This window comes from Myotis yumanensis, unplaced genomic scaffold, assembly GCF_028538775.1.
Source record: "Myotis yumanensis isolate MYYU_CA2020_CCGP unplaced genomic scaffold, mMyoYum1.0.hap1 SCAF_5, whole genome shotgun sequence".
NCBI classification, from domain to species: Eukaryota; Metazoa; Chordata; class Mammalia; order Chiroptera; family Vespertilionidae; genus Myotis; species Myotis yumanensis.
In genome coordinates, this window is record NW_027223756.1 from 68,850,105 (window position 1) to 68,994,283 (window position 144,179).

Sequence of the window (144,179 nt, forward strand, 5' to 3'; positions counted from 1 at the left end):
TAATTCCTTTAACTTCTTTGATCTAACTTTGATACTAATTTCTTAAGTGCAATGCTCAATTAGTGTCATTAGATTCACATATCTATAATAACATGCAAGATTATTTTAAACTAATGATTTTATAAAGTCAACAAAAATGATTCATGGAAAATTACACTAATTACAATGAGAATTATATATAGTTAACTTAATTAAATTAAGTTTCAGGAAGTTATACATTTACTATATTCCCTCACTAAGGGTCACTAGAGGTTGCTAAGAATGATATTTCTATACTGTCCTGCTCCTTTATATATTAAAATGATGCTAGAAGTATAGGCCAAATAAAGCGAAATTTCAGAGAATAATGTAGCTAATTAAATCACTAAGGCAACATGAAAAGTTTAATCTGCATTTCCTGAAGGATACACAGGGAATGGAGCATCATTTTGAAGTAATTAAAAATAAAAGAATGATTTTCAATTTCAGCTCAATGTTTATAAGCTACCTTTTGGAAGAGAGAAAGCAAGCCAGCCACAATATAACAAGACAACCCAAATATAACTGCTAACACAGGACCTCATAAAAACTGATCAAATGACCTTCTTTCCTCCTAACTCCTTCCCATGAACCAAGCACTACTTTTATTTCAAAAAATGTGTCACTAAAATTAAGAAATAAATTTGTTCTTTTTTTTTTTTTTTTTTTTACAGAATTTTTATGGAATACAAAGCATGTGAAAAAGTTTATAGAGAAAACTAAGGCAAATACAAGAAGAAAATGTTTTTTAAAAGCAGAGAAAAATACCTTATTGAATGCACATAATTTAAAAATACCCAGATAAAACACAGCTATTACCATGCTTTTAGCTAATTTAAAATTTCACTTGGGTATGGTATAGCTTTTGAAATCCATAGGAATTTCATATGTAGAAAGAGATGAAATTAATTGAGACACCCAGGACAATATTAAGCAAATAGCCTACCAGTGCTTCCTGTGGAATAGTGAAGAAGGAGGTCATTTCTGTACTCCAGAACTTCTGGAGGTTTCTCAATGTGTTTACACGATTTCCTTTTTTTTTTTTTTTTTTTTTGGTGGTGGTTTTCATTAATTCTATCAGTCTTTAATATTTATTTATTACCTATTTATTATTATTGAATTTATTGGGGTGACATTGGGTAATAAAATTATATAGGTTTCAGATGTGTAATTCTATAATATATCCTCTACATATTGTACTGTGTGTTCAGCATTCAAAGTCTCCTTTCAGCACCATTTATCCCTATTTACCCACTTCTACCTGCTGCCAGCCCTCTTTCCCTCTGGTAATCACTATCCTATTGTCTGTGTCTATGAGCTTTCTCTTCTTTCTTTCTTTTTCTTTTTTTTTTTTTTTTGCTTAATCCCTTCACCTTTTACACCCAGCTCCCCAAACCTCTCCCCTCTGACATCTGTAAGTCTGTTCTCTACCAGTCTGTTTCTATTTTGTTTGTTAGTTTATTTTGTTGATTAGATTCCACATATGAGTAAAACCATGGTACTTGTGTTTTAAAAAGTTGCTGCATTTCCCCCAGTATATCATTGTTTTACTGTCCTTGCCTTGTAGTACTGAAATTTAGTTGGAAGAATAAAACATTTATTTCTCAACTGTTTTGATGAGTAGTATCTGAATAAAGCTAGTGCTTGAAATAAAAATAAAATAATTTAGATAATACATGGATCAAAATAATACCTGATATTATTTGACACTCTAATGGCTTTCAACTAAAATAAATGTGATGTCCCAGAAAATAAGAACATGTATGCTAGCAGCAACACTGATGGACAGATGGTTACAAGAAGTTGGTTAAATATATGTTAAAAATAAATTGATCAAAAATTAAGATAAATCAAGAAAAAGATTCTCTGATGTAACACTAATTTATCTGATATGGAAACCCTGGCCACTTTCTTGAAATCTCTGCCTACCTTGTCACAAAACTATGGTCAATAATCCTTTAAAAAATAAATGAAAGAAAAACCAAAATCAAAACAAACTTTGAAGTTGACCCTCCACGGTTCAGGTACTGCATTTGTCAGGCTCAGATCACCATCCATCCTCTCTATTCATCTTCCCCAGGTACTGGAAACTACAACTCAAAGAAGGAAGATGTCAGAAAGTTCTTGCCTATGTTATTCCACTGCATCAGAGTTGATACATTTCACACACCACAATTGTGGGGTGAGTGTGGAGATGGGAATGCTACTAAGGTGCTATAAAATCTCTCCTTTTATGTAAAAGAGGAGAATGATAGATACTATTAATTTTTGTCTTTGATTCCCAAGAAAGTGGGAGTTTGAGAAAGTGTGTAAGATTTCCAATTCTTGCAGTTATGCAGAACACATGCACTAAGCAGTGATGGCGAACCTATGACACGCTTTTCAGAGGTGACACGCGAACTCATTTTTTTGGTTGAATTTTCTTTGTTAAATGGCATTTAAATATATAAAATGAATATCAAAAATATAAGTCTTTGTTTTACTATGGTTGCAAATATAAAAAAATTTCTATATGTGACACGGCACCAGAGTTAAGTTAGGGTTTTTCATAATGCTGACACGCTGAGCTCAAAAGGTTCGTCAACACTGCATTAAGGGGTCATTACCTAAATCCTAGGGAAAAATACTTTGCAATGCATTATGGATCTTACACTCCATCACTACCAATAATATACCTGAAACACAAACTTTGAATGCAAATGCACAAATTCTCACAAAGATCTCGAGATTAATTCATGTACTCATGGCACTTTGGGGAGCTTAACTTTTTACATCCTATTTGAAGCATGAACCTTGACAAAATCAAACATGGTCCCATAGATCTCTAGTAGCACCAAGTTTATTATAACACCCATAACTCCAAATAAAATTTAACTCTGAAATGAGAATCATCAATTCTGCTCCTCAGAATTTCCATAGATGAAGCTCAAAGAAATATCTTCTCATGACCAATTTATTAACACACAGGTAACAAGATATTATAAAAGTAAGTATGAACAGCTAACATTATATTTCAACCACAGAGGATTTCATAAATTGGAGTTATATGATACATAATATAGAGTAACAAGTCTGAACTATGAAAAAATGATTGCTATCACAAAAATGAGCAAGTATCATGAAAATGAGCAAATTTCATGAAATTAATTTTCAAAAGGACAACAAAAAATTTTAATGAAAAATATTTATTCTTGACACTGTTATGAGTTTTTCCCAACAACAAATTAGGGAATCATGAGCATATTGGTAGACTAGAAATTATGTCTGAAGACAATAATCAGCATGAAAAGAGATGCATTAGAATGAACAAAATAAACTGATGAACAAAATAGATCCAGAGACATAGAAGCATGGAACAGACTGTCAAATTTCAGAGGAAGGTAGGGGAGCGTGGGTGGGAGGGAAGAAATCAACCAAAGAACTTGTATGCATGTATGCATAATCCATGGGTGCCAGGGTCCAGCCCCAGTGGTCCAGGGGTTCCCAAAGTTGTGGACGGAGTCGGCGAAGAATGTTTTACACAGAGACAGCATTCAGAACTCTCTAGGTCTCTTTAGTCTCCGTGGATCTTCCTGTGCCTGGCTGAGGCCACAGAGAAAGATCCCGAGGCAAACTGAGCCTTTATTTTTATAGTCAGAGCTAAACAAGGTAGTGGTTACCAAAGTTACACTGTTCTTGTGAGTTTCACTTGTTTACACTGTTCTTGTGAGTTTCACTTGTTTTTGTTCTTGTTGCACTTCCCTCAGCCCATTAGCTTCCCAGGTAAGATCTAGGGAGCATCATAAGATCAAGCCTAATTATGCTTAAGAGGACTGTGCCCTCTAAGCTGGGACTTGTTTGTGACTGCCAACAGGTCAGTCCGAGGCTTAATCCTACATTGGCTCCCCACACATGGACACAGACAGTAGGGTGGGGAAGGTATGAGGTGGGGGCGGGCCAAAGAAGTCAATGGGGGAAAGGGAGGGACATATGTCATATTTTCAATAATAAAGATTTTAAAAAAGAAAAGAGAGATAACCAAAAAGTTAGACATTTGAAAGAAAGATAAAACATATGATAGCTAAAATAGAAAAGTTCTTACATTCCTCTAATCTAAGTTCAGGAATATAATATATGTCAATTATAAATAAAAATTAAATATATTTTTAAAAAGAATAAGAATTAAAATAATAGAACAGTTCCAACTCATTTTTATAAGTGTTAATATAACCCTGACACCAAAACTCTGCTGAGGAACATAGGTGTGAAAATGCCCTCCTAAATTCTGCAATATGTACCAAAAAAGATACATGATATAAAAATCTGGAAAATGTTTTGAGCTCTTTGATGATAGTTTCCATGTTATAATCATACTAGAGTCCTGGTGCACAAAAATTTGTGCACTGGCGGGGGGGTGGGGGTGTCCCTCAGCCTCACTTGTGCCGTCTCACAGTCTGGGACCCCTCGGGAGATAACGACGTGCTGGCTTAGGCCCGCTCCCGGGTGGCAGAGGGCAGGCCCAATCCCTAGGTGCAGCTCCTGGTCGGGTTCAGAGCAGGGCCGATTGGGGGGTGGAGCGCCGCCCCCTGTCACACTCAAGGCAGGGTCGATGGGGAGGTTGCCACACCACCTCCTGTCACGCACAGAGCAAGGCCGATCAGAGGGTTGGGGTGCTGCCCCCTGTCACGCACAGAGAAGGGCCCATCAGGGGGGTTGGGGCTCCATACCCTGTCACACACAGAGCAGGGCCGATCAGGGGGTTGGGGAGCTCCCCCCTGTCATGCATAGAGTAGGGCCGATAGGGGAGTTGGGGCACCGCTCCCTGTCAGACACAGAGCAGGGCCGATGGGGTGGTTGCGGCTCCACCCCATCACACACAGAGTAGGGCCCATGGGGGGGTTGGGGTGCTGCACCCTGTCACACACAGAGCAGGGCTGATCAGAAGGTTGGGGAGCTCCCCCCTATCAGGCACAGAGCAGGGCTGATCAGGGGACTGGGGCGCCTTCCCCTATAACGAACAGAGCAGGGCGGATAGGGAGGTTGTGGCCCCGCCCCCTGTCACACACAGAGCCACAGGGTGATCAGGGGGGTTTGGGCTCTACCCCCTGTCACGCTGCTCTAGGGACCAGGAGGCCTCGCTGCTCCACTGATCCCGGTGCTGGGAGGCCTCGCGGCTCCACTTGACACAGGGGCAGTGAGGCCTCACTGCTCTGCTGATCCCGGGGTGTGAGGCCTCGTGGCTCCGCTGATCCTGGGTTCGGGAGGACTCGCGGCTCCGCTGATTCCGCTGCTGGGAGGCATATTACCCTTTTACTCTTATAGGATAGAGGCCTGGTGCACGGGTGGGGGCCGGATGGTTTGCCCTGAAGGGTGTCCTGGATCAGGGTGGGGGTCCCCACTGGGGTGCCTGGCCAGCCTGGGTGAGGGGATGATGGCTGTTTGCAGCTGGTCACACCCCCTTCAGAGTGGGCGTCCTTTTTTTTTAAATTCTGGGCCAGCTTTAGCTCTGAGGCTCGGCTCCAGCTATGAGACCTCCGCTGCTGAAAGCAGGTTTTTGGCCTTTGTTTACCTTCTGTATTCGAAACAATGTTGTGATCCTGCTGGCTGAAGCCTGGCTGACTAAAGCAGGTTTCTGGGGTTTGGTTTAGCTTCTATATTTGTTACAATGTTGCTTAGAGTGTAGCTGAGAGGCCGGCAAGGCAGGCGGGGAAGCTTGGCTTCCTCCGTCACTGAAGCAAGCAAGCCTCCCTGTTCCCGTCAGCTGCCGGGCTGCCGGCCGCCATCTTGGTTGGCAGTTAATTTGCATATCTCCCTGATTAGCCAATGGGAAGGGTAGCAGCCGTACGGCTAATCACCATGTTTCTCTTTTATTAGGTAGGATAAGGGTGAGAGAGAATCATTGATCAGCTGCCTCCTACATGCCCTCTAGTTGGGATCAAGCCCGCAACTTGTGCCCTTGACCAGAATCAAACATGGGACCCCTCAGTCCGCAGGCTGACGCTCTATCCAAACCTGTTAGGGCACATTGGTTAATCTTGACAACAATTCTATCAGGTAAGTAATATCATACCCATTTAAGGTGAGGAGATTGAGGCTGAGAAAGGTTACATAGCTCACACCAGGTACCACAATCTGTAAGTGGCAGAGTGCTTTCCAAACACCAAGCCCTAAACAATATGACAATGTTTATTTAATCAAGAAAACCTAGACACCAAAAAACAGATCAATAAATACACCTCCAAAGACACGGAGAGCAAAACTATTCAACAAATGAAATGAATCATAAACTAGAAATACCAGTAAGCAAAAATTTACAACTTTAACTTAAAAAACATAATAATAGTATAAACAACTGATCCTGGGTTGTGGCTTAAAAGCAAGTTATTATACAAGAGAACAGCTGGGCCCCTGATAGGAAAAGGCATGTCAAATCCTTTTGGGGAAAGACTTTGATAGAAAGTGATTTAAGAAATTGAGAGAATAGCCAAAACCGGTTTGGCTCAGTGGATAGAGCGTCGGCCTGCGGACTGAGGGGTCCCGGGTTCGATTCCGGTCAAGGGCATGTACCTGGGTTGCGGGCACATCCCCAGTGGGAGATGTGCAGGAGGCAGCTGATCGATGTTTCTCTCTCATCGATGTTTCTAACTTTCTATCTTTCTCCCTTCCTCTCTGTAAAAAATCAATAAAATATATTTAAAAAAAAAAAAAAAAAAGAAATTGAGAGAATAAAATTAATTTCCCTCTGACCCAACTTTACCACCTCTGACTATAGAAATGATTTTTAATAATTTTAAATCCCCTTAAGCTGAGAGAAATTATTAATTAATTGATTATACCAAACCTATTCTATAAGTTTTCATTTATCTTCTTGAGATATAAAATGTGTTTTTAAAATAAATTTTCTACAACATTTATCTGCTCCTAAATTCATTTCTTTACATGCAAGTATTTCAGGCTAGCTTCAGTTAATGGCCTATTAGCAGGAAATTTCACTTCTTGTACTTAATTTAAAAGATATCCTATCTATTTTGTTCAAATCTTTGTGAGGACTGGGTAAAATAATTAGTTTTCTGTTCAAAAATGATTTTGTAATATTCTATCAGGTCTTATCTGTTATATTGCTTTTAGTGCTTACCTCTAATACCTGATAGCTTGTTGTAAAATCATTTACTTGCTCCCCATTTTTAAAGAAGAATGAGGAATTCAAATTCTAATTATAACATTACAAATAGAAGCTTGATATGGAGATAAACGAACTATCTCAAAGACTGAAACCATTTCTTGGCAATCACAAAAGTGAATTATTTGACCTACAAATGTCTTTTCTTTTCAATTTTTAAACTAGCTTATTTGAATCTCTTGAAGGAGTCTATTCTATTTTCTCTTATGCTTTCTGTAACCTTTAAGTATAAGCTGACATTTACTTTACTTTTACTTCTAAAAGTTTACTTGACAGTAGGTTATTTTGAATTCAACATGTTTTCTACAAGAGCAATGCCATAAATGGGAGTGGAGTCCATGCAGGTCTCTCAACACCTGCTTGGCCTATGGGAATGGAACGGGCAAAGAGAAATCATTTATTAAGAGCACGATATGGCCCTAGCCGGTTTTGCTCAGTGGCTAGAGCGTAAGCTTATAGACTGAAAGGTCCGGGGTTGGATTCTGGTCAAGGACACATGCCTGGGTTGCAGGCTCGATCCCCAGTAGGCGGCATGCAGGAGGCAGTCGATCAATGATTCTCTCTCATTATTGGTCATTCTATCTCTCTCTCCCTCTCCCTTCCTCTCTGAAATCAATATATATATATATATATATATATATATATATATATATATATATATATAAATTTATTTTATTTATTTTTTTTACCAAAAGCACAATATAGCCCTGGCCAGTTTTGCTCAGTAGTTAGAGAGTTAGTTTGTGAACTAAAGGGTCACAGGCCCATCCCTGGCCTTGGTCAGGGAAACATGCCTGAAACAACCAATCAATGTGTCTCTCTCACATCCATGTTTCTCTCTCTCTGTCTGTCTCTTCCCTTCCCTTCTATTCTCTCTAAAAGTCAATGTAAAAATATCCTTGAGTGAGGCTTAACAAAACAATAACAACAAACAAACAAAAAACCCCCAAACAATGTGTGCATGGCATTGTGCTTGGTGTTCAAAGAATCTCATTAGCCCTCAGAAAGGCCCTGTAAATAACACTAATTATTTTCTATTAATATTACTCTCAATGTAATGGATAAGTTGTCACACTTTATATAAGATGCAGAGTCTCCTTACAAGTCTTTCTGACTCAAAATCTGTGGTTTTGACTTTATCAATCCTTTATGGTGTTATTTCTCTGGGAATTTTCTTTGAACGGACAACTTAGAAGATAAGAAGTTCATCATTTCTGCATGTCTCCATGTGGCTGTTTCTCTGAGACAGAGTTGCAAATGGATGTACCTCAGAGAGAAGCAGCAGGAGGACTTCTCATGGTCTTTGTAGATGTATCTGCTATGACAAAATGGTTCTCACCGGTGTGGTAGTGCTGGCAGAGGGAGAAAGACACATAGCTGTTTCTGGTAGTGAGTGGAGCTACCATACTTTTCAATTTACATATTTTCCAACTCACCTTAACTCAGGAAAATATTTCCTCACTTCAGAACACATAAATAGAGGCTTAGGTATTATAATGCTGTAGTGGTTTTGCACTGTTTGAACTTGGCTAAGCTGGAACTACTGTTCCCAGCATGCCCTTCCCTAGGTGGTTCTCGGTTAGGTTTGGCTACCGAAGAAATGAGTGAGAGATATGGAAAGCGATATGAAGCAACAGCTGCTACCCTGTGGAACCAGTGGAGACTGTCAGGTGCTGTGCAGCTCACACATGTTTTTGCTGTTCTGCTGGCTCACTTTGTAGCTATGGGTTCGAGCCCATAACAACTCTAGCTTCTGGAGCCGTGGGTCTTCCTTCAGCTTTGCCAAGTCCTTATCTGCTCCCATAATTGTGAAAGGTCTAATCTCACTAATAAACTTATTATTTACTGTCACTCAGAGTGCTTTTACTTCCTGATTGAATGCTAAATAATGTACTTGTTAGATTCCATATAGCTGACACATGGCTAAAATTCACACTTCAGTCTAGCTGTATAATACATGCTCTCTTCCATCACCAGAGTGAGTATTTACTGTTGGAGAGCAAAGAAAGTGACTTTCCCTGCCCGTTAATAATAGCACGACCATAGCTCCTTTCCCAGGCTGAGTCCCTCCTTATACTCTTTTATATACAGACTAGGGGCCTGATGCATAAAAATTCATGCAAGAGTAGGCCTTCCTTCCCCTGGTTTCTGGTACCAGCTTTCCTCTGGCCAGCTGCAGGCACCTGGGACCTGGGCTGGCAACCCCCAGGCCACCTGCAGGCACCCAGGACCCCAGCTGGCTTCCCCGGAGCTGCCTGCAGGTGCTCGGGACCCAGGCTGTGCTGGAGTCCAACCCCAGCGGGTCCAGGGGTCCCCAAAGGTGTGGACGGAGTCGGCAAAGAATGAATGACATGGAGGCTACATCAGTTGATCATCATAGTCGGGTTCTCTTGTCAGGGTCTCCCGCCAGGTTCTGTAGCCAGGTTCTGTGTAGGTTCTTTAGCCAAGTTCTGTAGTCAGGTTCTGGTTTTCCAGCCAGGTTCGGTTGCCAGGTTCTTTTGCCATGTTCTGTCTAGGTTCTCCAGTGAAGTTCTGTCGCCAGGTTCTGTCCAGGATCTTTTGCCATGTTCTCTGGCTAGGTTCTGGTTAGGATCTGATGAGGAGCTGATGAGGAGCTGATGAGGTTCTGATGTGGATCTGATGTGGATCTGATGTGGATCTGATGTGGATCTGATGTGGATCTGATGATTATTGTCTTGTTACATGCGTATTTATACCAGCCGATTTTAATCCTGTCAATTTCTGTTACAAAGGTTAGGGCGTTTCTTATCTCCATTCCAGGGAGTAAAGATTATGTAGCTTAACTACCCGCCTGGCACTTAATTAAGGGGTTGTATCCCCTCCCTAACCTCAGGGAAAAATCCCCACCTGGGGAAACAACCCTTCTCTGCGAGGTGACCTTGGTTAAAAAACATAGCACCAAGAAGGTGAGCAAACATATTAAAAACAGTATGCCATATATGCCAGATCCCTTGAAACAGCAAGGATGGACCGGCTCCCGGCAAGGCTGGAGGCTGGCTTCCCTTTGGCCCCGGCTTCATCAGGAAGGATGTCTGGAAGACGTCTGGTCTAATTAGCATATTACCCTTTTATTATTATGATTAAAAGGGAGTGTATTATTACTGCTAAAGTCTGTGTTGTACCTACATTCCAAGTACCTCTCTATTAGATATTACTCATTAAATAAGTTAAAAAAAATGTCCTGGGCCTGAGAACTCTTTATTATTTTCCACACATCATTCTAAAGCTTTTTCATATAAAATTATATACTCAGCACAATGTTCATCTTTCCTAGATGCACGTTTTGCAGCTATAATTTCTCTGCATCTAGGTGATTTTGGTCTCTCAAATGGTTAAGAAACTTCTTTACTGGGCAGTTAATTTCATTTATGTTCTGAGTGACCAATTTGTGTGTTATTACCTGCCATAATACCCTCATTGTACATAATGTATATTTGACTTAACAGCTATAATCTCAGCAAAATGCTGTTTCTCAGTCAATTGTTTTTATAGTCTCAGATTTCCAGAGGGAATCTTCCTGGAACTTTGAAGCAAATAATTATCTAATAGTATTATGCCTGCTATAAAATTTCTCAGCTTTTATTGATAGCATTTTCATATTTCTAGATCTCTATATTTTACCTAAAATCCTTGGTTTATCCAGATGAAATGCTAACAAGTGAATCTGCCAGTCCCCAAACCCCAATATCAAGCAACGAATATTAATTCTTTGGTGATAGAATAATTTATAATTTCTCTTTGAAATTGTTTCATAAGCATTATCATCTGTAGAGATCCAAGATTATTTTGCCACAGGCAAAAAAATAATTTCCTTTCAGTTTTTAAAGGCAATTAAGTTCAAGTGTACATTGCCTGCCATAGTTAACAAAGTGGTTTGATTCAGATTCTACACATGAACTACGAATCATTTCTTACATTATAAAGATCTCCAGCCCTAGCTGGTTTGGCTCAGTGGATAGAGTGTCAGCCTGCGGACTGAAGGGTCCAGGTTAGATTCTGGCCAAGGGCACATGCCTGGGTTATGGGCTCGATTCCCAGTAGGGGGCATGCATGAGGCAGCCAACCAATGATTCTCTCTCATCATTGATGTTTCTACCTCTCTCTACCTTTCCCTTCCTCTCTGAAAGCAATAAAAAATATAAATAAATACATAAATCTCCAGTTCATCATTTTGCTAAGATCATTGACTAATTCCCATGTGTTAAACTTATTAGCAATCTTATTTACTTTATTTCATACGTTTATACGAATCAGATCAGGCCTATAAATTTTTCTCTTAGTTGACCGAACTAATATATAAGGGTTGATGTTTCTAGTTAATATATAAAATTACTCCTATGATCCCCAATTTATACTGTATTCACCCATTATAACTGCTAAATAATAAAGATCACCTGGCCTGGCCGGTGTGTCTCAGTGGATGAGCATCGACCCATGAACCAAGAGGTCACTGTTCAATTCTGGTCAGGGCACATGCCTGAGTTGCAGGCTCAATCCCCGGTAGGGGGCATGTAGTAGGCAGCCAATCATTGTTTCTCTCTCCTCCATGTTTCTATCTCTCTATCCTCTCCCTTCCTCTCTAAAATCAATAAAAACATTTAAAATTATGAAAAAATAAGAAAAGACAAGTAGCACTGAATTTTTAAGGCTAGATACTTATAAATGAATTAGTTTATAAGTATTAGTTGGGAGAAAAGAGCAGGAAAATGGATAGCAAATGATCAAAAGAGAATGGAAGGTATTATGCACCTATTCTAAGACAAAAACTCTGAAAAATGATAGGTGTGAATTGCTATACAAGGATTTCAGGCCATAACAATAAATAATTTATGTCTGAACTTTTGAAACCTGAGGAGGGTAATCAATAAAAAAGAATTCCTTAAGGTCTGAGTACAGAAAATAAAGTTTTTATTCTATTTGGAATGACTGCACTCTTACTCATAACCTAATGCATTTATCTTTGTCTTATGCATATATGTATTGTATTCATCAAGTGCAGATATAAATGTGAAACACAACAGCCATAAAGATGCTATGTAGTGATTGAATTTAATTTCACATCCCACACAGCACTTCACTGACAATTTTTTAAGTCTTTGAGTGTTATGTCCCTGCCTCTTTTAAAATAATTGTTCATAGGCAGTTCACTGTCGTATTTAGTAATCTAGAATGTGACAAATATTCTGGGGTAACAGCTACAAGACAAGTAAAAACTATAAACAAATAAAAACATTCTTCAGTAGCCTACTGAAGAATAAAAGTTAAAGCTTTTATTTTGATGTGTTTTATCTACACACTAGTAATACAAACATAAAGTATACAAAGTTACTTACGGTAATATAATATGGGACATGACAATTACACAAATGGTACCTCTCAGCCTATTTTAAAATAAGCCTAAAGTAGAACTCAATAGAGAACCACAAAATAAGCCCATGCACATATGTTCAATTAATTTATAACAAAGAAGCCAAGAATACACAATGGGGAAAGGACAATCTCTTCAATAAATGGGGTTGAAAAAAATGGGATACCCACATGCCAGAGAATGAAACTGGACCTCTATCTTACCCCAGATACAGAGATCAACTCAAAATGGATTAAAGACTTGAACATAAGACCTGAAACCATGAATCCTCTACAAGAAAACATATTGGTAAGCTCCTTGAAATCAGTTTTGACAATTTTTTTTTATTTGACACCAAAAGAAAGGCAACAAAAACAAAAATAAATAAGAATAGATCAAACTAAAAAGCTTTTTGCACAGAAAATGAAACCATCAACAAAATGAAAAGACAACTTATGGAATAGAAGAAAAGTTTATCATATATCTGATAAGGGTTTAACATTTAAAATATATAAATAGCATGGCTAGTGTGGCTCAGTGATGAAACTTGGACCCATGAACCAGGAGGTCACAGTTGGATTCCAGGTCTGACACATGCCCAGGTATCAGACTTGATCCACAGTAGGGGGCACACAGGAGGCAGCTGATCAATGATTCTCATCATTGATGTTTCTATCTCTCTCTCCCTCTATTTTCCTCTCTTTGAAATCAATAAAATATATACACCAACGAACTTATATGCATATATGCATAATCCATGGACACAAACAATAGGGTAGTGAAGGCTTGGGGTGGGGGTGGGGGTGGGCTAGAAGGGTTCAATGGTGGGACAAAGGGGACACATGTAATACTTTCAACAATAAAGATTTAATTAAAAATAAAATATATAAATAAGTAATACAACTCAATAGAAATAAACCAAGCAATATGATTGAAAAAGAAGCAGAGGATCTAAATAGATTTTTTCCTTCAAAGAAGACATAAGAATAGAAACATGTACATGAAAAGGTACTCAGTATCACTAATAATCAAGGAAATGCAAATCCAAACCACAATGAGATATCACCTCACATTATTCTAAAAAAAAAACACAAGAAATAAGTGTTGGTGAAGATGTGAAGCAAAGAGAACCCTTGTGCACAGTTGGTAGGAATATAAGTCGGTGTAGACACTCTGGAGAAGAGTATAGAGACTCCTCAAAAAGTGAAAAGATATAACTGACATATGACCCAGCAATTCCACTTCTGGGTATTTATCCTGAGGAAACAAAAATCACCATTTCATAAAGATAAATACACTGACATATTCACTGTAGCATTATTTATAAGTTATGGAAACAACCTGAGTGTCCATGGACAGATGAATGGATAAAGACAATGTGTGTGTATATATAAACATAAAATCAGATATTATTAAGCCCTAACAAAAAAGAAATAGATAGATAGATAAATGAAAGCAGATGTTCATACAAAGAATTTAACATAGCCGAACCGGTTTGGCTCAGTGGATAGAGCGTCGGCCTGCGGACTCAAGGGTCCCAGGTTCGATTCCGGTCAAGGGCATGTACCTTGGTTGCAGGCACATCCCCAGTAGGGGGCGTGCAGGAGGCAGCTGATCAATGTTTCTCTCTCATCGATGTTTCTAACTCTCTGTCCTTCTTCCTTCTTCTCTGTAAAAAATCAATAAAATATATTTTTTAAAAAATCTAAAAAAAAAAAGAATTTAACATAAATGTTTGTAAAAGCTTTATTTGTAACAGTCAAAATCTGGTAACTGCCCAAATGACAGTATGTTTAAGTAAACTATGATGTACTCAGGCAATGTAATACTATGCAGCAATAAAAAGTGATGAGCTACTAATATATTTAACAATATCGATGAAACTCAAAATGATTGTGCTAACATTAACTGGAATAAAAAACATGCATGACTCAGTTTTTATAAAACGTTAGGAACTTCCAAGTAATGTACAGTAATTATGAAGCATACTAATGGTTGTTGGGGTCTGGGGAGTAGAGAATAGAAGAGTTGGATGACAAAAGGGCATGAGCAAACTTTTGGGGAATTGATGTGTTCATTATCTTGAATTTGGTGATCATTTCACATTTGTATGTCTGTGCTAAAACATCAAATTGTATATATTACATATATATTGTATACATTATATATGTGCATTGTGTATAAATTACCTTTAAAACTTACGGAAGTGAAAAAAACTCTATATCACTTATACCAATAATGTGGAAGAATTTCAGGTATGGCACATCTTCTCTAATACTTGATATTGCCAGACTTTTACATTTTAGGTATTCTCATTCTAGTTTTATTTTAACATTCTGCAAAATAATGATATTAAGTATGTTTGAGTATTTTTGCTTGCATCAATAAAGAAGACCACATACTATGAAAAACCATGAGGCTTCTAAGTACAAGAGTGTTAGCATTGCCCTGGCTGGTGTGGCTCAGTTGGTTGGTATCATCCTGTGCACTAAAAGGTCGCAGATTGGATTGCAGGTTGAGGCACATGCCTGGTTGCAGGCTCAATCCCCAGTATAGGGCATGAAGGAGGCAACCAGATGGTTCTCTCTCACATCCATGTTACTCTCTCTGCCACTCCCTTCCTCTCTCTCTCAAATCAATAAAAACACATTTTTTTTTTTTTAAAAAGCGTTGGTTCATTATATGATTCAGAGTGGAGTTTGTTTTATGTTCAAGAAAATAGAGTTTGCATTGGCTTAGGTGTTATAAAGCAGGGACAATTTAGTGATTTGGTCTCCTGGACCAAGTCCAGAAGGCGGGAAGGATGAAAGGCACACTGTTCTCCACAGTGGCTGTACCAGTCTGCAGTCCCACCAGCAGTGCACAAGTGTTCCTAGTATGGAGTTTCCTCAAAAAACTAAAAATTGAACTCCCATTTGACCCAGTGATCCCACTTCTAGGAATATATCCCAAGAAACCAGAAACACCGATCATAAAGGATATATGCACCCCTATGTTCATAGCAGCACAATTCACCATAGCTAAGATTTGGAAACAGCCTAAGTGCCCATCAGCCGATGAATGGATTAAAAAACTTTGGTACATCTACACAATGGAATACCACACTGCAGTAAAAAAGGAATTCTTGCCATTTGCAACAGCATGGGTGGAACTGGAGAGCATTATGCTAAGTGAAATAAGCCAGTCAGAGAAAGATAAATATCACATGATCTCACTCATTTATGGAATATAATGAACAACATAAACTGATGAACAAAAACAGATCTAGAGACAGAGAAGCGTCGATCAGACCGTCAAACCTCAGAGGGAGGTAAGGGAGGGTAGGGGTAAGGGGGAGAGATCAACCAAAGGACTTGTATGTATGCATATAAGCCTAACCAATGGACACAGACAACAGGGGGATGAGGGCATGAGTGTGTGTGTGTGTGTGTGTGGGGGGGGTAATGAGGGGATAAGGACACATATGTAAAACCTTAATCAATAAAGAAATGTTAAAAAAAAAGAATGAAAGGCAGCTAAGCCTCTAATTGGTAAATTATCAGTGGGCACTCATGGTAGCATGGAGAGGACAGGCCTTGTTCACTTTCGTGGTTTGCACTGCTTTATTGTTTCTATCTGTGGTTGGGCGGGATTATGAAGGAACTTGTTTTTCTCTCTCACACCAGGGCTGTCACAGAGTGGCACTGTCTGCTATCAGTGGTTACATGAAATTGCTAATGTTCAGCAGGAGAACTCCGAGCCTAACTAATAGTGCTGAGACACCCAACAACTGACAGCTGTCTGTCATGGCTGACTTTTTTCTGATTTTGTATTCTGTCCTTTTTAAGTTGGACTGTTTGCCGATCACACACAGTCTTCAGATATTCTGCACAGGAGATGTGAGTCCTTGTTTCTTCTATCTCTCTAAACTCCATCTCTATCTTTATCTCTAGCTCTAATCTCTATCTAGAGTAACTTCTTTTTCTTAGCATGTTTTACCTATTTACTACATGTATACTTTAAAAAATATATTTATTTTTGAAAGTATTAGTGATGTCCCTTTTTTTGGGGGGGATGGGTTTGGGGTGGAGGGTGTCAATGGAGAATAAAAGAGGACATCTGTACTTCATGTATCTTTTGATGAACCAAAACTCTTAATTCTTTTTAAATATATTTTTATTGATTTCAGAGAGAAAGGGAGAGGGAGAGATAGAAACATTAATGATGAAAGAAAATAATTGATCAGCTGCCTCCTACATGCCCCCCACTGGGCATTGAGCCCCCCGCAACCCCAGAATGTGCCCTGACCTGAATCAAACTATGACCTCCCAGTTCATAGGTCGACACAACTACTGAGCCATACTGGTCAGGCAGAAACTCTTAGTTTTAATGAAACCCAATGAACAATTATTTTTCTTTTACTTCTAATGGTTTGGGTGTCTTTTTAGAAGTTTTTCCTACTCCTAGTTCATTAAGATAATATTCTATATTTTATTCCATAAATGTTTTATTTTCTCATTTAGAGCTATAATTTATATGCTATGAATTTGAGCTATTTTTGAGATAGCAGTTAAAGTCTTTTTTTCATGTATTAAAACCTTTAATGGGTATCAACCTCATTCAATGGCAATGACATGGGTGATGATGATCAAGATATCATTTATACTCAAGTTAGATATAATATAATTGTTGTAAAGTGCACATAAGTGAAATATTGGTACATTTCAATGAGACCTCTTTGGGTGAAAAGTCACAAAACACTGCATTTACCAAAACCAAATTTTAATGGGCTTAAACAAAAATGAACTAGGTTTACATGAGTAACTGCCATTTTTTGTTCTTGGTATTTTTAGAAATAAGTTTTAATATCATCTTATAAGAAAACTTGGAAAGTACACTTGGAAAGCAACTCTTAGAAAATGATCTATCTTTTTTCCTGGCAATATATATGCAAGATGTCTTTTTATTTTATTTTTATGTATTTAAATATATATTTTTTTATTTCAGAGAGAGGAAGGGAGAGGGAGAGAAAGATAGAAACACCAATGATGAGAGAGAATCATGGATTGGCTGCCTCCTGCATGCCCCCCACTGGGGGGTTGAGCCCACAACCCAGATATGTGCCCTGACCAGGAATTGAACCTTGACCTCCTGGTTCATAGGTCGATGCTCAACCACTGAGCTACGCCGGCCGGGCTGCAAGATGTATTTTTAATAATGCGAGAGATAATACAAATGATGAAAACTCAGTTCTTAGAAAAGCATATTTCTGAGAAAATTACCACAATCATCAAATAATAAATCAATTATGTAAACTTTAGTCATGCACTAGATGATTTTCAGAGCCACTTGTCTATGGAATGAGTATAACTGGCTATTATCATTTCAAAATGTTCTTTTATACACATTAAAGCTGAATTAATTATTGCTACATTGGAATTACTTTCAATAATTTATATCACTCCATACCAGCAAAAAAAATCCTTTCTGCTATCATTTTCAAGCACATTTTTTAATAAGGATAAAGTTTGAGACAGTACATTTGTATTGCAAAAGTTTTACTTGCTAATTAAAACTTTAATGTTACATTTTATATAAAGCTCTGATATTACCTTAATAACATGAAACATTCTGTTTACTGGAAGCAAAATAAAAAAAGAGGGAGGGGGTGCAAAAAACAGCTGCAATTGGAATGCCTCAAAATAAAACAGCAAGCCCTGACTTAAACCCTGTGATTTTCCTATATAGCATAAGGATTTGTATTTTATTATTTGGCTTTACATTAGACAGAGATGTTTAAATAACCTATGGCTTTCATTGCAAAGCAAATTCCCCCTGTCTGGAAACAAAGAACTTAGAAAGAATTTATTATGAGTAAGTGGAGCAATATTCCTTGTAGTTCATTCTACTTGTTATTACACTTTCTTTAAAAATGCCAAAGAAGCGATTTAAATTTATTATTGCTCATTAAACCTGTAAAAGCTCCTGTTAATTGGATGTCAACCTTTTTTATTCAGTTACACGTCGACTGACATTAAGGGCCATATGATTTAAAGGCAACCTAAAGAATATGAAGAATACTTGCTGTATTTACTAGGTTATAGAGAAATAAAATATGGGTCTTTCTCCTGTAAAACCACAGACATTCAGCATGTAATAAAAGAAGCAATCACTTTTTAAAAGATAGCATAAAGACATATTTCTTTATTTAATTGAAAGTTAGGAGTTTAAAACATGGAGATATGCAAAAGGAGCAATGGGCAGTCCTTTGGTATGTATTAGTAAAGAACATAACATAAAATCATACGTCAGCACTCGAGTTTTGTCAATGTTGGGTTAAAATAACAGCAATCACAAATCCTAACACACACATCCAATATCTAAGCATGATTAAGGAAAAAAAATGGGTTGCTTTCAATGTGTCAAAAAGTCTATTGTCCTCCATAACAACACATTAATACTATGCTTTGTATTTTGACAGAGTTTTACAAATGCAATTGTTTGAGGGGAACAGGTGCCATATAATTATATTGACAATCACGGGGAAAGTAGAACAGAAAACTACTCCATCCTGTCAGCTCTTACTCTGGAAACATGAAGAATTTAATTCCTTGGAAATTATTTTGAGTGATCTAAGCAGTTCATATACATTCTTAGATTCACTACAGGCTAAAAATTCAATGACATCTGGCTAATGCTATAAAGTTGTGAAGCAGTCAGATATGACACATTAAAGAGAAAAAAAAAAAGGTTGCCCTTAACTGGAAAGTGATTTTCTCCTAAAAGACATTTAAATTTACATTTCTCTTCTTTAAAATCTTTATTAATATATAAATGAAGAAAATAAAACAAATCATAAGTGTTTAGCTTGATAAGTTTTTATAAATTGAACAACCTTTTTGTAACCACCTTGTGATTAAAAAACAATATTTAGCAAAACTCCAGGGTCCTTCAGGCATGTCCTTCCAACACTAGCCCTTCACGCTCAAACGTAATCCCTTGCCTGACTTCCAACACCACATTTCACTTTGAGTGTTCATGAAATTTATAAAAACAAAATACTACCAGATAATAGCATAAGTACTGAATCACTTAGTTATTATCTGTTCATTATCATTTTTATATATTATCCCAATATGTGAATATACAATAACTTATTTTTATGTATCTATTTTGTAATTGACGGGCATTTTGTTAATTTTAAGTTCAGAGCTATTGAAAATAATACCCCTAGAATAGTCTTGCCCATGTCTTTTTGTGAAGCTGTGGATACATTTGTTTTGAAAATATGGATTGAAAAAGGATTCTTAGGTCATCACGTGGGTATATGTTCAGTATGAGTATATCCATCAAATGGCTTTCCCCAGTGGCTATATCTAATTATAGCATATGTCAAATTAGAAAATGTAACCCAAAATGCTTTGCAGAATTTCATTTCATCTGAAACATGAATTATTTTTACCTCCATTAATAATAAACTTAATTTTATAATAATATATTTAAAAAAAACACCAGAAAATGCAGTTCAGATACAGTGAAGTAACAGGTTAAAACTATCATCATTTGCTTAGAAACTTGAAAAGCCATGTTAGTCCTATTTAGCTGTACTATAAAATATATGCATAATAGTCAACATTTCTCACACTTAATATATTATGTATATGTCATATTTACAATAGTGAATTAGATGTAGTCAATTCTTTCTCTGTCAAATGGTCAACAAAAAAGTAAATGCCTCAAACTAATTATGAAACAACATAAAATTAAAGAACATAATTCAACTTGAGTAATGAATAAAGCATGCATAATATTTTTAAATTTCCTTCATTTTTGTTTTTTGGTTTGCTTATTAATTCTCATCAATTTGGAATTTATACTTTTGAATCCCAGAGAGTTACCATCCAAAATTCTCACTTCCCCAATTCAGATAACTTGAATTAATAAATAATTTTATTTTTAATTTTGTATGATCCTATAAGTATTATCTTGTTTGAACAGTTTAAGATATTCCTGTCCACTTATTGGAAGACATAAAGATTTGATGTTAGATAACAAACTGAGATTTCTCACATTCATCATAAAACATTGTTCTCATAAAGGCATTATTAAAAAAACAAATGCAAATTATCCAAACATATTGAATTAAATTCATAAAGGTATCAGTTAAGTGAAAAGACATTTGTAGAAAAATATTCTATGTTTATTGATACGTTCATTAATACTTTACATCAATTTTCAACCTCTTTTATTGGGAAACTCAAAATTATATATTATAGATTCCCCCTTATAGCTAGGGTTCTAGAATGCATGTTAGGCCCAATAGATGAATGCTTAGGAGTTTTGAACCTGCTATTTTCTGCTGCACTTTTGGCTATCAAGTAATATTATGAGACTAGAGGCCCAGTGCACAAAATTCATGCTCTCGGGGGGGTCCCTCGGCCCAGCCTGCGCCCTCTCACAGACCAGGAGCCCTCAGGGCCTGTTGGACATCCTTAGCGCTGCTGCGGAGGCAGGAGAGGCTCCTGCCACCACCGCTGTGCTTGCCAGCCATGAGCCTGCTTCTGGCTGAGCGGCGCTCCCCCTGTGGTCAGTGTGTGTCCTAGCGACCAGCCTTTCAGCTGTTCGGTCGATTTCCATATTAGCCTTTTATTATATGGGATTGTTTAGAAGCAGTTGCAGCTGCTAGAATCAGTACCATGGTGCCTTTCACTCACAGGAACTATGTCTACTGATACAGTGGCAGCGGCAGTAGAGGCGACTCCCTATCTCTGCAGAACAACGTTTTTGTGTGTCCTCTTAATCAGCCATACTGGCAACCTTTACTTGGCTTTCACTCCCAGAATTTCTAACTATTTTCTAAGTACTTATTCTCCTGCATTAATTACCTTGGTATTTAACATGCCTAGAATGTTTCCTATTTCTTGTCCTAAAACCTTGTTGATTGGTCTATATGAAATCATAAAAATATTTTAAAATTGCACAGCCCCAGAAAGTTCAAAATGAGAGTAGAGTTGAATGAGTTTTGAATCCACAAAAGAACACACCATTTGCATTTCTCAGTACTTTTCTGAAAGAAATCACGAACAAGAATTTATTTATAAGACACATAATATATGCTGACAGCGACAAAGCTGGAAAAAAAACTGACATCTTAAAAGGATAAACATTTTTGTGGAAGGATTTAAACCTGTATTTTCTTATGTGAAGTTTGCCAAGGTCTTCTAGGTAGAAATAAGAAGAATTACACTTAATTTACTTTGTGTTCTGTTATCTTTCCATAGTAATTTTACAAAATTTATTTGAATAATCCCTAAAAGAAATGAGAGGCAAAGTGCTTTTTCAATTATTTATAGTATTTATAGGCACCAGTTTCATAAGATACCTATGCCACTAATTTTAAAAATATAAGCCCTACTTTTATTTTAGGGTAGACTAGATTATTCTAGACATTATATTTTTGATGCACCTGTAATTTTTTTGTTGATAATATGTCCTAAAAAATATAATGGAAAGGAAGCATATTTTTAAAAAGTGATTTAGGGTTAGTAAAAAATATTTTCTAAGAGCACATTTTATTATTTAATTATAATATAATATTATCTATCTAGTATTAGAGATCTAATATGTTGCCTTTATATTCTGTATAAATAGTAACAGGCAATGGTTTGATAGAAATAACTGACCAAAATCTGACAGGAGTGCATAAATTACTGTCGGCTATTAAATTGTATGCATTAATCCTTCAAAAAATTAAAAACAGGTAATTGGTTCTGTTACATCTGAAATCATATCAAATAGTAATGTCAGTATTGTTCAACTTTCTTTTTCTCTTCAAAAATTGGAAATATATTTGAAACATTCTCTTTCTTTACATACATAAATAATATGTTATTACATACAGAATTGTTAATGCTTGCGATTTTAAGAAATATCTTTATTTTTAAATATTTCATTTATTTAAGATTAAGGCATAAGCCATATTCAATAATGCAGCATGTGAGACATAGCAGAATTTCATTTGTACCTTTAAAAAGGTGTGTGTGTGTGTGTGTATTTTTAATTTATGAAAATTCAGAACACACTTAAAAATTAAAACCTACTTCATTTAACACCACTATGGTCATGAAGCAAGATTTGTGACAAGTCATTGCCAAAATATTATGCTTTTATTACTGTCTGACAAACCATGTTCTGAGCATATTCATTTTTAATGGCTATATATCTAAATCTTATAATAAGAAGAAATAGTTCATTTAGGAAAACAATTATTCCAGCTCTGAGTAAGATTTAATAGACATATTCCACTGTGTCTGTCCTACTGAAGTCATTGTGAAATTTGTACAGAATGCACGGAGCAGCTGTTGGAGGACTAAAAGTCAACATGTAGTAGCAGGTGAACTGGAGAAGCAGACTACAATGTGAAGCACCAACAAACTGGCAGCGAAGTTACCCTTTATATCCTTTCCTGTATTCTTAGCCTGAGGCGGCACACCCTGGGACCTGGGCATGCGCTCTGAGCACACAGAAGGAGCTCCAAGAGCAGCCTTCTAGTTCCAGTGTGAGGATCGGAATGAGGACTTCTAATGCTCATAAAGTGGCAAAACCCACCAGTCTGTGTGTGTGTGTGTGTGTGTGTGTGTGTTTAATTGCATCTTAGTCCCTAAGCAATCTGATGGCAGGAGCCACAGAAGACAAACTCTGAGGGTAAGGACTCTTTCTCTCTGAATCATAAAATGCCATTGCTTTCCCCTGTCTTTCTTATTTCTGTTTGTTCCAGAAAAGAACATAGTCACAGAAATTATTAACAAAGTGAGGTAACTACTAGTAAACACTGGCTTTCTGACTAAAGACAGATAATAAGTTCCTAAGTAACAACAGAATGTACAAGGGAGAGGGGAGAACTCAGGAAAACAACCTTAAAATAACCTATAGAAATCTGGGGCTCGCCTCCAAGTGTGTATCTAATCCTGATTAGTATATCAAATACGTGGAGAGTTAATCTAACAGGTAGACCATTGCCCAGGCCCCATACTGGCCACTGGCTGGTAGACATATTGAACAGATCCAAATAGCAATGCAAAGTCTTTGATGCTCAATGCACATTAGGACCATAGTCCACAGAAAGTAAGGTAGGTAAGCTCTTGTGGCCTGAACCAATGGTCTGCCAAGACAAATATATCAATGTTCTCCATAAGATTTAAATATCAAGATATAATATTCAAAATGTCCAGGATACACTCCTAAATCATTTGGCATAATAAAATTGAGGAAAATCTCATCTCATGTAGAAATGACAATCAACAAAGGTTAACCCCAAGATAACACAGATAATGGAATTATCTGAAAAAAAAAAAGATTTTAAAACAGCTGTCGTACAAAAGAAATCATTAAAACTTTGAAACAGATAGAATGATAGAAGGGTTATGCAAAACAATAGAGGATATAAAGAAGAACCAATGGAAATTTTAGAAATGAAAAAGACAATAACAAAAATATAATCCTCACTTGATAGTTTAATAGTAGGTAACAGAGGAAAGAGTCAGTAAATTTGAAGATAACAAGAGAAAATACCCAGTCTTAACAAAAAACAAAAATGTAAATAAAAAATAAAACTTTTAAGGGCATGTGAAACAATAACAAAGGTCTAACAGTTGTGTAATCAAAGCCCTAGGAGAGAAGATAGGGTGTGGAAAATATTTGAAGAAATAATAGCTGAAACTTCCCAACACCTAGACATATCAAAATCAAATAGTTGGAACGCAATCAAACCATTGAAAAACAAAGACAAAAATCCCAGCCCTATATGTTTAGCTGGAGAAATAATATTTATGTACACACACACACACACACACACACACACACACACACAGAGTAGCTTTATTTGTCATCATCAGGAATTGGAAACAACTCAAATGCACTTTGACTACTTAGTAAAGATACAACTATGCCTCACCATGAAGTATTACTCTGCATTACAAAAGAATAAGCTTGTGATGAATGCAACATTTGAAGTGCAATTCAAAGGCATTATGCTGAATAAAATAAGCCAGTCAAATGGTGAGAGCATGGGATCCCATTTGTATGATCGTCTAAAAAATAAATCTATAGCGATGGAATGTTTACCAGGTTTAGTATTTGGGTAAGATATGACTATAAAAAAGTAGCCTGTAGAAGCTAGTGAAATTATCATAAGTGTGGGATGGTTACATACATCTATTCAAATAAGTTTATCCCACCAAAAAAAGTCAATTTTACTGTATAGTAATTTTTTAAATAATAAAACAAAAACCTTAAGAACCACAAACCGATTAAAAATTTCATGAAAGTTAATGGAATATTAAGTAGATTTTATAATAGACGTGACTTTTAAATGTTTTACTTTATTTTTTTTAATATATTTTATTGATTCTTTACAGAGAAGAAGGGAGAGGGACAGAGAGTTAGAAACATCAATGAGAGAGAAACATCGATCAGCTGCCTCCTGCGCATGCCCCACTGGGTATGTGCCCGCAACGAAGGTACATGCCCTTAACCGGAATTGAACCTGGGACCCTTGAGTCTGCAGGCCGACGCTCTATCCACTGAGCCAAACCGGTTCGGCTAAATGTTTTACTTTAAAATTATTCTATAACATAGTTCAAAGGCATTCAAGACTGTATTTAACTAGCTAAGTATGTTCTAGAATTCAGAAAATTTTAGAAAAGCCACAAAGTCGAAATATGTGGAGAGTATTTTTTCTTTCAAAATCAGGGAGTAAGCACTACATTATTTAATTAATAATATTTCTAATGACCATGTGATGTTGGATTTTTTGTATGGAAAGTTAGGTACTCTGATTACAAAAGACTAGTTAATTACCAAACCTATAATAAAATGGCTATAACATTATAGCACTAGTTATGAACTAAGTCCCTATGTCTTAATCCAGGACTGCATTATTGCATTGAGCAGGCAAAAGTGTTTCCTTGATTCATGTATAGATGCAAACAAAAGTGACATTCTGGAAGATCAGTGCTTGGTCTTCTGGCATATTAATATATTAATTCTATTGTGCTCCCTTTCTCATGCACACATACACATACACAGTACCCATATGCATACTCAAATATTTTCAAGTGAAGCAACACAAGAAAAAATGGGTATACTTCTCTATACCGAATTAATTGTAAAAGATCCTCTTTGTCCTTAATTTGAAATGCTTACATGGAAACAAACTATATCAAAACTCAAGGAGTATAACTTTTTAGCAAAGTCTTAGAGTTATTCATTTTATCAATTGCAATATGCAAAGGTAAGCAACTTAAGACATGTAGGAATACATTATTTGTGCTAGCAAATAATACACATAAATCTAAATATTTTAAAATATCACTAGTTTTCAGTCATCAAAATTATACTCTTGTTGGATTTTCAAAAACGTTGTAAAGGAATGCAATAATTAGTTATCTGTTTGGAAAAGTCTATAGTTCCCCTTTAATAACATGACCACAAAGTGTATATAGCCAAGCAAATATAAATGAGTGACTACTAAGCCAAACAAACCTCAATTTATATTTTACTTACCTGGAATCAGTTATGTATGAACTACTGTTTAATATAACTCTAATTCCTGTCCTGAAAGTCACTAACAGACAACTTCTACATTAAGCATTCTTTGTGATAAGCACGTAAATGTTAACTAGTATTTGCATAAGGTAATTTGCTTCTTAACGTTAATCTCTAATAGAACCATTTCCTTTTCTCCAGGTTAAGCTTCTACAGCTTTTATTTAATTTTCTTGCTTTGGGTTAAGTTTTAATAACAGGACAATGATAGGTGTGCCCTGGAGGCAAATGTATTATATTCTATTTTTGTGGAAAGTCATAAAGAAGAAGAGATGATAATGGGACCAAAAGATAGCATAAAGAAAAGTGACAAAATCCAATTCTTTAAATGAGTCTAGTACAGAAACCAACCAGACTTGATAAAATAGGAAAAAATTCACAAACAATCAAACCAACAATATCTGCCTTTGCTATGGAAGGGGGGGGGGTGGAGAGAGAGAGAGAGAGAGAGAGAGAGAGAGAGAGAGAGAGAGAGAGAAATGAATACATAATGTACTATGTGCTCCAGAGTCTGGACAAGTGGAAATAGAAGGAAGCTGCCACTCAGCCAGGAGAGGTAGCATTTACTCACAGAGAGTGCATTGAAGTTCCAGGGTAGAAAACTGGGTGCTCAGCCTGGAAGAAGAGAAGATGAAGCAAGGATTCTAAATTAGAGAGATCTGTGTTTTCTCCAACTTGGTCTGTGACATGTATTTATGTATTAGGATACTCTGCATATATGTACTTGTTTATTGATAACTTATTACATTGGAAAAAGACATATGGCTGCTTTTCTCCAAATTTTAGGAAGTTCTTGGCACAACTTTATCATCTTTAGAATAAACTGATTCAATTTAAATATTCCAAGCTGCAGAAACCTCAACTAGGCGCATTATTTAAATGCATGTGTACATTAGATATTGGAGATAATACAAAGGAATGAGAGTCTCTGTTTTCAAAAAGGTATATACATCACACATTGTATTATTTTTGTGTTTCATACTAATCCATTCAGGAGTGTGCAGTGCAATTTTCCAGAAACTACATGAAATGCAGAAGCAGGTGTGAGAATATTGTGGGCTGCTGTTATTCCAGACATTAAAGAGATTTGTAAAGTTTCATAAAATATACATAACTAATGCTAATATAAAATAGGCTTAATTATTCTTATTTTAAATAAACTATTAAATGAATAATTAGCAAATTTCTTAGTTTTAATATGGCAAATATAATTAGGTAGAAGCTACATTAAATTATCTTTGGGTTCTTCAATGATTTTTAAGATTATAAAACATTTCTTAAAAGTTTGAAAACCACTGGTCTAGGGCAGTTACAAACATTCTAGAGATTAGTATAATTTCTGAAAATAAAGGTTCAACTTGTATTTAAAAAAAAACATCAGAACTTTCCTTAAAAAAATGTGCTTACAAGCTGGTATTTTAATTTTTTTAATTAAATAGATTAAATTATGCCTATTATTTCATTTAGAAAGGAAATGTATTTGTATTTTCAGGCAAAAATAAAAATGACCATCCTGTAATCATGAATATAGTCTGGCAACCACATTCTCTTAGCACTTAAAGTTTATCAATCAATCTTTTGTCCTCTAACAAAAATCATGAATCCACTACTTTTCCAAACAAGTGATAAAGTGTATCTGTGTTTTTCCCTATTAGTATCTCTCTCATAGTCAAAGCCTAAGAAAAATGTGAAGTTTAAATAATAAAGTTTAGCCCTACCTGGTTTGCTCAGTGGATAGAGCATGGGCCTGCAGACTAGAGGGTCCTGGGTTCAATTCCAGTCAGGGGCACATACCTAGGTTGCAGCTCCTCCCCAGCCTGGGCCCTGGTTGGAGCTCCTGCAGGAGGCAACCAATCAATGTGTTTCTCTCACATTGATACTTCTCTTTCTTTCCCTATCTCTTCTACTCTCCCTAAAAATCAATGGAAAAATAGCTTTGGGTGAGGATTAACTAACTAACCAAATAAATAAGTTTAATCAACAAACATTTGTTAAAATGCTTCTATGACGCAAATGATCTTGTAATTTCTTTTTTTTTTTTTTTTTTTTTTTTTTTTTGATCTTGTAATTTCTCTGTAGGTTTAAATCAGCTGTTTATGTTTGTATGTTAATGGTCAGTTAAAACTAAAACCATTGAGAAATTCTGAGGTTTTATATTATTGTTTTCTGTTGTTGCTGTTACTTTAAATGAAGGTCTTAAATGTTTCAGGTGTCACTGAAGATAAATTGGAGATGTTGTGATCAAAGCATTTTAAATCTTCTCAGTAGAAACATATTATATAAGACAGAGGCAGAAATATTAATTGATAAATAATTCTGCTTTCCTGGCAAGTTTGAGGAACCACTGAGTATGAAAGCAGACTCCTTCACCTTATAAAGATTATTTCCTTTCCTATTTTTACTACACACTCAACCTTTAGCTTGCTTTAAAAATGTGAAAGCTAACTCTTGCTAGAATTACCTCCTGCCCTCCTAGCTATAATTTAATCATGTTAAATATTTATAGTTTTGAAGTTCAGGATTGGAAGGAGAAGGGATGCTGTGTACTAGCATATGCAATCTAACTGCCCAATGAAAGCTGCAGTGTGTGGTTGAAGCAAGTTTATTTTTCACAGCTGGAGACAGAATAGTAGTACATAGCATGTTATATTTTTCAGAATTCTTCCAAATAGCTATCTATAAAAGTTTGTTTGAAATAACTACCCAGAAAGGAGAAGTCCACATACTTAAGTGGTTTAAGAGAATTTTCTTTGGGGAAATAAAAATCAATAACTTTTGTTTTATTAGGGGACAATTCCTTTAAAAATGTGTCTTGCAAATTTATTGGCAAAATTTGAAATAGCAATTGTTAGTGAATTTTAATCATAAACAAATGTATAATATTTTAATATTTAGGTACAGTAAGGTGTATGCTTGTGTTCTTTTCCTGGTAAGTGTTTAAATTGAATAAATTTCTTATGGCTTTTGTCAAATAAAAGAAAAAAATACTATGAGGTAGATTTATGTCCAAGTGAGTAACCATTGTAATTCTTTCCTAATAACAGGATATGCAATATTCCATGCTTAAGATGAACAGAGATATAATAGCCATTTTTTTTTACTGTAATTGAATTATATGTATTTTCTAGTATAGTTTCCTGGTCTGGCTGTTCTTCCTGCAATAAAAGTGAAATTAATCATGCCTCACAAGGACAGCAAGTCCAGCAAGGTCAAACCAAGGACAGATAAGACAGATCATAGTATTGGTTTCCAATTCTGGGAACACATTTTAAAGCAATATTTTAATTTTTGAGAACTTTTCTTAAATGAAAATACATTTGTAGATTTAAAATAGCAGAACATGTAGGAGGGGCTAGGGGGCAATGTATCCCAGTTTCTTACAAAAGAACAACAAGCAAACAACAAAAACAAACCACTCCTAGGCTACACAGGGGTCCCAGAAAGATTTAGAGCAGTGGTTCTCAACCTGTGGGTCGCGATCCCTTTGGCAGTCGAATGACCCTTTCACAGGGGTCGCCTAAGACCATCCTGCATATCAGATATTTACATTATGATTCATAACAATAGCAACATTACAGTTATGAAGTAGCAACGAAAATAATTTTATTTTTGGGTCACAACATGAGGAACTGTATTTAAAGGGCCAGAAGGTTGAGCACTACTGATTTAGAGGATACAGAACTAGACATAGATGAGTTCTGAGTCTTTCAGAAGTTGTGAGGTGCCTCAGAGATGGGAGCATTATAAAAGGAACCCAGAAGAGCATCTGGAAGTAGGTGTTTCCCCCACTTCCTCTCTGGAACTCCAGTAGGAGACTCCATGTAGAGTTCCTGACTTGAATGTTGGACAGCAGTCCTAGAGTCAACTCAATGGCATGACATCTTCAGGCAGTGAGAGAAACAAAAAGCCCCACCCCGCTCCCTGCCCTTCCCAGTGCTAAGTTGACCAAGACCAAGGTTTTTCCACATGTGTCTTTGAGTTCGATATTATTCATAGAGTCCATTACACTTGAAGAGATCTGGGTGTGAACTTAGGGACTGTTATAACCAGAGGCCATGGCAGAGAACAACAGAAGCAGTGGATGCCAACACATTCAGAAAGTTCTGTGTCATCAACTCCATTTTCAGTGTGTGGACTTGAGAGTGGAGAGAAAGCAGATGTGTCAGACATAACACATGATATGGCAGTTTCCCCTACATCTCTATACTACTTAGAAGAGAGAGAAAAATCTAGGCACGAGAAAAATGCAAATCTGAATTAACTCTAAATACATGAAATTTTAAATTGGAAGATTCATAGTTATCTTGCTTTTAACCTCTCAATATTAGTTGAATGGAAGTCAGAGAAAGTTAATGATTTTGTTACAAGAAGAAAGAAAACAAGCTGTTAGAAAAGACAGGGAGAGAGAGAAAGATAAGAAAAGGATAGAAAGAAAGAGAGGAGGAGGAAGAGTGAGAGAAAATGTCTATATACTAGTAGTAAGCCTAGGACTTATATTTTAAACCTTTTTTCCTAATGTTTAACTTAAAATTTTTCCTCCTATGGACATATACCTAAGATTTTCACAAACTGTCATTCACTGAGTACTAAATGTAATTCTTCCATGAAAAATATAGGAAAATATATCAAAATATCAATGCTATATAGAGAAATGGCTATCATTTTGGTATAATCATTGTGTTGGTCTATAAGAATTTCATAAATTATTATATAATAATATTTAGGTTTTGGTGGCTTTTTATTTATTAAATAAAATTTAAATAATTTAAAAGCTGATATTTAATATAGCTGTGATATTATAACTGAAAATATAATATCTGACTGACTCTGACATAGCAAGTATAAATAATTATTGCTATAGAATTATACAATATTTTATAATATTATTATTAAGAAGCACTTATTATGAATCTTACTTTGCGACTTATATTCATCACAACAATTATCATTTGGAACATTTCCCATTAGATCTAATTGTATAAAACCTTGTCTTGAAAATTAAGTATGGTTTGAACTGTTTGTATGCTTTTGTGTTTTTATAGCTTTATCTTAGCTTTCTGAAATGTACATGAAATTGTATGAAATTAAATCTATAATAGGCATTCATATACTACAGAACATTTTCAATTCAAAACTAATATTATTACAGATAATTTCTTTACAGCCTGATGATTGTATTATAATATTGCATCATCATTTTACAGCCTTTTTTTCTCCTTTCTAATGAGGTACATGCCAATTTTTGTACTCCATGAATAACAAAAAAATCCTATCTAATAAAGATGTAATATGCAAATGGTCGTTACACCTTGAAGCATAACGACCGGACCAACTGCATAACAACCAGATCACAGATCAGCAGGAGGGTGGGGCAGCGAGCTACAAGTGGGCGGTGGAGAGCTATAGGAGGGGGCAAGGCAGCAAGCTATGAGGAGGGTTGGGGGGGCAAAGGGAGCTACAGGAGGGTGGCAGAGAGCTACTGGCTACAAGAGGGCAGTGGAGAGTTATAGGAGTGGGCAGAGCAGCAAGCTATGAGGGGGGGCGGGGGAAGTGAAGGGAGGAGCTACTGGGGGGAAGCAGCAACCTACTGGCGAGCTACTGGTGCATGGATTTGTGCACAGGGCTCCTAGTAAATATATAAAGACAGAGGCACTATTTAACTGAATAATGATATAACTGTAAGATTCCTTTAAAATAAAAGGACTATTGAAGTGACCTGGTCACTTCAAGATGTTCATTATCTAAAAAGAAGAAAGGAAAAAACAAAAAAGGAAAACTTGTAATTTAGACTCTAAGAGTGACATATAGAAATATTATTATAGTTGAGGGGCCACGCTCTTAACCTTAGAGCTAGTGTTGATAAAAAGAGATAGAGGATTTATGAGTTTATGACTAAAAGTGAAAAAGGCAATGATGACTTTAAAAAGAGAGAGAGACCGAGTGAAGTGCACCTCTTAGTGTTTTAACCTTAAGATAGCAGGGGATAAACAACTATATTACAGTTTTCAGAAAACTAATTCATCAAGAAAATTCCCCAGAGGGCCAATTGTCCAGAACTTCATTTAACTGGCAGCTTTCCCATCAGGGACCTATTGACAACCACAGTCCTCCAACTACTGTTTCAATTAAAAATAAAATTGTGGAGAGGGAAAATATTGTAATTATGTATTGGAGTTAAAATAATCATTGAGCATATTTTTATGCACGCGAAGTAATTTGGGGATGTCAAAAGGTAATATTTCTATTTTATGGTCACTATTCAAAAACTCAGCCCCCCCAAATTAAGATACTTTATCTCCCTAAAGTCATTTCCTTAAGAGCTTTGAATTACCTGTTCAGTCAAAACATAGGTTTTAAGTGAGGGACTTTTTGGCAAGCTTTAATTTCATCTTTATTGATGGATATGGGGATATTGACTGAAAATTCCAAGTTTTAAATAGATGTATGGGAAAGAAATCCATATCACTGACTAGTCATAGTGTTCATTCCCATTTTATGACTGTAAAGTAGATGCCTGTTCCTGTCATTTCTGTCAGCTTGTGCTTTTTAGCTTCTGCTCTGGGAAATCATTATTTCTACTATATCATTAGAGTTTGAAACCTTGTGAAAACCTCAAGAACTGTTCTGGCTAGGGACAAAACAAAACCGCACCCTCCTAAATTATTAAATTTCAAAGTAAAATGTACATATATGAAACAATATTATGTATTCAAATTTAACTCAATTAAATACAATCCTGAAAATTTCACTTGAGCCTGCATGTTCCATAGAGCTGAGAGTCAGAGTTAAATGATTATGAATTCACTTTCCCTCCAGAAAAGCAGCACGACAGGACCACACACAGACCCCAGTCTTTGCATTCAAATTCAAGCTGTGATTAAGCTGCAACCTGAGTAGAAATAATGATTTCTCTTTGGGGGGGGGGGGTGTTAAGTGTTTTTTCACAGTCATTGAGTAAATATCTTTCCTATTATCCAGAGATAATACGTAGAGTATAACAGAAAACATAGTGAGATGTGTCTGGAAAAAAAGATACTCTGCCTAGGTATGTTCATTCATGCCTCTGATTCTCAAGTGGATTCCTAATGCTAGTAAGCAATCATATTACTCCATCGTTTCTATCCAATCTCTGATTATTTTGTATGATGATTTCACTTAGAATCCTGAAAATTTCACTTGAGCCTGCATGTTCTATAAAGCTGAAACTAAGAGTTAAATATTATTATATTCTTCTCAAACCTTCCTCCACTATCTTTGCAACTGACAACCTCGCTTTCCAAGTGACTAAGAAAATTGCAACAATCAGTGGAGATAATTTATAAGTTTCTAACAAAACATCCATTTATTTACTTACCTACACCCACATAGTTTTACCTTTTCTTAAATATTTTTAAAAAGGCAGACTGCCTATATTTCTAGTAAAGACAAATATTATCACTTGTATACCAGCTTCTGTGTCTTTCTACTTATTCAAGGAACTTTTAAAATGGCTTTCTGTCCCTTCTGCATTTTCAATTTTTCTAATTTTAGAGGGGAAATGACTTTTTTCCTTAAAACAAATAACAAGACATTTTCTTGACTTCACTTTACTCTCTAGTTCTTTTCAGGAAAAAAGGGGGACATCTGTAATACTTTCAATAATAAAGATATATTTAACTACCAAAAAAAGGAAAAGAAAAGAAATTTCAGTCCCAACCTGAAAAACAAAACAAAACTTCTTGAAATATTTACATATACTTGCTGTCTCTAATTTTCCTCTAACTCATCTTTCTTGGAACTACTCCTATCATATGTTTTCTCTGTCATTCCACCCAACTGCACTTACCTACAACAACAATAATATTCAGGTTATGGTACTAAATCCATTATTCAGTTACTAGCTTTATCATTTCTTGACATACTGCGACCTTTGTCACAGCTTATCATTAACTTCTCATTGAACACTTTCTTCAATTGGTTTTTAGTACCTGTGCTTGCCATCTTTTCAACTTACTATTACAGTAGATAGTCTGAGCGCAGGGGAGTCTGTCCTACTGGCCAACATGAGTGCACCAAAAGCTAGAAAGATGAATGGACCCCAGCTCAACAAAAGCTAGCAAGATAATTGGATTAAAAAAAAGCCCACCTTTCCCTCCCTATCCTATAAGTCCCCAGGCTTGAGCAGGAAGGGGCGATGATCTCTGAGTTGGGACTCTACCATTCTCCCAGGTCTCCCAGCACCTGAATAGAACCTCTTTTCTTTTGCACCAGCACCTGCCTCATGAGTTTGGCTTTTGTTATGTCAAGCAACCAAACCTGCTGTTTGCTTATTTTGTTGTTGTTGTTGTTTGGGGGGGGGGGGGGTGTTATACTACCTTAACGGTAGTATATTTGATATACTCAGCTTCTTTGATAATTTCTCTTTACCCAAGCAAGTGACTTCCTAATGTTAGAGTGTCCCATGACCTTCTGTGTTGACACTCATTCTAGGTAATCTCATCTAATCTCAGGATTTTCCATGCCATCCATAAACTGATGAATCTCAAATGTATGCCTGCCTGGATATTTCCCATAAACTCTGGATTGTATGTCTAACTCTCTATTTAATATATCCACCTGCATCTTAGTCAATACCTTAAACTCAGAATGTATAAAATTAAGTTTCTATTACTTACTCCTCTGCTCCTAAAAGCTTTTTCTGCTTCTTTTCTTAACTCTTTACTGAACAGCCAGATCATTCTGTTAAAATTTGAATCAGACCATGTCACACTACAGCTCCATATCGTCCAAGGATTTCTAGTTCACTTAAAGTAAAGCTCAGGTTTTTACAGTTGCATCCACGGCCTGATATACTGATTTTGTCATTTCCTTCTGACTTCATCTCCCAGTGTTTTTTTTACCCTACTCTCTCTGCTTTAGCCACACAGGACACCTGGCTCTTCACTGAACACACCACACAGATTTCTATCTCAGAGCCTTTATACTTGCAGTTCTTTTGTCAGAAATTTTCTTTCCCCAAACATCTACAAAAATTTGTGCACCCGGGGGGGGGGGGGGGTCCCCTCAGCCCGGCCTATGCCCTCTTGCATACTGGGACCCCTCAGAGGATGTCCACCTGCTGGCTTAGGCCTGCTCCCTGGGGGATCGGGCCCAAGCTGGCAGTCAGACATCCCTTTGGCAGCCCGGCAGCCCTCGGGGGATGTCCACTTGCCAGCGGGGAGCAGGCCTAAGCTGCAGTAGGACATCCATAGCGCTGCTGAGGAGGCAGGAGAGGCTCCCACAACCACTGCAGTACTGGCAGCTGTCATCCTGGCTTGTGGCTGAGCAGAGCTCCCCCTGTGGGAGCGCACTGACCACCGGGGGGCAGCTCCTGCATTGAGCATCTGCCCCCTGGTGGTCAGTGTGTGTCATAGTGACCAGTCATTCCTGGTCATTCTGCTCTTAGGGTCAGTTTGCATATTACCCTTTTATTATATAGGATAGAGGCCTGGTGCTTGGGTGGGGGCCGGCTGGTTTGCCCTGAAGGGTGTTCTAGATCAGGGTGGGGGTCCCGCTGGGGTGCCTGGCCAGCTTGGGTGAGGGGCTGATGGCTGTTTGCAGCTGGTCACACCCCTTCAGGGTGGGGGTCTCCACTGGGGGCCTGGTCAGCCTGTGTGAGGGGCTGATGGCTGTTTTCAGGCTGGTCAAGCGCCCCCCCCCCCCCCCCAGTGAGGACCCTCACCTCATGGAGGTTTGGCCAGCCTGGGTGAGGGGCTGATGGCTATTTTAAGGTTGGCCACACCCCCTTTAGGGTGGGGGGTCCCCACTGGGGTGCCTGGCCATCTGGGTGAGTGGCTGAGGGCCGTTTTCAGGCTGGCCAGCCCCCCCAGCGACAGAAGCTCCCAGCCTCTCCTTTTTTTCTTTTTCTTTTTTTTTTTTTTATTCTGGGATTTATTTACCTTCTATAATTGGAACTTTGTAGCCTGGGCAGTTGGGAGGGAAGCTTGGCTTCCTCCATCGCCAGGGGCAACCCACTCCTGCTCGCTCCAGCTCCATGGCCACAGCCGGCTGAAAGCAGGTATCTGGGGTTTATTTACCTTCTATTATTGAAACTTTGTTGCTTTGAGTGGAGCTCAGAGCCTGCCCAGCTGGGAAGCTTGGTTTCCTCCATCATTGGGGCAACCAAGTCTCCTGCTTGCTTCACCTCTATGGCTGCCGGCTGCCATCTTGGTTGGGTTGATTTGCATACAGTCGCTCTGATTGGCTGGTAGGCGTGGCTTAAGGCATAGTGAAGGTACGGTCAATTTGCATGTTTGTCTTTTACTAGTGTAGATTGCAATGCAAGTATATCCTGTTACTTTTTCTAACTTTATTTTTCTCCATGGAATTTTCACCATTTAAACTGACATATATGTATTATTTAATTTATTGCCTATCTCTGTCTTTCAGAATGTTGCTTCTATGAGGAAAGGAATTTTAGTCTGTGTTTTTCTTGCTGTATCAACCAATCCTAAAACATCACTGGGGATATATTTGGAGCACAACAAAATGATGTTAAATGATTTAATGAGTAAAGGGAATAAAAATGTTCCCAAATATTGGTGCCAAATATTAGGGTTCAAACTTTAACAAAGAGAAAGATAAATTGCACCATTGGTCTTATAAAGTCAAACTTATTATAGAAAATAAGTATTCCTTGGGTATATTTTATATAGGTATTAATTAAGTATAAATTGAACACAAGTAGTAAAAAGAACTACTATAAAAGTTTAAGAACATCAACTTTGGATTAGGAAAATTGCATTCAGAACCAGGCAGTAAAGAGTTTTGTTTTTGCTTTTTATTGGGGAAATTGTCTTTTATCCAAGCTTCCATTATTTTTCTCAGAATCGAGGATTAAAATAGAAATTTCATTTGAAGGGAGGATTAAATGAGATAATGTATGTAAAGTCTTCAATATACATCCAGCTCTCAATAAGAATAACATATAAAAATTCTGATTTTATGTTTACCTTAAAAATTTATGTTAATTTATGTGTGGTTTTTGCGTGTTTCTCTATTAAAAATTTTAGGTGAATATAGTTACAATGTTCTGGGGGCTCAGGAAAACATTCTATGGATTTTATGATGTGGATCATACTTAAACACAATATTTCTATAGGTGTGTACATAATTTTATATACAAGATCTTTAGACCCATATTTGTTATTTCTTACTTTATTCCTATTCATTGTTTCATATACGTAGACTATCTATGTACTTTCTCAGATATAAACATATAGAATGCCTTACGCCTTTAACAATTACATTTTTTAAACTGGTGATAAAAACCATGCACATTATGAAAATATATAAGGAAAATTCCAATTTATCCGACCTCTGAAATAATGTTCTATAAACCACAACTATAATATGGGATGGTAAAATTGAATTTCTATTCTATCTGTTCACACATTTATAGAACCTATAGCTCTTCTCTCTTCCCTTCCTCTACTTTTTTTTTAACACTTAAGCCAGTAAGAATAAATGAACAGTTTCCAGAGAAAAAATTATACTCTCTTAACTTAAAAAATTATTTTTACATTAAAATCTGTTACATTTTAAATTAATTAACTTATGTTACAAAGGTACCTTTCAGATTTAAATATAAATATTGAGTACTGGTAACCTCCAAAGTTAAATGAGTAACTCCAAGTCAACTTTCTTACTGAACATCTTTTTGATATGGGAAATCGCCCCTTTTCATTACAAAACTCCCTGGTGTATACTATATTCCAGCTCTCATAAAGTTGTATCATCATATGTGAACTACAAAATAATAAGTTAATGAAATTTTTCACCATCAAAAGCCAGTTTGCAGAAAAATACCATCAGAGGTGACAGCCCCATTCAATCCATCCAGAGGCTTATGTCATTGTTCATCCTTAAAGGTCTTTTCAAAATAGTATACTGTGTGGTGGGTCATTATTAAGGGTGAACAGACTTCTACAGCAGTGTTTTTCTGAAAGGTCATGCAAGGGTGAGATAGGACCTCTGCTGCTCCCTTGCTTCAGTTTTCTGCTAGATATTATCCGTAGGACTTCCTTACCACACCACCTCATGACTCCCCTCTCGTCTTTATCACCTTCACATTTCTGTCATTAGCGAAATGATGTGATGGGAAGAAAAAACCCACAAGTAACACTTCACAACTAAGGAAGAAATAATAAAATATAATCCATTGTTAGGCATACTAACAGAAGTAATTTTTAAGTGATCTTGCCAGGTTGTTTTTAAGGGCCCTGTGTGGTGGTAGGAAGCTAGTTTCTTATTAATCACTAGAGGCCTGGTGCACAGATTCATGCAGCCGTGGGTCCCTCAGCCTGGCCTGTGCCCTCTCACAATCCGGGACCCCCTTAGGGGATGTGAGACTGCTGGTTTTGGCCCAGTCTCCACAGGATCGGGCCGAAACCAGCAGTCCAACTCTGCCTGCCACTCCCGCTCATCCCGGCCTGGCTGCGCCTGCCGCGGGAACGCGCCCAGTCAGTCACCAGCTGTGAGCCCTGTTTCTGAGACCCGTTGGTCAGCTGAGTGGTGCTCCCACTGTGGGAGTGCACTGACCACCAGGGGGCAGCTCCTGCTTTGAGTGTCTGTCCCCTGGTTGTCAGTGCGTGTCATAGCGACCGGTTGACCGGTCATTTGGTTGTTATGTCATTCGGTCGTTCGGTCGTTTAGGCTTTTATATATATATAGATTATAGTCAATGTTAAGTAACATACACAGGCAGGCTTCAGTTATATTTCAGGTTGGTTCCAGACCTTTTCAAAGAAGTATCACATTAAAGCAAATTTTCATCTTTTTGCTTCAATTTGTAAAAAACACAACTGTCGAGCACAAGAAAGTGAAGTGCAATAAAATGAGGTATGCCCGTAATAAATTTTCCAAGCCTTCTCTTGAGATTTATGATGATAATGGGAGGCAAAGATACTGTGATAGATAGATAAAAGAAGAGCATAAATATGAAAAGTTACTATTCAGACATTAGTGCAATAAAATGCAATGATGACAACCTCATAATTCCATTTATATTTTGAATTTGAACTATAAATACTTTTATCAAATTATAGTATACCTTGACTAAATTTCTATATAGTATAAGTGGGACAATTAAAAGTAAATAGAATAGCTAGTTTATGTCTCTAAATTTTAAGTAAATGTTCTTTTTTGGATTCAGACTCTTGTGGAGTTTTTTCTTAAATACAACTACTCAAAATAATACTGTATTTTCCCCTTGAATTTGAAATATCAGCTTTCTGTCTTACATGAAGTCTTTTCTAAGGGTAAAAGTTTAATGATAAAATTTATGATAACCAAAACCCCAGGTAAGCAAAATCTCTAGGAGTCTGGCTTTACAGAGTCAGTGAAATTTTCTTCTACAACCATCATAAGGGATCGTTTAAAGATTTTTATTAAAATACATCTTACCTGTGCTGCAAAATTGTAACTAGTTCTATTTTCTGAGGTATTTTTAAAGCTTCATAATGATCTCTAATAATTCTCAAAACAGTGCTGAGAAGTGGATAACTGAGGCAATATTATAATGGTCTATAAAGTTCTTTTTTTTCTGAGTCTACAAATGGATTTCTGTTTTTGTCTTGGATCACTCTGTTGTGATGATTTAGATAGAGAATACAAGTGCCTATTCAGAGATGGGACCTAGCTGGAATAGCCTATGAAGAGTACAGCGCAATGTAACACTATTCAAAACAGTGGGATCAGACACACTGTCATTGCCCAGGGTGAGGATTAATCACACTATTTGAAAAAAAAAAGTTCCACACTAATGTATAAAATATAAAAAAAACAAAGCACTATACATTGTTAGCTAATATTAAGGTTCAAGACACCAACTAAATAAAATATTGTCTTTAGCTTGAATTTTCAGTAAAGTACATTGTAACGATGTATGTCATGTGCCTATGTAAAATAAGAACATTACATGTAATACAATGAGACAACAACCATGCTGATGGCAAATATATTTTACTAGAGGCCCGGTGCACAAAATTCATGCATGGGGTAGGGGGTGTCCCTCAGCCCAGCCTGCACCCTCTTCAATATGGGACCAATCGGTACATCCCTCTCACAATCTGGGACTGCTGGCTTCCAATTGCTCGCCTGCCTGATTGCCCATAACTGCTTCTGCCTGCCAGCCTGATAACACCCTAACCACTCCCCTGCCAGCCTGATTTCCTCCAACTGTCCTCCCCTCATGGCCCGATCACCCCTAGCTATACTATATGATCTCACTTATATGTGGAATCTAATGAACAAAATAAACTGACAAACAAAATAGAAAGAGAGGCATGGATTCATGGAACAGACTGATAGCTGTCAGAGGGGAGAGGGTGTAAACTGGATAAAGAAGGTAAAGGGATTAACCAAATTGCATATATGCATGACCCACAGATACAGACAACACTGTGGTCATGGCCAGAGGGAAGGAGGGGCAAGGGTGGACTAAGGGAGACGGGCAAAGGGGGGAGGGGTGGGGACATCTGTAATAGTGTAAATAAAAATAAAGGAAAAAACAAATTAATAAAATTTTAAAAGCTGAATTAGAAAATTTGCTATTGATAAAAAATAATGATTATCACATAGTTAAATCATTTCTATTAAACATTCTTCCACCATTGCAATAACTATCTGTATTTTTATTTTTTTTTATTTACTTAAATTTTTTGGAGTGACATTGTAACACAAGATTGTATAGGTTTCAACTGTGTATTGCTATCATACATGATCTGTATATTTCATTGTGTCCCCACTACCCCAAGTCAAATCATCATCCATCACCATATATTTGGCCCTCTTTATCCTTCACTACTTCCTCACCCCCTTCCTTCTATAACCACCATGCAGTTGTCTGTGCCCATGGATTTCAGCTTTATAACCCACATATGAGTGAAATAATATAGTTCTTGGCTTTTTCTGACTGCCTTATTTCACTTAGCATAATATTCTCAAGGTCAATCCATGTAATCACAAATGGCAGTATTTCATCTTTTCTTATGGCTGAGTAGTATTCCATTGTATATACATTGAGTGACCAGATTAGTATGACCACCCCATCAGTACTTCATTGGGCCACCTTTTGCCTTCAATACTGCGGCAATTCTTCTTGGCATTGACCACCAGATGTTGAAAGGTGATGCGAGAAATCTGACACCATGCCTGATGAATAGCATTGTCCAGTTCTGTGAGATTTGATGGTTGTGGAACAAGCTGCCTGATGGCTCTTTTAACTTCGTCCCACAAATGCTCAATTGGACTGAGATCTGGTGGTTGTGGGGGCCACCTAAGCAAGGTAAAGTCTCCCTCATGTTCTTGAAACCACTCCTGCACAATACAAGCACCGTGGCATAGTGCATTGTCTTGTTGGAAGAAGCCATCTCCATTGGGATACGCCATCAACATGATAGGATGAACTGATCAGCAATGATACTTCGGTATTTTGTGCTATTCAGACGTTGTTCCACATGAGTTACAAGGCCCAAATCATGCCAGGAAAACATGCCCCAAACCATAACACTGCCTTCACCAGCTTGAAGGGTTGTACTCATGCATGTGGGGTGCATGCTTTTATGCTGTTTCTGCCAAATTCTCACTCTGCCATCTGCATGATGCAACTAGAAACGTGATTCATCGGACCACATGACTTTTTTTCAATGCTCAACTGTCCAATCCTTGTGTTCCTGTGCGAATTGGAGACGTTTTATCTTGGTAACTGCAGACAGCAAAGGTGTTTGAACAGGCCTTCGGCTTCCATATCCCATCCGATGCAGTGTACGGCTAATTTGCCTACAAACATCAGGTGGTCATAATAATCTGGCCACTCAGTGTATCTACCAAATCTTTATTCAATCCTGTATCAATTTGCTTGCCTCTGTGTTTATAGGACTCCCTTTAATAAATTTGTTACCATACCTGAGCTATGATTTCCTGAGGAATTGAAAAGTAATTAGAAGTAGCCTATGAATATACTTACACACAAATTCCTATATGGATAGAATATATATTTTTTTAAATATTGTCTACATAAAACACAGAGGGATTTGAAGAAATGCTTAAGTCCCTGTAGTTTTTCTTATTGATTACATTTTATTTAATCAACAGATACTGTACAATTAATTGCTATTGAATCCATTAAAAATTTTAGCTATCATTTAAAAAGGGGTCTTATATTCACAATGGTTGAAAGCCAATATTTTAGAATTTAAAAAATCCATTAAATGTTATAAATGTATTACAGGGGTGGAAAATTAAAATAACACTTATTTCAATTAATTTATATTTGGCACTGTTTCTCAAAGTATTAAATCCTGGCAGATAAAGAAAAAATAGAAAATATTTAAACTATTAAAAATACATAATGTAAGTTTCTATTTAAAAAAATAGGCCTGTACTTATTTACCTATTCTGATTGAGAAACTTATTAGTATGAAAATTTTCAATTATCAGGATACTTTCTTCTGCATTAAGGACTATAGAAGCTTCCTGATAGGAAGTTTCTTTGATTCTCCATGTAATAATCTTATTATGAGACTGCACAATTTCTACATTTTCCATAAATCATAAGCATACTCCTCACTATTTCTACTAAGCATGAATATCACATTTAGAATTGCTTCTTGGTCTACTAAAATGAAGCATAATGACCTGAAAGAATTCACACCACTCCCCAAACCTTAGCCCATTTTCAGCCATCATTTACTGGCCTATAGAACCTGACTTATTACATTAAGTGCATTGCATAGATTACTCTGCTTGCCCTCTCCGTATCAATTCCAGTACCTGGAAATCAAAGCATAAGCATTACGTACTGCATTCCATCCTGCACAGCAGAGATGCAGCTCTTAGGTATAGATGTTGGGGTTGAAAGGACTTTCTCTATTTGCTGTGCTTATCTGTTCTCGCCAGACCTTCAGTTGAGATCACTTTAGGTTGTGCTCTCTTTATTTATTTGTGTTGGGAGGTCCAGGAAGCTATATGTTTGAAATGGATTTGACAGATTAATGAAAGTCTAACTTTTTTTCTTTTTATTCTTGTGAGATTTAGTATGAGATATATTCCATGCTAAAAGTTTGCACAGCACTGAACAATATAAAATTTTTTTCTTTTAAAGAAAGTTTACTTCAAGATGAGAAAACTTAAGTCCCAGATTTATCTGATGTTCTTTATTATGGTACAGGGATGACTGCAGGTGTCAGTGGGCCTTTGCACTAGAATACTCTAACTCCCTATCTACTGCCCTCCTCAAAGTCTCAATCATTTCAATCAAAAAGCTTGGGTTTCCTTTTTATGAAAAGACTAGCGGCCTGGTGCACAAAATTCATGCACAGGTGGGATCCCTAGGCCTGGCCGGCAATCAGGGCTTATTGGGGACAGGCCAATCAGGGCTGGGCCTTAGAGGAGGTGATGATCACCGAGCTGAGCGTGGAAGGAATGGACACTGGATGCTGCTGCCACCATCATCGGAGCCCCGCCAGCACATGGTTCCCCACCTCTGCCCCTCCTCCTTCCCTTGCCTCCATGCAGGTGTGTGGTGAGCTGATAGGGGCCTGCCAGCCAGGGGAAGGGACTGGGCATGAGAGGTTGGCTGCCAGCCCCAAGGAAGGAGCTAGCCCTCAGGCCCCCTGGGAAAGGGGCCATGTCCACCACTACCCATCCCTGGTTCCCCATCCTAACCCCAGGGGCTGTCCCCAATTGGCCTGCCGGCCTGGGAAGAGACCGCAGGAGTTGGCTGGCTGGGGGAGATTGGCTGTGGGAGTGCATTGACCACCAGGGGGCAGATCCTGCATTGAGCATCTGCCCCCTGGTGGTCAGTGCACGCCATAGCAACTGGTCATTCTGGTTGTTCTAGTCGTTCCAGATGCTTAGGCTTTTATATATATACTAGTAGCCCGGTGCACAATATTTGTGCACATTAAAAGGGAATTAATAGCCGAAACCGATTTGGCTCAGTGGATAGAGTGTCAGCCTGCGGACTGAAAGGTCCCAGGTTCGATTCCGGTCAAGGGCATGTTCCTGGGTTGCGGGCACATCCCCAGTAGGACATGTGCAGGAGGCAGCTGATCGATGTTTCTCTCTCATTGATGTTTCTAACTCTCTATCTCTCTCCCTTCCTCTCTGTAGAAAATCAATAAAATATATTTTTTTAAAAAAGGGGGAATTAATTAGCAGAGATATTTTAATATTGCTATTTGCCCTTTCACTATAATAGAAGTGTGCGAGATTAAAGGAAATAAGTAAAATGTATATGAAAATAATATATAAATTTATTAATAAATAAACAGTAACAAAAGGATATAACAACAGAGGCATGATATAAAAACAACAAAAACATGATATGAAAACAACAAAAACATGATATAAAAACAGTGATGCAAACTATGACTGATAAAGTGATTAAACTTATTCTAATACCTCCCTGTACACCACATTAAGAGTGAAAACACTTTCAGAGTGCTTGACTAATTTCCCTTGTGATGAAGTATTTAGAACTTTAACTGTAACATCACATGCTCTTCAAACTCAAGAGAAAGCAACATATAACTAACTGACCATGTGTGAAAAGGGTTCAAATAGGAATATGCCTACTCTGTCTAGAGTTTGTCCTTGTGGTTTATTAATAGTCATCACAAACACTGGCATCACAGGAAACTGTCATTGAATCAATTTAAATGGGAGGCCAGTGTCAGATGGGGACAAATTAATTCTTGGAATCAGAACAACCTCTCCCTCTGCAGATCCTGTTAATACTTCAGCTTCAATAATGTTAGGTTGTAATCTTTTGATAATAAGTCTGCTACCATTACAAAGACCCCATTTACTATTGAGATTTCTCAATAGCATGATGATTGCACCCACTTTCAATTTTAATTTATGACATGGCATTCCCAAAGGAGTAATACTATTAAGAAATTCGATGGGAAAATTTTCCTTTTCAGCATCATCTGTGGAATCAATGGAATCATCACTCAAATATGTGTGAAAATCTCCATCGAGTATATCGAAAATTTCTTCATTTAATTTTTGAACATGCTCATTTTTTGGACAAAAAATTGCACGTTTATATATATTTTTAATATTATCTATAAATATAGTATTTCCAAAGGTAGCTTCAATAATAGATCCATTACAAATCATTTCACAGGGGATTTCAATAAGATCCATTCCTAAATGAAAACTGCTATCAAGTTTGCCATCTCCAAGTTTTACTAACTATCCACTATAAGCAGAATCCTCTGATCTCGTATTTGTTGTAAGAGACAACTTTCTGAAGCATCCCCAAACATTGCAGTACTTTAAACTTGTTTGTACTATGGTCGATCACATAGCATGCTGTACAATACTGAGACATTGTCGAAAATCCCCTCGAAGGAGAACTTTCCCACCAAATACAACATTCAGACTCATAATTTCTCTTAGTAATCTGTCTATGGCGTTTATAGCATGACTGGATGCCATGGTGCATTCATCAATAATGAAAAGTTGGGCCTTTTTAATAGTTTTAGCAACTTCACTCTTTATATTGAATCTAGAAATTGAAGTTTCATTTAATAGAATCGGTAATTTATATTGGGAATGAAAGGTGCTTCCACTGAGAAGTAAATTTGCAGCAGTTCCTGTAGACGCTGTGGGTAAAACAGTACCACCACGACGTCTAATATAATGTATTAAAACTTTATACAGATATGCAGGTGAATAGGATTCCTAGCTGGCAGGCCCCTGACAGCAAGCTGGCCATCTGTCGAATCTGTGAGGAATGGGGCTCCCTCCTCCCTCCTGTCAGGGTCCGGGGTGCAGGTGAATGGGGTTCCTGCTGTCAGAACACTGACAGCAAGCTATCCAACAGCAGATTCTATGAGGAATGGGGCTGCCTCCTCCCTACTGTCAGGGTCTGGTTTGAAGGCCAGACTCAGTACTTCCATGCTCTGCTCTAAGGGCGGGTTCCTGCCTGAAACCTCTTCCTGAGGGCGGGTTCCTACCTGAAACCTCACCCTCCAGGAAACAGCTGGGGGAGGGCGCAGCCGTTTCCAAGACAACCCCTGCAGGACTGACTTCCTTTCAGTTGGTCGTGCTTCTGGCCGTGAGATTACACTCAGGGTTTTTATATAAGTAGACTAGAGGCCCGATGCACAAAACACATGCAAGAGTAGGCCTTCCTTCTCCTGTCTGCTGGCACCAGCTTCCCTCTGGCACCTAGGACCCAAGCTTCCCTCTGGCTACCGGCAGGCACCTGGGACCCAGGCTTCCCTCGCAGCCCCAGCTTCGTTCAGAAGGACATCCAGTCTAATTAGCATATTACACTTTTATTATTATAGATATTAAAATCACATAGCGGTCTATAGGTCAAACATAATAATAGAGTAAAACCCAAGGAAAGGCAGGATATATTCAGACTATAGCAATAAACAGATTGAAACTATCTGAAAATATAAAGAATTATGAAACTTAAGACCTATGAATTTAATACTTATATTCAAGATAAATTTTTTAAAAAGCAGAATTAAATGATATTAAAGAGATTCTTTTTAGCCCATTTGATGCAATCATATTTAACTTCACATTGTTTTCTGGTTTACATAAATCTATGTAACACTATATATACATATATATATAGTATTACAAATGTCTCCCATTTTTCCTCTCGCTTTATCCCGTTCTTCCAGTCCCTACCCACCCAACCAGGTCTCACATCCTTATGTAATCATATTTAACAGTTCCAAATAAACTAAATATTGTAAAAAATAAATAATAAATAAATAACATGTTATGTGTTTTAAACATATGCCCCTGCCTACATTGTTTTACTTCACACACACTGAAAAGAGCAAACATCAAATATATCAAAATGAATGTAAAGGCAGGGAGAAGAGATAAGCCCAAAGGAATAACAATTATTATTTATTCATTTTTTAATAAAATGAACTGTGCACATATGAATTATAGAAATCCTTTGCTGTCATTAAAGCCTTCAGATTTCATCTTTATCAGATGTGATCCTCTTGACAATCTGACAAACACTTGGAAAAGTGGAAATCATCATTGCATATATAAAGGTTAACCTGGAGAACTTGGGGAGATTATTAGAAGTGAGGAAACATGCTCCATAAAAGAAAAAGACATTGTATGAATTCAACAGATTAAAATACTTTAATGATAAACCTAAAATTTAGAAGATAGGCACTATGGAACCCTCATGGTATATAAATTTTATTATTCAATCTTTATTTGAGGGGCAAATTTTATACTTATTATCTAGTAGCACCACATACATATTTGAAATAGAGGTTTTAAAATCCAGGTGTTATTAATATAAGTGAAAAAAAAGCTAAAGTACCTCTTTTATTTTATTTTTATTTTTTTTATTTTATTATTTTTTAAAAAATATATTTTATTGATTTTTTACAGAGAGGAAGGGAGAGAGATAGAGAGTTAGAAACATCAATGATAGAGAAACATCGACCAGCTGCCTCTGCACATCTCCTACTGGGGATGTGCCCGCAACCCAGGTACATGCTCTTGACCGAATCGAACCTGTAACCCCTCAGTCCGCAGGCCGACGCTCTATCCACTGAGCCAAACCGGTTTCGGCCAAAGTACCTCTTTTAATAAACAGACTTGAATAGGAATCCAACTTCACAATGATGAAATAAGTATAGATTTACCTTATATGTTATGATAATTGGCATGTACATATTGTACACTTTTCCCCTTTCTTTTTTTAAAAAAAATATGTTGAATTTATTGCCGTGACAATGTTTAATAAAATTATATAGGTTTCAAGTGTACAATTCTAAAATACATCATCTGTACATTGTATTGTGTGTTCACCATCCAAACTCAATTCTCCTTCCATCACCATTTACCCCACCTTTACTCTCTTTCAAATTTCCCCAACCCTTTTTCCCTCTTGTAAGTACCATACTGTTGTCTGTGTCTATGAGTTTAGATTTTTGATTAATCTCTTTATCTTTTTCACCCATCCCTCAAACACCCTTCCCCTCTGACAGCAGTCTGTTTTCTGCATTGATGAGTCTGTTCTATGTTGTTCCTTTACTTATTTTCTTCATTACATTTCACATATAAGTGAAATAATATGGTATTTGTTTTTCTCTGACTGGCTTATTTCAGTTAGCATAATTCTCCAGGTCAATCATTGCTGTTGCAAAAAGTAAGATTTCCTTCCTTTTTATGACCCAGTAGTATTCCATTGTGTAAATGTACCACAGCTTTTTTATCCACTCATCTATTGATGGACACTTGGGTTGTTTCTAGATCTTGGCTATTGTAAATAACATTGCAATGAGCATAGGGGTGCATATATTTTTTTGAATTGGTGTTTTTGAATTCTTAGGATATATTTCCAGAAAGGGGATTACTGGGTCAATAGGGAGTTCCATTTTTAAATTTCGAGGAAGCTCCATACTGTTTCCCGCAGTGGCTGCACCAGTCTGCATTCCCACCAATAGTGCACTAGAGTTTCCTTTTCTCCACATCCTTGCCAGCACTTGTTGTATGTTGATTTATTGATTCTGACAGGCTTGAGGTGATAACTCATTGTGGTTTTAATTTGCATTTCTTTGATGATTAGTGAAGTTGAGCATCTTTTCATAAGTCTATTGGCCATCTATACGTCCTCTTTGGAGAAGTATCTATTGAGGTCTTTTGCCCAATTTTTAAATTGGATTATTTGTGTTTCTGACATTGAGTTTTTTGGGTTCTTTATAAATTTTGGATATTAACCACCTATGAGATATATCATTGGTGAATATGTTCTCCCATTCTGTGGGTTCTCTCTTCATTTTGTTAATGGTTTCCTTTGCTGTGCAAAAACATTTTTGTTTGATGTAGTTCCATTTGTTCATTTTTCCTTTTGTTTCCCTTCCAGAGGAGATATATCAGAAAAAAAAATATTGCTAAGAGAAATGTCTGAGATTTAATGCTTGTCCTTTCTTCTAGGATTTTTATGGTTTTGAGTATTACACTTAAGAACTTAGTACATTTTGAGTTTACTCTTGTGTATGGTCTAATAAGGTGGCTTAGTTTCATTTTTTGCTTGTGTGTTCAATTTTCCCCAAACCATTTGTTGAATAGACTGTTCTTACCCCATTGTGTGTTTTTGTCTCCTTTGTCAAATATTATCTAATCTAATAAAAGAGAAACGTGCAAATTGACCGTATCTCTGCTACACCCACAAGTCATACCCACCATCCAATCAGGGAGAAATATACAAATTAACCCAACTAAGATGGTGGCAGCCACAGAGCTGGAGCAAGCAGGAGGCTTAGGTTGCCCCCGGCAATGGAGGAAGCCAAGCTTCCCACTTGCCCTGCCAGCCCTGAGCTCCGATCAAGGATACAAAGTTTCAATTACAGTGGGGCCTTGACTTATGAGTTTAATTTGTTCCGTGATGGAGCTCATAACTCAAATTACTCGTATGTCAAATAAAAAAGTGAACGAGTGAGACACATGATGCTGGGCTGATGTTGTGGAAGTCACTGTGATGTTTGCTGCGCCAACTAGCAGTGGGGTATCTGAAGCTGGCTCGTAACCCAAATTTTAGCTCGCAACTGAAAGCAAAAAATCGGCCAAGAGACGGCTCATATCTCGAAAAACTCATTAGTCGGGACACTCGTAAGTCAATGCCTCACTGTATAGAAAATAAACAAATCCCAGATACCTGCTTCCAGCCTGCATAGCCTCTGCTTGAGGAGGGGCTGCTTCCAGCCAGCTTGGCCTCCGCTCAAGGAGGGGCTGGGCAACCCAGGCTTCCAGGACCAGGGCTCCGCTCAAGCCTACAAAGTTTCAATTATAGAAGATAAATAAATTCCAGATACCTGCTTCCAGCCCACGGGTGTGGCCAGCCTGAAAATGGCCCTCAGCCCCTCACCCAGGCTGGCCAAACCCCCAAGGGGTGAGGGTCCCCACTGGGGTTCTTGACCAGCCTGAAAGCAGCCATCAGCCCCTCACCCAGGCTGGCAAGGCACCCCAGTGGGGACCCCCACCCTGAAGGGGTGTGGCCAGCCTGAAAACAGCCCTCATCCCCTCACCGAGGCTGGCCAGGCACCCCAGCGGGATCCCCACCCTGATCCAGGACACCCTTCAGGGCAAACCAGCCAGCCCCCACCCATGCACCAGGCCTCTATCCTATATAATAAAAGGGCAATATGCAAATTGACCCTAACAGCAGAACCACTGGGAATGACTGGTCACTATGACATACACTGACCACCAGGGGGCAGACGTTCAATGCAAGAGCTGCCCCCTGGTGGTCAGTGCGCTCCCACAGGGGCAGCTCTGCTCAGCCACAAGCCAGGCTGACAGCTGCCGGTACAGCGGTGGTGGTGGGAGCCTCTCTCACCTCCTCAGCAGCATTAAGGATGTCCGCCTGCAGCTTATGCCTGCTCCCCGCTGGCAAGTGGACATTCCCCTGAGGGCTCCCGGGCTGCCAGAGGGCCTGATCCCCTGGGGAGTGGGCCTAAGCCAGCAGGTGGACATCCCCCAAGGGGTCCCAGACTTTGAGAGAGCACAGGCCGGGCTGATGGACCACCCGCCCCCCCCCCCCCCCCCCCGAGTGCACAAATTTTTGTGCACTGGGTCTCTAGTTTTACTATAAAAGCATGGGTTTATTTCTGGATACCTATTCTGTTCCATTAAGGTACATGCCTTTTTATGCCAGTACTAGGCTGTTTTGATTACTATTACCTTGTAATAAAGTTTGATATTAGGTAACATATGATTCTTTCCATTTTTTTCTTCTTTTTCAAAATTAGTAATGCTTTTTATGCTTTCTTGTGGTTACATATACATTTTTGACTATTTGTCCCATTTCTGTGAAATACACCATTGGTATCTTGCAAGGAAATGCATTGAATCAATAGATTGCTTTGGGTGGTATGGACATTTTAATGTTAATTTTTTCTATCCATGAACACAGTATATGCTTCCACTTATTTGTATCTTTTTCAATTTCTTTCCTCAGTGTCTTTTAGTTTATCAAGTACAGGTCTTACATCCTAGTTATATTTATTTCTAGGTATTTTTGATGCAATTATTAATGGGATTGTTTTCTTAGTTTCCCTTTGTGAAAGTTCATTATTGTTGTATAAAATGTAACTGTTTACTAAATATTTATTTTGTGTCCTGCTAACTTTACTGAATTAATTTATCAGTTCTAGTAGTTTTTTGGTGTCATCCGAAAATAGTGACAGTTTAATTTCTTCCTTTCCAATTTGAGTAATCGAATGCAGAGACTCAGTTTTTGTATGTTAGGTTATTCCAATTAGTTTTGCAAACTGAAAGATAAAATATCCATCATAACTACTACTGGGTGCTATTAAATACTGATCTTCCTAAATCCAGTATTCCTGCTACAAAATCTCTACATTTTGATTGTGCACTTTAACTAATATACATAAAAAAGTTCACAGCAATTAGGAAACTGCAAATTACAAAATTAAAAATGATAAAGACATCTTCAAGGTGAGATATGTCCATCAATATGATACCTAATGTCTAAAGTTTTCCATATTATGTTATTCATGCTGTAAAAACAAAAAACAAACCGGTTCACAGAAAAATCTTTAGTTCTAGTAGAAAAGCAATGTAACTACTATAAAGATAAAGTTTTAAGATTCTGGGGAAAGCTCATGCAGCAAAAAGTATCACTGAAAAGCTTTATAAGTAATACTCTTTACAGCCACTTTAATTAAAATTATAAATCTCACAGTTTCATGTTTCCTTGGTGCCTCAAAATCTGCTTACTAAGTCAGGCTGTATTTCTTGGTTCTTTACAATTTATACTATAGCTGTAATAATGTAATCAAAACATTTTTAGATTGCCTAAATTTTAGTCAGACCAAGTTTGTTTTTATAAATGGCACTAGTAAGATATATATATTTATATTTTACAGCTCATTACAATTATATTCAAAGACAGTATCTGATTTTATAATTTTGATGTGAATTACATTGTGAAGTAGGACATAATTACTGCTGGAAAATTGTCAATTGAGTATGTCTAGCTATGCAAGTTTCTTTTATTGTTTAAAGATATATAGACTACTTATAAAACCAAATTTAAACCTGGATGAAAAGGCTTATAATGCTATGTGCTTTGTTAGCTATAGCAATTACATCAATAATGGTTCCTTGAAATTACAATTTATAAGAAAATAGGAGTTTTACTAACTTAGGGTTTTGAGTATCTTAACATTTCCAAATGTGTACTATCTCTTTCCATTTAATTATGTTTTATACGGTCATTCTTTGGCTCATTCTTTCACACAGATTTTAGGTGACAAGAAACAAATGTGTGAACCTTTTTTTCTTTTTCTTTTAAATATATTTATTGATTTTTTACAGAGAGGAAGGGAGAGGGATAGAGAGTTAGAAACATCAATGAGAGAGAAACATTGATCAGCTGCCTCCTGCACACTCCCCACTGGGGATGTGCCTGAAACCAAGGTACATGCCCTTGACCAGAATTGAACCTGGGACCCTTCAGTCCGTAGGCTGACGCTCTATCCACTGAGCCAAACCAGTTAGGGCGTGAACCTTATTTAAAAGAAGAATTTTATAATATGCCTATTTAAAATTTTGCAGAAATTAACAAATGTTTCAAACTCCAGGTCAGATGGTCAAATAAAAGCATTTTTGCTCCACTTTTCTTAGTTCCAATTTCATTGAGGAAAAAATAAACAAAATAAAGAAATATTGATATTTTTCTCAAAGAGAAAAAAGGACACAACTACACCTCAATAACTATAAAGCCTTCCTGACCACTAGTGTGCAGTTTGCATGATTAAAAGGCATGCTAAGCAAAATAAGTCAAACATAAAAAATGTAATAAGCATACAGGCTATAAAACTGAAAGCAACAAATGAACAAACAGCAAAACAAACAAACAAAAACTCATAATTTTTGATTACCAGCGGGAAGGGGGTGGAGATCAGTAAAAGGTAAAGGGGTCAAATATATGGTGATGGGAGATGATTTGACTTTTGATGGTAGGCACACAATGCAATATACAGTTCATGTATCACAGAAATATACATTTGAAACCTAGATAGTCTTTTTAACTAATGTCACCCCAATAAATTTAATTTAAAAGGAGTTAAAAGAGATATGTGCTTACAATTTGCTATATGGCGTTGGCAATTATAAATCCTTAAAATGCTTACACACAATCTCAGATGACTTCCTCTTTATTGGGACATCACATGCACATGCATGTACATATGCTCACGCATGCATGCGTGCACGCACACACACACACCCACACCACCCTACAACTGACCCAATTAAAGATAATCATCACAGAGGAATCAATACTTCACCTGGGCTCAAAGTTTTTTGTGGTTTTTTTTTTTTTTTTTGTCAAAAAGAGAAAGGAAGAAAGAAAGAAAATGCAAAAGTTAAATAAAAAACATGTCATAAACTGCTTTTGATCCAGTGATCCAACTTCTGGAAATGTATCCTAAGAATAATGAAACACCAATAAAAAAGAATATATGCACTCCTATGTTCATAGTAGTGTTATTTACAATAACCAAGATTTGGAAACAGTCCAAGTGCCCCTCAGTAGACGACTGGATAAAAATGTTGTGGTACACACTATGCAGCCGTAAAAAAGGGACTCTTACCTTTTGTGACAGCATGGATGGACCTGGAGAATATTATGCTAAGTGAAATAAGCCAGTCAGAGAAAGACAAATACAATATGATCTCACTTATATGTGGAATCTAATGAGCACAATAAACTGAACAAAATGGAACCAGAATCATGAATCCATGGAACAGACTGGTGGATACCAGAGCGGAGGGGGTGTGGAGGTGAGTGGATAAAGCAGGTGAAGGGATTAGCTAAAGAACATATATGCATAGCCCATGGACATGGACAATAGTGTGGTGATGGCTTAGTAGAGGTGGGCAAAGGGGGTAATGGGAGGCACCTGCAATAGTGTCAACATTAAACATTTTAATTAAAAAAGAACATATCATAAAGTAAATAACCAATAAAATGCTTAAGTATTTCAGAAAAATATAGTTCATTTCAGTATAAAATAAAAATGCAGACATTCTGACTTCTCAACACTAAAAAATAAAAATAATTCTATATAATAAAAGCCTAATATGCTAAATGTCTGGTCGTCCAGTCATCTGTTCAACCAATCAAAGAGTAATATGCTAATGATATGCTAAGGCCGCTCAACTGCTCGCTCTGATGTGCACTGACCACCAGGGGGACAGATGCTCTGACTGGTAGGTTAGCTTGCTGCTGGGGTCCAGCCAATCGGACTGAGTGACATGGGCCAGACATGCCCTGGTGCCTTCCTGTGGTTCCTCCCCAGCTGGCTAACCTCCCACGTCCCTCCCTAACCCAGATGGTGCACCAGTGGGGTCCCTTGACCTGGCCTGCACCCCCTCCCAATCTGGGACCCCTTGAGGGATGTCAGAGAGCCTGTTTTGGCCCAATCCTGCAGGCTGGGCCAAGGGACCCCACTGGTGCACAAATTCGTGCACTGGGCCTCTAATAAGTAAATAAATGAAGTACAAGGTTCAAAGAAGAAACTATGACATAGCAAGTAGAAATAAAAATGGAGTTGGTTTCACTCAAAATAGATTAAACAAACACAAAATATTTGCAGAGAAGAAAATCCACCTTAGAATAATGAAATATTAATAAGCATGACTGAAAATAGGGGCATTGTAGGCAAACTTGAAAATCCCCAGGAAACAAAATGGGAAAAAATCTATTGTAAAAAAAAAATGATTTGGCCCTGGCCCGTTTGGCTCACTGGATGGAGTGTCAGCCTGTGGACTGAGGGGTCCTGGGTTCGATTCCAGTCAAGGGCATGTACCTTGGTTGCAGGCACATTCCCCAGTAGGGGGTGTGTGTGAGGCAGCTGATCGATATTTTTCTCTCATAGATGTTTCTAGCTCTCTAGCCCTCTCTCATCCTCTCTGTAAAAAATCAATAAAATATATTTTAAAAAATGATTTGGTAGAAGAAGATAAATAAGGAAGATAGAAAAAATGTAGTACAATATTATATACACTGTATGCTAGACTTCTTAAACAAGAGGTCTAAACACACGAAACAGCAGGCAAATAAATGATGGTAAGATAAATACAGGTAAATTTCCTAAAATAAATAAAAAATATTAAACCTGTGGATAAAAACCATGTAATGTTTTCTAGGATAAAAATTGAAAAAATATTATTAACTTCAAAGCTATGCCTAAAGAATGTTCTCTGAACATCCAAACAAAAAATAGCAAAAAATTTATGAAGGTTAGATCCAAATGCCTTCACAGTGACTTAAAACAACAAAATGCCTTTGAGCTATGTCTACAGAGGTGTGTTAAAAATAAAATGACTGCCTAAGATGTCTTTCGAAATGAAGGCTATAGACTAACATTCTCAAACACATGAGAAGCCAGGAAATTCAGAGCATAAAACTATTTGCTATTGAAATGCAGACAACTATGATTTCAATGAAACTATACAACCCAGAAATGTAAAAGTTAAACTCATGAAGAACATTGAATTCCTTTAATTATAAGACTAAGGATCACTGACAGAGGAAATATAAAGTAACAGAATATAACATTTAAAATTTGACATGGTAAAATTTGTAATTTAACTAAAAAAGAGATATGGATAAAATGAGGTAAGAGTATATAGAGTTGTGTTTTTGCTTATTTCCTCATCTAATAAATCAATGGAATTAGAATCAATGGAATTAGAAACTGAAATAAAAACATGTAGTTAGTAAGAAACTTAACTGTAAACCATTTCACACGTCCAACTCCACCAGATGTGCACTCACAAATGCACGCCTAGACACACACACACACACACACACAAGCTTGTACATACATACCTATTTTCAGTAGGTACATCGTTGTGATAGAAAAACATGAAATTTAGCAATAACTTCATCCTAGGATTTTTTTTAACATTAAATACAAATAAAATTATTTTTCTTTTTTTAAAATGAGCACATAAGGAAGTAAACACATTTTAAAATTATTTCCATCAAAAAATAAATGTTTGGAATAAAATTAGGTGTGATTATTATTGAGAGGTAACCTTATTTTTAAGTTTACTTTAAACCAAACTATAAAGTTCTAACAGTAATTTTTCTCCTGTCTCACACACCAGCACATAAATAACTAAATTCCTGTCTCATGGAAACACCCTATCAAAGGGCCATCTGGTAATCTTGTCATTGTCATTGTTTGTTCTCACTTTTCTAATTTCTTGGCATGTAATGAAAAATTAAATTAGAAAAATACTAACAGAAATAATAAGTCAGACAAAAAAGCCCCTAATAGTATATTGAGATAAGCTGAGAATATATATTCAATAACTCAAATTTGTGTTTATATTTTGCAAAAAACAGCATAAATCTATATTATAGTTTTGCCTGAAGATATCCATGTGCTAGTCCCCAGAACGTGTGAATATGTTATATTGTGAAAGGGATTTAGCAGGTGCAATTCAGTTAAGGATGTTGAAATGAGGAGATCATTTTAGATTATCTGGTGTGCCCAATGTAATCACAAGAATAAGCACCATCTATGGAAATAAAATATTTTTGACTGGATCTTAAGTTAATAAGTTAAGAATGATGGGAAATGACAAAATGAGAAGTTCAAAAATTTTCAGTGTTTTTTTTCATTGACAATAGGGTTAATGGTCACCTCACTTGGGCAAAGAAGCAGCAATAAGATATTAATGCTAACTGAATAACATACTCTTTTTAAGGAATATATTTTCACATGTACATTACAGTTCTAGAGCTTAAATATTCAGTGAACTTATAACATAGTAGTTGCCTGTGCATGAATTTGTGCACAGGTGGTGTCCCTCGGCCTCACTGGTGATTGGAAACGATCGGGGCCCATGTGGTCCAGTCCAAATCAGGGCCATGGGGGCTGACCGGCCGGGGAGAGGGACCACAGAAGGTTGGCTGACCATGGGAGTGGGAGTGCACTGACCACCAGGGGCCTCTCCTGCATTAAGGATCTTCCCCCTGGTGGTCAGTGAGCATCATAGTTACCCGCCAGTCATCCGGTCATCCTGTCCTAATGGTCGCTTAGGTTATTATATATATAGACTAGAGGCCCGGTGCACAAAAATTTGTGCAGTGGGGGGGGGGGGGTCCCCTAGCCCGACCTGTGCCCTCTCGCAGTCTGGGACCCCTCGGGAGATAACGAACTGCTGGCTTAGGCCTGCTCGTGGGTGGCACAGGGCACGCCCAATCCCTAGGTTCAGCCCCTGGTCAGGCTCAGAGCAGGGCTGATTGGGGAGTTGGGGCGCCGCCCCCTGTCATGCACAGAGCAGGGTGGATCGGGAGGTTGCGATGCCACCCTCAGTCATGCTCAGGGTAGGGCCGATTGGGGGGTTGGGGCACTGCCCCCTGCCACACTTAAGGCAGGGTCGATGGGGAGGTTGCGGCGCCACCCCGTTAGGCACAGAGCAGGGCCAATCAGGGGGTTAGGGTACTGCCCCCTGTCACTCACAGAGCAGGGCCGATCAGGGGGGTTGGGGCGCTGCCCCCTGTCACTCACAGAGCAGGGCCCATTAGGGGGGTTGGGGCTCCGTACCCTGTCACACACAGAGCAGGGCCGATCAGGGGGTTGGGGAGCTCCCTCCTGTCACGCACAGAGCAGGGCCCATCAGGGGGTTGAGGAGCTCCCCCCTGTCATGCACAGAGCAGGGCCCATCAGGGGATTGAGGAGCTCCCCCCTGTCATGCACAGAGAAGGGCCGATCAGGGGGTTGAGGAGCTCCCCCCTGTCACTCACAGAGCAGGACCGATAGGGGAGTTGGGGCACTGCCCCCTGTCACACACAGAGCAGGGCGGATCAGGAGGTTGGGGCGCTGCACCCTGTCACACTCAGGGCAGGGCCAATGGGGAGGTTATGGCTCTCCCCCGTCACACACAGAGCAAGGCCCATGGAGGGGGGTTGGGGCGCCACCCTCTATCACCCACAGAACAGGGCCGATCAGGGGGTTGGGGCGCTGCCACTGTCACACTCAGGCCAGGGTCGATGGAGAGGTTATGGCTCTACCCTGTCACATAGAGCAGGGCTGAACATGGGGTTGGGGTGCCTTCCCCTGTCACACACAGAGCCGCAGGACGATCAGGGGATTTGGGTGCTGCCCCCTGTCATGCTGATCCCGGTGCTGGGAGACATATTACCCTTTTACTATATAGAATAGAGGCCTGGTGCATGGGTGGGGGCCGGCTGGTTTGCCCTGAAGGGTGTCCTGGATCAGGGTGGGGGTCCCCACTGGGGTGCCTGGCCAGGCTGGCTGAGGGGCTGAGGGCCGTTTTCCGGTTGGCAGGTGACTAAAGCTCCCAACTGCTCCTTTTTTTCTTTTTTTTTTTATTCTGGGCCAGCTTTAGCTCTGAGGCCTCGCTGCTGAAAACATTAATACAATGTTGCGGTCCAGCTGGCTGAAGCCGGGCTGAATAAAGCAGGTTTCTAGGGTTTTGTTTAGCTTCTATATTTGTTACATAGTTGCTTAGAGTTGCAGCTGAGCGGCCGGCAAGTCAGGCGGGGAATGTTGGAGTCCGCAGTCACTGGAGCAAGCAAGCCTCCCTGTTTGCTTCAGTGCATGGCGCCGGCCGCCATCTTGGCTGACAGTTAATTTGCATAAGGATATGCTGATTAGCCAATGGGAAGGGTAGCGGTCATAGGCTAATTACCATGTTTCTCTTTTATTAGTGTAGATAGTTAGGCCAGGGCATGTACTTGGATTGCAAGTTTGATCTCCTGTCCATGTGTAGGAGACAACCAATCAATGTGTCTCACATAGATATTTTTCTCTCTCTCACTTTCCCCTCCTTTCCTTATACTCTTTCTAAAAAAAAAAAAAAAAATCAATGGAAAAATATCCTCTATCCTCAGGTGAGGATTAACAATATCTGTATCTATATCTATATCTATATCTATATCTATATCTATACCTATATCTATACCTATATCTATATCTAATCTATACCTATATATCTTGAAATAATTACTTATTATAACTCAATCCCCAGTTTTCACTTTGTTTTTTATAAATTACTTTTTTAAATATTGATTTTATTTTGTTTTATAATTATATAAACAATTATTAGTTTGTGTGAAATAAAAAATGTAGACTCAAATATTCCTTACATATTTATAACCACATTTTCAAGTATTCATTTCATCCATTGCATTACTTTTTCTTTGAACGTTGTGCTCCTATTGCTTTTATTTTTTCTATATTGGTCTTTGCAGCCTCTTTTTATAAAGTTTTCTATATGTTAAAAATAATACTTCTCTGTCCGGCTGACGTGGCTCAGCGGTTGAGCATTAACCTATAAACCAGGAGGTCACAGTTCAATTCCCTGTCAGGCACATGCCTAGGTTGTGGGCTCAATCCTCAATAGGGAGCTTGCAAGAGGCAGCAGATCAATGATTCTCTCTCATCATTGATGTTCTATCTCTCTCCCTCTCCCTTCCTCTCTGAAATCAATAAAAATATTTTTTTTAGAAAAGAACTTTAAAAATTGTGGCTTTGTGGGGTTCTTTATCTTCTGGTTGTTTTTTTTTTTCATTTTCTATTCTTTACTTTTCCTCTCCTCCTCCCACCACCACTTTCTTTTCTTTTTATTTTAGTTCTGTGAAACTCATCACTCTTCCTTTATCTTTTCAGTCATAGGGAAGTTTCCCACACTCCCAGTATATAGAAGAATTCACAAATGTTTTCTTCTGGAACTATACAAAGTCATTTCATTCTATGATGTCCGATAAACTTGCATTTTTGTGCTTGGAAGGTGTTCAGTGTAATTAATTTGCCATCAGTGACTGTTTCTTTCCCTTCATGATCTGAACCATAACCAAGCTTCTCTATTGCTCTACACAACTAACAGGTGTGAAATTTAGTACCAAGTGTTGCCAAAACAAAATTTAGAGAGGAGTTCATGCCGCCACTGTGGCTTTCTCATTATGACCTATTGTACAGTACTGGGGCTGCTGAGGACACAAGCTGGCTGACCACCATTGCATGAGTACCTCCTCTGAAATTATATTAATCTCTGGTGGAAATTAATATAAGATATTAATATAAGATACAATATCTGAGCACTTTGTGTCCACATTCTTCTTTCCCCAAACTGCATGTCTCTAACTCCTAATCTGTGCCAAGGGTAACCATATACCACTAACCAAGAGTCTGTGTATATCCTTATCTTATATCACATCTCCCTCTACACAACATAGATGCCTAAGAATACTACTTAAAAGTCAATCTATCTGGAGGATTTGTTCCCTCATTATTTTCCTTTGCAGTTATCCTTAATATAACTTTAATGTAGCTCCAGTCTTTTTCAATCCCACTATCATATCAAGTTGAATGTGCTAGGAGCTTGGTCCAAGTTTTATTCTTCCTTTGTCAGCTGGTTTCTGGACCACCTAGTTTCATACATTAATTGATTGTGCCCTTTGGACATGCTTTGCATTACCCCAAATGTAATTTCATAGTGTTTTGGATTGATGCTTTACCTATCTGACCTTATGACTTGATGTATCTGATAGTTCTGAGCTTATGAGAACAGGTACAATCACCTAAACATGAGATGTCCATTGTGCTCACTCAGTCTCTAGTAGAGTCAAGTAGGAAAGCACAAGATCCTTCTCAAATGGTTAAGGGGTCTCCACTGCAGAGGAAATGCCATGCTCCAAAGCTCTATGGATATACAATTAGAATCTCTTATTTGGACTTGCCCTGGACTTCACACAGAATCCTTATTCATCTCAACACATCTCTAGTGCCACAGAATCCACTGGGTCTTGTGGCCAACATAGCAAAATAGTGACACCTATTCCTGGAGTCATTTTCTCTGAGCCTGTTTCAAAAATGACAGGCTCATGGATTATCTATTTAACAGGTTAGAACTGTACTCCTAAATGCGGTAGATACTGCCTAAATCCATAAAGACCCATACAACATTTTTCTTACAGGTAGGAGGTACAAAGCAAAATAACTTGACCTTAATTTTAGAGTGCATGGGTATCATGGTGTGGACCAGATCATTAAATCACTAAAGCAGTAACCAGTGTGGCACTGCCTAATGATCAGTTTATCTCTCCGCTCTTGGCACCAACGTATTTGTGTTGCTGTGCTCATCAAATTCAATTCACATGATATTATGAAAATAGACAACCACAATGATGGTTTGCTGGGTGCCAAGATGAAGAAGGTCTCCAAAGCTAGAGAGGATAGAGTTAATCTAGGATAGTAAATTTTGTGTATATTTTCCCAGGTGAATTTGAACTATGACTTTTATGCTCTTTCTTTTGGGGGATTAAAAAGGAACACATTTTCAAGATCAATAAAAGCTTACCAAAAGTTACAGTATGTATTGATCTCCTCTAGTAATGACACTGCATCCAGCACAGAACTGCAATGGGTTTTCCACGTACTTAATTTTATGGGTAGTTTCTGTCATCAAACATGATCCATTTGTTTTCTTTTCAAAAACCATATAAGTGAATTAAATGGAGGCTCTAATAGAGTCCAATACCACTAAATCCTTTGTGTCTTTGAGGGAGACTTTAACCTTTGGTATTCCACTCAGAAGTCATTTTGCTTCTGACTTATTATTTTTTTTCCAGTTTAAGGGCCTCTCACATGTCCATTCCTTCCATTACAGGCCACATCCCAAAGATTAGAGAATTAGAGTGAGGTGGCACTAGCTGCTAAGTATATTTACCCAAATTATGTACTTACGACCTGATAAGAAAAAAGAAGAAGAAACTAAGTAAGTTAATTGTTTATGAGATGAGGGCCTCATAAATATGAGGAAAAATACCATTCATCTTGAAGTGTGTGTATTTGTGTGTATGTGCATGTGGTAAATTTGGGAGTGAGATTAATGGGTAAAGATGCCAGAAAATGTGGTAGTTATGCATTTTGCTCACCAAACATTTCCATTTCTCTCCTCTTCCATAACATTGCAATGATGCACATTCTTAGCTCATTAGATTGAGCCATATGATTAGATTTGGCCAATGAGCTTGAAGTGTTAAATGACCTTTCACACTTCCAGGTTAGAGAATGCAATATTTTTTGTTATCTTCTTTTTATATATACTTTTTTTTTTTCAGAGAAGAAGGGAGAAAAAGAGAGAGACAGAAATATCAATGATGAGAGATAATCATTGATCAGTTGCCTCCTGCACGCTACACACTGGGACTGAGGCCTTAAGCCAGATATATGGCCTGACCTGGAATCGAACCATGACCTTCTGGTTCATAGGTCAACACTCAACCACTGAGCCATACCAGCTGGGCTGTCCTCCTTTTTTCTTCAACTGGTAAAATTTGAAATGTTCACTCAGGTTGTCCATCCTGAAATCTAACTAACTACAATAAGTCCTGTTGTAGGTGATGGATAAAATTTATAAGGAAGAAATAGGTGTTTGTTGATTTAAACCACAAAAATTTAGGAATTTCCTGCTTTCTGAACATAAACTAGAGTATATTGACCAATATAGAATGTGCATGTGACTATACGTGTAGAGGGAACTGTTGAGGATTAGGTTCCATGGGGTCAGGTTTGGGACATCAGTTCTATCTCAGGAGAGCACAGGACAGGGTTGTCTGGAAAAGGAGGCAAAGCCAAAGGCTGTTAGAGAGAGCTGTGCCCAAGCACTGGGAAAGCATAAATGAATGCCTACTAGCCTGGGGCCAAGATGAGCATTCCTGTAAATATCCTCTTTAGATAATGCTATCTTAGAATAAATACAGGGCAAGTGAAAAAGTGGATTAAAGGGCCAGCTAGAATGGTCATAATGCATTTGGATTATTGAGTTGTATTAGATATCACTTATTTGCTTATGCATAATGTAGACCTAACTTTTGTCCACAAATTTAATGGATATTCTTATAGTGACACACAAAATGAAAAGAATGTGTGTTTGAACTAGGTTTTGGACTTCATAAAATGATTAGAATCAAGGTTAATCTACTAGGTTGTATTCATCAAACATTTTAATAGTGTTAAAATATTTTAATTAAACAATGAAAATTATTTTCATCTTTTTGTTTGCTAAACAATTCTCATTTGAAGCCATTTTTGCTATTTATTTCTTTGCTTTAGGCTTCATTTCTCTATTGAATGTAGGATTATGTGACACATATACTGTACCTCTAACATTCTTACTATGGAAAACAGGAGCTACTGACAAATGATAGAAACTGACAGGAAAGGCCTATGTGATTTCCTGTCAATGTTGTCTTAAATGTTGTGCTAACATAAAATGAAAAGTGGTTATTCAAAATTCTTCATCAATGTCAAAAATAAAGAATAACATTAATAATTGTACTACTATATTTATTTTATATAACTACTCTGATTTACCATTTCAGAACAATTGCAATGAAATATACTCTTTCTTTATAAAATATATTGTTTCTTTTTTTTTTTTCGTGTATCTGGCAAGGTTATTTTGAAAGAAAAAGACACACAATCCCCTGAGAGAATGTTGGATTTTGCCATCAGTCATAGTACATCAATCCATCTGTCTGAAAAAAATTTCATATAAGAGATAATACTGGCTTCCATGAAATTGTTAAGGAAATCCATTCTAATATATATTTTAGTCTTTAAATTTTGATGACTTAGTAAGCTACTGCTTTATGAAATTAAATTGTCACAGGAAATTTTCCATTTTCTAGAAAGCATAATATCAGGATGACAATTAAATTTGTAGGCTTTTATTTGATATAATGCCATGCTATTTATATTGGAAAGATATAGATAAAACCCTCTGTGAATGAGTTTAATGATTCTGAACATTTCCCATCTTGTACTCATCAGGTTTTCAATATTCTTTTTCCCTCTTGCACATTTTCTGATCATCAGTTTTCTATCATAAGTAAATGAATAACAATTCTCAAAATCAGTAAGGCCATTTTAGCTGATGAAAGTGAAAATGGATCTCTTGTCTTGCCAAAGTTAAGTGAGTATTTCATTGAGATAAAATACTAATCTTTTCTGAGTTTTATATTCCTATTCTATGCTACATATTTGAGAAATATATTTCTATAGACATCAGACATTGGTTAATTGTATTATAAAGTTTTGAAAATATATACAAGCTGGATAATAACTACTTCAGGTCAATATTTGGCCTATACAAGGATGCCACATAATTTAGTTAGCCATAATTAGGATCCTACTTTTAGAGAAAAGTATTATAATTACTTGTAAATAAAAGAAAGTACATAGATAATGCTGGCTTTAGGGGAATTAAGGCGCATGTGTGCCATTTGGGTACACTTATGGGCTGAATTGTGTGTCCCCAGCATTATTATGTTGAAGTCTTAGCTCCCAGTACCTCACCAATATGACCATATTTGGAGACTAAGTTGTAAAAGTTAATTAAGTTAAAATAAAATCTTTAGGGTGGACCCTAATTAAACAATGCTTGTGTTCTTAGAGGAAAATGAAATTAGCACAGATTTCAGGCTCTGCCTTTTTTAGGGTCTGAGGGTGAGATGTCTTTGGTTTTGTTGGTTCACTGTTTATTGAAAAATTTGAAATGTAAGAGCAGAAATTAGGGAGCAGAAAGAGAAAAGTGGGGTCACTCAAGCAGTCAATTATCTAGATTACCCAAGACTTTCTGATGGGAAATTCATGGGTGGGGCAGCCTGGTTCCTTATTTAGTTGTTTTATAGTTGAACAGATATGATACAAATGCCAGGAACAGAAGTTATATTTCTTCTATTATTTTAATTTGCATTATTTTTTCACAGCAATGAAAGCCTATTCTTTTATATGTCTTCCTTTAATTAGTCATCCATTGGAGCATTGAATAATTAAATTCTTCAGTGTATAAACAGCAAATAATGCTTTTATCTTTAAAATACTGCAATCTCAAAAATGTGGTACTTTTCTACTGACCTCAGGATCGGATGTTGAAAAATATATATTTCTTTGGGTCACCAGCCATGGAGAATATGTGTGATTAAGATTTATTTTTTATCAAATCTAGTGGATAGTTTATATGGTTACTCTAAATATGTATAACTTTTACTCCATAAATAAGGGAGAATTATCATTCGTGTAAAATATAAAGCTTTTCCTTTCTTCTGCTATACTCTCTCTTAACTTGTCATGGTATTCCTTTTTACTTGTAATTTAGTGTCATTCTAAGTAAAAAAAAAATTAAAATGTTAAATTATTAGCATGAATTTTAGTATTAATCTTTATACTGTGCACTTTTCCATTACATGTCTACCTTTATTCACTTTAAGTCACAAAGAACTGTCAACATCATGGGCTCACTAAAATTCTGTGCTCATGAAGCATCATGAGTTCTACATGTGAATGGGGAGAGAGGAATGACTGAGGACACACACATTGAGTTTCTTTGCTTTGTTAATGTAAATGCTCCATTGCCTCACTGGATTAGACTTATAAAGCACAAGTTCAACAGTAAAATGATTAAGAATTTCAAGACAGCAATAGCATTTAATCAAATGTAGGCTCCTTCGAGAGCCTCTGTAACACAGAAATTTACTTATTTAAGCCCACATCACAGAGAGAGTCTCTCTCCTCAGGCAGGGCACAGTCCTCTTCTATGTGTTTACCTAAGTCAGGCCCACCCAACATCATCACCTTTATGATGAACTCAATATTAACTGGTTTCAGACCTTAATTACATCTGCAAAATCTCTACATTTTCCTCATATTCTGTAAGCAAAAAACAAATCATACATCCATCCCACACTCAAGGGGAGAAGATTATCCAGGGTATAAACACCAGGGCATAACAATAATGGTGACCAACCAAAGGTCTGTCCACCACACCTATGAAGCAGGCCTGCCTCTGACTATAACTCTATTCTCCACTGGCTCTGGATCCCACTCACTAATCTTCCATCCCCTTTCATTTTTTCTCCTGTATTGAAGAATAGGATTAAAAAGTAGTACTAACTTTTAATTGACCTTAAGGGGAAAAGAAATACTGAAAAACTCATGTAAAATATACGTAGGGCCTCTTTTATTTTATATTTGAACTTTATATACCTAATTTGTGTTAAGTAGGAAATACCCCCTATTAAGCCATTATGAACATATAATTCATTAGAATTTTGTGGTTGCAAACTCTAAAAAAAGTTTATTATATGCAATCATCATTTTAGTAGCAAAAATAATTTAAAAACAGATATATTTCCCCATTTTATAACTGTACTATACTTTTACTGGAAATTGCTGTGAGAAATTTCTATTGTATATTCTAAGTGCAAGTATATAAAAGTTTATGTTTAACCCATATTTGTGGTTAAAGGAAATTCAGGCTGCAATCACACTAATGTGGATTTATTTTACTGCTCAAAGAGAAATGGATTGTTTTTTTAAAATTATATACTTGATTTGGAACTATTGTGACTTAATGATGTTTATTGTTCGTATACTTTATGAACTTGTTTCAGCATAAACTCATGATGATATTTAGAGAATAGTTGAGTAATATTTAGTTCATTCTCATTTGTCTCATTCTTTAGCTTCAACTAATTCAAAAGGCTCTTTTTATAAGAGTTATGTTGAAATATTCTGTAAAAAATCATCACAAATATTTTAGTGCATTAAAATAGAAAAGCAAATGCAAACAAAACAGGATAATTGAAGAAAATGGAAAAACACAAAGGCAGATACAATTTTTATAGAAAGTAAGATCGTCCAAAGCTCACAAAGGGGTGAAATACAAATCTAGCACATGAACATTATCTGCTAGCTTCCAACTTACTATCCAATTATAAATCTGTCATTCACCATATGTCAGACTGCATGTATGGACATTTGTCTCTATGATGAGTCACTGCAGGGAGCTATCAGTATCACCATTACTTTATTTAATGAGGACCCTGTCCAGGTGTGCCTCCTCCTGACAAGTTGTGTCCATATCATTCATTATTGTCAGCCTAGAATCAAATGAATGGAGGCTGCAAGTTATGCAGCTATTTCTTTAGAATATATAACAAATGGTAAATTCTAGTAATGTATATAGAGAGACAAATCTTCCTCCTGGCTTTTTCCAGTAGATATTTTGCATATGTTTAATAATATCACTGAAAATTTACTTTTATCCAAAACATAATATCCCAGATTGTACCTAAACTACTAGGATGATGTGTAAACATAAAATGATTAAATAGGTCTATAATATGACTCTTGCCCTAATGAAAAAGGTGATTCTTCTACATATAACATCCCTTTACAGTTATAGATCTAAAAACCCTCATAATTCAAGCTCATGATAGATTTCAGACTCATCTCTAGTTCTCATACATAACAAATATTCTAATAAATAAAGAAAAGTCATTTCTTTATAATCCCTGTTATTGGGCTAAAACCTTACAATTTTTTTTTATATAAAAATGCTCATTGTCTCTGGAACATATTTGAAGAACACTTCCTAAATTGTAGACTAAAATAATTTAAGGGAAAAGAGAGCCTAAGAGTAAATTACTCTCTTAGCCACAAAGTTCTAAAAGTAACCAATCAGATTAAAGGAACACATATACCCCAATAATTCATGGACTCTAACAGAATATAGATTACAAAGCATATAAAATCAATGTCTTATAGGCAAACAATATATTTACTACATCATTTTCTCAATTGCTTTAGATTTTATGAAATCTCCTGCCAAAACACTGCTCTGCCCTTGCCCTCCAAGACTTATGGCTGACTCATTTGTGGAATATAATGAACAACATAAACTGATGAAGAAAAACAGATCCAGAGACAGAGAAGCATCAATCAGACCGTCAAATCTCAGAGAGAAGGTAGCGGAGGACAGGGGTAAGAGGGAGAGATCAACCAAAGGACTTGTATGCATGCATATAAGCCTAACCAATGGACACAGACATCAGGAGGTGAGGGTATGAGTGGGGAGGGAGAGAGGGGGCAATAGGGGGATAAGGACACATATGTAATACCTTAATAAATAAAGAAAAAAATAAATTAAAAAAATACTTAAAGCTGAAGAAATAGATAAAACACTGCCATAGCAAATAATACATTTTGAGGAATGAGCCTTCGGTACGCTGAGGGGATTTGTGAGCATGCCTGTATGTGAGCATGCCTGACAAAATAACGAGAGCACTCGTGAAACAAAAAAGAAAGTATAAAAAAGGTGTTTTCTGAAATACATTTCTCTAAAAATTAAAGCAAGCTTGTGATATTCATTTAAAGATTGTGCTACCTCTATTGATCCTCAGCACAAAAAAGAATATGAAATAGGTTTGAAGAAAAGAGATATCTGTGTCTCGTTATATTTTCTGCTTTAACACAATCATTTTGTAGAGAAAACCCCCCACACATTTTATCTATTTTACCTATCAGTTAAAAACGGGTGGTAAATGTATATCAGGATATGTTCTATGGATGAGAATATGAAAATGTTGGATATAGCAATATTCAAAGTTATCTGTGATGTTTTCCTATATTATTGGTCTTACTGTCTCACTATAAGAAAAAAAAAGAATTGTAAGGAGAATTTCTAGGATGTGATTTTATAATTTATACTAGAGGCCTGGTGCAAAAAAATTTGTGCACTTGAGGGGGGGTCCCTACCCGGCCTATGCCCTCTCGCAGTCTGGGACCCCTCGGGGGATGTCCACCTGCTGGCTTAGGCTCCCTGGGGGATCAGGCCCAAGCTGGCAGTCAGACATCCCTCTGGCAGCCCGGCAGCCCTTGGAGGATGTCCACTTGCCAGCGGGGAGTCGGCCTAAGCTGCAGTAGAACATCCTTAGCCCTACTGAGGAGGGGGGAGAGGCTCCCACCACCACCGCAGTACTGGCAGCCATCAGCCTGGCTTGTGGCTGAGCAGAGCTCCCCCTGTGGGAGCTCACTGACCACCAGGGAGCAGCTCCTGCATTGAGCATCTGCCCCCTGGTGGTCAGTGTGTGTCATAGTGACCAATCATTCCCAGTTGTTCTGCTGTTAGGGTCAGTTTGCATGTTAACCTTTTATTATATAGGATAGAGGCCTGGTGCTTGGGTGGGGGCCGGCTGGTTTGCCCTGAAGGGTGTCCCGGATCAGGGTGGGTGTCCCGCTGGGGTGCCTGGCCATCCTGGGTAAGGGGCTGGTGGGTGTTTGCAGGCTGGTCACACCCCCTTCAGGGTGGGGATCCCCACTAGGGTGCCTGGCCAGCCTGGGTGAGGGGCTGATGGCTGTTTTCAGGATGGCCACACCCCCTTTAGGGTGGGGGGTCCCCACTGGGGTGCCTGGCCAGTCTGTGTGAGGGGCTGAGGGCTGTTTTCAGGCTGGCCAAGCCCCCCGGCGATGGAAGCTCCCAGCCTCTCCTTTTTTTCTTTTTCTTTTTTTATTCTGGGATTTATTTACCTTCTATAATTGAAAGTTTGTAGCCTTGAGAGGAGCTCAGAGCCAGCCAGGGCGGGTGGGAGGGAAGCCTCCTGCTTGCTCCAGCTCCGTAGCCACGGCTGGCTTAAAGCAGGTATCTGGGGTTTATTTACCTTCTATAATTGAAACTTCGTTGCTTTGAGTGGAGCTCAGAGCCGGCCGCGGCAAGCGGGAAGCTTGGTTTCCTCCATCATTGTGGCAACCAAGCCTCCTGCTTGTTCCAGATCCATGGCTGCTGGCCGCCATCTTGGTTGGGTTGATTTGCATATAGTCACTCTGATTGGCTGGTGGGTGTGGCTTAAGGTGTAGTGAAGGTACGGTAAATTTGCATGTTTGTCTTTTATTAGTGTAGATATGCCAAGAACTAGTGAAGTATATCTGTTATGCAATGATAACATAAAATGTTTAGTCATTTTTAGAGTCTAGGGCAGGGGTGGGCAAACTTTTTGACTCGAGGGTCACAATGGGTTCTTAAACTGGACCGGAGGGCCAGAACAAAAGCATGGATGGAGTGTTTGTGTGAACTAATATAAATTCAAAGTAAACATCATTACATAAAAGGGTATGGTTTGTTTTTTTTTTTTTAGTTTTATTCATTTCAAACTGCAGGCCGTAGTTTGCCCACAGCTGGTCTAGAGGTAAAGATAAGGCATTTTTTGCAATGCCATAATAAACAAGGAATAGAAACTCACATAGGGTGTCCCAAAAGAATGTATGCAGATTTTAACAGCTGATAACTCACTTAATTTTCACTCCTTTTCAGGTTTAACTGATTTTAAATAATGGGTGAAGCCAGACTAAGCTTTGAACAAAGAAAACTTATCCTAAAGTGACACTAGACTTTTTTTATGGGGATACATAAAAGTTAAACTTTATGATACAAAGCCTGCAACAGTCTATGAATTGAGGGTACACAAATACTGAACAAAACTATTCTTGATGTTTGTGATTCCATTGCTTTGCATTATGAGCAATCCTTGGACCAGAACTGCCATCAGTTTGAAAACAGGCACTGACCAAAGAACTTTATTCATTTCTGTAATTCTTTTAAATTTTGAAAATCAACTGTATGTTAATAAACGCCAACTTTATAATCATTTAAAGTGCTTATACATTGTTTTGGGACAACCTGTATTAACACTAAACACATGGTTAATATAGACTAAATTCATTCATTCAACCTTCAGGAGCCTTTAGAGTGTGCAACTGTATAAATTCTTTAGTGTATGAATGATATCATCTTGAAGAACATAAGATTTAGTTGGGCAGACAAGTGGAAAAGGGTAAAGAGAAAAACTGGCTATGAGCACAGAAATAAGAACACTATTTCTGCTTGAGAGAACTGGCAAGGGCTTTTTGAAGATATTAATTTTGGGGGGGAGCTTAAAACATGAAAAATGTTTGCTAGTTAGAAAATAATATTAAGAGTACTTTCTGCTTAATCTTGAAACTAAATTTTTGCCCATTGATCTATTGCTTAAGAACCTGAATTTCAAGGTTTGTAGATAGTTTTCTAATAATTAAAAAATTATGTGATTAATATATACATATATATATAAGATAGTGTTATTATTTTAGTGAACATTTCATTACATTAAATATTTGATGCTCATTAATTAGTCATTGAATTAATACTTAAGCATTAAATATTTTAAAATGTTGAATTTCAAGGGAAAATTCAGTAGAAAGGTTTAATCAGCTTTAGGTCACCTAATATTAATTAACTCAGTTGGGCTTTGATTTTAAAGAATATGGGTCAATGTGTACTATAAATTGACTGAATACAGGGAATGAAATTGTCTTTTGAAAGGGTGTGAAATTCAGGGACATCATCTGAAATACCATACTCTGGATTCTTTGTGTTTATTCATATAGTTTACTCAGAAATCTGAATAGTATGATTATGTATAAAAGGGGAATTCAACCTTCTAAAATATCTTTTGGAAAGTAAGAGCCAGTAGGTGTACTTTTATAAAATTAGAAATCTTAAAGCTACTGAACTTAGAAGATAAACCTATTAAAGAATAAAAATGACTACTTTATAAAGAAAATGTTTATAAAATGCTGACTAATATGGAAACAATTTGTTCTGTAAAACTTTTACAGTATAAATGAAAAGAACAAAAATTGTAACTTAGATGTGTGACAAAATGCCTATTAATATTTAGAAGCACATTACTTATTTGGTATGAACTCTTACTGAGTCCTTCCTTAGAAGATTGATCATATTATCATACCAAAACTTGGTTGATTAACTTAACCAATTTTTTTATATTGTTCCCATCTGTGGGTTGACTGGGCACTGGGCAGTTTTGCAGATCTATGCGAGGCTTGCTTGCTCTCAGTTTGCCTCCTTCATGAATCTGTAGTCACAGAGCAGTTTGGCTGAGGGCGGGCTCCTAGGATAGCCTCACATGTCCCCTGGTTGGCTAGCTGTCTGCTGGGACAATGGGTGTCTCAGAGCCAATGGTCACCCACCAGGTAGAAAGCCTGGGCTTATTCTCATAGTGGCCTGGCAGCAATCCAAGGGAATGAGCTGACGCCTGCAAGGCCTCATGAGACATTTGCGTCTTTCACTGGAGGCTGTTCGTCAAAAGAAGCAAGAAAGTCAGCCTGGGTTCAAAGAGCGGTAAAAGCACACACGTTCCATTTCTTGATAGGAAAACCTTAAATTTCCCATTGCAAATATGAGTGATTACAGGGAAGGGACTTATTTCAACCATTTTTCAAGCAATCTACCATTTTATGCTATTTAATATTTATGTTGCTTTCTACATTTTTCAAAATATATTGAAGTCAGCAGACTATACTTTATGGTCAACTCAAATTTTAAAACTGTTCATCTGACATATATAATGCAGAAAAAGTGATATGGGTTATAAAACTAATATATCCTGGCATTGTGTGGATTTATTTTTTAAATCAGAGTTTAATTTTCAACATATGAGTAAGAAAACACAAACGCTAACCAGAGTTTGAGACTGACCATAATAGTCTTCTATACACAAAGGGTACCTGCACCATCTCATATCTAGAAGTTCACCTAGAGCAGATAAAACTAAACATTTGTAAAAATATAATGATTTCATAAAGAACTAGGCTATGTTACACAGATATAAACTAGCAACTTGTAATTTTTTAAATTGATTTCAGAGAGATAAAGGGAGAGAAAGAGAAACATCAATGATGAGAATCATTCATCAGCTGCCTCCTGCACATCTCCCACTGGGGATCGAACCTGCAACCCGGGCATGTGCCCTGACCAGGAATAGAACAAAGACCTCTTGGTTCATGGGTCAATGCTCAATCACTGATCAACACTGGCTGGGTGAGACCTGTACATTTTGAAAAGGGTTTTAGGGACATAAAAATGTATACCTTCATATAATGTTATATTATTTTCTAACCCAATATAGATGAAATTAAGCTTTACTATGATAAAAAGTGTATATATTCTACAAGTTATTCTCATGACCAGGAATGGACTATTGAACAGTGAGTATGTGCTTGATAGTGAGGAAGAAGCTCTTATTCATTTCTTAGGGATTTTGCTTTATCAAGAAAGACAAAGCAATCGAATTATAAGCAATTAAATGGACATACCAGTGTACTACATATTTTATGTATTAAAACGCTACTAAAAATAGCAACAGCTTTGTATTAGGCACTGTAACATTTCATATGGACTTCACAATACCACATTAAGGGTGGAGAATATTTTATCCACATTCATACAATAGTAAATCAAGCCTCAAAGAAGTGCATTTTTTTCCCCTAAGTTCTCATGGTTAATAATTAGCAATACCAGATTTAGCCATCTGACTCTGAAGCTCTCTTCTTAACTGTTATATCACTGCTTTGAATACTGCAGAATAATACTGAGGTACACTAATTAGTTTTTTTTATATTTTGGTCTAGGTCTGCCTATGCAAATTTGGCTAAAATAAAATAATTTAAAAAATACCTAGTGTGTACACAATTGATGTATGCATTGACAATAAACACATACATAAGTACATTCTGAGGCAATTGGACTTTATATTTGCATCCTTTTACTTCCTCTACTCTCTCTTTTATATTTTAAAATACCTTGTCTATATATTGCATTTGGTATACATTTTTGTGTGACCTACCTTCTACTGTATTGACTCATATATTGTGTCTATTTATTATACACATCCACTGAATATTAAATATTTTCTCTTTTAAATTTATAATACGAATGTTTATTTTTCAATTTTTTTCTATATATATCTACACTAATAAAAGAGAAACATGCAAATTAACCATCACTCCGCCACTACACCCACAAGCCACGCCCACCAGCCAATCAGGAGCAAGTATGCACATTAACCCAGCTATGATGGCGGCAGCCAGGGAGCTGGAGCGAGCAGGAGGCTTGGGTTGCCCCCGGCGATGGAGGAAGCCAAGCTTCCCGCCTGCCCTGGCTGGCTGTGGCCTCTGCTCAAGGCAACAAAGTTTCAATTATAGAAGATAAATAAATTCCAGATACCTGCTTTCAGCTCGCCCTGGCCTCTGCTCAAGGAGATGCTGGAAAAAAAAAAAAAGAAATAAAGGAGAGGCTGGGAGTATGGGTCACCGAGGTGCATGGCCAGCCTGAAAACGGCTATCAGCCCCTCACCCAGGCTGGCCAGGCACCCCAGCAGGACCTCCACCCTAATCTGGGACACCCTTCAGGGCAAACCAGCCGGCCCCCACCTGTGCACCAGGCCTCTATCTACACTAATAAAAGAGAAACATAGTAATTAGCATATGACCGCTACCCTTCCCATTGGCTAATCAGCATATCCTTATGCAAATTAACTGTCAGCCAAGATGGTGGCTGGCAGCCATGCACTGAAGCAAACAGGGAGGCTTGCTTGCTCCAGTGATGGCGAACTCCAACGTTCCCGCACTTGCCGGCCTCTCAGCTGCAATTCTAAGCAACTATGTTGCAAATATAGAAGCTAAACAAAACCCCAGAAACCGGCTTTCAGTCAGCCGGGCTTCAGCCAGCCTGACCGCAACATTGTATCAATGTTTTCAGCAGCGAGGCCTCAGAACTAAAGGTGGCCCAGAATAAAAAGAAAAAAAGAAAAAAAGGAGCGATTGTGAGCTTCAGTCACCCACCAGCCGGAAAACAGCCCTCAGCCCCTCAGCCAGACTGGCCAGGCACCCCAGTGGGGACCCCCACCCTGATCCAGGACGCCCTTCAGGGCAAACCAGCCAGCCCCCACCCATGCACCAGGCCTCTATTCTATATAGTAAAAGGGTAATATGCCTCCTGGCACTGGGATCAGTGGAGCCGCGAGGCCTGCCGGCACCGGGATCAGCATGACGGGGGCAGCGCCAAAACCCCTGATCGCCCTGCGGCTCTATGTGTGACAGGGGAAGGCGCCCCAACCCCCTGATCAGCCCTGCTCTGTGCCTGATAGGGGGGAGCTCCCCAATCCCCTGATCGCCTTGCGGCTCTGTGTGTGACAGGGTGCAGCACCCCAACCCCCTGATCGGCCCTGCTCTGTGGGTGATAGAGGGCGGTGCCCCAACCCCCCCCCCCCCCATGGGCCCTGCTCTGTTTGTGACAGGGTAGAGCCATAACCTCCCCATTGGCCCTGCCCTGAGTGTGACAGGGTGCAGCACTCCAACCTCCTGATCTGCCCTGCTCTGTGTGTGACAGGGGGCGGTGCCCCAACTCCCCTATTGGCCCTGCTCTGTGAGTGACAGGGGGGAACTCCCCAACCCCCTGATCGACCCTGCTCTGTGTGTGACAGGGTACGGAGCCCCAACCCTCCTGTTTGGCCCTGCTCTGTGAGTGACAGGGGGCAGTGCCTCAACCCCCTGATCGTCCCTGCTCTGTGCGTGACAGGGGGTGGCGCCGCAACCTCCCCATCAACCCTGCCTTGAGTGTGACAGGGGGCGGTGCCCCAACCCCCCAATCGGCCCTACCCTGAGCGTGACTGAGGGTGGCATTGCAACCTCCCGATCCGCCCTGCTCTGTGCATGACAGGGGGCGGCGCCCCAACTCCCCAATAGGCCCTGCTCTGAGCCTGACCAGGGGCTGCACCTAGGGACTGGGCATGCCCTCTGCCACCCGGGAGCAGGCCTAAGCCAGCAGGTCATTATCTCCTGAGGGGTCCCAGACTGCGAGAGGGCACAGGCCGGGCTGGGGGAACCCCCCTCACCCCCCCCCGAGTGCACAAATTTTTGTGCACCGGGCCTCTAGTGTAATGATATATGTAGCTATATAAAATTACATAAGTATATATGTTAATTATGTAATTCACATGCCATAAAATTCAAAATGGAGACTTGTTTTTAGTGTATTTAGAGTTGTGCAACCATCACCACAATCCAGATTTAGAACATTTTTATCAGTGCAAAAAGAAACCCTGTCCTCTTTAGCAATGACTTGACTGCCCGTTGTCACAGTCCTGCTGCCTCCAAATAAGACCCATTTGTCTACTCTGACATTTCATATGAAAAGTGAATAGTGCTGCTTAGGATATTCATGTACACATTTTTGTAAACATCTGTTTCATTAGGAGTGGAATGGCTGGATCATACGGTAATTCTATGGTTAACATTTTAAGGAACTGTGGAACTTTTCCAAAGTGGCTGCAGCAATTTACATTCCCACTAGCGAGGTATGAAGGCTTCGATTTCTTCACATTCTGACCAACACTTGTTATTGTGTTTTTTATTACATCTGGTGCTTGTAAAGTGATATTGTGACTTTGATTTGGATTTGCCAAATGGTTAGTGATTTGGATCTTTTCATGTGCTTATGGGCCATGTGTTTATCTTTTTTAGAGAAATGTCTTAAATCCTTTTCCCATTTGTAATTGGTTTGTTTGTCCTTTTATTGCTGAATTTTGAGAGTTCTTGATATATTCTGGATGCAAATTTTGTATAAGATACGTGATTTGCAAATGTTTTCTCCTATTTTGTGGGTTGTCTTTTCATTTTCTTAACCCTTATCTAAGGATATGTTTTTTGGAGATGCCCTTTATCAGATTGAAAAAGCTTCCATCTATTCATAGTCTAAGTGTTTTACCATTTTGAATTTTGTCAGATGCTGTTTTGGCATCTATTAAAATGATCATATGATTTTTCTTGTTTAGCCTGTTGATGTGATGGATTATGTTAATTGGTTTTCAAATATTGAACCAGTCTTGAGTACCTGGAATAAATCCCACTTGGTTATGGTATATAACTCTTTTTATACATTTCTGGATTTGATTTGCTAGTCCTATATAATAAAAGGGTAATATGCAAATTGACCCTAACAGCAGAACGACTGGGAATGACTGGTCACTATGACACACACTGACCACCAGGGGGCAGATGCTCATTGCAGGAGCTGCCCCCTGGTGGTCAGTGCATTCCCACAGGGGGAGCTCTGCTCGGCCACAAGCCAGGCTGATGGCTGCCAGCACAGTGGTGGTAGCAAGAGCCTCTTCCGCCTCCTTAGCAGCGCTATGGATGTCCGACTGCAGCTTAGGCCTGCTCCCCGCTGGCAAGTGGACATCCCCCGAGGGTTCTCAGACTGTGAGAGGGCACAGGTCGAACTGAGGTACCGCCACCACCCCCCCTGAGTGCACAATTTTTTGTGCACTGTGCCTCTAAATATATATATATAATTTCATATTTTATGGTTTTAAACATAGCCTGGCTGTTTCATTTCATATCTGTTAAGCCTAATACCTCATACATGTACAGTTCTCTTCTTGTGTACGTTGTTTCTGCTGGTTCTTAATCATAGCGTGTAGTTTTTTTGTGTGTGTATATGTGATAATCCTTGATTCTGTGATGGAAATTACATCTCAAAAATTATTTGAAGTAATTATTTGAGATATAAAATGAAGATACATTTCTCTAGATGAGTGTGCCCTTGGTTCTACAAAGTTCCTAGAGGCACTACTAATCCAGTGACTTATTATATAAAATTTAAACTTATATCAGAAATTCACCCAGAGCTTTCATATTGCGTGGGTTTTTCTGTGAGTCACTCTTGCATCAAGGGTTTACCCCTTAGCACTCTAGTCTTGTTGTGGAGAGGGTGTCCTGCCAGGCTCGCCACTTGCACAAGCCCTAGGATACTTCAATTCCACTTGTCCTCTGAGGCCATCAAACTATTATTTTTCCTTAATCTGCATCTATACAATGGAATACTACGCTGTGGTAAAAAAGAAGGATTCTTACTATTTGAAACAGCATGGATGGAACTGGAGGGCATTATGCTATGCGAAATAAGCCAGTCAGAGAAAGATAAATATCACATAGTCTCACTCATTTGTGGAAGATAATGAACAATGTAAACTGATGGACAAAAACAAATCCAGAGACAGAGAAGCATCGATCAGACCATCAAACCTTAGAGGGAAGGTAGGGGAGGGTGGGGGTAAAGGGGGGAGATCAACCAAAGGACTTTTATGCATGCATATAAGCCTAACCAATGGACACAGACACCAGGGGGGTGAGGGAATGCGTGGGGGGGGGAGGGTCAATGGGGAGGTAAGGACACATATGTAATACCTTAGTCAATAAAGAGAGAAAAAAAGAGAGCAAAAACAAAGTCTTTGGAGCAAAATGTGGTATTTGTTTTTGTTTCTAGTATTTCTTAACTTTTCAGTTTAACTTGGTCAATGTTTACTGTCATATCATTATTTTCATACTTTAAAGATTTTTACAATTAGTTAACCAAGGATTTATTGTGGTTTGTTTTTTAGTAATTTTAGTTGGTAAATAATTTTAATTACCTAACCGGCCATTTCAGTAATTGGAAATTTCTGACTCATATACTGACCAAGAGACATATTGAAGAAGAAAAGAATTACTTACACCTCTGATCTCTGTGAAAGGGGAGAATGGGACGAGTGCCAGAGAGGAAAAGAGAGAGTGAAGGGAGACTGGAGACTCCAATGACAGATGTAGACAACTTCATACTTTTGATAATTAAGTTCATCTATGCTTTGGAATGAATTCTCCTTGGATTTAAATATTTATTGAATCACTGTCTTGTTTTAAAAATGTGAGTGTTAAATGTTACTCTACAGTTACATGGTGAATTAATTATACTTAAACTAATTGAATGTCTTACTTAGAAGTCTATTCATGGTTTCTTGAAATAAGTATTCTATTTGTCTATTAACAACCAATTCTTTTTATTTGTAATATTCATGGATTTAAATTAGGCAAATTTTCAGATCTTGTTTTCTGCTTACGTCTAAGAGCAGTGAAAGTACATCTGTTTAGAAATGCAGAGCAGGATTATCAAATTTTTATGACACATCCAGTGGCCTTTTAATAAGTTACTTAATACTTGTTTGAATTTATGGATTTTTATATTCCTATAAGCTATTAATAAAAGAGAAATATTATAGAGAGTTGAACTAACATTAAATATAAGGATATGAAATATATTTAAAGAACATTCTCCTTTTATGACCTACTGGTAGAGGTTAAGAAGACTAAGAAAATATGATTGTCTTTCTGATCTCAATAAATGGGACATAAAAAGTTCTGATTGATCAAATAATATTTTAAATATAAGAACAATAACCTCAGCGAAGTAGCAGCATTAACCCCTGTGAAAGCCCAGGGATCGGGTGCTGGCTGCCCAGGAGCAGCACAGTTCTGACATGAACAGAACCAAACAAAAGCCAGGCAAGTGCCCTGCCTCAAAACAGAACTAAGTGGAAGGGTGGCTTTTTGATGCCATTGACATTTTATTTCAGAACTATTTTCAACTCAGAAAAACTTGACTACTAATAAACTCATGCTTGATTTATTATGGGTATTTAATTACATTATTATTAGACTAGAGGCCTGGTGCATGGATTCATGCCACAGTGGGGTCTCTCAGTGTGTCCTGAGCCTTCTCACAATCTGGGGCCCCTCAGGGGATGTCAGACTGCCACAGGACAGACAGGGATCAGGCCAAAACCAGCAGTCCAACATCCCCTGAGCAATGTAGTAGTTCATGAAGCAGCCGGTGGCCGGGGAGGAGCCCAAGCCCAGGCCTGGCACCACACAGTTCCCACTCATCCCAGCCCTGCTGTGCCTGCTGCTGCCACTGCTTGGTAGCACTGCCATGGAGGCAGAGGATGCTCACACCGCCGCAGCTGCGCTTGCCAGCTTTGAGTCCTGCGTCTGGCACCTGTGGGTCAGCTGAGCCGCATTCCTGCTGTGGGAGCGCACTGACCACCAGGGGGCAGCTCCTGCATTGAGCGTCTGCCCCCTGGTGGTCAGTGCACGTCATAGTGACAGGCTGACCAGTCATTTGGTCATTCGGTTGCTTAGGCTTTTATATATATAGATTTTTAAAACAGGATAAATATACCCTTGGCTAGGTACATAATGAGCACTGTGAAAGCACCTGGCACTGCACTTGCTGATATGTGTACCCTTTGCGCTGTAAGAGAGAACAGTGGCATGGGCTCCGTGAAGAAGTTTGGGGTATGAGCTTAGAGACACTTCCTTTACTAAACCCTAAAGTCTTTCCCTCCCTTGATCTTGTTTCATTGCTATGGAAGAATAATGCACATTGGCTTTATACTGTACAGAAAAGCAGCTCAGGTATGGGTTCAGGTTATGGATTTGTCAAAAGCACAAAGAAGTGAGGTTAGAAATCTCAGAGCAAGGATCTAGCAGGGACATGCCAGGAAAGATTCCTTGGTCCTGCTGGGAAGCTTATGTGGACTCAGTATCATGCAGTGGTAAAGAATGCCGAATCGGGGTTGGAATGCTGGCCTTGCATTCATGAGCTATTTGATCATGGGCAGGTAGCTAACCTGGCCTCAATTCCATCAACAGAATAATAAAAATAATACCCACTTCACAATTTAGCTGTTGTTGTTGCTTGTTGCTTGCTTTAGAATAATGCCTAGTATATAGAGCAAGTGCTCAGTAAATGTGAGGTATACACAAGGATACATGAGAGGTGTTCGTAAGTACAAAATGATTGTCCCAACGCCAAAGTCTGGGAGCCATGGAAAATGCAATTTCTGTTAGCCCACTTTTCCTTACTTAAGATACATTCTGCTGTATTTCTATTAAAATTATGAAGCTGGCTATATTGCTAAACTAAAATTTAAACGGAATGTGTTCCCTTAATAGTTTTTTTTATTCCAAAATTGGTGATACATATGAAGAATTAGAATGAAAATAATTCAGGTTACAATTACACTGCAATGAAAAAAACAAAAGCTTCTTGAACACACACTAATTGGAGCAATAAGAAGTAATTTTATTTAGGTAGAGTTTCTTTTTACTACTTCCAAAGTCATTCTCTAGTAATATCACCACAAAAACTGTTTCCTGAAATGGCTTAATTCAGAGATGTCTGAGACACTGATTGATTGTTCTGTATAAGAAATAATAGATTCCATTTTTGTACCATCTCTTAAAAAAGAAGTTTCTCTTGTTTCCGTTAAGAGATAAAACTTTAACGGGTCAAAATATGCTTTGAGGTGCCTGGCAATGCCTGCAGTGTATTTATTGAAAGCTGATGAACTGATTTAATTACATACATCGCATTTTTAGCTGAAGAACCAATTCCCAGAGTCCTAGATTCTCAAAGCTGGATGGGAACTTTTTCTCCTTTAGCCCTCCTTCTATCCATGCCCTTTGCCCTGTAACTTTTCAGAACTTTCGGTTGTGGGCAGGATGGCATTCTGTCCCCCTTGATGCTGGGCTTAGCCAAGTGTCTTGTTTGTTTTAGTCAATGACTGTAATCAGATAAAAATGCAAACAGAAGCTTAAAATGGGTGTGTGCAGCAGGGCTCACAGTTTGGGGACTCTGCTGTCTCCACAAAGCCTTATCCCTCTGGGGAGGAGGAGAGAAAGGGGGAACTAAGCCGAGTCTTCCCAGTTCTCCAACCAGAAGACAGCTTAGGTCAGTCAACAGTCAGGAACCCCCAGCCTGTGAATCGCAGTTGCCTATCCAGCCCTCGGCAAGCCCTAGAATTGTAAACATGTATGCCACCGATTTTATGATGGTTTGTTTTTCACAATTACTGTAGTAACTAACATCTGATACATTGTAGACAAATACCCACCTATTTTCCTTAGGCAGGTATGGCCATCTGAAATAAGTTTATAACATGAATTATCCAAATTAATCTATGGAATGTTAGCAGACCCAAGCTTGTTGAGTCATGGAGAAGATAATACAAACTTCTGCAAAGATTTGTGTTTTTATAAAGGTTACTTCATTGATTCTACTAAGGATTGCAAGGTATGATATTCAAGGCTCAAACAACAGAATTTGGAAAACCTGGCTATCAATACATAATGGCTTTTAACTTATATATTCTGTCATAACATACTTGATATTATTTCTGTATTTTCATTGATTTCATAGAGGAATGAAGAGAGAGATAGAAACATCAATGATGAGAGAGAATCACTGATTGGCTGCCTCCTGCACACCCCCTACTGGGGATGGAGCCCACAACCCGGGCATCTGCCCTGACCTGGAATCAAACCACCGTGACCTCCTAGTTGGTTCACAGGTCAATGCTCAATCACTGAGCCACACCAGCCAGGCGTATTTCTGTATTTTGAAATAAGACACAAAGACATCCTTGCATTCAAATTTCACATATAAAGTCTGTGTAAAAATCAAAAGGTTATTATAGCCAGAACTAATAAAAGCACTTCAATGTGCAGCGGCAATTTTCCTCCCTACATCTGGGTCATGTGCCTTCACCTATTGCTTCACCAAGGACATGCAAACATTTCTCCATAGTATGTTAAACTTAAAACACAGCTTTTTATTATTATTTATGCAGAGCACACCATGCATGTAGAAGAGAAGGCTACTTGTCAAGTGTGATTTAGGAACCTGACAATGCCTGAGACTGGTCCTGAATATCTCTCACTGTCTTCTTGTAAAGCTTGAAATTATCCCTGTCAGAGTCACTCCTATGGGTAAAATCACTGTTCTTTAAAAATCCCGTAACAATATTTCTATGAGAAATAATATGAACTTTTTAGCCCCTGCATATTAACAAGCATCTCTTCTATCACTTTGAGTGCTCAATAGAAGAATGACATCCCCAAAGATGCCTACATGCACACCCAGAAGCTGGGAATAAGCTAGGGTACGTGGCAAAGCTGAATTACAGCAGCATATGGAAGTAAGTTTCTAACCAGCTGACCTCAACAGAGAGATGATAATATTTGCTTAGCTGAGCCAATATAATCACAAAGCAGAAGAGTCAGGGTCAGAGCAAAACAATGTAAGAGACTCAAGTAGTCATTGCTGTCTTTGAAGAAAAAATCCGACAGGCCTCTAGCAGATGGAAATGGCAAGAATGTGGTCTCCCTGAGGACACGCAGAAAGAACCGTGGCTCTGACAACACCTTCATTTCAGCCAGTAAGACCCGTTTTGGAATTCCGACCTCCAGAAATGCAAGATTATAAATGTGTGTTGCTTTAAGCCACTAAGGTTGTGGTAATTATTTAGCAGCAATATGAAACTAATATACACGGTGAAAGGGGAAAAAACAGAGGGAATATTTCACAGTTTAGGTAACAGTTGGCAGAGGTGTGTGAAGGGGTATATAACATTGGCAGAACTTTGAGAAAAGGTCTGAACTGTGGTTGCCTGGCTCAAGGCCAAACACAGAAAGGATTTAGCATGGCTTTGGGTGGCTATTTCCCGTAGTATTTTTAGGAAGTTGAACAAAGAAAGAAGCAAAGGCTGTTCTGAAAGGGTAAGAAGTATGACGGAATGAGTTGAAAATATAAAAGAATAATTATACTTAGTAGGCAACATTGTGGGAAAAGAAACAACTCACACTTATGCACACACAAAAAGACACACACACACACACACACACAGACACACGCCAGGCTTTTAAATATACTGCTTACACTAGCTGTGCATTTATTTTTTTTTTAAAGGCTATAATATACTTGTATAATCCAAGAAGTCTAGCAGTATTTACAGGGCATACATTTTGTATTATTATGAGATTATTAATCTACAAAATGACTCTAAAAATAGATATTGTAAGCCAGGTTTCAAGTCCAGGTTTGAGGACAGCTCTGGTTTATCTAAGGGAGTCTACTTATGGAAAATATGGAGCTCCCAGGTGTCCACAGATAGAAATTGGTAGGCCTGGGGTATTAAACAAAAACTCTCCAGACTATTTATTCAATCTTAATAAATACAATTTATCACTGTCCACTAGGAATTGTAAATATATGAAGATAGACACATAGTAATAAGTTATGTCCACAGCAGAGATTAAATAGCACAGGAGAATGACTATATTATTGAAACTCGGTAGATGAAAATTTTCTCAGATAGCTATTTAATGACTGACACTATGAACTCTCCTTCTTTTCCCCAAATATGGTAAAATAAGCAAATGAATTCCTTAATTTATATGACATCATTGACTATTCTGATAGCAAATGTTTAAACTTTGCTTAATAGCGCAGAACAAATATTTGATAATGGCCCTAATCCATTTAACCATTGATCGGGTTCACTTTTTTGTCCCTAGCTCCACTGCTCTGTTTCAAAGGTCATTCACTGAGTAACCTTATGCCAAAAACACCCCATGGAAACTCAGCTCTGGTCTCCCTCTGTCAAACGTAGGTAAACCACTCACAGTCCCTGGCTTCTGTTTCCCCCTTGACACCTAAAGACATTGGGGAGTGCATCCTTGCTTCCCCTTGGCAAACTGGGATTACCATGAAAGTGGTCAGAAATATTATGTGCATTATGTTTTTGTTTCTCTCTTCTTTTCCAATACTCACAAAAGATGAATGTGGACAAAATGGAAAGTGTCCAATGAAAAGACAGAACAATTATTAAAGTGGGATGATTTATGAACAAAAATTAAAGGAAGTGAATCTAGTCCAGCACAAGAAAGGCTGAGAGAAAAGTGAGTAATTGTTTTCGAGTATACAGTAAGTAGTTATTATGTAAATACTAATCAGCTAACATCAATAGACATAGATCTTCAGTGGTTCCCTGTGTTAGTATAAAAATATACTACAGAGGGAAATTTACCTTCATTACCACCATCCCCCTCCCCCCATGTTAGCATGCTTATAAACAGAGAACAAGGTAATGATGCTTTGAGGCACTGAGGGAAGGGATTGGCAGGGTTGTTCAGGCAGGAGAAAGGACTGAGGATATCAACTGTATCTCAGGTAGAATAGCTTTGGCTGCACCTCAATATAACTTGGCATAAGTAATGACAATACTTTCTTACATAACCAAAATGCAGAGTAGCTCAAAGCTGTTGGATTCTATGGAACAGAGGTATCATCAAGGCCCCATTTCCCTCCTATCTCTCTGTTCTGTTGTGCTCTGCTTATAGCTTAGCTTCTTTAAAGATTGTCAATGGCTGCTGTATTCCCAGGCATCACATTCAGATGTTTCTTTTTTTTTTTTTTAATATATTTTATTGATTTTTTACAGAGAGGAAGGGAGAGATAGAGAGTTAGAAACATCGATGAGAGAGAAACATTGATCAGCTGCCTCCTGCACATCTCCTACTGGGGATATGCCCACAACCAAGGTACATGCCCTTGACCGGAATCGAACCTGGGACCTTTCAGTCAGCAGGCCGACGCTCTATCCACTGAGCCAAACCGGTTTCGGCCAGATGTTTCTTAAGGAGCAGAAAGGGGGCCTACTTCTTTTGGTGTCTTTTATTTCAAAGACCTTCAAAAACGTGCACCTACGTATGGGTCAGAATTGCATTGCATGCCCACATCCAAGTCAATCATTGGCAAGAAAAAATCAATTACTATTATTGATCTATACTTACCCTGACTCACCTTCTATACAAGCTGTGCAGGAGAGGATAGATTCCCCAAGTTTTTACTTCTCTGTTAGAAAGTAGAGATAGTTATAGCCTTAAAAACATGAACATTGGCTAAGTAGTTATTTATAAACAGGAAATATGTACAAATTGGTGGCTGTAAATATAACTTTCTTCCTGCTAGATATATCTTCTAGTAGAATTTAGAGATCTTTTATTTTTTAATTTTTTTATTGATTTCAGAGAAGAAAGAAGAGGGAGAGAGTTAGAAACATCAATGATGAGAGAGAATTATTGACAGGCTACCTCCTGCACACCCCCACTGGGGATGGAGCCTCCAACCGTGGCATGTGACCTGATCAGAATCAAACAATGATCTCCTGGTTCATAGGTTGACATTCAACCACTGAGCAACACTGGCTGGGCGAGATTTCTTAAATTCAATTCTTACTAGGTGACAGGCAATGCTCTAATTATTATACCTGCATTAACTCACTTAATCCTCACCGTTACCATGTACCATTATTATCTGTTTCACAAGCAGATACTTGAAACATAGAGAAGTTAAGTAAGTAGATTGAAGCCACACATTAATCAATACCAGAACCAGGATTTGAACCCAAGTATTTTGGTTCTGAAGCCAAAGACTCTCAAAGACTCACTGTGTTATATGTCAAGTAGCATCAATATATATATGCCCAGCAACCAGAATGACCAGTGACTATGATGAGCACTGCAGCAGCCAACCAGCCTGATCCGAGCCCCGATCGGCTCCCCCACACTTCCCAGCAGGCCTGGGCCCCCAATTGGTTCCCAACACCCGATCGAGGGTTGAGCCAGCCGCCAATCACACATCACCCCTCCCCCAGGCCGGCCCCGCCCCCAGTCAGTCACCCCCACCCTGATCATGGGCTGGGCTGGCGGGCCAATGGCCCATGGCCCCTCCCCCCAGCCAGCCAGGTCTGCTGGACCCCACCCGTGCACATATTCGTGCACCAGGCCTCTAGTATAGGTATATTTTATTTACTAGTCTTATTTTATGTAGGAGTTCAATTAAATAGTTGAGAAGAGGAAGATCCTTTGGTTTTCAAGGTTTGAGGTAAGGCTTATTTTGGACTAATATTTTTGTTTCCGAAGGCTAAAAAATGTGTAGAAAATGTAAGAAATGTTTGCTAGAGGACATTAGAGACCGAACAAGATAGTGAAGAATTACTGATCTAGGATCTAGACAACATCCTGGATAGGAATTTTGGCATTTATGAACTTTATTCCCTTTAGGATATATTCTGATCCCAAAGTGGGTGGCTCTGAGGATGAGAAACCTAGAAGCCCATTTGAAAGCCTCACTGGACACAAGGGATAAGGTGGGTGTCCAGGGCCTACAGGACATGTATGGCTCTAGTGGCACCAGAAAGATTGCATCCTGAGAGTTAAGTAAAACAAGAAATCACACAAAAATTCACAGGGAATTAATTTTAGTTGCAAGTAATCTCCAACTCCTGAAATTGGATGAAGAAGACCCAAGAGAGCTGATGTTGCAAGGTACCTGGTGAGAGTAAAGGCAAAACTCTGGAATAAGATGTCATTCTACTTATATATAAAATCAAATTATTTCTATGCTAATTTTGAAAATACAATGGTGAGCAAACTGTACAAAAATAAGCAGGCAAATAAGGAGTAAGCCGACATAAAATAGAAGGAGCAGACACCACAGATAATGGAAACAAATACACAGGGGAGCAGATAGTCACCGATATTAGGAACATAGTAGATAGGCTCAAGAGTAGATTAGTATGAATTTATCTGTTTTCCATAGCTGCATAACAAATTACCACCAAGTTTGTGGCTTTAAAATAGCACCCAATGATGTTCTCATAGCTCTAAATGTCAGAAGTCCGGGTGTGACTGGGTTGTGTCCTTTCTGGAAGCTTTGGGGATGAATTCACTGCCAGACTCATTCAGACTGTTGGTCCAAATTCCCTTCTTTGTGACTGTAGGACTGAGGACCTCATTTCCTTGCTAGTTGTCAGATTGGTGCTCTCCTAAAATACTAGGGGACTCGGTCTGGCCCATGTGGATCCCTATAATTCAGAACTAGCAAAAGAAGGTCAAATCTTTTTCATATTTCAAATCCCTCAACTTCCTCTTTAGCAGCATCACTCTTTTGCCTAACCTTTCCTCTTTCCTTTTCTGCTTTTAAGGGCTCATGTGATTCAATTGGGCCAATCAGATAATGCAGGATAATCTCTTTATGTTAAGGTCCATAACTTCCTTTCCATCTGCAAAGTCCCATTTGCTAGGTAATAATGTAAAGCATTCACAGATGCTAGGGATAAAGGCATGGGCATGTCAGAAAACATCCTTCCTATTACAACAATTGAAGGGAGAATTATTTTCAGTAGAAAATATGAACATGAAATTTTAGAAAGACAAATGGATAAAATATGAATAGGTAGAGAGTATAACAAACATTTCATTAAGTTCCTATAAGAAAAGGAAAGGGAAACAATCTTTGAGAACATGGTGTTTGAGAATTTTCCACACTAGGAAAAGGTATGAAGACTACTCTTAACCCAAAGCAAAGGAAAGCGAAGGAAAACCATGTGTAGACACACTTTAATAAGATTGAAAACAGAGATATTTCTAAAAGGAGGATAAGGAATAAGGATTTATATTCAGGGGCAACAATAATAAAGACTTGATTTCCCAGCATAAAAAAAAAATAACTGAAGTGAGTAAAACAACTGCCAACCTGATTTTCAAACAGCAAAAATCTTCAAAAATAAAGATGAATATCTCTTTAAAAAAAGAAAAAGGATAACTAAAGCCTGATACTTGATATGAAGTTGATTTGCAGTATAATCCTTGTACACTAGGCCAAATCCATTTATTAAAAAAGAAGAAAGACTGAGGAAATTACAAAAAGATAAGAGAATAAGTGAATAAGAGAAAATAAATATGAAATAAACTTAACAACGCCTAAAGTTGATTCTTGAAAGGATTAAGTAAATTAAATACGTTATTGATAAAAATGAACAATAGAAACAAAGAAATTCACAATAAACTTTAGCAATAAAAGTCAGGAGATCAATATAGTTTCTAGAGATATTTAAAGTATAAAACAAGGATATTATGAACTTTAAACCAGTAAATTTGAAAGGTTAGAGGCTACACTCCAAGGCCTAGAAAAAACTTATCCTATCAAAATTCAAAGACAAAAATAAAAAAAACTGCATATCATATACTTCTACAAAGTATTAAATTTCAGTTATAAGCCATTCCTCAAAGATAACTTCAAGCCTTCAAACTTATGTGGCTTCACCAGAAAATCCTATCACACCTTTAAGAAAAACATATTGCCTATTTTATGCTTATTTCCAGAAAATAGAGAAAGGGGAAACACTTTTTAATCCATTTTATAAGGCAAGAAAAAGTTTAATATAAAAATCTCTTAAGGATATGAAAATAAGGTAATACTCAGACAAGTTTCTCTGCAGACCTAGATTCAAAAATCCTAAAGAAAATATCAGTCAATGCTGAAAAGATAAAAATTTTATTTAGGGAAATCAGTTACATTTCTAAAACTCATGACAAAAAGAAATAAGACAAATATACCTCTTATAAATGGGATAAATTAATGTGGAAATATAGTATATGCCATAATCATTGACTGAAATAGTTAATATTTAAAAATATCAATTGTCCCTGAACTGTTTTCTGCAAGAATAACAATTCCACTGACAGTACTAAAAGGTTTTTTCGTTTATTTTGAGTGGCCATTGTCATGCTGATCTTGATATGATTATGGAAATACAAAGGGTGAAAAGTAGCCAAAATATTCAGAAAAAAATATGAAGGAGGATTGGCTATAAATAATATTGAGATTTATTTTAAAACTCCAGTAATTTATAAGTGTGTATTGACCCAGAGGTTGACAAGGAAAGGTAGTAAAATACTAGTGAATGCCAGGAATAGACAAATGGATATGTAAACATAATGCAGCATTGTACAATAGTTAGGAAAGACAGATCTTCACAAATTTTTAAATCCTATATTGACAAATTAGATACTTCTTACCCTTTACCCCCAAAGATAAAAGAAGAGGGAAAATATAAACTTGAACCCAACTTAACATTCTAAAAATAATCAATTTCAGGTGGCTTTAGATCTAATATAAAAGCAATACAAATCACTTACAGTATAATGTAGGAGAATATCTTTATGATATAGATTTAAAAGTATTTTTAAGACAGATACAAAGTTACCAACCAGAAAGAAAAGGTGTGATTAATTATACTATATTAAAAATATGAATTTATATTTATCAGAAATATAATTAAAGAAGTGAAAAGGCAAGCCAAGAGTAAGTATGATATTCTGACACATGTAATCAACAGATGTCATCTAAGAAAATAATTATGAAGAAACCTTCCCTCCAACCAACCTAACCCAAAAGAAAAATAGTTCAGACTTGCACAGGCTCTCTACAATGGAGGATTTCCAAATGGAAATGCACTTGACCTAATTAGTCAAAAAGATGTTCAGTCTCAATAATAAAGAAAATAAAAAATTAAACTACAAAGCAATACCACCACACTCTAACTACACTTGCTCAGAGGAGAAGTGATAGAGCAGAAATCCACCTACAGTTCTATTGGCTAAGTAACTTAGTCAGACCACTTTGGTCAATAGTTTGGCAATTTATTTTTTCTGTATCTGGTGATACTCTTAATTACATACCCTTTAGAGATACTTGCACATGTGCACAGAACAACACGGGTAATTTTCTAAAATGTAACATTGAGAAGAAAAGAAAGAAACAGCCATCACTGTCCATATCATAAAATTGGATTCAGTTTTATTTTTTAGGGACACATGTTTAAGAAAATAAAATTGTAAAAATAAGTCAAAAGGTGATTAGCACAGAATCAGAATGCCTTTTCTTTTAGGGGAAAGAAGTGGAATGAGTATTGCTTGTGAGGGAAAGAAGTGGGGACACCTCTAATATGCAAGTAACTTTGCATTTTCTTGACATTGTTGATGACCACACTGTTATCTTGGAAGTAAACTGTTGAGTGTACACTTCTATATGGCATATATACAGGAATACAAAAATAGATGAAAATGAATTTAAGTCACAGTAGAGGTTTGGTTTACAACTGTGAAATGCTATATCAAACACCTTTAAAACTCAAAAAGTTACTTTCTAGTGAGTATTGGTTCTCCATCCTTGAAGTAATTGCATATAGAAAAAGTACTCCTTTTTTTATCTGATCAATTTTAGGATTATTTAAATCAAATTGATTGAACCTTCACATATGTTCTAGATTAAAGGACTATTTTCCTTTAACAGATGTCAAAAGCTCTTCAATTATGCACTTATTATTTAACTTTTGTTTTGACTCCATTTCCTCAGCAATTATATAGCCTAATACTCATATTTTTATTCCACAGATGGGATCAGGTCATTTTATCTACGACTTACTGATTTTACACCATCACTATATGAGTTTTATAGATACTGTCAGTAGAACTTTCTGTCCTTCATTTTGAAAATGTTTGACTCTATGAAAGAGTAGGTGACAGCACTGATTTGTCTGTTATTCTGGAAGGATTTTCCCCTCTACTGTATTCCTTATGCTTATAGCACTTGTTGCTACCCAGCTAAAATGACAGTAGCTTTTACATGAACAGCTTATTCGGCATTGAAGTTATATTAATGTAAAGTAAATATATAGTGGCAAAGTTATAGATCTAGGGGACTCAGTAAAGAGTCACAGTGTTGGCATGAAGAGATGCCCGAATGGTACACATGGTCTGCTAAGGGAACCACATGGGGGGCCAGTGACCCTTCTTACCATTTGAAGGCACACTTTTAGATAGGGAACCTCCATTAGAGACCTTTAGTGGAAAGCCTAGAAGAAGAAGCATGCCTACACATAGAAAATTTAATGAGCTCTGAGTTGGTGTTCTCCACCATAAACCAGTGAACAGGCACTTGTGAACAAGACCAGGCATTTGTAAAAAGAAGACCCTACAGAAACAGCGGTTTGGGGTTGGTTGACACCTACAGTTAATAGTATTTAGGGATAATGAAAAGTTTAAAAGCACATACTTGAGTGAAACTTGGCATTAGTGAAATTTCACCTTCAATTACTTTAGAAAAATAAAAAGAGCAAAAAAGAGTATTATTGACTTAAATGGAAGTCCCATACTATTATGTTAGGGATGCCATAACAGAATACACTCATGTGCCACTTATCGGTGGGGATACATTCTGAGAAATATATTGTTAGGTGACTTCCTCTTTGTGCAAACATCATTGAGTGCACGGACACAAACCAGGATGGTATAGCCTACTACCATCTTCATTAGCTTCCAGACTTTTATACGACTGGCAGCACAGTAGGTGTGTTTACACCAGCAGCACCACACATAAGTAATGTGTTGCCCTACAGTGTTATGATGGTTATGACGTCACTAGGCCATATAACTTTTTCAGCTCCATTATAATCTTACGGGACCACTGTCATATATGTGGTCAGCTTTTGACCAAAATATCATTATCTGCACATGACTATGCTATAGACTGGGGGACTTAACCAAAAGACATTTATTTTCTCACGGTTTTGGAGGCTGGAAGTCCATGATCATACTGTTAGGGTTAGTCTCTAGTGAGAACTCTCTCCTCCGTTTATAGACAGCTACCCTCTCTCTGTCTCCTCACATAGCTTCTTTGTGCCTGTATGAAGAGAGACAAATATCTGATCTCTTGTTCTTCTTTTATCAGGCCACCAGTTCTACTGGACTAGGGCCCTACCTTTATGACCTCATGTAACTTTAAATATCTCCTTAAAGGTCCTAACTCTAAATGCATTGTCATACTGAAGTTTAGGATTTCAACATATAAATTTTGGAGTGACAAAATACAGTCCATAACACTTAGAAACAAGAATAACAAGAATTCATTATCGCCTGAAATCTGATATGCATTTGAATATGATTAATATGCTAATACATTTCAATTTTTATTAATATAAAAAGCTTTTGAGTTTTTTGTATATACTTACTTAAAAATAGCTCAATAAAAGTATTTCCCAAGCAATAACTTCTGCAGATAAAAAAGGGACCATTTGTCATCAACTGGCTATTAACAGAAGATTGTCACAGAGTTTTCAACCACAAACTGGACTCAGAGAAATATTAGAAGCAATACATGAGTTTTTCTTTCCCAAACCGAATGATATTTTTATTATGTGACTCAGCTGCAGTCAATAAGCTGCGGTTTACCACATATCATTGAATTTCTTGTCTCTTTTCTTGGCTATTTAATCTATGGATATGACAACTACTGATCATATTCTCAGTGTAATCAAACCTGGCATTTTACCAAAGGCCAAGTAGCTTAAAAATATTGTGCCTCAATGTCAAATTTTAAAGCTGGTATTAAATATGAGCAAATTAAAACACTGTTCCAAAGCTGTATAGAAAGCAGTTCTATGGGGAATAAGAATAAAAATTACAATTCTTGATAAATTATGATTGCATAGATTTTAAAACTTTTTTATTTTATAAAATGTTAAGAAATTCCTAACATATCAAAGATATAACTAGATAAATATTTTGAGTGGTTTATAATTTCACCCTCATATAAAACATTAATAAATAAGTTCCTTTTGAAGATTTTGGTACAATAAACAATTTTTCTGTGGTCACTTTTTATGCTTATTTTTTACATTTTAACTAATAGTTTTCTTATATCAGTTCTTGGAAATAGAATTAGTCTTAAGACTAATTTATTTTGTAGATTTATTATTGATAAATATTATCAAGATTTTCTTTAGAATTGTACTAGTTTTAAAACCTGTCAGTATTGTATGAGAGTATATTTTGAACACCCAAAAGTATACAGGGATTTAGCTATTTTTGGTTGATAGTGGATAAAAATAGTTCATTGAAATTTGTAGTTTTCTCTTTTATGGATAGAAATTTTTATGATGTTTTGATTTTTTTCTTTTTCTCTTGAAATAAAATGCCACTTATATGATATATCATCTGGCTTTTAAATTCCATGTGTTGGTCATACTCTTATTTTGTATTATAAGCCACTTATTGTTGTTCTACAGAACATTCCAACATATGGTAGGACAAATTTCTACTATGTTTTCAATATGGCTGCTTCACCATTTCCCCCTTAAAAATTGCTTTATAGAAGCATGGAACAGACAGTGGAATTTCATAGGGAAAGAAGGAGTGGATAGGTGGGAGGGAAGAAATCAACCAAAGAATTTATATGCATAAATGCATAACCCATAGACACAGACAGTAGGGTGGTGAAGGCCTGGGGCAGGCTAGAAGGGGTCAATGGGGGAAAAATGAGTCATATTTCATACGTTCAACAATAAAGATTTTTTAAAAATTTGCTTTATAAATATTGAATCCTACTTAAAGTGCTTTTGAAATTACATTAAATTTATTTATTTGGGGAGTATAGACATAATATTGAATCTTCTCACAACTTGATATGTGTCTCAAATATTTTATTTATTCAAGATACAGGCATCACTTGGAGATATTGTGAGTTTGGTTCCAGACCACTGCAATAAAGAAAGCGGTAATTTTTTGCTGGTGGAGGTTCTTGCCTTTAGTTTGTAAATAACACAACATATGTAACGCACAATAAAGTGAAGCACAAAAAACAGATGCTCCTGTGCACTGCAGGAGAAATTAGAATAAGTCCAATCTGTTGAGGTCCTTTGGGAAGGAGATAATGACTTTTGGGCAGTGGTTTGAAGTACAAAAATACCCACTCTGACAAACGAGTAAAGTACACGATAAATTTAAAGTCATAGAAGTTGTAAATGCTTTTCAAGGCCCATTTTGAGCTAGGTAGCTAATCACTTTCTGTGTAGGACCATGGCAATAGTTTAAGGTTATTAAAGGATTACTCTCTCTATGGTAAGGCTTCAGATAAACTTGACAACTGAGGTATGAAGCCCAACGTACCTTAAAATACCAAGAAAATTCAGCTGCAAATTGAAAATACAGATAGTCTCATGTATAACCTGTAGTGAAAAATTCTCAAATATCTGAATGTAAGCCCATGTTTTAGGTTATAAACCATTGATGTTATGTGATTAAAGGGAGTGAATTACATTTATATAACTAAAGAAAACAGCCCAATAGAAAAATGAGCAAAAACTTGAACAGGCAGCTTTCAGATATCCAAATTGCTTTAGTCACTTAAAATTGTGTTTAATTTCAAGTTACTATTAGGGGAATATAAATAAGTTAAAATGAAAATAAGAGGTTTCAAATTTTGGTAATTGTGGAATAGGTTGTTAGATGAAACTTCCCTCAGACAAAAAGCATAAAGCCTGAAAAAAAAATCTATTTGAAGGCACTGGGTAGGGAAAAACTGGAGAGGAGTCTACCCATGAAAAACACAAATTTCACTTAACATCACTTATGGGTTTGTAGCTTTTTACCTGAGAACATTATATGCTGCTTACAGCTGTGGCAACAAAGAAATCCAGAGACTTACTGACTTGAGGTGCTAGTAAAAAATGGGCTGGGATAGCAGCCCCATTTTAGTGGAATAAACTTGCAATCAAGAGACTTATAGACCAAAGGGATACACACACTTGCAAGGACCACAAAATTACAGTATGTATGCCACAGCTTGCTGGGCAGCTTCTAACACAGCCTGTTGGTTAGGGCCCACTGAAAGGATGTTAATTTGCAAGTTAACCAATATAAGAGATCAAGCTGAATGCCTAAGTGAGGCACATATGGCCTCCAATTCCCAAAACGTTCAACAAAGTGTTGGGTCTCCGTTTTGGTGGTGGCAATCAAAGAGACAGCAGTGCTTCTGGGCTGCTAGAGAGATTTCACTTTGGGATTCCCTCCACAGAACCCATGAAACTTTATTTGGTGGGCAGACCCCTGCATTTTTTCAGGGTTTATCAGCCATTCCTGCTGCAAGATGGATGATAACATCACCTCAGGGCCTTCTGACTGAAGTTCTGAGTTGCCAATCATCAGGACATCATCGATATATTGGAAACATTGGACACCAGAAATGTCCTAAATCCTGACCCACCTACTGGTAGCAAATGGCAGGGGAATTTAGATCCCTCTTGGAGAGAACCGCCAACATGTATTGGAGGCCACACCACATGAATGTATAGGAAATAGGAAATGGGCACTGTTTGAGAAAGTGTGCCAAGTGCCAAGACCCTGTAGAATGGATTGCACGCAATACCTGGAAAATTTGGACAGTAGGAGCAACAAGTGAATTCAGTTCATGATGATCCTATATAAGCCTGCAGCAACTGATGCTCTTTTTCAATTGGCACATAGGGATATTGTATCTCTTTTCAACCTGGCTGCCTTTAAATCTATAATCAAATCAGTGATTCCCCATCATCTCCAAATTGTTTCAGTTAAATTAGCTGGGAGAAAGCAGGAGGAAGTATTGGCAAGGATCTCGATGTCCTGATAGCACATCTCAACATGTGAATATTCCTTCTGCCACATTTGGGATGGGAAGTGCAAGCCTACAACACATTAATTTCTACTAACTATTGAGATATAGAAGCAAAAACTGCAGTGCATAGAACTGGCCCAGAGGGCTCCACCATAAGATCATCTTAACTTCCCCCTCCTCACTGTGAATCTTGAGCAAACCCCATCAGTTGAATCCAGATGAATCCCCCAGCCCCATCAGACTTGGTACAATAGTGATTCAGATGCCTGTATTCAATGGAGTCAAAAAAGTTTGAGTCTCTCCTCCTCAAAGGGGCTAAATTCAAGGTAGAAGTGTTGAAAGAGATGAGTAGGTACTGAGGGGGGGGGGGGGGGCTTCATGTCAGTGAATTATGTTCAATTACTTTCATTATACAGAGGCTCAACGGTTGCACACAGCTCAAGAAAAATTACATCCAATATTTTTCGTCTACACATCGCCCTATATTTTTTATTGCTGATATCATTTATTTTTTTTCTTGAATTGATTGATATTCACTTTGTGAAAATTTATCAAATATATGATTTTATGATTTATTAAACACCTATACTAAGCAGAAAAGTTTACTTAAACAATTCTATTGATACTTACTGAGCCGTATTTCTTCATTTCTTCCATTGTTCTCTATGCTCTACCTTCTTCTGTGTCCCAGATGGCAGAAGTAGAAAGGTTATATCAGTGCATTCTTTATCCTCTAGTTTCTAGTCAAGTTCACCCAGAGGTAAGCAGTGAAAGAAGATTCACATAGAAGGAGAAAAATGGGTGATTAAGGTCAGTACATTTAATACAAAAATCCCTTCATGCTAGATTCCTTATGTAATATGTGTCCTCCATGGAAGATCAAATCTCCTGTTATGTGGGTTTTTCAATCTACTGGGTCTTTCTCTGTGGCTACCAGCCCCATATGGCTGCACTTTGTCATGCGGTTTTTCTAAACTCTGGCCAGTTTTTTGTCAGTAGTCCTTTATAAAATCTCTCTTCCAATTACCCAAATTGAAAGTGCTATTTCCTGCTGTAACACTGAATGCTTATGCTCTTCCTATGGGTAAGGTATAGTTTACTCATATGTACTGTACATATTTATATTTTGTATATACATATATTTTTATTTTATATATTATACATACACATATAGATATTTATATGGAGTCCCAAAAATGTATACAAAGTTGTTAATCTGATAGCTCAATTTTGAAAATGAAATGTACTTTAATAAACACTGCCTTTATAATTATTCAAAGTATGTATATATATTTTGGGGGACACCCTACATATAAATATTAATATTCACTGTAAAACCAAAGGAAGTATAATTAACATTGAAGGAACATTTGAGTAAAGAGGTTTAAGTAACTTGCCCAAGGTGACAGAGGTCAAACTCAATGTCAATTCTGTCTAACTCTACAAACAGTGCTCTTCCTAATTAATAAGTATGATAACACTGGATTTTCCTCCAACATAAATTACATGAGTGCCACTGCATTGAGATTTTATTTTTGTTATAATTGCTCTGAAATAGATGATAAAATATCACAAATTATAAACACAGTTCAAAAATATAACGTGTAGGGAATAATTCTTAAACTTTACAAACACTAGACTATACTTGAGCTCTTTGTTTTGTGTACTCAGAAAATCTGTAAAATTACATTCCTTACTAGATCAGAATCACTTGAGATAAAAAAAATATTAAACTTGTTTTTCCTTACTTTCTTTTAAGCATCCAGGTGATTTAATGAGATTTAAAATTTTAAGAGACAGGTAGTATCAGTGTTATGAAGAATAGAAAATGAAATGCAAATACTAAAAGATTTTGCTTTAGATTAAATCACTCTGTATATAGCTGATCATATGGTTTTCCTAAGCCTGTTTAAATATCATGTTTATATCCTAACACTTTTATTTTAAGCATGCATACTTTCCCCCAAGGAATAGGGTTTATATTGCTATCTAGTTTCTGGTTATTACAGTTGTTTTGAATTCTGACACAAAATACTGACCTCTGAAGCTCTTTTTTATTAAAGATGCCTTAAAACGTGTTTCTTCTTATTATATTAAATTAGGATTTTCCTTCTTCAAGTATCATACTAATGAGTGTGTCTGGCAGTAAATATTCTATTCTATGTCTCAAGGATTCACAACTTAAGAAACAAGAAACTAGTGTCAAGTGGACTTTATGCGAAGCCCACAAAGGGAGAATTCATTTCAATTCTTTATGCTTCTCTCCAGCCAACCTAGGAAACGCTGGAGTATCTTATAGAATACTAGAGGCCCGGTGCACAAAATTCATGAACTCGGGGGTGGGGGTGGGGGCGGGGGGCGTCCCTCAGTCTGGCCTAGACCCTCTTGCAGTCCAAGAGCCCTCAGGGGATGTCCCACTGCCAGCTGGCAGTGGAACATCCTTAGCCCTGCCACGTCACTGCCACTGCACTTGCCAGCCTTGAGCCTGGTGGTCAGTGCACATCATAGCGATCGGTCGTTCTGGTGTTCAGTCAATTTACTTATTAGCCTTTTAATATATAGGATAGTCATTCTCTTTGTTCTCCCAGCAATTTAATTGTCTCCCTGTATTAGAATGAGAAATAAGGAACTAAACAATGGTGATTTTTTTCTTAGAAATCAAGTCACAAATAAAAATAAGAAATTGTTTTTAAATGCAAATTTGACTTTCATCTCTGTCTCTAAAATGTAACAATGGGTTCAATATGCTTTTCCAACAAATATAAAATAAAATCCTTCCCAAAACTGATAAACTCTTCGTGCATTTGCCTTCATTGGTGTTCTCTCAACTCCACTACCAAGCAGTGATTCTTGCTGGTTTGGGGTCTTTGCATATTCTATTCCTTCATATGGAATTCTTCCATCTGTTCTTCCATTAAATTTTATGTCCTTCTAATTTTAAATGAAGATTTTCTTTATAATAGTAATGTAGATCATAGCCCTTTGTCCTAAGCTTCCATAACATCATGTTTTATATTTTCAGAATACATATATGTTAGTTTGAGCAGAGGTACCATATCCATTTTTTCCTAACCATTATCTCCAGAAACAAAAGATTGGTCTTTAGAATTTATTAAATGTGCTATATTGATACTGCACAGTCCAAGTTGAAGTGGAAGACTTTCCTAATAGGTCCTTTTACTCCTCTAAAATCAGGTCAAAAATTCTGTTTGCCCTGATCCCTAGCATTGTTAATTAATTACAAAAAAGGGATATGGAGATAAAAGAAGCTTCTCAGAAAAGAAATTAAAACTTCATGTGTTTCATTATCTCCTCACTCTGAAATACCAAGAGAAATACTATGAAACTATTTTTAAAATTACAATGTCAACATACTCTAGGGATGATTCAGAGAATGAACACTTGAAGGGTCAGTGAGGAAGTATCTTGTTTCTTAGTTGCAGGTCAAATGCATGAAGTTCATGAGTGACTTTTAAATTGAATATGAAAAAAAACATTCCAACAATAAGTCTTATTTTAATTGTTGTTTGGGTGCCAATCACTATGATGCTTGCTGTATACAAGCAAATCAGAAAGACATGTTATGTTAAGTACCATGTTCTGTTACAGCAGGAATAGGGAAATACAGATGCAGAAGTCAATTGCTTTCCTAAGAAATGTATGGGGTCAGAAAAGCCTTCATGGGTAATTTGACATTTAGAGTAAAACATAAGGGATGATTAAGAGAAAAAAAAAAACTTTGGGGAGAGGTAGGAGTGTTGGTGAAGGATATTTCCAGACAAAGTAATTAGTATATTCCTCATCTAAATATTAGCCTGACAGATAAAATGGCTTGGAAAAAGTCAAATATCTCAGGAGTACATAGTACAAGGTGGAGAGTAGACTGAATTGAAGCTAAAAACACTGAGAATGAAATTCTCTTAGGAGGTACTCATAAATTATTTAATTTTGTACTTATCCCAAAGCCCATGAAAGGGCATTGATTCATTTTAAGAAAGTTATTAAACCTTATTGACTACTAGAGCCCTGGTGCATGAAATTTGCGCATGGGGAGGGTCCCCTCAGCCCAGCCTTCACCCTCTCCAATCCAGGAGTCCTCGGAGGATGTCCAACTGCCAGTTTAGACCTGATCCCGGGGATTTGGCCTAAACTGGCAGTCGGACATCCCTCTCACAATCCAGGATCGCTGGCTCCTAACTACTCACCTACCTGCCTGCCTGATCACCTCTAACTGCCTCTGCCTGCCGTCTGGTTGCCCCTAACTGCCTCCCCCCATGCCAGCCTGTTTGCTCCTTACTCCCCCCCTGCTGGCCTGGTCGCCCCCAACTGCCCCCCTGCCAGCCTTGTCACCCCCAACTGCCACCCCCCCCGACCTGGTCACCCTATGCAGCCTGCTATTCATTTGTTTGGTCATCCCTCACTAACCCCCCTGCCAGCCTGGTCGCCCCACGCAGCCTGCTTGTTCAGTTGTTTGGTCGTCCCTCACTAACCCCCCTGCTGCCCTTGTCGCTCTAAGCAGCATCCTGGCCGTTACTGTTACTGTGACAGCATCCAGACAATTTGCATATTCCTCTATTATTAGCAGCTTTGTAAAGAATAGATTAGAAAAGGTGAGATTGAAGGCAAGGATAAACATAATTCTGTTGCTTTATTTGTTGTAAGAGATGCTTACAATTCACAGAATAATTGTAGCAATGAGAATGGACATTAGTGTCATTTGCAGCAGATATTTTGGGGGTAGAAAGGACAAAAATTAGTGATTGATTGGTCAATGGTGAGGTCTCCTTGAACTTTGTTTATAGCCTAAGACCAAGAAAAGTTAAGTTTTGTACAGCAGCTATCCAATATGGCTAGTGAAAAGTCAAGGGCATTCATTATCATGCTAATATGTACTTTTGGGATAGTACTGGTGGGGAGAGGCTACTGAAGAAGATTACTTTGTGGAGGAAGTATAATTACCTCTTTCCTCCAACAAAAAAGAAAGTTTTAAAATTTATGACTTATTATATAAAAGTACTTACAACACCTGATCTTAGTAAACAGTTTATAAGTACTTATTATTATCATTATTATTATAAATAGATGACTACTATAGTAATTACAGATAGTAAAAAAAAAGAAAAGTCACCGACTTATGAAAAGGGTCAACTTTACTCATGAAATTGACTCTGCCCTCTTGTACTTCTTCCCCTCTTAGTATTCTTTCTACACTTTATTGGTGACATTTGTGGTTTGTATTATTTATCCTCTGGAATATTTCTGGTATTCAGCCAAAGCTGCTGATATTTGCCTTTGTTTGGGTTATTTCTTCCCACATCCTGTTCCCCGTTTTCATTTTACTTATTGAAAAGGAAAAACAACCTCACTGACTATATAACTTTATATTCCTAAACCTATGTATGGTCAATATATTCATATCTGACATATGAGATACAGTTAGTAAAATTATATAAATATATATATATATAAAATTATATGTGTGTGTGTGTGTGTGTGTGTCAAATTCTTGACTGACAGATAATAACAAATGTTTTTGAGTCAAGAAAATCATAGGAAAGGTTATAATGTATAGGTAAAAGAATAAATAGAATAATGTGAAATTGGAGGAGCATTTGAGCCACATTAATATTCAGTATTCTTACAGCTTTCCTATTTAACTCAAACTTGTTAAGAAGAATACACTATTTTCATCATTCCAGTTTAAAAAAGAACCACAAGGGATAGATAGTTCATGCTAATTGTTTAATGTCAAAAAAGCTTATAGAAGTTAAACTCAGTCTGTCTAATTTCAAGTCTGATTGGCAACCCAACTAATTTATGTTTATTATATATTGCAGTATGTTTAAACACTTTTCTAAGTCCCCATAATAGGTATGTGCCAGCTGCTGAAATCAAGTCAATCAGTAGGCAATCACCACAGAAAACCCTCCTAACTGAAGATATCTGGAAATATTGTAACATGAACTTTGTGGCCAGAAATGGAAGGAAATTTGACTTTGGGTGGTAAACACAAAGTGCAATAAACAGCTGAAGTATTATACAACTGTACACTTGAAATCTATGGAATAAAATTATATTTATTAACCAATGAATTTAATAAAAACTAGAGGCCCGGTGCACAAAAATTTGTGCACTCGGGGGGGGTCCTTCAGCCCGGCCTGTGCCCTCTCGCAGTCTGGGGATGTCCACCTGCTGGCTTAGGTCCGTCCCTGGGGAATTGGGCATAAGCTGGCAGTCAGACATCCCTCTGGCAGCCCGGGACCCCTCGGGGGATGTCCACTTGCCAGCGGAGAGCAGACCTAAGCTACAGTCGGACATCCTTAGCTCTTCTGAGGAGGCAGGAGAGGCTCCCACCACCACTGCTGTACTGGCAGCCATCAGCCTGGCTTGTGGCTGAGCAGAGCTCCCCATTGGGAGTGCACTGACCACCAGGGAGCAGCTCCTGCATTGAGTGTTTGCCCCTTGGTGGTCAATGTGTGTCATAGTGACCAGTAATTCTCACTTGTTCTGCTGTTAGGGTCAATTTGCATATTACCCTTTTATTATATAGGATAGAGGCCTGGTGCATGGGTGGGAGCCGGCTGGTTTGCCCTGAAGGGTGTCCTTGATAAGGGTGGGGGTCCCGCTTGGGTACCTAGCCAGCCTGGGTGAGGGGCTGAGGGCCGTTTTCAGACTGACCACACCCTCTTCAGGGTAGGGATCCCTGCTGGAGTGCGTGGCCAGCCTGAGTGAGGGTCTGATGATTTTTTGCAGGCTGGCCAAGCCCCCCAGCTGGGACCTTCACCCCATGACTGTGTGGCCAGCCTACATGAGGGGCTGATGGCTGTTTGCAGGCTGGTCACACCCCATTCAGGGTGGGGGACCCCGCTGGGGTGCCTGGCCAGCCTGGGTGAGGGGATGATGGCTGTTTGCAGGCTGGCCACAGCCCCCAGCCACACAAGCTCCCAGTGGAGGCTGGATGGAAGCAGGTATCTGGGATTTATTTATCTTCTATAATTGAAACTTTGTTGCCTTGAGTGGAGGCCATAGCCGGCCAGGGCAGGTGGGAAGCTTGGCTTCCTCCATCACTGGGGCAACGAAGCCTCCTGCTTGCTCAAGCTCCGTGACTGCTGGCCACCATCTTGGTTGGGTTAATTTGCATATAGTTGCTCTGATTGGCTGGTGGGCGTGGCTTGGGGCGTAGCAGAGGTGTGGTCATTTTGCATCTTTCTCTTTTATTAAATTAGAAGATATTTTTAAAGTAAATTTGATTTGATTTTTCTCAAGTTTGAATGTATGTTCTGCCTCTGATATCTATAAGCAAGGTACCTCAGAAAATCTGTCCTGTAGAAAATCAGAAGACCTGTTTTAAATATCAAGAAAAAATAAGATGTTTGAGGATACAGAGAGCTTCAAAGCAGTGAATAAGTATGAAACAAGAACCAGAAGAAATGGAGAAGCATAAATGGTAAAATATCAGATTTGGTGTCATGTATATACTAAAAAAAAAAAAAGCATATTCCTCCAGAGTTGCCAAAGAATTGAAAAGCTGAGGAAAACTATAAAAATAATAATAATCATAGCATTAGAAAGGTAAAATAAAGGTCAGGGACAACCTACTTAAAGCACTTGGTAACCACGCCCCACCACCACCTTTGATTTGTGATCCAGAATGGCTGTAAAATAGGAGTAAGCATGAACTGGAAATAACTTGAAACTTGCAAAGTGTGAAGGCTTGATTGAATCAAAGTAATCTAAAATTGTAAAATTTTCAGTAATTCTAGTTTTATATCTGAAGCAAAGGCAAATCCTTAAAATGATAAGTAACACTATAGTAAGCCTCAAATTATATCTATATTATTTTAAATATAATATCAGGGTTACAATAAAAAACAGCCATATGTGGAAATATGATAACAAAAGAGACAAAACATAATTGACACAAAGTATATACAAAAATGGAGATATTTAATATAGACCTTAAAATATTCCTGTAAATATTAAACAAATCTAATAACATTGGAAAATAAGTAAAAATATAAAAAGCAAAATGAGAACTCTAGAACTAAAAAATCCAGAAATTATGAATTCAGTGGATGGGCAGAGACTAGAGGCTACCCTAACAAAATACAAGATTAGTGAGCTGGAAGACAGGTCAGAAGAAAATATTTAGAAGTGCACAGGTACAGAAAAAATAAAAAATATAGAAAATAAGCTCATGGATATGGTATTACATAAAAGTCAGAGTCATAGTTAAAGAAAATCACAGAGGAAGATAAGAGAGATAATGACAATCAAGTAATTGAATGAATAATGTCTTATAAAAATAGCAAAACATAACAAAACGCAAATTAAAGAAATTCTACAAACACCAAGAAGGAAAAAATAAAAATAAAAAGAGATAAAGCCACACTTAGGCATATCATAATTAAATGATATATTTAAACACATATATGCAAGAGAAAATCTTTGAGAGAAAAAAGCATTTTAATGTGTCAGTAATAAGAATGACAATAGTTTTCTCAATGGAAACAAGAAGAAATATTTCAATGTGCTCAAAAATTCATTTTCTAACATAACATCAATAGCTAGCAAAAACAACTGATAATAAGGTTTCAAAAAAAATTTTTTTTTCAGAAAACCAAGAAGGGAGAGAAGTTATTAGCAGTTTGACTCAACGGATAGAGTGTTGACCTGTGGACTGAAGTGTGCTGCATTCAATTCCGGTCAAGGGCATGTACCTCAGTTGCAGGCTTGATCCCGGGCCGTGGTCAGGGTTGGGTGCTTACAGGAGGCAACCAATCAATGTGTTTCTCTCTCACTTTGATGTTTCCCCTTCTACTCTCTCTCTCTCTCTCTCTAAAAATATATTTTTTAAAGTTACACTGTTTTAAAGAAAAATGATCCCAGAAAGGTGCTTGAAGATGCAAGAAAGAATGGAAAGCCCTGACCATCATGGTTCAGTTGGTTGAGTGAGGTCTTGGTTTGGTTCCCATCAGGGCACATGCTCCATCCCCAGTAGGGGTTGTGCAGGAGGCAACCTAACAATGTTTCTCTCCCACCTAGGTATCTTTCTCTCTCTCTCCCTCTCCCTTCCTTTCTCTCTCTACAAATCAATAAAGACATATTTTAAAAAAGAAAAAGAATGAAAAATAGCAAGTTAGTATTGTATATAATTACTATAAATGCCTTGTGTAGTTAAAGATATAAAAATAATAAAAGTATTTAGTAGAGTGAGTAAATAAAATATGTGAAAATTTTTATTCTATTATGCTTGCATACGCTTTTTTTCAAAGTAGTACCTATGCAGATAATAATTATTCTGATCAAAATACAGAAATTTGTTTATTTCCTTTAGCCTAAGAGAGGATAAAAATCCCAAATTAATCAATGTTTCATGAACTAAAGAATATGACCCATTCTCAACAGAAAATAAAATCAATAGCCCAAGATGTTGAAATTAGCAATTAGCGGACAAGGACTTTAAAGAACTATTATAATTATGCTTGAATAAATAAAGAAAAATATGTTTTTAGTTAATTAAATAAAAGGAACTGCCATTTAACCCAGTGATCCCACTTCAAGGAATATGTCCTAAGAGACCCAAAACATTAATCGGAAAGAATATATGTACCCTTTTGTTCAAGCAGTGCTATTTATAGTAGCTAAGATCTGGAAATAGCTCAAATGCCCATCAGTAGATGAGTGTGTAAAAAAGATGTGATATATTTACCGCATGGAATACTGTACAGCTGTAAAAAAGAAAGATCTCTTACCCTTTGAGACAGCATGGAGGGACCTGGAGAGTATTATATTAAGCGAAATAAGCCAGTCAGAGAAAGACAAGTATCATGTGATCTCATTTATATGTGGGAGCTAATGAACAAAATCAACTGACAAAATAGATCCAGAGACATGGAAGCATGGAACAACAGACTGAGGAATCTCAGAGGGAATTGGGGATGGGAAGAGATTAACCAAAGAACTTATATGCCTATATACTAACCCACATACACAGACAATAGTGCAGTGAAGGCCTAGTATAGGGATGGGAGCAGGGTAGAGGGGGACATTGGGATAAAAAAAGGGACATCAGTAATATTTTCAACAATAAAGGTAAATTTTAAAAAAGAAATAAAGAACTCTGAAAGGTAAGAAATGAAATATTTCTCTGATCTATAAAAAAAAAAGAGTAGCAAGTCTCAGAAGAAAAATGGTAACTATGAAAAAGAATCCAATGGAAAGTCTATAAATTTTATTTTTGAGATTTAAATATATATCACTGAATGTGTATAATAATTGAACGGAGATAATAAAGAACAGAAATTAAATCAGAAGAAAGACCAATAGAAATTATCCTGTTTAAAGAAGAGAGAAAAATATATGACTCAGGGAATTATTAAAAAATATCAAAACAGCAAAAATGCACACCCAATGTTCTAGGGAGCAAGCAGAGGAGAAATAAATTGGAAAGATTACTATCTGATTTTTGCCTCATTTTTTAAAATCACATATTTATGAAAGTCAAACAACTCCAAGAAAAATATATATTAATGAACCCATGTTTGAGTTCATCTACTTACACTGATGAAAAACAAAGATAAAGAGAACAATCTTAAAAAGCAAAAACAGAATACAATAGGGAAACAATCATTACTAATATTTGCTAATTTCTCATCAAGCACTGTGGGAGCCAAAAGTCAGTAAAACGACTCTGAGGTTCTGAAAGAAACTTTTTTTGACATAACATTCTATATGGAGCCTATATTTTTCAAAAAGCCATAAAACATGTTAAACTATATAAGGGACACAATCAGCTAAATATTGACTATGAGGAATTTAGAACATCATCAAAGTTCTTCAACAAATAAATTGTAAGCAAAAATATTAAAATAAGAGAAAGCTGAGGAAATGACATAGGTGAAAGGAAATTAATATGGAAAAAGTAACTTATAATGAATTTAGCAGTATCCATTTAAGTGCTAAACCTATAAGGACAGATAAAGACATGTTTTACAATGAAAGTAAGATGTGATCCCTCTTAGAAAGGGGTATGAGGGTTGCGATTTTGAGGTGGCGAGTGGAGGGCTTCTGTAGTGTTTGACAAGGTACTCTCTCTCAATTTGAGTGATAGTTACAATGTGTTACGGCAGTTTATTAACAGTGTGTTTTATTCGTGCACCTTTCTGTATTTGTAGCATATTAATTTTAGAAGAATAACTTAAAAGGAAGAGAAATTTTCTTCAACCATCTTCCTCCTGTCAGCTTCCTAGAAAGTGGAGATAGCTATTACTTGAGCAGTTATACAGAACCACAGAGAGTTACCCAAACTAGAAAATAGCAAGAAAATCACATCCCTCATCTGCCTACTTTATGACTCCTTTAGGGGTGAGAGAACTAAACTTATATTTGTTTGGATCATAGTTACTCTATAATTTTATAATTATGGAAGGCAAACCTAAATTCAACTAATACAAATTATTTGACAAAATTAAATAATTGAAGGAAAGTTCTTGTAGCATATAAATGGGGAGAGTGCAAGACATTAGGAGCCTACCATCTTCTTCTAATGCACAAATATAGGTTATCAAGCAATAAATATAATGCTTTAACACCACAGATCTATCACCCCCTGTAAAAAAAGAAAGTGGAAATATATAACTTAAACAAAGGATATATTTTGATCAGTAGAAGACAAATAGGAAGAATAACACAATGTCAGAAATAAAATCCATTATTCAAAATGCAAGTGGTTGAGACTAAAACCATGGTGAAAGGCCTTTTGCTCTACAGCCAAGAAAAGATACGCAGCAATGATAAATAGATGGACATATACCAACGTTTACCAGTAGAACATTTATATGATTGGATATTACAAAAATGAATAATAGAACAGTTTGGTAGAGCTAGGTATGTTCTGCAGTACAGTTGTAATTGGTCCCAGTGAGAGAGTAAATCAACGTAGTCACTCTAGAAAGCTCTTCAATGGGTTTTCTTTCTTTCTTTGCTAAGTACTTATAGAAAATAAAAAGGGACTCACTACCATGAATAACAACAGAGTTCAGCAGCCATAGAAGAGGAAAACCAGGCAGCTAAAATAAGTACATATTTAACTGGGATTACAAAAGACTCTATCACAGAAATCTTTTTACATTTCTTCAATGGGGAGTGAAGTATATAGTAAGAAAGAAAACACAGTTAAATAATCTTCTAATTACATAACATTAATAAAAATATGACAAAATATTAAACATCTGTTTTGCTTTTTTCTACTCTGTGAAAAGAGAATGATTTTTAAACCAGGGACTACATATCATTGTTATTATACTAAAGACGCCGAATCCAAAGAGCACTGAGATAATAAAACACATCAAAATCTATAGAAAATTCTCTTCTAGAAGCAAGGAAATGAAATTCCTTTCTGTGACAACCAAAGTACAAATATGTGTGAATTCCAAGTCACTGTTGTTACGCATGAATGAGCTGCATAATGGTGGAGATTCCAGAGCATGGACATGGGCAATGTTCAACCCACCTCTCATTTTCAACCACACAGACACATGACTATAATTTACATCTGTGTTCATACCACATGCAGGTATATTGCTTTTTCTTCATTTGTCATGTACAGTTCTCTAATCCATTTAAAATTCTTCAAAAATATTTTTGTAATGTCTCTATTTTCCCATTTGAATATTCTCAATGTTATTTAGTAAAGTGGTGGATCCTACGGTGCACAAACCGAATCATTCTTTCAGGACTAATCCCTCAGTTCCCATCCCTGTACACATTGCTGACACTGCTCTCAGCTGTGTTCTCTGGAAAGTACTTCAGCCAAAAAGATGTGCTTCATCTAAATTCCTCCCTGGGGGGAGTCAGCATTTAATGGCTGTTTAAAGTGGAGCACAAAGTACCAGCCCCCTGCCTTGAGGTGGGACAACTCAGAGGGGTCAGACCATCCCCAGTGCTCCCTGATGAAGGAGTTCATTCCTCTGTTGTTGTGACCCACGTCCCTCGTGGTTCAGGGTTCGGGATCTGGAGAAGGGCCGCGTGCAAATGACAGAGATGAGACAAGAAATAATAATTTGGAAATTGGGGGGCCAGGCTGGAGCCCAACTCAAGGAGAAGGACTTTCGCTCGTGCCCAGGCCTTGCCAACCTTTTATTCAATTTTGGATACACATCTAGCCCTTAGTCAGACAGGCAATTGCAGTAACAGACAGACTATCTTAAAGGTCAGTAAATATTAGAAAGATTTACTCGGAGACTCTTTGGTCAGGAAATTGCTTGAGCCCCATTGTCTGGACTAAACAATCAGTGCATAGCTCTGGCCATAGCCAGGGCTCAAGGTTCACCAGCGTTCCTATAGGAGAAGACAATGGGTGGCTTCCCACATGTTGTGACTGCACTACAGTTCAAACACTCTCAATTCTACTTCCCTCACCTCTTACCCCCACAGAAACTGACCTGAAGGCTGTATCCATTGAGCTTCTCCTACACAATTCCATCTTTCAGGATGTGTTTCTCAATCTCAACCAAAGAAAATAACCTTTTCCATATATTTAAACATTGAGAGTTGGCAATCACATACACATGTACCGTACAAATGTCTCAAGGCTGGAATGCCCTAATATCCCCCAGACATTCTAGGTGTGGATATATGACAGGATGCTAAGAAAACTGAGTTTCTGAGAAAACTTTTGCTTTCTTGATGTATATACACCTTGCTATTTGCCTTCTTCTTCTCCTTTTTTTTTGGTAGCAAAAATTCAACCCCTGGAGGAAAGTAGCCCTTAGCAATCATGTAGCAACAACATAATGTTGATAGTCAATGTGCTCATGATGGAAGAGCAATAATATACAAATAGCTTTGGTCCCTTACAAGATTGTTTAAATAATTACCTTTGGATTTCTAATTAAGTTATAAAAAATAGTTTCTATTTACTTAGGCCAATGTAGTACAGATATTTGTTGCATACAACAGTATAAAGTCATAATTGAAGCTCTAGTTTTTAATATATTTTATTTGTTTCAAGTTTTTCATGATTAGAATTAAGTGTTAAATTACTTGTGGTAATAGATCTACTTCTGCAGACTTTGTTATTTCCTCATGACACACTGTTAAATATAAAGAAAATGAAGTTCAAGGGTATGAACATTTTAATGTTTCCAAATACGGACTGCCAAAAATGTTTATTGTAGCAATTCATCTTACCCCTTAAAATCCATTAGAGTTCCAAGCTCACAAAACTATTGTCAGCATTGGATAATACCATTAATATTGCTAAATTGATAGATAAAAAAATTATATTTCAAAATTTCAAATTTGAAAGACTGCTTATTCCTGAAGTTGAGAACAACACATTTTTGTGTGTGTGTTGAACTTTCCTAAGAATGAATGAGTGAGTAAATAAATGAATGAATGAACTGCTTTTTTCTCTGGGTTGATAAAATGTACCATACAAACACGGAGCTTTCATCATGGAATTTATATTCTAGTAGGATAAAAGAAACACAAAGAAATAACATATTACACACCAGAGAGCCATAGTAACTACAACAATGAATAAAGTAGTAGAGGGAGATAGAGTGGATGAAGGGGAGCTATTTAGGTGCAGCTATCATGAGAGGTATTTCTGAAGAGGTGATATTTGATCAGGGACCTAAATGCAATGAAGGAATGAACAAAGTGAAGACATGGGGATCCAGTATCTCTGGCACAGTAAACACCTTGTGGAAGATAATGAGATGGAAATGTATGTAAAACAAAGGCAGAGCAGCAGCAGCAACACCACCATTCCTTATGTCTAAACTAGAGTCAGAATGGAAGAGAAGAGGCTGGAAGGACATGAATTCAGTGAGGTAGGCAAAGATCAGATCACGTAAAATTTAATATATTATGTATTATGGGTTGAATTGTATCTTCCCTCAAAAAGATATATTGGAGTCCTAACCCCTAGTACCTCAGAACTTACTTATCAAGGTAATCCAGTTAGAATGAGGTCATTAGGGTGGACCCTGATCCAAAATGACTCTTGTCCTTGTCAAAAAAAGAAATGTGGACACAGAGACAGACGCCTGTACAGGGAAGATGATATGAGGGGACATCGAAAGAAGATGACTATACTTCAAGGAGAGAGGACTAGAACATAACCACTCAGAACATAACCTTAATTTCAGACGTCTAGCCTCAGGAATTATGAGACAATATATTTCTTTCATTTAAGCCACCAAGATTGTGGTACTTTGTTAACAGTCCTAGCAGACTAATATATCATGTAAAATCTTCTATTCAACCAATATGCAGTAAAGAGTCATTGGATGATTTTGAGCAGGAGAACAATACAATCCCATTTACACGTTAAAAATAAGGATCAATTTTGCTTGTAATATGGAGGATTAACACAAAAGCAGAAATTAGGAAGCAAAGGAGGAGAATTATTAGGGAGGAATTTTGATAAACTAGGTGGAAGATGATGATAATGTCTTGGGGAAGAGTGGCAGAGTTAAGAATTTGAAAAGTAGATTTAAATTTTATTTTTAAAGCTTGTTAATTAATATAATATAGACTATAAAATAAAGCAAGGATTTAAAAGAACAGCTATATTTTTTCTTAAATTTTACTGAGTTAGAACATTTTTAGAATTTACAACTGGATGGAATTTTTTTAAAGTTGTTTTCGACATGCTCTATATTTCAGTGTGTACTAGGTGACCAATTGATGATGTCAAATGGACAATAAGATAAAATAAAGTCTAGAACTCAGTGACAAGGTCAAAGCTGTAGATATAAATTTCAGAGTCACTATTGTATTTAGACTTTTAAAAGCCATTTGACATATAGACTGATGTAGGGAGAATACTTGTTGATAGAGAAAAAATAAAAACAAGGGCTGTGAATAACATCCCAGAGTACTACAAAATATAAAGATTACTAACGGAACAAAATGAAGAAAAAATTGAAAATAAACGCATGGTTTTTGCCTTTTTAGCATGTTAAGATCCAAAATCAATTCCAAGTGGTGTGTCGGCATCTTATAAATAAGAGGCAAAGAAACAGAAGTTCTGATGATGAAGGCGATGATTCACAGTGTAAAATCCTCAAGAGATGTCAGCCTGAAAATAAGAACTAAAACAGGTATTCAATTCATCAGCTAGGAGTTCGTGTCTTATGTAAAATAGAACAAAATCAGCCAAACCAGGGTAATGTGGTCTACTTAGAGTGTGTGAGTTACGAGAGAAGTGAATATATGATCTCAAAAGCTCCCTCAATACAGGAAAAGAGCAATGCGTTTAGATAAATAAAAATTCCACGTACGTGTCTATGTAGAGATAGCATCTTGGGAGACTGAAGGTTTCAGCAGCGGAGCCCTTTTACATTTGCACACACTTGAAGGAAATATGCTCTTATCTTTCTCTGCATGGGACATTCATTCTCTGGTTCATTTATTTCCGGTTCTATAAGCATGTTAGAGGGCCTGTTCTAAATATGCCAAATATTACTTTAGGAGCTGGGGATATAACAAAGAGAGATAACAAGCTTCTATTTGCATTGAAATGGAGTGGAGAGGGGTGTGCTTTTGCTTTTAGGCAAAATGGAAAGGCGGGTCCCATACTTATGCTTTGGCCTGTAGGAGAAACCGGACAAAATTGATGAAAATGATAGTTTATCTGACTTCATAAAAAGACATTGCCGGACAGTGACTCTTGAAATGGGGGAGCATGTGAGAAGACGTTTATAATTGCCCCCACCTTACCTCCTAGAGCTAGTGTCTGCCGTGTCACAGGCGCGGGAAACCCATGTGGGCCCAGGAGTTCTCCTAGAATTGAGGAGCCTGCACTGGATTCCAGAGACAGCAGGGCTGCTAGCATTTACCAGGCAGCTGTCAGTCAGGAGAGAGCTTAAGAGAAGAGCCCTCTAGCTCTACATAGAGCTCTTGTGAGTCTCCAGTTGAATAAGAAACAGTGTTATCTATGTGAGAAAACCACTCAAGACTGGGGAAAGCAGCTCCCGAGGAAAAAGCTGAGCCAAAAGGCCTCTGAGCTGAAACACAGCTGAGGATAATTTGGGCTTTTATCATTTCAAGTAGAAACACATGTAATTCAAGGGGCAGAGATCAGAGAAAACAATGTCATTGCTAAAGGTATGCTAGAAAAATTTAGCCCTACCCTGAAAACTGGCCTGGCCCACACAGTAAATACTAAAACAAGAATTCACAGAAGAGGACAATAACCCTTTATTTCAACTGCATTCCACATGTTCATGAAGCTAGACTCTAGCTGCTAGAGGAAAGACTGAACACGGTGTGATCGATGAACAAAGGCAGACACTGAATAGGCGAAGGGGTGAGGACAGGTTTAAGCAGTTGCACACTGTTGCAATAGGTAAGAGGGTCCAGCGTGAACTGAACTCGGCTTTGAGTTATGCAGATGTGACTGGGCATTTTAACGGGAGAAAGGAGGCGCAGGAAATGGGAATGGTGGGGGCTTGAGCAAAGTCAGGACATTTGCAAAAATGGAAAGGGAGTTAGGCCCTTGTGAAACCTAACTGGGTTTGCCAACTGGTACTTATTGAGTCAGGCTCCTACCCTCCCGTAGAGACTGGGAGACAGGGGCCCCATCTCAGGTGTTGGCTGGAAAAAACAACGAATTCTTTTGGCATCCTTGAGGATTGTCAGGCAGGCTTTTGAAGAAGGGAAAGAATAAACCCTGGAAAGTGGCCTTGAGGTGTTAGGAACTATGTTAGAGTTTGTTCATGTCCTTTAATGTGTTTGCACGAGGGGTCAGAGGAGATATGGACAAATAATTTGTGCTGAGAGACCGCAATTTTTATAAGCCAAGGTGGAGGCACAGTCGAGAGAAATGCTTGTATAGGCAGAAGTAAAGACGTAAAAACTTGAAGTCATGGAAATAGAAACTACCCAAAATGAAACCCAAGGAGAAAAAAATAAAGTGAAAGCAAAGCATAAGTGAGCAGAGGAATAGCCAAAACTGGCCTAAAATATGAATGATTTGAGTTCCCGAAGAAAATGAGAACACAAACTTGAAAAGACATCTGTACCCCCATGTTCATTGCAGCATTATTCATATTAGCCATTAGACAAGGAAAATCCTTAAGTGTCCAATGATAGATGAATGGTAAAGAAATGGTGATATATCATTCAGACATAAAAAAAGGGTGAAATCTTGCCATTAGCACACCATAGATAGACCCCGAGAGCATTATGCAAAGTGAAATAGTGAGACAGAGAAAGACAAGTACCACAACATAAAATGATGTTGAAACGACTAAACTTGCAAAGGAGATACATTGGAATCATAGAATATAAGCAGTGGGCACTCAATAGATATCAATTGCACGGGGAAAAGTGAATGTATTAAATTAATACAAAAGAGGGTAGAAAAAGAATGAGTGCAAAAAGAACATATAAGAAAAAAATAGAAAACAAATAGAAAGGTTGCAAAAATAAACTCAAATATATCAATAACCATAATAAATACAAATGTAAATGGAGTTTTCCCAATTTAAGGCATAGATCATTAGTTAGTTTGCGGGGGGGGAGGGGGGGGGGGCGGGGCGGTGGGAAAGCAGGGCTCACTTTATGTTGTCTATGAGAAAAATCACATAAAATACTATAAATACATAGGTGAAAAAATAGAAGAGTGAAAAAATATGCATCATGTTGATGGAAACCAAAGGAAATAGAAGAGAATAGATTGAAAAGGAATGCCATTCATCTAACTGGACTTTTCAAAATAAAAGACTAGGCACCATATGTGAATTTGCCAAATGGGCTAGGGCTGTGTGTTTTGATGTGTGGAAGAAACAAAACAAAACATATTTCAGTAGTTTAAATAATAATGGTTTACTTTTTGCTCAAACTTCATTCTCACGTGGATTAGGGGATGGTTTCCATTTTTCACAAAGTTGCATATGGTATTCTTTATCAAAAAAAGAATCTTAGTTACTTGAAAATAAGGAAATTGAAGAACAGTGACTTTACATCAAGCCAGTACATGTGTGAAAAATATATATATTATATACTCATCTTTATTTTTTATATAGACTATTTCTGTCTGGAAGAATAGGAAACTCTTAGTAATCATTCTCTGGAGAAGTAACAACTGGTGCAAGATTGGTAGGGACGGAAGTTTTCCTTTTCACTGAATGTTATTTTTTTAAAAAAAATATACATTTATTGATTTCAGAGGGGAAGGCAGAGGGAGAGAGAGATAGAACCATCAATGATGAGCGAGAATCATTGATTGGCTGCCTCCTGCACACCCCCTATTGGGGATCAAGCTTGCAAGCCTGGAATGTGCCCTTGACCAGAATTGAACCTGGGACCCTTCAGCCCACAGGCCAATGCTCTATCCACTGAGCAATAGCGGCTAGGGCTTCTGAATGCTATTTTTAATGTTTTCAATTTTTTAAGTTTTAGTATATATAATCATTATGGGTTGAATTGTGTCCCTCCAAAATTAATATATTAAATGCCTAACCTCTAGTACTTTCGAATATGACATTATTTGGAAATAGGGTCTTTGTAAGAATATGTGTATTTATTTCCAAATTTCCATTTATTTATGTATTTATTCATTAACTTATTTATGTATTTAATTGTTTCAATCATCACCTGGGGATATGTTTTTATTTATTTTAGAGAGAGAAGGAGGAGGTAGAAGAGGAGGAGGAGGAGAAGGAGGAGGAAGGAGAAAAATATCAATGTGAGAAATATCGATTAGTTGCCTCCCGTATATACCCCAAATGGGAATTGATCCCAAAACATAGGTATGTGCTTAGACTAGGAATCAAACTCACAACCTTTTGGTGTATGGGACAATGCTCCTACCAACCAAGCCACCTGGCCAGGGCCAAATATCCCCTTTTTTGTAAGAACACCATTAATATTAGATTAGGGAACATGCTACTCCTGTATAACCTCATTTTGGGATACTTTGTCATGGTGGTTTTAGCAAACTAATACAATTACCCATTTAAAAAGGAAGCATCTATAACAGGGGTGGGAAAACTTTTTGACTCGAGGGCCACAATGGGTTCTTAAACTGGACCAGAGGGCCGGAACAAAAGCATGGATGGAGTGTTTGTGTGAACTAATATAAATTCAAAGTAAACATCATTACATAAAGGGGTACGGTCTTTTTTTTTTTAGTTTTATTCATTTCAAACGGGCCGGATCCGGCCCTCAGGCCGTAGTTTGCCCATGGCTGATCTATAATAATAAAAGGGTAATATGCTAATTAGACCAGATGTCATTCCGGACAACCTTCTGGGTGAAGCTGGGGCTGGAGGGAAGCTGATGCCAGCAGCTGGGAGAAGGAAAGCCTACTCTTGTTTGAATTTGGTGCACTGGGCCTCTAGTTATAAGTAAAGAAAGAGATAGATAACTAGTGTTCAGGATCTAGCAGTACTGCAGAGGAACTAGAATCAAGAAAACATGTGTTATTCTGGGAAAGGGTGAGGTACGAAACTTTTTCTGAGGTAGCGGGCAAAACTGGAAGAAAGGATCAAGGCAGCAATATTGTTGGACTTAACTGAAATAATAAATATCTGAAACATGAAATCACACATTTGTTGAGAGACTATAGCCTTGTTGCTGGATGTGTGCTTTGTGTATGGCTATGCTGTTTGAGTTTTAATTAAGTCTTCTCAGGGTCCATTGAAGCTCTTAAAGGTGTTCAGATGTTTGACATTCAGAATCCTCTAATCAAGTTCACTGCCACCGATCACTCATCTGATTCAACGTGTGACTGAAAGGAAAGAACGTTGGGCCTGGGGTTAGAACACCTGGATTGTAGCCTGGCTTTTATTGCTTGGTTGAATTATTTAAGTGTGAGACATTGGGAACTCTTTGAAAGCTATTAAAAGCTGTACAAATATTTCTGCTTGATACGAAGGGATTATGGGTTCCTATATTACTGCCATTTGTTTATTGCTTTGAGTTTTTAGTAGTTGTTTCTTTATCAAAACAGTATTAACTGAATCAGTGTTTCAGAGCTAAAGGTGGGATGGAGCTATCTATATATTTCCTAGCTGCAATAAAAATGTACTCCTAGAATCAACATGAACAGCCTTTTTGTTGTTATATACTATAAAATGGATAGTGCTCTTTTTGGTATTAATATGCTTTGAAACAAAGCAAGACATTTCACTTCATAGGGAAATTGTTCTTTGGCACATGATAATGTTGTCAACTGGATAAATATTCCAAAGCTCATTTTTTCTATTGTTTGTTTTTCTTGACTGTTTTAAAATTACTTCTGTGTCACAAAATTTACTGCATGTTGGTGTTTTTGCCAAGTTATGTTTATGGAATAATTTTACAAAGAAAGAATGAAAGCAAAATACCTATTAATTTAATGATTACTTCTCCAACTGCCTATTTATTCTTTTTGTTATTAAACTAGAGACCCGGTGCACGAATTCATGCATGGGTGGGGTCCCTTGGCCTGGCCAATAATTGGGGCCAATCGGGACCATCTTGCCCAGTCCCGATTGGGGCCGATTGGGGCTGGCCAGCCGGGGGAGGGACTATGGGAGATTGGCTGTGGGAGTGCACTGACCACCAGGGGGCACCTCCTGCATTAAGCATCTGCCCCCTGGTGGTCAGTGTGTGTCATAACAACCGATCAACCAGTCGACGATTGTAACAGTCGCTTAGGCTTTTATATATAGAGATAGATTATTTAGGTTATACTTAGAAAATTACAACTTCATTTAACACAATGCCATAAGACTCAAGTTGTTTAAGCTCACTTACAGAGAAAACCTCAGTACAAGTATTAATGCCAACAGTTCCCCTAACTGCATGATTTAAGAAAAATTTGAAAAAAGGGAGCACATGTCAAATTAGGAAGACACCTCTCTTCTATGAATAATGATTAAGATAGTAAGCTTAATGAGATTAAAATTTCAGTTCCAATGTATATATCTATTTAATCCAGTTATTTAAAATCTGTGTGTCAAAGGAGACTTTAATTCCAAATATTTTCTTATTTCCTTCCATGTGAATATTTGAAGTCAGGAAAAATGCTTCCCTCTCATGAGAAATGGGCCTTATTTCTGGTTTTTGCTACTTACATTGGAGAATAATCTTTCCAAAACAATTAGATTATTCTGTTAGAAGTCTAACATTTAACTGTACCTGGATGTTATTAATAATAATGAATTTTAAAATTATTTTCTTAATCTTTTGTGAGATATTAAGACTATGCTGATTTTTACCTTCATATTAGCGTTATAACATTTCTCTTGGCAAAATATTGTATGAATATGCTACTGACTTAGAGAAAAAATAGTTTCTTGCTCATTTCTGCTGGGTACTAATGTTTAATAAGACTACTGCATGTCATTCTCGAAGATAGTAATGACTTCTACAGATATTCAGAAAGTTGAAAGAACTTCATGATGGCAGGAATCTTTTGCTTTGTTCACTTAGATAGGGTGTCCCCGAAAAATGTATACACACACTTTGAGAAATTATAAAGATGGTGTTTATTAAAATACATTTCATTTTCAAAATTGAGCTATCAGCTATTAAAATTTATATACATTTTTTGGACACCCTGTATATACATGAAGTAGTACTTAACATGTGATTGAAGCTGATTAAATATTGTTTGGACCAATGTCCTCTGGAATTTAGCTGTCAGGTTCAAAGTTTTACAGTGCTGTTTTGCAGTTTGAGTGTCCATAGGTCAGGTATTTAATGTCTGTGTGTATCCCTTTCCTCATCACTGAAATGGTGATCACAGTAGTTCCTTTCTCACTGGGTTATTGGAAGGAATTCTTGAACTACACATTCATACATTAGAGTAAAATTTTTCAGAAAGCAAGTGTTAAAATTATTTTATATTTTATTCCTTATTATTTAATAGTTTGGGTTATTCCCTCAAATGCCTGGCAGAAAGCAGAATGCACTGCAATTCTACCACGAGTGTACTTTTGTGGATTGTTTAATGAAGGCTTGGAGATAGACAGATGGTTAGAGAGTTGTTAGTGTCATAGTAGCATGGTGACATTTATCTTCTTTTCTTTCCTTTGGCCCTTTCTATATTCTGCTCTCATGTCCTTTGCTAATTGGCCTTGCTCTGAACCATTTTTTCATTCTTCAAGATGCCATGCCTCCTGAGCTCCTATGGTTTGTTGTTTTTCTTTGCTTCTCATTTGTCTCTCTTCCTGGTATTTTTATCACTAGTGATATGTCAGTTCTACACACTCTGAATGCAGCATATTGCCAGAAAGTCATTCTCCAGATAATAGAGGTCTTCCTATAGTTAGGTCTTTTGGGGATTCTTAGATGATGACTCCTGGCTTCAGTTAGATGAGCTGGTAAATCTTTATAGATCTATCTTACTGTGGGCTAATACCAGGCTACTAGCATCTCATATAATTAAATGGTTTCTTTATATTTTAACAACCAATCATAGTAATGAATCTTGAAGATGGTGTATATAGACATACCAATTTATTTCTTAATGCAATTTTTTATGGCTGCTATTGCAGAAAGCTGGAACTGGTCCTCACTGAGGGCATTTGATGTCATTAAAACATAATAGAATTAATGAATAAGTAGCACATAAAAGTCCAAAGCCTAACATAAAATGGATAAATATAAACATCATAATTTATTTGATACATTCTTATTTATTTTCTAGTAATAACTCATCAGGCATACTGTCTATTCTGCAGAATTATAGGGCTGAAAGTTTGTCTAAAACATAAGTTATCTAATGCTCTAAGGGAATCACCCCACACTGAAAATTAATCTCTAAATTTGTCTCTCAATCTCTCTACCCTCCCGCCCTGATTTACCCCTTCCTGCTTCTCGCCCTCCCTCCCTGATAGCTACCTAGGAGTTATCCAAAAGTAAAACATATATAGAAGTCAGTTATGTAGTGAGATTCATAGTGAAGTTTGCACACTCCAGAAATTGCACAAAAATGTTCACTTGTGAGTACACACAAAAAGAGTAAATATCTTATTGCATTTGAACTTATAGTTTGAGATATTTAAAATTAAATGTTATATTTATGTACAAATACATATACAGAGTTTATAAATAAAAACATCTTCCTCTCAGTGTATATTATTTTTTCCCAACGGAATACACTATAAAAATAATATGGAGCTCAATAAAGTGGGGATTATTGAGAGGATTATATGTTATAGATATACATTACTCATTTGTTCCAAAATCCACTCTTATGTACATGGCCTTGTTTAGGGGCATGGACTTTCATAAAGGTAAATAAATAGTGAAACCAAAGTGACCACAGGGAAGAAAAAATGCAAAGGAGTCATCAAAATACAGAAGTGGCAATCTGGAGAGGAAACATAGTCTGCCCAGAAATACTGACAAATCAGGAATATCAGTTGTTAAAGTTCAATACTAATATTTCAGAATGTTCTTACTATATTCACTACAAAGTATGAGGATTAAAAGTGCATAATATTGCCTTTTGAGAAATTTTTTAAATAAAATTTATGTCGTATTTTTCACCAAAAATCATGCATAGTGATCATAAGTGGACCCATGTAGATCAAATCCATGTTGTTCAATGGTCAATTGTAAATAATGCTGCAATGCACATGAGGGTACATATATCTTTTATAATTTCTATATCTGATAAAATCATCTGACTGCTAATTCTACTAAGTGTATCTTGAATTTATTTCCACTGCCACCATCATGGTCCAAACTACCAGCAATTCTCACTTCCTTGTTTTATACTATTCATCGATTCAAAATAAACATAAAGTTAAAAAAATAAAAAAGATCTACTCAGCTTTGCAATTTGACTCTGCCCATGTCTTCTGTCTAATCCTATATTTCTCTCCTTTGCACACTATGTTGAGCCATACTGGTTTCAATCCAGTTCTAAAAACAAATTCTCTTTTCCTTGGCTCTTGGCTATCAAAAATGTTCTTTCCACCTACACCTGGAAAACTCATTATAATTGTTTATTAGTAATGACTCCTTTCCACCAGGTTTAAATATGTACTATCCCCAATATCTATTATAGTACATGATATACGTAGTAGATATTCAATAAATAGTTGTTGAATGAATTAATTGATAAAAGCCACACAGTGAATTCTCATGCTTGTTAGAAAGGTTCCTTTCTTTTTGCACCTCCCAGTTCTTTTTCCTTTTGCAGAGATCAAGTTGAGTGATTCTGCAACTGGATGCTGTGAGATTTTGACTGAGATCTTTCTTTGTTCCAGAAGTTTCTGAATGGTACAAAGATTGCAACAGAGATAGAGCTCTGAAGATAATACTGTTACTAAATCCTCCAGGGAAAGTTAAAAGAAAGGCTCATTCTAAGCATGAGAGCCTCTGTGACTTACCTGAGTAAAGGTTCTTAAATCTGGTTGCACATTAGAATCATCTGGGGAGCTCTGAAAAAATACCAGCACCCAGGTTCCGCACCAGACCATTTGTAGCATATCTGTTTGAAAACAGAAGGATAATTTTATACATATTGTATACTACATGTGATTTTAATTCCTCAAGCCAGATACATTGCCAATCTGTCTGCAAACACATTTTTTAATCCTGTAAAATAAATGAGTTAAAGATTTTAAATTGCAGATAAATGGATATAGAAAAGTAAAAAGGCATTTGTGGCATTTTTTTTCCTTTGCTTTAAATTTTTACTTACATAAATAGTCATCTAATCCAATTGTTTATACATTTTCTGTCATGTCAAAAAATGTATAGAGCGGCGCTCCCCCAGCTTAGGGCTTCTGGCTGAGCGGCACTCCCCACATCATGTCAGTAGTTTGCCTGTTATATTTGTGCCATGATGACATCATTATAGCATTAGGTAGCATTTAAATTTAAAAAGGACTCTATATGTTAACTAGCCAGACTCATTCATTGATAGGAGGAAAGATTAAATCAAGAGAAAGTGCTCCAAAGTCTTACAGCACATTTACAACCTTACCAGGCTTCTTTGTTTCAGTGTGGCTTTAATTTTTTAAAAATGCATTTATAATTGTCTCTTTGTTTATAAAAATTTTTACATGTCTCAGCATCCTAGTTTTCTTTTTGTTTATTAAAGTTTATTAAAGTTTATACATAAAGTGAATACACCTGTTAACCAGCAACCACATTAAGAAAGTAAATATTGCTAGTATCTGAAAAGACTCTCATTTTTATCCCCATTCACTACACACCAACAGTAAGTTGCTGTCCTGGGTACTAACAGCATAGGTTATTGTTTCTTGTTTTTGAATATCATGTATATGGAATAATTTAGCATGCACTCTTTTATATTTGGCTTCTTTAATGCAGCATAATGTCTGTGAGATTCATACATATTATTTTGTATAATTAGAGATACTTCATTTTAATTGCTTTACTGTATTTTATTTTATGAGAATACTAGAGGCCCAGTGCATGAAATTTGTGCACTGGGGGCCAGGAGGTCCCCTCAGCCTAGCCTGCACCCTCTCACACTCCAGTACCTCTTGGGGGATGTCTGATTGCCAGCTTAGGCTCACTCCCCTAAACCGGCAGTCAGATATACCTTTTGCAGTCCAGGAGCCCTCACTCCTTACCACCTGCCTGCTCGCTGCTCCTTACCAGTAAGTTCGCTGCTCCTCAGTGCTACCCAGAGGTAGGAGAGGCTCCCACCACTGCCACTGCGTTCACCAGCCATGAGCCCGGCTTCTGGCTGAGCGGCATTTCCCCTATGGGAATGCACTCACCACCAGGGGGCAGTTTCTGCGTTCAGTGTCTGCCCTCTGGTGGTCAGTGCACATCATATCGACTGGTCATCTGGTCATTCCACCATAAAGGTCACTTAGACTTTTATTAATTTATTAAATTTAGTAAATTATTAATTTATTGAATTATTAAAATTAATAATTTATTGTGATCTATTTATTATAGATCACAATTTATTTATCCACTCTATTCTTGACAGGCAATTGAGTTGATTCTAGTGTTTGATTATTAAATTAGTGCTGAACATTCTTGTGTGTGCCTTTTGTCATACATACGCTTACACTAATATTTTTACTCAATATATTCCAAGGAATGAGATTTCTGGATTGTAGAGCCAGTGTTGAGTTTTACTACATGCTGACAGTTTCCCAAAGTGAAATATTCTAGGGCAAATGGATGTGTATGTATGACAGAAAACAAGGATTCTGCATATCTCAGACCTCCCTCTTCTAAGCCTTTTTCTTAATTGCTTTTGTTAAAAAAATTATTTAGTAAAACATGATACTGAGTAAGATATATGGTTTTATAAGTCTGATTTGACATTCTGATTGTGCATGGTAATTCAAGAATCAATTATATCTCATAGAGACTTAACCATGATTAAAAAGAATCACCTCTCCTTTATATATATACACCATACATATTAAGGTCTCTATCCTTGAAAATTTATTTTAACTTCAGTTTGTTTTAAAAATGTTTTTAGCCCAGTGGTTGAGCATAGACCCATGAACGAGGAGATCATGGCTCGACTCCTTTCAGGGCATAAGCCTGGGTTGCCTCTGGATTCCCAGCAGGGGGTGTGCAGGAGGCAGCCTCTCATCATTTTTGTTTCTAACTCTCTCTCACTCTCCCCTCTTCTCTCTGAAATCAATAAAAACATATTTTTAAAAATGTTTCTCTTTTCCCTTCACTTTTGCAGAATATTTTTGCTGTATGTAAAATTCTGGGTTATAAGTTTTTATTTTAATCTGCTTTCCAGCACCTTTTTATTGTTTTGTGAATATATATATATATATATATATATATATATAATCTGTTGTCATTCTTTTAGTTTTTCCTCTAAATTTGCTTAATATGTTTTTGTGTCTGGTTGCCTTTATGATTTTCTAACACTAGATTCCATCAATTTGATTATACTATTGCATGGTATAGTGCCGTGGTCGGCGAACTGCGGCTCGCAAGCCACATGTGGCGCTTTGGCCCCTTGAGTGTGGCTCTTCCTAAGCCTTAGGAGTACCCTAATTAAGTTAATAACAATGTACCTACCTATATGGTCTAAGTTTAAAAAATTTGGCTCTCAAAAGAAATTTCAATCGTTGTACTGTTGATATTTGGCTCTGTTGACTAATGAGTTTGCAGATCACTAGTGTCCTTGGTGTCTGTCCATTTTGGAGTGGCTTGCATTTGTTTGATCAGCGTGCTCCCAGTTTTTGTCAACTTTGGAAAATTATCAAAAAATTTTTTCATAGATTTTTGTTCTGATCCCCTCTCTTAATTATCTCATTCTCAGACTAATTATACCTATGTTAGGCCACTTGATATTAGCCCATGTATCACTGAGTCTGTTAATTTCCTTGATCTCTTTTTCTTTTTTAAAAATATTTTCCCTCTGTCTTGCTACTTCAATTTGATTAATTTATGCTAATTTCTGTCTTCAAGTTAAATGATCTTTTTTTCTGCAGTATTTAATCTACTATTCTATCCAGTGGGTAGATTCAATTCAGTTACTATATTTTTCATTGTACATTTCATTTCACTTGATTCATTTTTGTATTTTTACTTTATCTCCTTTTTACACTCATGTTTCCTTTAAATACTTGAAAATATACTGGTCATTTTAGTGATTATCTCTTTTGTTTCCACCATTTATTGAACTCATAATTCTGTGGGGGTGGTAAATTGAACTTGGCTAAATTGAGCATTTATTTCATAACCATATATCTGACAGTGAGTTGGAAAATAATAGAATATGAATGGAGGAAAAATCAAAATTCATGTAAGTTTGTTAATCCTCACCCAAGGATATTTATCCATTGATTTTCCGGGAGAGTGGAAGAGAGAGGGAAAGACAGAGAGAAACATCTATGTGAGAGAAACACATCGATTGGCTGCCTCCTAAATGTGCCCCAACCTGGGCCCGGGCCAAGGAGGAGCCTGCAACCAAGGTACATGCCCTTGACCAAAACTGAACTGAGGACCCTTTGGTCCGCAGGCTGATGCTCTGACTACTGAGCCAAACTGTGTAGGGCAGAATTCATGGAGATTTTATGTTCAATTAAGTTTCTTGTTTTACTGTTTAATTAAATAGAACTACTAAAAATAAAATAATTTTGAAAGCAATTCCAATAAGTGCTTGTTAATTCAGCACATCTTGTACATTAAAAAGGAGACTCACACATTTGTCATTGGCCTATGTTCAGTCTCAGGTCCTCTGCTGTAGAAAAAATATGTAAGTATGAGAATTAAATCAATAATGAGATGACAGCATTCAAATATTAAAATATTTGGCCTCTTTGAGATAGGCTGCTAACATGCTCCTTACTTCCCTCACAAAAATCAATGTAAACATACTATTGTATCTACCTCTGCTACATCTATCAACAGTTTCTTTTAAAGAATAAGTAATAAAGGAGTTTGAGAAGGCATAGAACAGTCACTAAATAAAAGTAGTAACTCACCATTGGGCCCTGCTTAAATTTATCCCTGATGAACCTCTCCTACTCGATGGTACAGAACTTAGGAATTACTCATGGAGGCTAATTTATGGGGGAAATGAGATAAAGAAATGATAGTTTAAAAGAATTTGGCATGTGGTTCCCCTCCATATCTCTTAAGTTTATTTTGTTTTTAAAGATATTGTATTTAGGCACAAGAAATCCATATGTAAGAAGTAAATTTGCTTTGAGAAAATTAACATTGGGTAGACCTATTTTGGCAATAAAAGAAACATACTATTAAAATACAAAACAATAAAGTTGGATTTTCCTCTATGAAGAAAATCAAGCACAAAAACAAGTAAAAACTATATTAGACAATTAATATGAAGTCATGTAATTTGCAAACTTATTTATCTGGTCATAGATACCAGAGAAGAGGCTACTTGGAGAGGAGGATTGACTGAGAAGAGGCATGAGGCAGTTTTCTGAGGTGGTGAAAGAGTTCTATATCTTAATAGAGTATGCGTTGAAAAAGTGTTTGCATTTGTCAAAGACTGATTATACTTATGCTCTCTGCATATCAGTGTAGGCAAACCATACCTCAACAAAGAGTAACAAATAAAAATTGGATACGCAACATTCATGTTGAGTGCTGCAGTTCTGACAGCCTCTGATTCAGAAAACTAGCCACCCAGAAGGGAGGTGTGCTGAGGAAGTGCTCTGTCCTTACTGGTTCTGCATTAGTTACTATGGACAGTGTTCAGTTTGGCCAAGACTATCTCCATTTATGTGCGATTTCCTGGTGACTTAATGTTAACCTCTGTTCACTCTCAAAAGTGTCTCAGTTTGGAAGATAAATAATATGGTCACATTTTGCTTCCACAAGAGGAAGCAAATGCCAGATTGACTAACAGAAATAGCCTGGGCTAGGTCTCAGCCAACTCAATGCAGTTTGCATAACCATCATGTTTCCATTTACTAACTTCTAATTCCTGATATTCATTATCAGAAAATACAGACTGCGGGTTGGCTCAGTGGATGGAGCATCGGCCTGCGGACTGAAAGGTCCAGGGTTCGATTCCGGTCAAGGGCACATACATTGGTTGCGGGCACATCCGCAGTAGGGGGTGTGCAGGAGGCAGCTGGTCGATGTTTCTCTCTCATCGATGTTTCTAACTCTCTATCCCTCTCCCTTCCTCTCTGTAAAAAATCAATAAAATATCTTTAAAAAAAAAATACCGACTGGGACATTCTCTTCCACGTTTCTGCTGTCAGTACTCTACTTGCAACTTTTAATGTGTATTTTTAAATCTTTAATTGAAGTGAACTTTTCTGAAAAAATCTGAACTTGACAATCAAATAGTTACAGGAAGCTGATCAGGTTGTTTAAACTCAACCAATACAAAATGCTATTAACATCCTCACCCATGAACCAGCTTCTATGATATCTAATATTATGCCTAGTTGACAGTATATTAGAATAGCTTAACAAATGGACCCAAGATGTAAATGGCTTAACAAAAATAGAAATGTGTTTCTTGCTTATTTCTTGTTTCTTGGTTCCTGGTTAACAGGGAAGAGCTCTGCTACTTGCCTTCATTTAACTTAGGTTAACTTCAAAATATACATCTTTCAAGATACTTTGGACATTGCTGTCCCAGGTAGCCATAAGTGGGAATAAGTATGGAGTAAGACACATGCTGGGAAGAGTCAATAGAAGCGATGGAGTAGGTATGGACAGGGCATACATTCCTCCTGCTCACTTCATATTACCTAAAACTCTATTAATGTGACAATATGTAATTGCAAGAGAGGATGGATAATGTAGTCTATGTGAGTGCCAGGAAGAAGGAAGGAACATGGATTTTTATAGAGAACAGTCTGTGACACATGTGGTGATAGTCTCTGAATTTTTTAACTGAGGTATAATGATATAAAACATTAGATTGGTTATAAGAATACAGCATATTGATTCCATATTTGTATATATTGCAAAATAATCATCACAACAAGTCTAGTTAACATCCGTCACCATACAGTTACACGTTTTTTTCTTATGAGAATTTTTAAGATCTACTTTTTTTTTAGCAACTTTCAAATATGCAATACAACATTAACTACAGTCACCATGCTGTACATTGATTGCATTCCCATGATCTATTTATTGTGTAACTAGAGGCCCAGTGCACGAATCCATGCATGGGTGGGGTCTGGCCGGCCTGCCCCAATCTGGGATGATCGGGCTGGACAGCTAGGGGAGGAGACGTGGGAGGTTGGCCAGCCATCCCCGCCCCCTGGTCAAACTCCCGGTCAAGGGGACAATTTGCATATTAGCCTTTTATTATATAGGATTGGAAGTTTGTACCTTTAAAATAACACACAAGCTCATAAATAAGCTCTTTATTGTTCTCCCAAATTCTCCATTTTTTTCTATAGTATATTATTCACATCACAGAATAGAATTTTAGTAAAATATATGAAATCATGTTTCTTGGTGCTTTAAACTTTTTTGGATTCCCCACTAGATTTATGAGATACTCCAATTCTGACTGCTAGACTGTAAGACCCCAGGTCAGACCTGCCCTCACACCTGCTCCAATGATACTGGCATTTCCCCTATGCCTTAAACTAACCTACTTGCTTCCCAGTGTAAAGTTTTCTCCATCCATCAATTACAATTATTATGTGTTATAACTTTGTTCAAAATGAGTAACCAAAACTTCGATCACAATGGTTTAAAGGAAAAAAGGCTTTATTTGTCTCACACAACAAAAACGTAAGGGCAGGGTATATAGAAATGATCTGATGGCTCAGTGATATCCAAAAAGATTCAGAATCCTTTCAACTCTGCACAACCATGTTTTGTGTCTCTCTTTTATCTTCACAAAAGAAAGATGCTGCTCTTCCTTCAGGCATCCCGTTCCTGCACAGTCATGCAAGGAGGAAGGGCCCAAAGGTTTTCCCTGTAAGAATTTGTCCATATATTCTGGTGGGAAAACTCCCCTCTCACGTGTTCATCAAATTGACCATAAATATGGCACACTGACACCTCTAGATGGAAAAAAGTTGGACGTTTTAGCTTTTGTAATAGTAGAAGCAAGAACAAGAAGTAGATTGTTTTTGGGTCACCAATTCACAGCACCTTCCAAATCCCAGATCCTTACAACCATATTTTCTGCTAGTCATTCAGTTTTAGATTAAATGTCACCTCTTCAGAAGGGCCTTCTGTGCTGCATATTTTTGATGTGCCACTCTATACATTCTTTACCTTGCTATGTCCCTAAGAGACTAACCTTTGTGGATTACTTTAATTGGATTCCTTGGCCCTTGACTTTTGGTCAATGAGAGATTTTGGAGAATGGCAAAAGGGTGATCTTGGGTTATTTATCTCCTATCTCCCTCCCTGCCCATCCACAGATGGTATCTTTCCCAATGTCCTTCAGATCCTGTCTGTCACTCATCTCTTACAGCTACGTTATCTGAGGTCCTCTGACTTTTCCCTATATGTATGTGTCCCTTTATATTTAGGGGTAGTAATGGTTCCTTAGTTCTTGGGCCCAAGAAACTTACCTAGTCCTGTTAGTTTTTCTTGCCCCTGCCTACATCTTTCTTTATTCAATTGCCCTGTTTGAGTGGACCATTTTTTCTTGCCATTGTCCCTACTAGCATACTTTTTAAGCTACCACATCTAAAATAGGTCTCCTGTAGGTTTCAGGTTCATCACCTTATTTTAATTATTTGCATAATACCCACTATCTGACATTTTTTATTATGTATATACTGTTTACTTCTCCCTACTAAAAAGTAGGTTCCTTGAGAGTAGGTACCACGTCTATTTTGTTCACTGTTTTACTTCCAATACCTATAATACTGCTGCATAATATGTGCTCAAGATTTGTTGAGTGAATAGCAAGTGCTACATATGTACTTATTAATTGAATGTTGCCTAGAGTGACTATTTCTCCAATTACCCATGCCCTCCTATTTTGAACTCACCTTCATGCCCCTAATAGTTTCACCAAGAACACCTCTAGACCAAGTGTATCTGCAGTTGAAACCTAGCCCTCCTGGGAGGCCAAATTCCTTCTTATCAAAACATTTAATGATGACTTCTGATTTCTATTTAAATCCTTTGGGTGAAAAAAAAATAAAAATAAATCCTTTGGGTGAAGACTTCTGAATTAATTCCTTTGGTCTTTATCGTCATCAGACTTATAGTTGGCCATGTAAACTATCATCAAGCAGTGAGTCTATTTCAGGATGAAAGGAAAAGCCATGTATCATTAATATGATTACAGGTGATGCAAAGTGTATCTGTAACTTTACTTCTTAGTTGTGGAAAAACTGATACATGTTTTTTATTCTCAGAATATTCATGCTGCATGGAACAAACTGATATATCTGGATGTGGGGTTGGGGGGATGAGAAGAGATAAACTAAAGAACTTAGATAATTATATGCATAGTCCATGGACATGAGCAATAGGGTAGGGAAGACCTGGGGCGGGTAGGGGCTGGGAGGAGGGTGTGAGGGAGCATGGGAGATATCTGCAATACTACCAACAATAAAAATATATTTTTAAAAAGATACAAGTATAAAATTAAATAGACTTAAATAAAAAAAGATTATTCATGCTAATATGGCTTTATGTGTGGCATAGTTCCAAATACCATGTCAAGCAGTTTTTCTCACATGTTCAGGAATCAGTTAAATATTCCATCATATCCATCACACTTCTAGAAGCATTAATTGATTCATTTTCTGCTCAGAGCAGTTTCTTAATAACTATCTCTCATTGGAATGTATCATACCCAGAAATTAAGTTGCAGAGAGAGTAAACTATCGTCTAAACAGTGAATATGCAAGACATAAAACAAGCAAATTTCAGAGTTTAGCATTCAGAATGTGTTTATCTGTTGGAAAAGACATAAACAAAATTTAAGCTGACATAGTTATAATGTTTGGGATAATTATACCTTAGTTTAAATCTGGCATATGATGATTTATCTGCCATGTCATATTGTTATATTTTATTACTTCATGTTTTGGGTGGAATGTTTTTCTTCCCATTACTGTGAACATGAAATGAGATCTTAAAGTTAAATTACTAGTATATTCATATATAAAATAATAAATTATATATTTATATCAATATATAGTTATTTTTATACTAATATACCATATACACAATATTTATACAGGGTATCCCAAAAATGTATGCACACTTTGAATAGTTATTAATTCCAATGGGTTAAATCTCAAAAGAAAGAAACACCAATTGAACTATCAGCTGTTAAAGCATGTATCATTTTTTGGGACACTCTGTATATAATGTAATATAATTTTATTATGTATAATATAATAATGTAATGCTATAATGAAATATAAAAATTATTATATATTATATAATATATGTAATATTATAGTATATGATATTATATATATCTTTAAGAAAATGAATCAGAAACATTGTTAGGTAAGATTTGGATTTTTTTCTAACGTGATGGGTAAGAAAATGCATGGAAGGATAAGTATTAGAGAGATCAGACTCAGTTTGAACTTCTGGGAAAAAAATAGGCAAGTAAGAAATTATACGTGAGCCAAAACCGGTTTGGCTCAGTGGATAGAGCGTCGGCCTGTGGACTGAAAGGTCCCGGGTTCGATTCCGGTCAAGGGCATGTACCTGGGTTGCGGGCACATCCCCTGTGGGAGATGTGCAGGAGGCAGCTGGTCGATGTTTCTCTCCCATCGATGTTTCTAACTATCTATCTCGCTCCCTTCCTCTCTGTAAAAAATCAATAAAATATATTAAAAAAAAAAAAAAGAAATTATACGTGGATGTATGTTTGTAATCATAAGGTGATGGACATTAAAGAGAGTGCTCAATAGCCCCAGGTTTATGTTAAAAATAGGAAGTAGCATCTGAGAAAAGGCAACATAGGATAAAGATGAGTAATTTTTATAAAATACTTTAAGAGTTTCACCTATCTGACCAGCTTCTTTACTGCTTCCTATCCCTCATTCTGTTTAACTTCTCTCCTCCATAACTGCATATCACTTTTCAAGGGAGTACTCATCATTTACACAAAGGCAGGCAGAGGACTGATGTGTTGCCCTGCTCATCTGGTGCTACCCTGCAACTTCCAGAGAGGTACTCATGGACGCTTGTCCCACTATAATTCAAACACGAGATTAAAAATAAGATGAGGGAAAGTACTCCTAAGGAAATGAAGAGGGAAAGGAGAGAAATTAAAGCAAGAGCCTGATGTTCCTAAATTCATTTTTAAATTAGGTACCTCTACTGTGTATTTACAACTTAAAATATACTGCATTTGAAAGTAAATGGTTAGTTTTAAAATGACTGAACAATTCCATTCAATTTAAAATGAAGATGGGGTCATTCTATTTTTTAAAGGGTAAAGAGAGTCAAATATATGATGACGGAAGAAGATTTGACTTTTGGGGGTAAGACACACAATGAAATATACAGATAATGTATCATAGAATTGCACACTTGCCATAACTGGTTTAGCTCAGTGGATAGAGCGTTGGCCTGCGAACTGAAAGGTCCCAGGTTTGATTCCGGTTAAGGGCATATACCTTGGTTGGGGGCACATCCCCAGTAGGAGGTGTGCAGGAGGCAGCTGATCGATGTTTCTCTCTCATCGATGTTTCTAACTCTCTATCTCTCTCCCTTCCTCTCTGTTAAAAAATCAATAAAATATATTTTAAAAAAAAGAATTGCACACTTGAAACCTATATAATTTTCTTAACCAATGTCATCTTAATAAATTTAGTTAAAATTTTTCTTCACCTCTGTTTTGCTTAATCGTTGTTCTCCTTTTTGTGTTTCTCTGCTTTGCTGGTGCCATAAACTTATAAATTAAATGCATATGGAATTCCATGGCTCACTGTCTTCATACTACATAACTTTGCAAGAGGTCAGTGCTATTGACCAATTAAAGAATGTTTTATATTTTTTTGCAGTTGGGGAAGCTCATTATATCTCCCCCTCCTTCCTGATTTATTCTAAGACAAGACCTTGGAATTTTCAAGTGTAAATCTAGTGTGTTATAAATAGAAGGCATATATCAAGCCAATTGCTCATAGGCAGCGCCACATTTCATGGCCTGCGAAGTTCAGAAGGGAAAAATAGCCCTGCTATATGCAGGAACCATTACATACTTTAAATTAAATCAATAAAGAAATGGAGACCAAAGGATAACAGAGGTTTACAGCATCATTAAGCAAGCAAATGACTCCATGTGGAAGAACCAATGAGTTGAGTAGAAGGCACAGTAGGATGTTTCTTCACAAATTTCTCATAACATAGAAGCTCCTATTGTACAGAATAATGCAGGAACTTAAAAACCATTAGAAAATATTTTCTACTACATAACTTTTTTAAATTGAATTTATTGGGTTGACATTGGTTAATAAAATTATATTGGTTTCATGTGTATAATTCTATAATACATCCTCTGTATATCTTATTGTGTGTTTACCTCCCCAAGTCAAGTTTCTTTCCATTTCAATTTATCTCCCCTTTAATCTCTTCTACCTTCTGCCACCCCTCTTTCCCTCTGGTAATCACCATACCATTGTCTGTGGGTTGTTTTGTTTTTTGTTTTTTTTTTCTTAAGCACTTCACTTTTTTCACCCAGTCCCCCAATACCCCTCCACTCTCACAGTTGTCAGTCTGTTCTCTGTATCTATGAGTCTGTTTCTATTTTGTTTGTTAGCTGATTTTGTTCATTAGATCCCACATATAAGTAAAATCATATAGTACTTGTCTTTCTCTGACTTATTTTACTTAGCATGATACTATCTAAGTCCATTCACACAGTTACAAAGGTAACATTTTCTTCTTTTTTATGACTGAGTTGTATTGCATTGTGTACCACAGCTTTTTTTATCCACTCATCTACTGATGGACACTTGGGCTACTTTTAAATCTTGGCTATTGTAAATAACACTGCAATGAACATAGTGGTGCATATGTTCTTTTGAATTAGTGTTTTGGTTTTCTTTGGATATATTTCCAGAAGTGGAATCATAGGGTCATGATTTGAAAACAGTTTTGGACATGTAGAAAATAGAAAATTACCATAACAGAAAAAATCTACCAAAATTATAGATTACTTATAATTTATTGTGTGCATATATTATATACTAGAGGCCCGGTGTACAAAATGCATGCACTGGGGGTTGTCCCTCAGCCCAGGCTGCACCCTCTCCAATCTGGGACCCCTCAGGGGATGTCTGACAATCTAGGACTACTGGTTCCCAACCGCTCGCCTGCCTGATTGCCCCTAACCACTTGTGCCTGCCAGCCTGATCACCCCTAACCACTCTCCTGCCAGCCCGATCACCCCCAAATGCCCTCCCCTGCTGGCCCAGTCGCCCCCAAATGCTCTCCCCTGAAGGCCTGGTCGCCCCTAACTGCCCTCCCCTGCCGGCCATTCTGTGGCTATGGGGGCCGCCATCTTTGAGGGTGTGGCAGTCAATTAGCATATTCCCTCTTTATTAGATAGGATGTACTTTAAAAAGTAATTTTAATACAAACCAATACTGTATATGTTAAAAAACAAATAAGAATAATCCATTTCCCAATCAATCCTTTTTTATATTTTAGAAAGTATACTTCCTAATTGGTACCCTATATATCTATTTAGTCAATGATTTATTTCCTAAATTTGAGTGGATTATTTTTCCTTCTGAAAGTATGCTTTGATAAACTATAGAGTTAGAGGTGAGGGCAGAGTTACTGAGCCATAAGTCCACCATATCTGACAAAATACAATTGTATCTGCTGCTTTGCCAGGTCAGTTTTCTCCAACCTAACATACCCCATTCCAGGGATGATGTACTGCTTTTGTTTTGTTTTGTTTTTTGTTTTGAAGATCAGACAGCTCTCACAGAGTAACAGAGGACAGGAGGCTAACTTGATCATTCTTTTGTACCACAATTCCAGGAGAATTGCACAGTCCTCCCTCTTTGTCCAATTTTAAGCATTCAGAAGATGGCACAGAAATAAGAATCTGAGCCCTTGAGTTTAGTACTTCAAGCAACAGCCAAATGCAAGTGCAGACTTTCTATACCAGGGCATTGAAACTCTGGAGGAGTTACCTTTGCCAGAGAAGTGAGTGAATATTCCAATATTCCATCTTCCAGCAGCAGCAAGAACTAATTTTCAAGTTATTCATGAATAGTGTCTTTAATAAAGGAATCAGATCTCAGATGATATTCATTCAGATACAATAAATGTCACCAGAATAAGCAGAATATTCCTTCAGAACTTTACAGGATATTTGGTTTCTAACAGATCTTACAGGTAAACTATACTTTGAAACATGTAAATAACTGAACAGTGGTTGGAGAGGTACCATAGAATTACAAATGAGGAACAGTTTGGATTCTGGATTCAGACTGTCTGGGTGTGCATCCCAGCTCCAGCATTAATTGGCCACATGACTTTTGGCAATTTACCTAGATTCTCTGTGCCCATTCACTCTTTACTATAAAATTGATGTCATATAAACTGTACTAATTGGAGAAAATGGTGAACAGGATCACTCAACTGGATATTTAACCTTCTCATTTCTGAATCTCTGTCACCAAATGTAGTCCTAGACATATAGTCTATACTCAATAAATACCTGTTACATGAATGGCTGAAGAAATGAAAAGAATCCAGTTAACTGTCCTAGAGTTATAGAAACAAGAAAAAAGGTAATGTGAACATGAGGTGATAAAATCAAGTTTGGAGTAAAATTTTAATAAATTTTATTGAATGAGTTAGAAAAGTAACTAGAGTAGGTAATGTTTTATACTTTATGAATAAGTCAAACAATATTATATATTGAAAAATCAAAGGAATAAGAAAAGCAGTGGATGAGCCAACACTAAAGCTAGTATAAAGGTTAAAATCAAAATAATTAAATTATTTTATCAAGCCCTAACCAGTTTTGCTCAGTGGGTAGAGCATAGGCCTGTGGACTCAAGGGTCCCAGGTTCGATTCTGGTCAAGGGCATATACCTTGGTTGCAGGCAAATCCCCAGTAGGGAGTGTGCAGGAGGCAGCTGATTGATGTTTCTCTCTCATCGATGTTTCTAACTCTCTATCCCTCTCCCTTCCTCTCTGTAAAAAAATCAATAAAATATATTTTTAAAAAATTATTTTAGCAAGCACACAAAATAATCTTTGGAAGACTACTGATATAATTACTAGAGGCCCGGTGCATGAAATTGTGCATTGGTGCGGTCCCTAGGCCTGGCTGGTGATCGAAGTGTGAGCATCTGGCATGGAAGGACAGGTCCCCCAGGCCCCTGTGCACCCCCCTCTGCCTGAGTCATCGGGCTCCCACCCAGCTCCCTCAGTGCCTGGGAGCCAGGTGGTGGCCCCATCCCCCACCACTGCCGCTGGTCACTGTCTGCGGGATGATCAGTGGGGCAATTGGGCCCCGCTCGCACTCATCTTGGCCTGGTTCTGCCTGCTCACCTACTCCACCATCTTGCCACTCTCATCGGGGCCCATTGTGGCTGGCAGTGCCTCCACTGCCACCTGCTGCTAGTGCCGCCTAGCCAATGCCTGCCATGTTCTGCGCCACCCCCTGGTGGTCAGCACACATCATAGTGAGTGGTTGAACTCTCGGTCAAAGGGACAATTTGCATATTAGGTTTTTATTATATAGGATTACCAAAGCAGTTGGACATGAACAGGAAATACATTTTTGCCATGAGGAAAAAAAAGAAGAAAATAGTGTAGGCAAACATGGAGTGACAGTGGATGATGAAGAGAGGACTTTTATTTTATTAAAATAAGTCATACTATGGTTTAGATTGTGAGTGAAAAAGGTGTGGAAGGTGACTAGTGCTGGGGAGATTTAAAGACTATTAGACACTTAAGAAATTGCAAAGATCAAAACAATGAAATAGCAATGACACCAATGTCTCTCTTATATACTGTGCCATTTTCCCATGTAGTTTTTATGACCTTGAGTTAACCCCATTTTATACTTAGCACACTGCCTGCTGCATGAGGTACACTTGTTAGGGTAAAAATATAGTTGAATGGCTTCAGCTAAAGATAGGATTTTGTAGGAGGCATGTTTTGTGTGATGGAAGAGTCTCCAAAGAACCTTTAAACCAGTGGTTCCCAACCTTTTTTTGGCCATGCCTCACCTAAGCATTTCTAAAATCCTGATACCCCCACCCCCCAATGACATATAATTCTTATTATTCAAATAGTGAACTCCTATTCATGTGGAGGAAGCCTAAAAGGCCATTAACTTGTTCTAAACAAGTTTCCAAAGAACATGGCATCCATGAAAGAAAAATAAAAGAACGAAAGGACAGTTGAAGGACTGAAGAAGAAATCACTAAGAAATTGTTTTAAAAAATAATATGAAGTGATATGAAAAAATAGCAAAGTTTCAAAACATATAGAGAACTGAAATGCATAAATATGTCACAATATATATTTACTATATATATTTGCCCGGTGCACAAAATTTGTGCACTGGAGGGGTTGTCCCTTAGCCCAGCCTGCACCCTCTCCAATCAGGGGAAGTCCAACTGCTGGTTTAGGACCGATCCCTGCAGTCAGACATCCCTCTCAGAATCCGGGGCTGCTGGCTCCTAACTACTTGCCTGCCTGCCTGATTACCCCTAACCGCTTCTGCCTGCCAGTCTGATCACCCCCTAACCACTCCTCTGCTGGCCTGATTGACACCTAACTGCTCTCCTGCCAGCCTGATCACCCCAACTGCCTTCCCCTGCAGGCCTGGTCGCCCTCAACTGCCCTCCCCTGCCAGCCATTTTGTGACAATATGGGGGCGGCCATCTTGTGACAACGTGGGGGCAGCGATTTTGTGATGGTGTGAGGTGTGAGGGTCAATTTGCATATTACCTCTTTATTTTATAGGATATACTGTATATGAGGCCCCTAGAACCATAAGAAATACAAAAAATTTACTGTTAATAACTCATTCTCAAATTCCCCCCCTTATAAATCAAATTGCCCCCTTGCGGGGTATATACCCCACATTGGGAACCACTGCTTTAAACAATGTTGAATTACTTGAGTTGTAATTACTTCACAACATATTGGTAAAACTGTCATGGTTTCAGAATCCATAAAAGAGAGACTCTACAGACGAGAGACCATGGTGGAGTGATGTCTCTGATCCCAGTCAGTGAAATGAAAGAAACTGAACAAGGGAAAGAAAATCAACACTGCTCAGCACCTAATATATGCCAAACACTAGGCAAAGTGTTTAAGGTTCATTATCTTATTTAATTCACAAATAAACTCAAGAAGTAGGTACTATTATTGTCCCTTATTTTGGTGAAAGTGAGAAAAGTGAGTCTCACTATGATTTAGTAAGTTACCCAGTGCCAATAGGGATATGAAACAGTACTGTGTCTTAACCTTAGAATTCTTTTACCCTCATCATCACAACAATCCTATACAATTGCAAATAGAAACTAACTCTGTCAGAATAAACTATTCATTAAGTCAGGTGGGTACAGCACTGTGAAAAATGCAGACATACATGAATTACGGTGTCTTCATTAAGGCTCTGTTATCTGGGCTGTAGAGCAGGCAGCTGTTAAGTATTTATAGTGCAATTGATGATGGTGGTTTTTTCTCCTCTTAAGTGTTCAGAATTTAAAATAACTACTGCAGAGTAATAAAGGAAAAGGAACATTGTATTCCTCGCTTGATTAAGAGAAAGACACTGCATTATTTTAGTTGCTGTCAGTTAAACAGGAATGAAGCCATGATATTTAAATCTGCAAAATCGCATTCTTCATTGGGAGACTGGCTTACTTATTTTATTCTCATTTCTGACATACTTTAATTGATACATAACAAAATTAAAATATATCTGTGGGATGCAGGGAAGTAAGCTTTGAGTTAATTGTAGAAATGAAATATTTTTCTCATTGAGTCTCTTTTGTAATAGACTTGATGACAAGTAGAATACTTTATTAACTCCATGGATGAACACAGAGTAAAACCAATAATTAAAATGCTCATTCACAGAACCAACTTATTTATATTCAGTGCTAGCTTTCAAGCTTAACATTCATTAAATTGAAAACAATACATAAGTGTATTATGGCAGGATTCACAACATGATTCAAAAATTACCATGGGATTAGATTGTCATATTGAGAGGTTTTCAGATAAAATTGGGAGATGATTATTTTGATGCTATATTTTATACTATAATCATGTGTGATGAGAGGTATTATCACATAATTCCCCCAACAGTAGATATGTATATTCTGGAGGCTTCCACAGAGCAAGTTCAACGTACTTTCTAAAGTAGTGATATTTATTTATTTATTTATTTTTTTAAATATATTTTTATTGCTTTGAAAGAGGAAGAGAGAGAGAAACATCAATGTGAGAGAGAATCATTGATCAGCTGCCTCCTGCATACACCCTACTGGGAATTGAGCCTGTAACCTGAGCGATGCCTTTAACCAGAATCAAACCTGGGATGCTTCAGTCAGTAGGCTGACACTCTATTCACTGAGCCAAACCAGCTAGGACTAAAGTGTTATTATTGGTACGTACTTATATTAGTATTTTAAACTCAAAATAGAGCTGAATAATTATTTTCCTGTATAAAATATGCTTCTGTTGAATGTTTATAGAGACAATAATTGAATGGATTAATAGGATAAAGACTCTAATAATGTCAACATTAAAATTTTTTAATAAAAATGGACTCTAATGAAACATTGCTTCTATAAACAATGTTGAAAGCAGGCTTGTAATCTCAACAAGGATATTTTAAATCATCATGGAAAGTATTTAAAGTGGATAAGAGCTTTAGAGAGTCATGCTAAAGAAGATCCACTATGGGAAGTTAGTGGTAAACCAATATTATGGGAGGTTGTCCCTAGACAGTGTGGTTTTTATTGTCTTTGGATGGAAATTAAATTTACCTCATCTATGGTACAATTGATTGTGATTAGATAAAGGAAAAAATTCCTTAGAAATAGTAAGGGACATAGATGATTGCTGTTATTACATAATGGCAGCTGAAAACTGCTGATTCCATACTCAAACAAGATGGAATCCAAAAAGGATAAAATAATAGCTTCCAGGCACCTCTGTAGTTCCTGATAATTTGTGATTGTAGAAATATGTTGCTTCTGTTGGAAAGGAATGAAAAAAGACACTCTAATTATACTGATGTATGATGTGGCAAGTATTGTGTTAACATCTCTGATATAGTTATGCAGTGTAATAAAGGATCTGTACATTCATCAATAGAATTAAATAAAAACCAGACTTATATAGACCTGGAAACAATAAACTGCAGCCTTTAGACCAAATTTGACCTGTAATGTATTTTGTAAACCCCATAAGCTACATATAATTTTAACATTTTAATGTGTTATAAACAAACAAACAAACAAAGAGGACTATGTAACAGGGACCTTGTCCTGCAAGGTCTTAAAATGTCACTATCTGGCTGTGCTGGGCTAAATACGTGCCCCCCCCCCCCCCCCCCAAATGTCCTTGTCCTAGTCTCCAGAATCACAGAGTGTGACCTTATATGGCAAAAGGACTTTGCAGATGTCATTGACTTTAGGATCTTAAAATGGAGAAATTATCTGTGATTATCCAGATAGGTGACATATAGTCACAAGGGTCATATGAGGGAGAGGAAGGAGATAAAGTAGGAGATGGGAGGATGAAAGTAAGAGAGTGCAGTGATCCTGAGTCAAAAAATGCAGGTGGCTTCTAGAAGCCAAAAAAGGCAAAAAAAAAAAAAAAAAAAAAAAAAAAAGAATTCTACCCTCAGTGTCTCCAGAAGAAACCAGCCCTGATGACACCTTGACTTTCAGTGTAAGGATCAATTCAAACTTTTGACTTCCAGGACTACAGGAGAAAAACAAAATTGTGTTGTTTTAAGCCACTAAATTTATGGTAATATTTTATAGCAGCAACAAGAAAACTAATACACAAGCCATTTACAGAAATAGTTTAATGATCCCTGAGGTAGATGGTGATGCTCAGGAGAGAAAATATTTGGGGTGGCTGATTTAAATCCTCAAATGATATAATGCCTCTGGAAACCGATTAATCAGAAAAAATATTTAAATTTGGCCTTAGGAAAAATACACACTCAGTTAAATGCCTCCATCATCACATACATTTTCAAATCATTACAGGTTATCAGAGGAAAAAAAATAATTCTGCAGGTATAAGTAAGAATACCAAAAGACCTGTGAGTGAATATGGTCAAGAGTAATAAACTTTGTAGAGAGAAATCCTGCTCACTATCAAATTGCTCAGTTTATGGTCTTCTTTGGGATGTTATTGGGCATGTTTATTGTGTGTGTGTGTGTGTGTGTGTGTGTGCATGTGTGTGTTTTATAAAGTACTACAGAAAATGTTGAAAACTAATAATGAGAAATATACTGCAAGGAGATGTTGACCAAATTGGGAAAATGAATATGAAGGAAGTTGTTAAGCAGCCTGTCTGCAATCCATTTTCTCCTTTTACAGTAGAGTGATTCTGGCAAATAAACAACCAACCAACTTGTATTATTTCAAGTGGAACATGGGTCCTTCCAAGTATTGGTGCCAATAAAGAAAAACAAAAAAGTGATCAAATCACAAATGCACAGCTAACTACAGTTCTGTACCTAACAGCAAGCCACATTTAACATGTTTCTGAGGAAGCAGGAACTTACTTTATGTATAAGTCCCTTTTCCCCACAAAGCCGAATGAAAAAAAAACAAGGTCAGAATTTTCTAAACCAGTAGCCACATAGAAAAACTGTACATTGTTGTCCATTCATTTGAAAAGCAAAGTCATTAGGATGGTATAAAAGATATAGCCAGTACCTTTTAACTTTCTGATGATGAATGCATTTTCTCTAAGGTTGAGAAAAGAGAGATGAATGTGACAGGTGTTTCACTGGTCTCTGGTTGAAAATGCATCATTAATGTCTACAAATGTTGAAAATAAGAAACACACACACACACACAAACACACACACTACTTCAACAGCCACTGTTTGAACTCCATGCTCCTAGTCATATAGGAGGTTTAGAAAAAGTGTTTTCATAGCTTAATGTATACCCATAACAAACCCAAGGAACACAAGGAAACCATTCGTTTCAGAGCGGGAATAACACCAATATGGCAAATCCAGTTTTAGTTCTATCAGCATCACCAGCCCAAATGGTAATATAGGAGTTAACAAATCAATTTAACCTTTCTAAATTAGTTTGTTATATTACCTTCTATTGATCTTTTCTAATGCAAATGTATTGCTGACAAAAATACATTGAAGGTTTGTTTGACCTCTTTATTTGTTGTAGGATATGGCAATTAATTTTTTATTGAGATTCCAATTAGTTTTCTGCTCTTAGAGTGTTTTACCTAAATCTTCCTTTAAAGTTCCCTAAGGTTACCGGGAAAAGATCATCTAAGCATGACTGTATTAAAAGGTAGAAGTAAAGAACACATTACTTATGTTGTGTACAAAATTGAGGTTACTATAGGTTAACTGAATCAGATTCCTCGAAGAGATAAATATGCTCTAAATCATGTCGAATTAATCAGAAAACTCTAATTGAAAAACAGGCCCACAGTAGTCTATTATAAAAGGGGAGAAAGTGCCAAATTAGCACAACAGAGCAGGGAAATCTCAAAGAAATGTTACAGACCATTGACATCACGAACCCTTGTAAAGTGTTCTTACGGAGAAAAAAACACACAAAAAAGAAAGCTCTAAGGAGCAGGGCTTCATGATTAGGACCACCTAAGGAGAGTCTCTAACAAAAGAAAATTGAGTTCTGTAGTTGAAGGTGGTCTGCATGTAAAATTTTCAGATGTCCCTGCAGACACCAAGACAGGGGTGAAATCTCAGTAATTACTGAAGGGCAACTGAAAGGAAGGTTACAGATGATATTAGAGACACAACAAAGAAGAGAGAAGAGCTTTGAAGTACAACTCTGTAACAATCACAGCTAGTACCAACCATTCAGGTTGAAAATTAAAAAGTACAAAAGTACATTTAAGAAAGCTATCCTCTGACACCATACATAGTTCCTAGAATATTATTGACTACTAGAGGCCCGGTGCACAAAAATTTGTGCACTCGGGGGGGAGAGGGGGTCCCTCAGCCCATCCTGTGCCCTCTCGCAGTCTGGGACCCCTCAGGAGATAATGACCTGCTGGCTTAGGACTGCTCCTGGGTGGCAGAGGGCAGGCCCAATCCCTAGGTGCAGCCCCTGGTCGGGCTCAGAGCAGGGCCGATGGGGGAGTTGGGGTGCTGCCCCCTGTCATCACAGAGCAGGGCAGATCAGGAGGTTGCGATGCCACCCCTAGTCACGCTCAGGGTACAGCCGATTGGGGGGTGGGGCACCGCCCCCTGTCACACTCAAGGCAGGGTCAATAGGGAAGTTGCGGCTCCACCCCCTGTCACACACAGAGCAGGGCTGATCAGGGGGTTGGGGAGTTGCCCCCTGTCATGCACAGAGCAGGGCCCATCAGGGGGGTTGGGGCTCCGTACCCTGTCACACACAGAGCAGGGCCCATCAGGGGGTTGAGGAGCTCCCCCCTGTCATGCACAGAGTAGGGCCGATAGGGGAGTTGGGGCACCGCCCCCTGTCACACACAGAGTAGGGCGGATCAGGGGGTTGGGGCACCAACACTGTCACACTCAGGGCAGGGCCGATGGGGAGGTTATGGCTCTACCCTGTCACACACAGAGCAGGGCCCGTGGGGGGGGGGGGGGTGGTGGTTGGGGCGCCGCCCTCTATCACCCACAGAACAGGACTGATCAGGGGGTTGGGGCGCTGCACCCTGTCACACACAGAGCAGGGCTGATCAGGGGGTTAGGGCGCTGCACCCTGTCACACACAGAGCCGCAGGGCGATCAGGGGGTTGGGGAGCTCCCCCCTATCAGGCACAGAGCAGGGCTGATCAGGGGGTTGGGGTGCCTTCGCCTTCCCCTGTTACGAACAGAGCAGGGCGGAAAGGGAGGTTGTGGCCCCGCCCCCTGTCACACACAGAGCCACAGGGTGATCAGGGGGTATGGGCGCTGCCCCCTGTCACGCTGATCCCAGTGCCGGGAGGCATATTACCCTTTTACTATATAGAATAGAGGCCTGGTGCACGGGTGGGGGCTGGCTGGTTTGCCCTGAAGGGTGTCCTGGATCAGGGTGGGGGTCCCCACTGGGGTGCCTGGCCAGTCTGGCTGAGGGGCTGAGGGCCGTTTTCAGGCTGGCGGGTGACTGAAGCTCCCAACCGCTCCTTTTTTTCTTTCTTTTTTTTATTCTGGGCCAGCTTTAGCTAAAAGCAGGTTTCTGGCCTTTGTTTACCTTCTGTATTTGATACAATGTTGTGGTCCGGCTGGCTGAAGCCCGGCTGACTAAAGCGGGTTTCTGGGGTTTTGTTTAGCTTCTATATTTGCAACATAGTTGCTTAGAGTTGCAGCTAAAAGGCCAGCAAGTGAGGCGGGGAACATTGGAGTCCGCAGTCACTGGAGCAAGCAAGACTCCCTGTTCGCTTCAGTGCATGGCTGCCAGCCACCATCTTGGCTGGCAGTTAATTTGCATACTTCCCTGATTAGCCAATGGGAAGGGTAGCGGATGTATGGCTAATTACCATGTTTCTCTTTTATTAGATAGGATATCCCCTATGCTGTACTTTACATCTCCATGACTATTTTTTAACAACCAACCTGTACTTTTTAAAAACATATTTTTTATTGATTAATTTCAGAGACGGAGGGAGAGAGAGAGAGGGAGAGAGAGAGAGAGAGAGAGAGAGAGAGAGGGAGAGAGAGAAAGAGAGAGAGATATAGAAGCATCAATGATTAGAGAGAATCATTGACTGGCTGCCTCCTGCACACTCCCCACTGGGAATCGAGCCAGCAACACGGGCATGTGCCCTGACCAG